We start from the raw sequence: 135,382 nt of genomic DNA on the forward strand, positions 1-135,382 counted from the left end.
GCTGGACGCTAGACCCCCTCCCTGCCTGCGGTCACCGTCGGGTACCCAGGAAGAAGGGCATCCGGGCCCCCAGGAGGGAATCTCTGCTCTGGTCGGTGAACGGGCCTGGGCTCTGGGTGGCTGGGATGGGCTGCGGTTTCTGCACTCGCCAAAGGGCCACGTGCCAGGCCTCGCCGCGTGGAAAGTGGGTTTCTCTAGGTGCTGGGGTCTGCCGCCACCAGAATGGCCACGCCTGGCCCAGGAACATTTCAGCCTGGGCATTGGACACGAGGCCAGATGACCTTCCATTGCGGGTTGCCCTGTGCAGTGCAGGGTGCTTACTGGTGTCCCCGGTCACCACGTCGGGAGGACCCAACCGTCTGGCACCCAGAAGGTCTCCAGATTTCCGTGGTGGCTCAGGCTGAGATGGGCCTGTCTGGACAGGCCGTCCACCTGGTCCGTTGTGTCTCTCCCAGGAGCTGCTCTGGGCCCAGCCGGGGGGATGGACGGGGCTAGGGGTGAGGCTGAGGCCCCAGCCACCACTCTGGTCTCAGCAGGAGCTTGGCACCATGTTCCCACTCGGGGCCAGGCTGTGGGTCAGCGGAGGACCGTACTTCTGCCACATCACGGCCCCGAGCCGAGCTAACGTCCCACACTGCTTCCCTCCCTTCCCTGTACTTCAGCCCTGCCCTCTCCTGCCCCTCCTGTGGCCCCATCCTCCCCTGCCTATGGGGAGAGGTGCGGTGGAGGCCCTGAGGGGGGTGGTGCTGGCAGGTGCGCTCGTCTCATTAAACCTTGTGAACAGGCTGGTGGTCAGAGTGGTCTTTGAGGGGGTGCGGCTGCAGAGCGGCGGGCGGGGTCTGGGGGCACTCACCTGTTTGGAATCCCAGAGTGCTGGCCGTGCTGGGAAGGCTCGGGCTCAGGCAGGGGCAGCAGAGGTGGATGAGGTGATCCGAGACTCTCCCCCAGCCCCTGGCCACCACCCGCTGTCCCATCCGGCCCGGCCCCAGGCCACCACCCGCTGCGCACCGTCACCAAGTGAGGGTGTTTGTAGTTTACAGACAGCTGAGCCGCCCTCGGGATCTTATTCCCGAGGATGTGGCACGTCCCCGCGTACAGCGGAGTACACGTCGGCTTCCTGGATCTCAGGGTCTGGAGGGGAGGGAGATGCGTCGCAAGGACTTGAAATGCGGCATAGAAGGCCACACAACCCCATAAAGCCAACCAACAGTGAGGCGGGGAGGTCAGGTCTGTACTCGCCAGCGGGGTGACAAGGAAAGGAGGAGAGCTGGCATGACAAATCCCGAAGCAGGAGATGGGGTGGGGGGCGGCACGAAGGAAAGCCCATCGAGGTGGAAGACGTTGGCACAAGACCCGAGTCCCCTTCCATGTCCCCTCTCCGGCCTGGGTCTCGTTTGGACTCCAAGACCCCCGACAAAAACACTGAGTAAAGAACAGATAACCCCTGTCCGCGTCCCGAGAGTCTGCGTGTGACCAGAACTAACCGGAGGAAGCCCGTCAGATGTGCCACACGCGTGCTGACCTCGGCCACGTCCCTTTCTGGACACAAAGCGGAAAGTGTCATTTGTACAAAGATGAGCCTCAAGACAGCCATCCTGCTGTAGGGCACACAAGGACAAATTCAGCGACAGCCGGGTAAGAGCTTTTGGGGGGAGCTGGAGTGCAGAAGAAAGGTCACAGGAGGCGGCCTGGACACCCAGGGGAAAGTCCGATGCGACTGGATGAAGCAGTGGCGGGGGGCATGACCCCCTCCATTAACCGACGAGTCATTCGGTTTTGGCGAATGTGTCACCACGGTTTTCACAGAGGGTGAAGAGCTTGTCCTCAGAGCCAGGAGGGAGCAGACAGCCAAGACTGGCCGGGATGTGTGAAGAGGAAGAAGAGGGGGGGTTTGGGGAAGCTGGAACTTCTGGAACAGGGGTGGGTGCGGGGAACGGAGGCGGCGCAAGCCCCAGCGCTGGCTGCTGTGTGTCACTGGCAGGAGGCACCGGGGCCGCGGACCATGGGACCCCACGCGTGTGCTGCTGCTGGGCTGCGTGGTCCCCTCGGTTCCACACAGGAGGGGGCCTCTCGGATCCCTACGTCGGCCACCGCCCCCAGAGATCCACGGCCACGTCCCGCCAGCTCTGGACACCAGGTGCTGCGGGGGCCGGCAGGGAAACCCCTCTGCGTGGACTCCGGCTCCCTGGGCGACTGAATACAGAGCACACGAGCTCACATCAGCATAGCCAACTTGGAGCTCCAAGTATTTACGCAGAAACTTTTTTTCTCTTTTAATTACTAAGCATTGCTTTGTTTGTTTTTTAAAAGATGTATTTATTTCTTTGAGAGAGCGCACAAGCAGGGGGAACAGTAGAGGGAGAGAAAGAAGCAAACTCCCCAGTGAACAGGGAGCCTGATGCGGGGCTCGATCCCAGGACTCTGAGACCATGACCTGAGCCGAAGGCAGAGGTTTAACCCACTGAGCCCGCCAGCACCCCTAAGCACAGCTTTAAATCCCATACCCAGCCCTCCCTCCGTCCACCCTGCCAGCCGGTGAAGCCTGTTTCTTGGGCTGGGAAATGGGGACAGGAACTGTGTCTTTCCTGTATTTACGTGAATTGGTGAGTGAGTGAAGTCTGAACGGATGGGAGACACGGACACGTCGTCTAATGTGCGGCTGGCTGGGGGAGGGACAGGAGGAGGGAGGGAGGGAGGGGTGGAGAGAGGAATGGATGGAGGGATAGACAGAAGGGTGGAGAGAGGGATGGATGGACAGATCACAATGGCCCAGCGGTCCCAGCCTGAGTACCGTCTTGGACCCGGCCCTGCCCCGCTGAGTGTGCTGATAATTAGGTGGGACGAGTACACGCGCAGAACGTTACCTCACTGTTGTTTTCACAGCAAACCACATAAACGTCTGTCCGTGGGGAGCTGGTTCCATAAGTTTCCCCAGAGCCATACAACTGAACACACCGCGTCATTACCCACGACGCATTTCTCTGTGGGGGGCAGTGAAGGGAACGTGTGCTCCCGGGGACATCACAGCCTGCCTCCTCTCGCCGGCTGGGAGTGGGAGTGACCGTGGGCGGCCACGGCGGCTACTGCTGGCGGGATATTATTGAGAATTTCTACTTTCTATTTTTTTTTTTTTTTTTTTTTGTAGCCCGAGTTAGATTATTTTCACAATTAAAAAAAAGTATTTTCATGTTTGGAAGAAACACGGTTTCTGGTTTTTAAAAGCCACATCATAATGGATTTTAAGTTCTTCCCAAAACTTCTGCTTCGATTTGGAGCATCTCAACGGCTCCGTCAAAGTGGCCCCAGGAAAGCCTCTTCCCGTCGGGGACGTCCCCACAGACACCGGGCATTTGCTGTGCAATGCAGAGACCTGACCCCCGCCGCCGCAGAAGGGAGACTCTGTGAGGGCTCCCAGAAACACGTGGGAGGGCCTTCCAGGTCTTGCCAGAGAGTTCTGCCAAAGCCAGGGTGTCCCCGTTCATTGTTGTTGGGTTTCTGTTTGTGCCCAAAGACTGGGTCACCACGGGGGCCGTGGAGGAAATGTGGAGACGGACGCTCCTCCCTCCAGGTTCCTGTGACCCCCCCCCCCACTCTCCGCTCTGTGCCGAGACCCCCTGCCCAGTCTTCTGCCCAGCCAAGACCTTTCGCAACCAGCCCCGGGGCAGCCACATTCCTGACCCAACGACATCCCTGAACCAGGCATCCTGGCCACAGTCCTGACGGTTGCAAGCCCCCTGCCGTGCGGCCCCCAATCCTTCCTCTGATGCTATCGCTCTGCCTTCTCTGGGTGGTCTGGTCCCGACCCTATCACGGCAAGCAGGTGTCCTGCCCCTGGGGGCCGTTGCTCAACAGCTGAAGCACTGGTGGCCAGGGAGCGAGGGCCTGAGGTTGCTGTCCTCCAGATAAGGGACCCTGTCCTCACCACTGGCACAGAAAGCACCCTGGGTGCTGCCATGCCGCTGCTGCTCGTTCGCGCCCCCAGCGTCACTCCCCGCGCTGTGGCAGCAGAGGCTGGAGGGTATGAGGAACTGGCCGTCGGGCCCAGATCTGAGTCGGGAAGATGCCGGGCCCCCGTGCTCCCTCCTTCCATGCCTCTAGATGGCCGTTTTCCCTCAGTGACCCATGTCCTCCCTCGTCTCTCTTCCCAGATGCTGGGCGCAAAGATTTCTCTGATGGGCTGTCGGTCTTGGGCGTGCTTGGGAGACCCCAAGCCTCCCCTCGAAGGCTGGGGTGCGGGGCTTAGACCCTGCTCACTGACTCCAGGAGGACCTCGCCCCCTCCGCCTGCCCACACGCTGCCGTGTTTGGCGCGGGGCTCTCCAAGACTAGGGGCCCAGGCTTCTCCATGCACGCATGCCCCGTGGGGTCCCCTGGGCTCACTCTGTCCTCTTCATTGCCCTATGCCCACGTGCCCAGGACAAACAGGGCTGGGCCGGGCCACTCAGCACGGGTCCCCTATCACGGCCCTTTATCCTCTGTCCCCGCTGGAGGGGAGTCCGGGTCGAGGTATGCCATCTCCCCAGCGACCTTCCCCCGGGTTCCTGAGGCCCAGTGGCCCCAAGCCAATCCGAATCACTGTCACCATTGACCACAGGCGCTGTTCCGCGCTTGGAGCTCAGGGACAGGAGGTTCTGAACGGGGCTGGGACGTCACCTTCCTGAGTCGCTCTTGGGGAAGGTGACACACAGGCTGCTCCTGACACGTGAGAGAGGGAGGGCCTGGGAGGGTACGGGGTGTGGAGGCCTGGGGGCTGCAGCTGGAGGCTGGTTGGCCCACTCAGGGTAGGGCACGGGGCTGGAGACTCTCCCCAGGTGGGGAGGCCCCGGCAGACCCCATAGGACTTTGCACCTGCCCTGACAGGTCAGGCCAACGCAGGGGAAGACGATGTGTCTGCAGTGGCTGAAAGGGGGGGTTTGGGGGTGGGCGGTAGGTGGGGAAGCACCCCGGCTGGGCCCGCTCTTCTTCCCCATCCTCCCCTCCAAGGGCCTGGCTGACCCAGCCACCTGTTTACTTCCTGTGACCAAGAGATAAAGGGGCTCAAGAGGCCCCCAGAGCAGAGGCCCACGGAGTCCTGGCAAGGTAAGGGTGCTACCCCTCCAAGACACCTGCAGAAGCTCCCGGCCCTCTCTGTCCCTGAGCCTGGGGCCTGAATCCCAGCTATCCCTCCCTGCCCTCTCTCCCTCAGATGCTGTGGCTGGCGCTTTTGACCTTCTTCTTGGGGAACTCCATTGCTCGCAGCCCAGGTGAGTCCTGACCCCATGGAACTCCTCCCTTCCCCAGAGACCCCTGGAACCTTGTGTCTAGTTCCAGCTGCTGTGGGGCCCTGGGGTTGGGGGGTGCTCAGCTCAGCCAGCTCCTCCGGCCACTCCGGGAGGGCCTCAGAGCTGCCCCCTGTCACTTCCTCAGCGCCCATCCCTGATCGTGAGCTGGTGGGCATCATCGGCGGCAACAACGCCCCACAGGGGAAGTGGCCGTGGCAGGTCAGCCTGAGAATCTACGCTTACCACTGGGCCTCCTGGGTGCACATCTGCGGGGGGGTCCCTCGTCCACCCGCGGTGGGTGCTGACCGCTGCCCACTGCATTTCCCGGTGAGTCCCCCACGCTGCTGTCCAGCTCTGGGTGGGACATGGCAGGGGAGTCAGGGCTCACGGGAGGACCCAGTCTGGAACTGCCAAGGCCACCCCCGCGGTGGCTACCCCCGGGGGGACCCACCTCCGTGGCTTCTTTTGACCCCAGGAAGGAGGCCGACCCCTCCGCCTACCGCATCCACTCCGGGAACGTGTACCTGTACGGGGGCAGGGCGCTGCTGAACGTGAGCCGTGTCATCGTCCACCCTGACTACGTCTCCGCCGGCCTGGGCGCGGACGTCGCCCTGCTCCAGCTTTCGGACTCTGTGGAAGGCGCTGCTAACGTCAAGCTGGTCAGGCTCTCGTCAGCCCAGCTGGAGGTCATCCCGGAGGACCAGTGCTGGGTGACCGGCTGGGGCTCCATCGGGATGCACGGTGAGTTCGGGGTGGGGGCCGTCATCCCCAGGAACTCCTGGGGGGCGGGTGGTGGCGGTTCCGGGAAGGAAAGAGAAGGGGCCACCGGCGCAGGGGCGGGGTCTCTGGCCTCATCTCCCGCCCACCCCAGCCCTCCCCTCGGGAGGGAGATCTGACCCAGCGGCAGGACGCGCCGCCAGCCCCGGTGACTTCTCTCCCCAGAGCCGCTCTCCCCGCCTTACCGCCTACAGCAGGTGGCAGTGCCGGTGGTGGAGAACAGCGTCTGCGACCAGCTGTACCACAACGCCTCTGAGCACCACCAGCTTGGGAAGATCATCCAGGATGACATGCTGTGTGCTGGCACCGAGGGCCGCGACTCCTGCTACGTGAGTCCCATCCCGGGCCCCGCCCAGCCCCTGCTGCGGGGGTTGGGGGCCGGGGGACCGCTCAGCCCTCCCTCTCCTCCCGCAGGGCAACTCTGGGGGCCCCCTGGTCTGCAAGGTGAAGCGTGTCTGGTACTTGGTGGGCGTGGTCAGCTGGGGCTACGGCTGTGGCCTGTGCAACATCCCTGGGGTCTACGCTCGCGTCCAGACCTACAAGCCGTGGATCACACGGCAGATCCAGAGTGGCCCCTGACCCGGCCTGGGGTCCCACCTTCTCCTGGCACCTGCTGCTTCAGCCCTGGCCCCTGGTCCCGGACTGGGCCCCACCTTCTTGTCTGCCCTTCTCCGTGTCACAGCTTCCCAGACCACCAGCGGATGGAGCAGGGAGATGCTGGGGAGTGGGATGAGAGGCCACTGGGGCGAGGGCGCCTCATCCTGCTGTCTCTGTCCGATTAAAGAGCTTGAGGAATGACCGGAGTGTGGTCAGAGTCTTTGTGGGATGGGCTGACCATGGGCAACGTGGCTTTCCAAGGGAGTATGTCCCCCAGCCCCGATGTACAGAGGGCTGCCCTGGGGCGGTGTCCTTCCAGGCTTGGAAAGGGACAGCGAGGCTCTCAGTGCCGGCTCCACTCCGGGGTCACAGCCTCTAGCTCTGTCCCGCCCCGGAGGTCACCATCTGGTACGGTGGGTGGTCCCAAAAGGGACTGATCTGAGTCCCAGGATTCGGTCTACTCACCCACCCATCCCTCTGTCCGTCCAACTTCTTTCGCAAGGCCTGTTCTCTGAATTAGCCAGTCACAATGCAAACATGACCTGGATGTGACTCGGGTGTCTCTCCCCATCCCGGGAGATGTCTGCTTGTTGGGTGAGAGCCTTCCCTGACCCTCCCAGGGTGCCCTCTCAGGTTGGCTCTGAGTTCCAGACGCTGGGCTCTGCGGGAAGAAATGCCCACTGGCAGCTGGGATCAGGGAGCCAACAGGCTGATGCTCCGGCCCTGGGGAGCAGGGCGCAAGAGGAGGCCAGAACGTGGGTGTGCTTTCCTGGGCTGCCCCGGAGCGGGCCCCACGGCCATGACGGAGAAGTCTCTGGGCACTCACCTTGGCGGGGTGTTGGGAGCCGCGCCAGGGACAAGTCACACCTTCCCCAGCCTTACCCACAGTCCTGAGGAACTAGTGGCCTGAGCCCCATGGGGGTTCACGGCTCTAGGCATCCCGCAGGACTAGAAAGCTTTTCCACACAGGTGAACGGACAAGTGAATTACGAGTGTGTGCCCAGGTGGAAACAGGAGCAGCTGCAGGTCTCCCTCGGTGGGGGAGCGGGCCGTGCGGATGTGTCCACTGACCCCTGTGAGATGAGTCTGAGCCTGGGGTGGTGAGATCAGTCAGCGCCCGGAAACTCCTGGACTCGGGTCGTGGGGATCTGCCAGCCCGCCGTGGGGACACGCCGAGAGGCCGAGGGGCCAATGCAGGACATTCCTGACCGTTGACGACAGGGGAGAGGCTGGGCCCTCGGCAGGCAGCACGACTGGTAGGATCTGGGGTGGTTTTACTTCTTGGCCGTGACCTTCCAGACATCTGCATCTTCTGTTCGGAAGAATAACATGTCTGTAACTGGGAAACAAATTACGATTTTTACCACGAAGACGAGAGAAATTTTCTGGTTGGGTTTTTAAACCACATAAGTGCGAGCTTGAGCCGCCTGGTAAAGCACTCCCGTGCAAAGGCCCTGGGGCTGGGGAAGGCATGGCTGAGCAGCCGTGGAGGGCTGTGGCACCAGTTTGGTGGAGAAAAACACCCCGGAGCTTGGGGTGCCTGGGTGGCTCACTGGCTTAAAGCCTCTACCTTCAGCTCAGGTCATGATTCTAGGGTCCTGGGATCGAGCCCCACATCGGGCTCTCTATTCAACAGGTACCCTGCTTCCCTCTCTCTCTCTGCCTGCCTCTCTGCCTACTTGTGACCTCTGTCTGTCAAATAAATAAATAAAATCTTTAAAAAACAAAACACCCTGGAGCTCGATGGCGGGAGGGCGGGCAGCACTGGGAATGCACTCAAGGCACTGAGCTATGCACTCGCGCTGGTCCAGGAGTGGAATCGACGTTTCCTGCATGAGAACGTGCTCAAACACGCGAAGACCCGCACCGGTGCCTGCATTTATGAGGAGTCCGGTGAGGGGCCGAGGGCACAGTCTGAGCCAGACGGAGGGCCGCCCGCCCAGCGCAGGCCACTCTGTGAAGAGCCAGACCTCCCGGCCCATGGCTGCCCTGCGCCCCCCAGGGCTGGCCCCTCTGCCTTCCACCTCCCCGGATGGACAGCATTTGCGGGAAGCCAGAGGCACATGGGGCGGGGGCAGGAAGGGGAGTGGCTGCCGGAGATAAGATGCGCTCAGGTGTCTCCCACCTTGCCAGAGTCAACAGGGACACAGCTCCCTGGGGCCAGCAGCTCCGGGAACCTCCCAGGCCTTCCCGCTCTGTATTTGTTCTGCACCCGGACTAGGCAGACACTGAAGGTCACTCCGGGCCGGGCTTCTCACCTCAGATCCCACCCCGTTCCCCAAAGCCTGATCCCTGACCCCTGGTGTGGCCTTGCCTTGCTGGGATGGCTGTGTCCCAGAGCCTGGGGCTGGGCCCTGGGGGGCCAGGGAGGGACCAGGCCCTCTTCCCCGAGTGCAGGGCAGGAGACAGAGCTGACAGCAGGACCCTGAGGGGGCCGGCTGGGAGGGACAGCTGTGTGACCACGGTTGTGACACCATTGCCCATCAGTGGGACCCAGCCAGCAGCCACAAGTGGGGAGTCTCCCAGGGAGGAGGCCGGTGGTGTCTGGGACAGTAACTTATCTTCGGGGGGCCCTAGGGTCACTTCCTGGCAGAGGGGAAAGGGCTCTAGCCCGATGGGAGCTACAGCCAGGGCAGGAGGGAGCAGCTCTGTGTCAGGGAGCAGGTCCCAGCCTGGGGCCTGGGTCTCAGTGATGGCACAGACCACGTGGCAGGGACGGCTGACCTTTCTTATCTGTCCCTGGCAGGCAGTGAGGGGGTGGAGAGCTCTCCCAGGAACATCAGGAAGCAAGCAATCACCTTGGCTGGCTGCCAGCACCTGGGGAACCCAGGATCCCTGTGCCCTGGATCCCTCTGCTTGACCCCCACCCCAACGCCCCAGTACCGCCCCCACACCAGCAGCCAGTGGCTTCTGTCCTGCCCTGATGCACCCGGGACCGCCAGGGACAGGGAAGAGATGGGAGACCAAGAGGGAGGGGCTAGGTGTCGCTCCAGGCCAGCGTGACACCATGCCAGAGTCAGGAGCCACCAAGGCTCACGGAGAACCTAGAGTCCCTGGCGGGCCGCGGCCGACATCTGTCCCGGTGAGGAGGGGACTGTGGGGAGCAGGAGGGGCAGGTGTCCCCTCTCCAGCACCCCGTCTGCCTGCGCTCATTCCCAGTGCGGGGGTGGTATGGACCCCCACAAGGGCAGGGTCACCGGATGGGGGCCACCCGGTTTGTCCTCTCTGGAGCCCCCGGTCTTGGCTGTGGGGAGACCTGTGGGGAGGCTGGTCCCGCAGCCCCCCACCCCTGCCCACTGGGCTTCCCGCACCCTCCACCCCTGCCTCTGCCTGCAGATGTGGCTCCTCCCGGTGCTCCTCATGCTCCCGTTCCTGGGAGAAAGGGGTGAGTCCCCAGGCCAGAGCGCCCAACTGCCTGGAACCCGGGCCTCTGACTGGGGGGACCCTGTCCACGCCCCACCCCCCACCCGGGGCCTCCTGCAGCCACACACACCCTCCACGGTCCCTCCTGGGCTCCTTGCTTCCCAGCTCCCCGGGAGACGGGGCGGGGGAGGGGGACACTCGATCCAGACCGTCCTTGGGTCCCCCCACAGCCCGCACCAGCGGGTCTGTGCGCGGGAACCGTCACAGCCGTGTGCCCTGCCGTAACCGTCAGCTCTCAGGGTCCTTTACCTTGGAGCAGCTCCTCCGCGTGGGACTCAGGAGGACATCGAGGCACGGGCTGGGAGACTGAGGCCTCCGAGCTGCCCCCCCACCCCAAGCCGGGCCGGGACCACAGGCAGGACTTTCTGCCAACTCCTGTTATTTATGCTTCAAAATCATAGCTGTGCAAACGCCGTCCAGGGCAGGAAGACGGGAGGTCCGCCTCCTTCTCCAACCCGGTGCCGCCAGCCACCCTCGGGGGCTGCTGACGTCTCGATTACTTACGATTCAGATGAAAAAGTCCGGTTCCCAATCCCAGGGACGCTTCCTTCCCGTGGCCAGGGGCCTGGCCCGCACTGGCCCGCACGCAGAGCAGGCGCACCGCCATAGAGAGTTCCACTGGGCTGTGCTATCTGCGGTTCAGAGAGCTGATCGCGGGGGCTACGGGGTCCGCGCTGGAGGCGGGAGGAGGGCCCAGCTCTCCGCCCCGGACCTGGGTCCTGTTTTCCCAGAGGAGGCCGGCCGGTGACCCCGTCTCTCCACCAGGGAGCGGCTTCAGCCCAGAGGCCCGCATCGTTGGGGGCGCAGCGGTTGTGCCCCGGCAGTGGCCCTGGCAGGTCAGCCTGCGTGACCGGGGCCAGCATGTCTGCGGGGGCAGTCTCATCGGCCACCAGTGGGTGCTCACCGCCGCCCACTGCGTCTCCAGGTGAGTCCGGCCTCCCCACACCGGGTGGCCCGGGCCGTGAGATGCCTGGGGCCGCGCGCGGGGAAGGGGATCGTGGCTGCGGAACGGCACCTGGGCCCAGGTGGTTCGGAGCCCCGCGGCGGGGGCTGGGCGCCTCAGACGCCGGAAACTCCTTTCAAATTAGGAAAGAAAACACACTTTATTTATCTGAAGGTACTTGGAAGTCACGAACTTGTTTCCAATTTTGGGGACTCTGGTTAAAGGCACAGCCTAAGACCGATCATCTGAATCCTTTCTCAGTGCGCAGTTCACACTGCTGAGGGACCCCCCCCTCCACCTGGGAACACTCTGTCCTCCCAAACTGAAGCTCTGTGCCCATTAAGCTCTCAGGCCCCACTCCCCGGCCCAGTACACCCCTCCACTTCCGTCTCCACGGTTCTGATGACCGCAGGGACCTCATCGCAGCCAAATCCTACAGTCCATGTTCTCCAGAGTCTGGCCTGTCGCACGGAGCAGAAGGTCTTCAAGGGTCAACCACATTATGGCAGCGAGTGTCAGAAATTCCCTCCTCCTATTGCTGGACGTTGCCCCACTGTGTGCATGCGCTGCATTTAGTTGATTCATTCCTCCCCATTTCAGCAATTGTGAGTCTCGCGGCCCAGCACGGGGCTGCGAGGAAGCAGAGAACATTCCGGAGCTAGATGCCCCTTCATGATACTTGAAAACAAAAAGCAGAACAAAGCTACTGTAAAGCAATCGAGCACTGAAGTCTATAGAGAGAGACTCCACAATCAAGGTGGGTCCCTCCTGGAGCTAAACTATGGGGTCAGCTTAACCTTAGCAGACATGATAATTAAAACACAACCGGCTGGTCCCAGGTGTCATTTTGGGGTAAATAAGCCTTTGCCATTTCGTGCTGGGGCTGTTCCTGGAATGTCCTCGGGAGATGTCCAGTCCTGGAAATCATGACCGACGGCTACTGGGGGCTTCCTGCCCCAGTGCACAGTCCCAAGCACACTCAGGACAACCTCCGTAGGTAGACACTTTTAGCCCCAGGTTCCAGGATGGAAAACTGAGGCACAGAGAGGTGAGTAATTTGCTTGAGACCGTATCATAAGCAAAAGGCAGTTGCGGGATGTGGACCCCAAGGAAAGGGACACTGGGGTTAGCGGCAGTCCTGCTGGGACAGCTTATCCCTCCGGGGCACAGGCCTCAGGCAGAGAGTGCATGGCTCCCTGAGGACCTGCAGGTTCAGCACAAGCTCCTGCTCTCCGAGCTTCCAAATGGGTCCTCCCCGAGGGAGACACGCTGCCTGCCCACCTGCTGTCCTCAGATGCCAGTGGGGGGCCTGCTGACACGCTCCATGAGTTCTGCAGCCCCCCAAACACAGCTCCCCCTACTTGCACCCCTGCCTGCTCTGTGGGGTCACCACCCCAGCCCCTGCCGAGAACATAGTCTCCCTGCCCACCACTCTGGCTCAGCCCGACCCTGCTCCCCCAGAACCCCGACCCACCATCTTGGCGCTGTGCCCCGGCTGTCCGTCTGGCCCAGAAGAGGACGGCCCTGCCACTGGGAGGGCTCGCCACAGCCCAAGGCTGATCTCCATCACCAGGAGCTGGACTTTACTCGGGAATCTCTCCGGGCCAGACAACACTTCTCGGGAACAAGGGCCCAGAGGGGAGCCCTGTGCTCCTGTGATCCGACTCAGAAGGCCAGGGCAGAGCAGAGGGTCCTTCGGCGCCATGCCCCCACCCCAGCGGAGCTAGCCGGGTGAAGCCGAGCCACCAGCCTCCGCCCTCCAAGCCCACCACATCCTCTCTGCTTCCCACCAGCTCCACGAGCCTGCAGGACCTGAGGGTCCAGCTGGGAGAGGCTGCGCTGTACTCCCGTCCCCGGGGCTCCATCTCCGTGGCTGTTGTCCGCGCCATCCAGCACCCCTTCTTCACCGGGGACGCTCTCCAGGGCGGTGACGTGGCTCTCGTGAAGCTGGCACGCCCCGTGCCTTTCTCCAGCACCATCAGACCCATCGCCCTGGCTCCACCAGGCGCGGACTTCCCTGCAGGCTCCCTCTGCTGGGTGACCGGCTGGGGGGACATCCAGCAGGACGGTGGGTGAGGGGCAAGGGGCTGGGGGCTCGGGGAGCTGGCCCGAGGGGAAGGCACTCCAGGGGCGGAGCGAGTCACCCCGGTCTCCTCTCTGAGCCTCACCTCATGGTAGAGGCTGGCCCAGGCCTCATCCCGCACTACTCAGCCCTGCCTTGGTCCCGCATCCGCCTCCCCACTGGCAGGACAGGAACGTGGGCCCCGGGAACAGACGCCGTGGAGCTGCTGCTCTGGGCTGTCCACAGGGAGCTGGCTGGGGGCTCAGCGGCGCACCACCACGCGGCCCCTGAGAGCGCCTAAGCCGCTGTCCCTGTGTTCCACAGTGGCCCTGCCTGAGCCCCGCAGGCTGCAGGAGGCAGACGTGCGTGTGGTTGGCCTAGACAGCTGTCACAGGCTCTACTACCCAGAGCCCATCACCAAGAACATGCTTTGCGCTGGTGACGTCCAGGGCCAAAAGGGATTCTGTGAGGTCAGTCCCGTCCAACCCGCATTCCTGCCCCTGATGCACCGCAGGCTCTGGGAGGGTCACCGGACCCCCCCCCCCAGGCCTCAGTTTCCCCAAAAGTGCAGCGGGAGTAGGGAGCGGAGCCCTCCCTTTCACAGGGAACCTGTGATGTACCTCCCTCCTCTGTGCTTAGCCAAAGGCTCTGGTCACCTCCCTAACCCTAAGAGACCCTGGGAAGCAGGCTGGATCCTGGACTTGGGGCAGGGGTGGCATCTTCTGATCTAGCTCCCCGAGGCCAGGGACTTTTCTCACCCTAGGTAGAACAGCGTCTGGCTTGGAACCGGACTTGACAGTATTTCTTGTAAGAATGAGTCCAGAGCCATCCTGACAAAAAAAAGCAGAACGCACGGGCTCCAGCTGTCATAGGATGTGAGCAGGTGTGGCAGGGGTGAGAGGGACAGGGGTCCAGGACCAGAGACGCCAGGCGACCTGTAGGGGAGGCAGAGTGCATTGGAAGAAGCAGGAAGGCTTTGGGAGAATAACAACAGCAACCATAAAAAAGCGACTGCATCCCAGCACTGCTTTTACTAGCTGTGCAACCTTCAGCAAAGTGCTTGACCTCTCTGAACCGTTAAAAACAAACAAACAAACAAAAGAGGCAGCTAGAGCTGACACGCAGGCTCCAGGGAGGAACAGCTCCAAGATGGAAACTGGGGGACCACGCCAGCTACCTGGGGCCCCAAGGGGACCTCCCCCTGCCTCCAGCATCCGAACCTCTCCCACGTGCTCCCTGACGTTAGCCTCAGTCTGAGAGCTCCCACCCCTGCTGCGCAGACCAGAGTCCCACTGCCCCTGTTTGTCATTCCTGTTTCCTTCAGGGCGACTCCGGGGGCCCCCTGGTCTGTCAGCTGCGGGACAGGCGCTGGGTGCAGGCAGCGGTGGTGAGCTTCAGCAGGGGCTGTGCTGAGCCCGGACTCCCCCGGGTGTATGCCCGGGTCTCTTCCTACTGGGCCTGGATCCAGCGCCACCTGCTCCCGCCCGGGCACTTTCGCAGGAACTTCCGCAGGGGCTGACCCCTCCCCTCTCACCTGCATTCTTCCACCTGTCTCCCACATGCCCGAGCGCCCCTTCTCCCTTCCGTCCCGCTGGCTTTGCCCCTCGCGCTCAAACACCGCCGCCCGCCCCGCTCGGTGCTCCCGGTCCCCACCCGCCCCCGGAGCCCAAGTCCCGGCTCTAGCGGAGAGAGAGAAGCGGGCGGGAGGCGGGCAGTCTGCCTGGCACCTGCTGAAGGATGGAAGCACGAGGGGGGCGTGGGGGCGGCCCGGGACGGCCACCGCGGGTCCGCGCGGAATAAATGCTTGGCTCCCTGCTCCTCCGGTCACTTCCTTCCAACCGTGGGAGAGCGGCAGGACCGCGCTTGCCCCAGGCAGAGACCGCGCGGGTGCGCTGCACGCGGGGGGCGTGGGCGGGGCCGAGGGGGGGTCGTCGGTGGGGCCGGCGTGGGCGGGGCCGGCCCTCCCAGGAGACGCCCGGGGCTCCCGCCAGGCCGCGGCGGCCGCTAGTCGAACCATTCTTCTCCGGCCTGTCGGCGTCTCTCTCTGCAAGAGTTTTCAGTTTGCGGCTTAAAGCCGGACTCCCCCGGGGCGCGGGACACCCGCCGAGGGAGCACAGAGGCCGGGAGCCCGGGCGCAGCGGGGCAGGGCGGGAAGCCGCTCCCCCCTCGCCGCGGCGCCTGCAGCCCCGGCACCGCCCCCGCTTTCTCCATAGCCCCGCCCCCAGCGCGCGCGCCCCGCCCCGTCCCCGCTGAGCCCCGCCCCCTCTCCGCAACCCGACCTCCCGCCGGCTCTCCGCCGGGGGTTGGAGGGGGGTGATCCCGCCGCGGAGGGACCCCGGCACACAGGCCCCTCCTGACTGGTCTGTGGGGCTGCGCGTCCGCGCCCTCCCATTGGCGGCTGGAAGGGAGGGACTTGGTGGCTGGGGGCCGGCTCTCCCTCTCGCTCAAATAAATAAATAAATATGTATATTTTATTTATTTATTATTATGTTTTTAAAGATTTTATTTATTTATTTGACAGAGATCACAAGTAGGCAGAGAGGCAGGCAGAGGGAGAGGGAGAAGCAGGCTCCCCACTGAGCGGAGAGCCGCATGCGATCCCAGGACTCTGGGATCATGACCTGAGCTGAAGGCAGAGGCTTTAACCCACTGAGCCACCCATGCGCCCCTAAATATGTATATTTTAAACTTCATCTGCTAGAGAGAGAGAGAGAAGGAGACAGCAGACTCCCCGCTGAGCAGGGAGCCCCACTCCAGGACCCGGAGATCAGGACCTGAGCCAAAGGCAGAACCCTCACTGACTGAGCCACCCAGGCGCCCCGACCAAAATCTTTAAAAAAAATTCAAGTGGGGGCGCCTGGGTGGCTCAGTGGGTTAAAGCCTCTGCCTTCAGCTCAGGTCATGATCCCAGGGTCCTGGGATCGAGCCCCGCATCGGGCTCTCTGCTCAGCGGGGAGCCCGCTTCCCTTCCTCTCTCTCTCTGCCTGCCTCTCTGCCTACTTGTGATCTCTCTCTGTGAAATAAAAAAAAAAAAAAAAAAAATCTTTAAAAAAAATTCAAGTGTCCAAATCAATGGGTCAGACAAATGCATAAAATCAAGTAGCCCCCACCACATCAAGTTTAGACACAGTTCCCTCTCTCCCTCTTTGCTCTCCTGTCTCCCGCACCCCCAGCAGAACAGTCCCACAGGGAGGTAGGACAGAGGAGGGGCTGAGGGCAGGCCCCACCTGGTGCTCCTGCGCACCCCGAAGCTGTGGGCTTTTGTCCGCCCTTTGTCTGGCGATGAGTGGCCGGCTCAGGGACACAGACCACAGCACGACCAGGTCAGACCCGAGGTGCCACTGTGGCTTCCTCCTCAGCCAGGCGGGGGTGGGGATCGGTGCCCCCCACCTCCAGGAAGCCGTCCCCGGACTCCCCGTCCCCACACCCGCCCAGGGCTCCCGTGGTCTCTGCCGCACATCAGATGGGCACAGCGCCCAGCTGCTTGGCTCATGGCGGGCCCTTCCTAACGGTCCTCCGTGTGGCCAGGGCCTCATGACTGAACCGCTGAGTGGCCCTGGGAGGGGCTGGACTTGCCTGCACCCGACCTGGGTTTGAGAAGGAAATTCTGAAGACCATCTGTGGAGCCCCTCCATGTCCCTGACACCGTGCCCTTTCTGTCCCCTTTGACAAGAGAGCAAACTGAGGCATAGGGAGGGGTGTTCTGTCCCTGCATGCCTCCCTGCTCTGGTCCCCGGATGCCCTCCTGGGTGGGTGGGCTCTCCTGCTGCCCAGTGGATGTGGCTCATGTGGGCCTGTGCAGTGGCCCCTCAGTCCAGGAGGACCCCTCCTCCTTGTTCCCACCCTCACACTAGCTGCTCAGTTGGCTCAGGCTGTCCTTTGGCCTTGACCTTTCCTTGTCTGAGCTGGGCTTAGCTGTATCTGTGAACAGGAGCTGGGCTGTGTGGGTATGGTTTTCAGGGATATGGGACACCCCAGATGTAGGTTCACCCTCTGCCCTGCTCCCCTCCCCGGCCCCAGGGCTGCTCAGGTCTGCAGCTCTGGGCTTGAAGGACCCTAATCCCGTTTTTCTGCACCTACCCCCACCCCGTCCCCACTGAGCCTCATGGGCTGAGGAAGGCTTGGACGTGCAAAGGCGAAGAAGGCTCCTGACTTGGTCCTAGAACCTCACGTGACATGGAGATCCGTTCTAGAAGGATTAGAGGCAAACTTGTGTGTACACGTGAATGAATAAGAATTAAATCTGCAGTCTATAACACAAACACCTCCAATTTTACAAAGCAGACAAAACAGTGTTTAGCAACTGTGAAAACCAAAGCATAAAGGTGTTCATTTAGTTAAAAATCTCCAAATGCTGAAAAGAAGCCTAGAGCTCTATCTGACAAAGGAAGGGCTGAGCCAGAGGCGACAAGCCACTGACTGGCATAGGGAAGCTCCCAGCTGCCCCAGAAAGGAGACGCACACAACTCTCGAATGGAAAGGGGGCCTCCCCGATGGCAGTGTGGGGGCTGCAGGGGGTTCAGGGGCTGTGGGGTGGGGAGGTGGGCTGGAGGACCCAGTGAGCAGTAGGCTCAGGGAAGAGGGAGGAGGTGGGCGGGTGGACAGACGGGGTGGGGGGCCAGGGTCTATATGTGTGGACTGGTAGGCATCCTAGTCATCCAGAGCCTAGGGAGCCAACCATGCCCCCCTAGGCAGAGGGGTGTGTGTGTGTGGGTGTGAGAGAGAGAGAGAGAGAGTCATCCTCTGCTTGGCTCTATGCCCACCCTTGGGGCCTGGGGACACCCAGATGGGCAACTGGGTGGTGGGGACATGTGCCTGCCGTAGGAGGGCCTTCCTCTGAATCGTCCACTCCCTTGACCCTGGATTGGAGGATGCAAGGCCCCTCCTCTGACCACATCCCAGCCAGGAAGGATAAATGGGCAGGGGAGGGTGGGCTGAGTTCACAGCAGCAGTGGTCGGCCAAGGTAAGCCCCCCACCCAAGACCCCAACATCTGGGTGTCGCTGTGGAACAGAGCAGAGGAGCCCCAGATCCAGAGCATCGAGACCCAGCCCCCTGGGACTTGACCGACCCCCCCTGATTCCGGGGGCGGGGGGCGTCAGGCCATCCGCACGCCATACCCTGCAGACCCCAGCCAGGCCCCCTGCCCCCACCCCACACTGCTCCTTTCAGATGCCGAGTCTGCTGGCACTGGCGCTGCTGATCCTGGGGAGCCTGGTCCACTTGGCCCATGGTGAGTTCTGACCCGGGCCTGCCCTGGCCCTGCCCCTCACTCCGCACGCCCAGCGATGACTGGGTGGATGGTGCAGAGAAGCCCAGGGTCGGGTGGGGCAGGGAAGGGCCCAGGTCAGGCCATGTCCTGTGCTAAAGGCGCTTCTGACCCCAGCTTCAGGCCGGGCGCTGGAGCGAGTGGGCATCGTAGGGGGGAAGGAGGCCCCCGGGAACAGGTGGCCATGGCAGGTGAGCCTGAGACTTCACGAAGGTTACTGGAAGCACATCTGCGGGGGCTCCCTCATCCACCCGCAGTGGGTGCTGACCGCAGCGCACTGCCTGGGACCGTGAGTGACCCCGGGGCCTGGGGGTGCTGGGGCTTCCTGGAGCTCCCCTGGAGCAGCCTGCTTAGGCCCCGGGGGGCCACCTGCTCTCCCCAGGCACGTCACGTACCCTGAAGAAGTCAGGGTCCAGCTGAGGGAGCAGCACCTCTACTATGGGGACACGCTGCTGCCCGTCAGCCGGGTCATCGCGCACCCCTCCTTCTACATTACTGAGAACGGGGCCGACATCGGCCTGCTGGAGCTCGAGGACCCGGTCAACATCTCCCACCACGGGCAGCTGGCCACCCTGCCCCCGGCCTCAGAGACCTTCCCTACGGGGACGCCGTGCTGGGTGACAGGCTGGGGGAACGTGAAAAGTGGAAGTGAGTGTCAGGGGCAGCTGGAGGGCTAGGGTGAGCAGGGGCGGGTCGCGACCCTGACCCAGCCTCTGGGACCCCTGCTGGGGGGGCTCAGGGCCACGGTGGCTTTGCCCTCCTGACGTTGCACGCTCGCCTCTCCCTCCAGCGCCCCTCCCGCCGCCGTTCCCCTTGAAGCAGGTGAAGGTGCCCATCGTGGAAAATGGCATTTGTGACGCACAGTACCACCTTGGCCTCAACACTGGGGACAACACACAGATCGTCCGTGAGGACATGCTGTGCGCGGGGGGCCACAAGAGGGACTCGTGCCAGGTGGGCCCTCACGTCCTCCCCAGCCCCCACCCCCCCACTCCCCAAGCCCCCACTCCCCGTCCCCCCCAGGGCGACTCCTGCCAGGTGGGTCCTCACGTCCTCTCCCAGCCCCCAGTCCCCTGCCTCGCGAGGCTCCACTGACCCGTCCCCTCCCCAGGGCGACTCCGGAGGGCCCCTGGTCTGCAAGGTGAGGGGCACCTGGCTGCAGGCGGGCGTGGTCAGCTGGGGCGAGGGCTGCGGTCAACCCAACCGGCCCGGCGTCTACACCCGGGTCACCTACTACTTGGACTGGATCCACCAGTATGTCCCCAAAGAGCCCTGAGCCCAGGCCCCGGAGCTGCCACCTGGACAGGCACAGAAGCCAGCCCGCTGCTGTCCCACAGCAGTGCCCAGGCGGCATCCTTCCGCCCACCTTCCCCATGCCCTGTGGGGAGCCCTTGGTGGGCGCAAATCCTCATTAAAGTGGATGGAAGCAGACGTGGTTGTTGGTTGTCGCTGCGGTATGAGTTGCGCGGGTCACTGAGGGAGAGGCAGGGGTCCAGGGCACAGCCGGGTGTTCCTGCTGTCAGCGTGGGGCCTGAGCACGGGGGATGGGGGTTGCTGCGAGATGCCCCCTGCCCAGCCCCTTGGACAAGGGTCCATTCTCAGCTCACGGTTTTGTCTCTTGGGGAATGACATCGCCCATTCGGAATGGGGAGAGCAAGGCAGACTCTGAGAAGATGTTTGTGGGGACACCCAGGCACTGCGAGGGGGTCGAGTGGGCACCGCCCCCGTGCCCTGTCCCCGATTCCCCGCACACTGTCATGTCTCACGGCTGCGCCCACTCCTGTCCCGGGCGGCCGTCCAGGCTGCTGCAAGGTGCAGGTTGTCCGCACTGGGGGGGGGGGTCTCGGGACCATGTGGCTGTGGCCGTTGTTGCGCGCACCCCCCGGTGATGGTGGCATGTGCGGCCGGGGGGCTGCTGAGGTCTGGGGCCTGCACGTCGTCCTCCCCTCTCTAGATGGGGCCATGGGCTCTGGCACGCTGCCCCCCTCGCCCCCCACAGGGGAGGGGAGTGTGCCCATTCCTCCCCACCCTGCCGCCCTCTTTGCTGGACTGGGTGGTGGTCTCGTTCCATTTTTAGTTGGTGTTTTCTAGAGTTTGGATGAGCGCAGTCCTTTCAGCAGGAGGCGGCCGCACCCTGGGTGGGGGAGGGGAACGGCTGTCCACCACACCGCAGCACCACAGCCCGGGGGCCCTTCCTGAGCCCCCTCCCCTGCACACAGGCACCTGGCCTGGGGGTGTTCCAGCATGACCCTGGCCGTGGCCAGGTCGCCACTGATGCCCACACGAGGTGCGTGTTCTAGGTTGGGCTGCTTTGCACTCGGGCTTACGGGGCCCCTCACCCTGTGGTCTGGGCCCCGGGAGCCAGGACGTGGACTCCCGCTGCCCGCCGGGCCCCCCAGGAAGGGCTGGTCGCTGGTGCAAACTGTTCCTGTCCTCCGCCGATGGAGGAACTCATTCGTTTTCGGGTCCTCTAAAGTGGGGGGCTAACGTCCGCCTTTGGGGGTGCGTGTTCCCTTGGCCCCTGCTTTCCTGTGTAGACGCGGTCGTGCGCATGAACATACGGAGCGCTGAATCAACGGCTTGTTTTCGGGAGTTTTCTGGGCTCTTCAGGCCAGAAAGAACTTTCTAGATCCAACATTCACCTCTCTCCTTCCAGTTGTCGGACGCGAAGATGCACATTTAACCTTGGAGTCTCCAGAAATGACCTCTGTGACCTCTGGTCACAGCAAGGCAGGGGGCCTGGTCTTGGCACACAGAGCCTGGCGCGCACAGGGCCCTCGCTCTGCTGGAGCCACCGTGACAGACGAGGTCCTTGGCCCGGACTTATCACCGCGGTTGCGTGTCCACTCTAAGACCATGAAAGGAAGGAAGAACCCAGAGATCACTCCTCCCCCCGCCATCTCACCCCTCAGGGTCCCCTCCCTCGATTGTCAGCCTCACATACGTACACTCAAACCTTTTTTAAAAAAAGATTTATTGGAGAGAGAGAGAGGGAGAGAGAAGGAGCAGGGGTAGGGGCAGAGCGAGAGGCTCTGGAGCAGCCTGCCCCGAGTGCGGACCTCCATCTCACGACCCTGAGATCCCAACCTGAACCGAAACCGGTCGGGGGCCCGACTGCACCCCCCAGGTACCCCCACACTTAAGCTTTCTTAAGAGCAGGTTGTGGGGAGAGAGACCGAGGCATGAGATCCAGAAGGGATGGACCCAGAAGCCCCTGGATTCCTTGAGATGGGGGTGAGGGTCCCAACCTGGGGAGTGGGGAGGGGGCCTCGGACCCCTGGCTTCCGGATCTGGTCCAGGGAGCTGAGGAGGGCAGCCTGTCAAGCAGGGGCGAGTGAGAGACCTTCTACTGGGGAAGTCAGGCCACCCTTGCAGGGCAGGCTGAGCCCGAGGGGGTCGGCCCTCCCACCACCACCAGGCGACAGGAGACCCCACTGGGCTGGGAGGGCATCCCCGGGCCAGGGGAGGGGGGCACCTCGGGACAGGACAGCCCCCAGGAGCTGAGTGAGGGGGTGCCGGTAGGGAGAAGGGTCCCCACTAGGGGAAGCAAACTGAGCCAGGACAGCGAGGGCCCTGAAGTCCTGCCTGTGGGGACCCGGGGATGACTCTGGGGGCTCAGGGGTCCTGGGCTGGGCTCCTCCAGACCTACCCTGCTCCCCAACACTGGGTGCCGTCAGGGAGGCCTGGGCCGAAAAGCTGCCACCCCAACCAGGCTGGCAGGAGCAGGTGCCCCCTCTCCCGAGGCCCATTGCCCGGGTGGGGGGCCGTCGGGCTCAGCATAGGCCCCACACACAGAGGTGACGCCACTGTTGTCCTTCATCATCAGGACAAACGCTGAACATACCTTCTGAGCTTCAGCTCCCCACCAGAGGGAGACAAGCATGTGCCCCGAGAACCCACACCCCGAGAAGTCGTCAGGCAACCACCCCATGCCTTAGTTTCCCGGCCTCTCAGAGGGAACCTCTCAGAGGGGACCTCGGACTTAGAGGGTCTCATAGGGACCCTCCCACCTGGCCTGTGACCTGCAGCTGGGGAGGGAGCCGGGGCCGGGTGCAGGCAAGTCCGGGCCCTCCCAGGGCCGCTTAGCAGTTCAGTCATGAGGCCCTGGCCACACGGAGGACCGTTAGGAAGGGCCCGCCATGAGCCAAGCAGCTGGGCGCTGTGCCCATCTGATGTGCGGCAGAGACCACGGGAGCCCTGGGCGGGTGTGGGGACGGGGAGTCTGGGGACGGCTTCCTGGAGGTGGGGGGCACCGATCCCCACCCCCGCCTGGCTGAGGAGGAAGCCACAGTGGCACCTCGGGTCTGACCTGGTCGTGCTGTGGTCTGTGTCCCTGAGCCGGCCACTCGCCAGACAAAGGGCGGACAAAAGCCCACAGCTTCGAGGTGCGCAGGAGCAGGTGGGGCCTGCCCCTTGGCCCCTCCTCTGTCCCTCCCCCACACCACAGGTATATGGTGCTCCCTCTACTCCCCGCCCTAGGCCGACGCATGTAGGGCTCAGGTAGCCCCTGACCCTGCAGGACCCAGCCATCGTGAACCTGAGGCATAGTGAACCCCTGCCCAGCTGGTACCTGATGGAGGACCCTGTGAGTGGGGGACCCTGGGGGGGAGGGCAAGGGCTTCTGCCAATTCTGTGGGCCTCTGGCTGGGGTCACTTTTCCAGCAATCGTGGAGCTGAGCCCCTCAGCTGGACACCCTGGCCCCAGGAAAGCTGTGGTTGAGAGAGATTGGGATGAACCTGGGGGTTGAGACGAGAGAGAGTCCCTTGGTGTCTGCCCTGCCCATTGGGGTCAGAGTGTAGGACTCTGGCCTCAGCCAGGTGGGGCCTCCTGCCACCCAGACCCGCCCCCCCCCCCCCCCCGAGGTGGCTGTGGTGGGCCATGGCCGGGTTCCTGCTTTGCTGCGTGGTAGGAAGGGCCTGGAGCCCACCCTGGAGCCAGCCAGCATGGTCACAGCCTCGCCAGCAGGGATCCCAAGTCCTACCCTGTCTGGGCCATCGGTACCCACTCTCATGCCTCCCACGAGCCCTGGGTCCTGAGAGGCCAGTAGGGCACCAGGCCCATGAAAGGTCAGGGCCAGAGCCTGGAAGGAGAGGCCAGCGCCCTGCAGAGCCTCAGCGGCTCTCCCCAAGGGCCCCCCGCTCTGCCCTCAGCACCCCTCCATGCCTGGAGCCTGGCAAAAACTTGCCCCGAACTTTCCCCAGCATGTGAGTGGTAACCCGTGAACTTGGCTCCTACTGGGAGCCTGACTCCTCCCTCAGCCACCAGAGGGGACAGGCTGAGCCTCTCGGGGACCCCGTGGCTGGTGGCACAGCCGGCCGCAGCCCCGCATCCCCCAGCCCTGCTCTCGGCAAGGTGACGGCTCACCACGCTCCCATGCAGTGGTGGGGTCCCACCAGCGGTGATACACTGTGTTTCTTAAATAAGTTAATATTTATTCCGTTTGGCTTTGCCTCCCACCCCCGCTTCTGTCCCCTTAAGAAGCCAAATGTCCCGCATCATATTATTGCAACGTTTAACCTGAATTTATGAAAGAAAGGGCCACGAGACACAGGGGGTCGGCAGACACCTCAGCCCGGGCCCAGGTGGGGCCGCCGGCCATGCAGGGACCCCACTGCCCCACAACGTGGGCGTTTCTGGAACACCCGAGGGCAGAACCGTGGGGCGTCAGAGACGGTGACAAGGAGTGGGGACAGACAAGTGAGAACTCAGACTGAGTGACAGTGAGCGTGGCTGTGGCGGCCCCGGGGACCAAGCTGCCACCCAGGAGGGCACAGGCGGCCCCAAGCACGTGTTCCCTAGAAAAGTAAGTGGGTGTGAGAACGGGGCGCACCCGGGCAGCCTCGGACCGCCTCCTCCCAGTCGTTTCCCCATCTCTGTCGCGGGGCACAGCAGTTGTCGGCGCCGGCACGGCCTCAGACCACGGTGGCCAAACAGAAAAACCCACCGGTTGGAGTTGGCAGGCTGAGGGGCAACCCCCCCGCCGCGCTCTGCTCCACCCAGACCTGGCATCCGCCTCCCTCCCTGGGCGGACGGCCTCGCAGGCCTCTCTGCTGCAGCAGGCCCTGCGCTGGGGACCACACACAGCCCCGCCCAGGGCTGCCACCCCGCCGGGTGCACACCGGCCCCGCTGCTCAGACCTGTGTGGCACCATGCCCTGAGCTACACGGGCCTGTCTACGCTGTCTCCGGGCGTGGGGGTGGCTGGGGGAGACCCTGCTTTCTTTGGGGGACTCTGGAGGACTTTGAGGTACAACCCCCATTCCTTCTCTGGGGGGTCGCTGGAGGACACAGGAAGCTCTGTTTTGTGGGGTTCAGGAGGCACCGTGGCCCCTGAGAAGGAAGCCCTGGGTTCTGGGGCCACATTGTGGCCACCGTCCAAAAACGGGCCTCCGCCAGGGCCCCCCGCGTCCAGCGGCTCGAAGGCGAAGTTGGGGACGGTCAGGTGTTCCGCGCGGCAGGCGGCCTGAGCCCGCCGCTCCCCCTTGGCTCCAGGGTCCACCCCCGCCCCCTCCACGGGCTCCAGGGAGTCCCTGTGCGGCACGACCTCACAGGACGGGGTTCGCCGCCGCAGAGTGGTGCTGCTGCCCTCAGCTGGGGGGGGCCGGGCCGTGCCCTCGTCCTCCACAGGGGGGTCCACGGAGATGCAGGGGGGGCTCATCTTCTTCTTCCTGCGTGCCCCCAAGGCTGGCTCGGCCTCCGGCGACCGAGCCTTCACCTCCCGAGCCTCCAGGGGCCCATCCCCGCCCCCCTGCTCCCCGGAGGCCCGCCTGTGCTCATCTGCCTGGCCCGGCTGTTCCAGGAAGCCCTGGGTGTCCATGCCGTAGAGCCCGCACAGGTCCGGGTCTCTGCCTCCCCCTCCGCGGGCAGTGGGTGAGGCTGAGGGGCTCCGGGCCGAGCTGGTAATGTGGCTGACCTCCTCGTCAGCAGGATCTGGGGTCTCGGCCTCGTCCCCTCCTGGGGCCGGTGGCCTGCTGGAGACGCAGCGCTGTCCAAATGTGTGTTTGCGGGTGCGGATGCTGCTGGGCCACGGGGACCGGGGTGGGGACCGTAGGGAGGACCCCAGGGATGCCTGCCTCACGGGGGTCTTCCTGCCAGGCTCCCCCCAGCCCGGGCCACTGTCCCTGGGGCTGTCAATGTGTCCTTCCTGTGAGTCCATGTGCATGGCCTCCTGCAAGGAAAGACCCGGGATCGGATGCGGAAGGCCGGGCAGGACCCAGCCAGCAGCCAGAAACGCAGTAGCTGTGCTCCCCAGAGAAGCCCCAGACTGGGCTTATGAGCCCCAGATGAGGAATCAGAGATCAGCCCTGATATGTGGCCGAGAGCCACTGTGGAGCGGGGGGAAGGGGAGGGACGACACTCTGGGTCCAGCCCTGCCTCCGCCAAACACAGGGCTCGGAACCAGGCTGTGTGCAGATGCTCTCCACGGGCGCTGGTCATGTTGGCGGGACCCTGAGGATGGGGGGCTGCGGGGCTGAGCCCCTGTGGGCGGAGCCTCACCCTTCCCAACACCACCCCGAGAACAGGGGTTGTGGGGAGGGAGAAGCTCTGAGGCTGTGGGGCTGGAGTGGTCTATGGGTACAGGTGAGGCTTGGGGGTGCTGCCAGGTCCTGAGGCCGCTGTCCAAGCAGATGGAGTCCCCAGGGCCCTGCACTCTGCCTCGGGTTCCAGGGACGCACTCTTGCTCTCTTCTCTGGGGTCCCCGTCCCTCACCCTTTGGATGGAGGAGCCACAGCAGAACCCCCAGGTCTGGGCCGCGGACCTGGGGCAGCTTCTCCTACCTGTCTGTAGAGCAGCCGGCTGAGGCTGGGGGAGCGGGCTGCACCCCGCGGGGAAAGGGCGTGGAGCGTGTCGCTGTCCCGGGCTGGGGAGAGTGCGGCCATCGAGGGAACCTGGAGAGAGCTGCAGGGCTCCCCGGGCGGGGGGTGCGCGGAGGTCGCCAGGCCTGGGGCAGGAAAGCGAGCGCTCTGCAGCGGCCAGCACCCTGCCGGGGCCCGTCCCACCTGTCCCGCCTGTGTCCCTGGACCGCCTGCAGGGGCCGTACCAGCGGTGTCCGCTTCCCGTGGCGCGCGGGGGTGTGGGGCCGAGGCGGGTGCCACGGGCCGGAACATGTAGCTGTCATTGGGCAGGGACAGCACCCTGGACACGGACACCTTGCGCACCACCAGGAGGCCGGGGGCGTCCGGGTTGTGCGGGGCCGCAGGCGGGGGCCCGGCGGGGGGCCCCGGGGCCTCCTCCAGGTCCGGCTCCGCGTCCAGCTCTGCGTCTTCGCGGGCCTCCTTGTTGCTCTCCTCCAGGTGCTTCATGAGCACGGCCACCACCACGTTGACCAGCACGAACTGGGCCACCAGCACGAAAGTGACGAAGTAGATGGGGGAGATGGCGGGCAGGTAGCTGAGGCAGTGCTTGTCCTCGCGGGCGCACTCCCGCAGCGTGTCCTGAGGGCGGGCCGGTGGCTCAGGGACTGGGAGGGGCACCCTGCCTCCTGGCCCGCAGCCCCCGAGGGGCACCTTCCCCGGGGGGGGCACCGCCGGGCCCACGCCGGTACCTTCATGATGCCGTTCCAGTTGTCCCCGGTGGACACGCGGAACAGTGTGAGGAAGGCCATGCCGAAGTTGGAAAAGGTGGCGTGCCGGCTCAGGCCCTCACACGGGTTGTCCTCGCTGCACTCTATGGGGAGACCCTCGCCCCGTTAGCCCACCGGCACGGCAGGGGCAGGGCATACCAGGCCCCTGGGGACTATGCTGACCCACTGTGGGCCCCGCCCTCCCCTGGGGAAAAAATACTCTTCTCTGAGGATAAAGGGCCCAGGTGGGTGGGCACGGGGCTCTATGGGGGCTGCGTCCTTCCACAGCGGGGATGGAGGTGGGGGGACAGGACTGCTCCCCTCGAAGCAGTGGAGGCTGCCTCTGGGCCTGGAGTCTCAGACCTGGGGCTTTCCCGACGGACATGGTCCCTGTGGGTCCACAGGCCAAGCTGTCTGGGGCAGCTGGGCATGGCTCAGCCCCAGCAGAGGGCTCCCATGCTCCCTAGCCTGCCTGCGGGGTCAGCACAGTCTTGGGCCTCAGCAGCGGGACTGGGGAGAGGGAGGCACCGTGAATGACGGGCCAGGCCCCGAGTCGTCAGGGCTGGGATCTGGAGCACCAGGTGCCCTGGGCAGACCTGAACTGGGACGAACAGGTCAGTCACCTTGTGGACAAGCCTCCCGGGGGGGGGGTGGTGTGTGTGTGTTCAGCTAAACCAGGTGCCCAGGAGATCCCGCAGAAGCTCTGCGGTCACAGGAAGCCCTGCCAGATCCCCGCCCGGAGCCTCGGGCCTGGGGAACAAGGGAGGACAGGAGCAGTGTCTGTACCCCACAGAGAACACGAAGTTCAGGAAGACTCGAGCACACGTTCGTGGCTGCACAGGGCGTGTGCGTGTCCACGTGTGCACGCGTGGAGATGCTCCCGTGTGGGTCTGCCCGGCCGGCATCCAGGGTCCCCCGCTGCGGGCGGGGCTGTGCACTCACCGAGCCTCCCGAACAGCTCCACCCCCAGGGCAGCATAGATAAAAAACAGGAGCATGAAAAGTAGGCCGAGGTTCCCTACCTACACGGGGAAAGAAGCAGAATGAAGTCAGGGGCCGCCCCAGCCCCTCCCCCCCGCTGGGCACCTGGCGCCCCGCCTCGCTGGCCTCCCCTGCGTCCCAGCCAGGCTCCCCAACACGACCTCGGGGCTTTGCTCTGACCCATGTGTCCCCGCACCCGAGCTTTGCAATCCTCGTCTCATCCCGCCTGATGCCTAAAGCCTCCCCCGCAGCACCCCCACCTCGGTGCCTGCTCTCCTCACACCTACCCTGCACCTTGAGCCACAGACCCCACTGCCCACAGCTCCTCTGCTGTTCGGACCCCACCGGCAGACCCCGCACAGGGCCTGCCTCCATCCTAGGGGGCCCCACGGGGGTCAGCCGTGCAGATGGAGGGGGCCCCGACCCCTGTCCCCTGCCTGCTCGTGGGTCTTGCCAGCCCGTCCTCCCCCTGGCTCGGCAGGGCACCCCATGACTCCTCCTGTCGCTCCCACAGACATGGGCTGAGGGGCTGCTGAGGGCGTGGCTGGGGCCCACTGAAGGGGGGAAGCGGTGAGGTGCCGTGAGGGTGAGTGAGCGGCCAGACAGGGGGACAGCCGGCACGGCTGCATGGACAGACAGGAGGACACAGAGTGGCTGAAGGGCCGGAGGGCTGGCAGAGGGACTGGGCACAGCATAGAGAACCCGAGTCTCCTTCAGCTGAAGAGGCTGCAGAGCATCGGGGCCGGCACCGTTAGAGCACCAAGGGAGGACCCGGGGCCGGGGCGGGAGAGGAGCGGGGCCGGAGAGGAGCGGGACCAGCGGCCAACACGTGGTCCCCGAAGTCCGATGAGCGCATCGGGACCACGTCCCCTGCCCGTTGCATCCAGAGCTGGGCTGGGGGCACTAGTTTCTGGTCTTTCCCAACAAGCTGAGGCCCGGAGGGCGCCGGCCCCCATGCCCGCACAGCTGAGCTGTGCCTGCGAGCCGGAGGACGTGAGCGCCACCGAGCTTGGCCCACCACCCGCGGCTTGTGCTCCTGGGGGCGTCTAACACGCGCCCTTGGGCAGGGACAGCGGCCCGGCCTGCACCACGGACCTACCTGGGGTAGGGCTTGAACCACCGTGTCCAGGAGCGCCCGCATGCCGGTGGCCATCTTCAGCAGCTTCAGCACTACAGCCGGGAGCCGAGCATCAGGAGGGGGCGTGCGGCCTGGGCCGGGCGGACCCTCCCTTGCTAGGGGTGAGACCAGGGCCCACCCCCGTCCCTTAAACTCCCCGACGCCACACATTCCCTGGGCAGAGGCTGCAGGGTGAGTGGAGGAAGGACACTGGGCTGGGGCTGGGGAGCCCGGCAGCAGGGCCACCCCCCGCCCCCGCCAGCCTCGGGGCACTGGGAAGAGCCGGCGGGCCGCCTACCGCGGGCGATGCGGAGCACACGCATGATGCGGATAATGGTGGGGTTGATGGGCAGCGCGGCGCTCATCTCGATCTCCTCCAGCGCGATGCCCATGATGGACAGCAGCACGATGGCCAGGTCCAGCTGGTTCCACCTGCGCCGGGGGTGGGGTGGGCTGAGCACCGCCTCCCTCTTGCACCCCCCGCCCAGCCCCCGTGCTGCTCAGGTGGGCTTGGGGGAGAGGAGGGGCGCAGCTCTCGCCTGACCTCGCCCCAAGGACCCTCCCAGCCCTGGCACGGTCCCCACACCTGTCCTTGAAGAACCTCCGGAACCCGAAGGCCACCAGCTTCAGCGCGGCCTCGAAGACGAAGACGACGGTGAACACGTAGTTGCAATACTTGAGGGCCTCGTCCAGCGACTGCGAGCAGAGCGTCAGGCTGCGGGGGTCCCTGGCTCGCAGCACCCGTCCGGCTCAGCCTGCCCCCCTCTCCTCTGCACGCAGGGCCGGGCGAGGCCCCCGAGGCGCGGCCCGGAGGTTCCCTTGTGGTGTTCTGAGCCCGGAGGTCCGGGGCACCTGCCCCTCCCAGCCCAGAACCCCCGCCCCACCTGCACTCGGCCCCCACCCACACGGCAGACCCAGCTGAGACCACTCCCTTCCTCTGCAGAGGTGAGGCGGGGAGAGGAGTCCCTTCTTTAGAGCAGGGCAGGGACACAGATACAACGTCAGCGCAATAAAAATCTAAGCGCCTTCCACTTAGCCAGCTTGCTCCTGAGCAGCTGAGCTCACAGATGTGCCCCCAGCCAGTGTTTCCAGACTGTGCGGAGGGTCCTTCGGGGCCGGTGGCCCTCAGAGTGTCACCCACACCACACCTCCACATACCCTGGGAAGCCCGGGCAGGGTTTGGCCAAGGCCGCAGACCTGGGACCCCCAGTGCTGATCCAGACCACCCCCTGAGCGCTGGGCCCCACCTAGGGGTCCACCCCCACCCGGGGGGGCTGTGTCCCCGCGGCCGTCTTGGAGGCAGGTTGAGCGGGCATCTCCAGGCACCGGGCCCCACCTTGGGCTGGTTGTAGTGCTCCATGGACATGGTGATGACGTTGACCCCGATAATGAACGTGATGAAGAGGTCGAGGTAGTGGCTGGTGCACAGCGCGTGGATGGAGCGGCGGGTCGGCGAGTAGTCTGCGTAGTAGGGGCGGCGCTGGGCCTCTGCGGGGAGAGGGTGTCCGTGAGCTGGGGCGGGGGCTGCCCGTGCCCCGGTGGCACTGGGATGTCCCTGCTTGTCTGCTGGGAGGGGTGCAGCATGGGGACTGCTGGGGGAGGGCCCTGGGCTCAGACACAAAGCATTTACCGGAGCCTGGAGGAAAGGATTTCTCCCAGGAAGGGGGGCCCTTCTAGGTGGAAAACGGCTCCCTGTGAGCCCAGCTCCCACTCCTAGCTGGAACCACAGGTTAGGGGCTGGGGCAGGTCACTGTGTGATCCCCTGGGAGCCCTGGCCCTGGGACAGGTGCTAGGTGTGGGCCAGGCAGTGGAGATCCCACCTGGGCCCTGGTCGGTCCCCACCCAGCCAGGGGCTCCTGCCACGTCGGGGTGCAGACACCTTGATGATAGACACTGAGCAGACAGGGGCCTTCCTGGGTGCAGGACCAGTCCTGTCCCCAGCCCCAGCGGTTGCTGGGCACGGGGGCCCACTGCCCCCTGCTCCATCTCAGCCTGGACATGAGCTGCCTCTGATCACCAGGCCCACAATGTCTCTCCTCCTTGTACTCTAAGAGCTCAGTGGCCACTCCCTGCTCTCTGGGCTCTGCCGAACCTCTGGTCCATCTGACGCTGATGCCCACGACCTGGGGAGGGCCTGCGCCAGCCAACGGTTCTGCCTGCCCTAAACCCTTTGGAGCTTGTCATGATCCACTGAGCACTGGGTGAGGGCACAGCTGCCACCACTGGACATGGGAACAATCCTGGGCCACAGAGCCCCGCGTAGGCAGCGCCCAGCGTGACAAGAGCTACAGCTGCCTCGGCCTGGTGGCTCAGGGCCTGGGAGGGCAGGGGCTGATGGGCACTGACCCCACCCTGGGACCCTCATGCCCCTCGGGCTGGCATGCAACCACTAGAGAGATGGTTCAGCTCGTCAGGCTGGCAGCCAGGCAGGCGGAGCAGCCATAGGCGGGTGGGGGTCCCAGAGGGCAGAGCCGCAAGCACTCATGCAGCCAGGCAGGCGCCGGGACCCAAGCTCAGAGGCAGCAGCACAACACCGGGCAGGTGAGCCAGCAAATCCTCTTCCCTCGCGCTGAGGCCTGGCGCCCACCCCCCGCCACCCTGTGCCCATCCAGCAAGCAACCCCAGCAGGCCCGGCACCAGAGCCGGCAACGTCCACCCCTCCCCACGACAGCCACGGAGAAACCGAGGCCGGGCCCACCCACAGCCCCGCGCGCGGGCCAGCAGAAGCAGGGCTGACACGTGCAGGGCGGGGGTGGGGGCAGATACCTGGGCTGGGGGAAGTGCCTGGAAAGACAAGGAGATGGTCTGAGCTGGCCTCGGCGGGGTTGGGCGAGAACTCCACACGGGGCAGGCCGGGCGGGGACACTCAGCAGGCTCCCTGCTGCCCCCAAGCTGACAAGGACTTCCCTAGGACCCTGACTACCTCTGGCAGCTTCGCTTGCTCCACCCGTGGCCCGCGGACTCTCACGGGCGCGAACCGTCCCCTAAAGCCACGGCCGTGAAGACCACGGGTCTCGTTCACGTCCTGTGCCGCTTGGGAGGAGACCCCCTCCTCCTGCCACGCGGCCCTCCCCGCCCTGGCCATCCGGGGGGTGCTGGGGTGCTGGGGCTGGGAGCCCGCCTCTCGGCTGGCGCCGGGATCGCAGGGCACGGGGCGAGGGACCGACCGCCGCCAGCAGTGCCTTACTCCTGCGCTTGCGCTGCAGCCGCCGCTGCCGCTTCTCCTCGCGCCGCCGCGCCTCCTCGGCCTCCTGGTGCTGCCGGCACTTGTGGAAGTTCTCCACCACGACGCCCACGAACATGTTGAGCACGAAAAAGCTGACGATGAGCAGGAAGGAGATGAAGTAGAGCAGCATCCAGGGGTTGTGGTTGGGCACGGGCTGTGGCACACAAGTGACACGTGGGTGCCCGCTCCCCGCTCCGGGGCACCCCTTCTCAAGGATGGCACGTGCCCTCCGGGGTCAGAGACGGGGCCCCGAGATGGCTGGAAACCAGCCTCCTGGGAAAAGGTTCCTCGAGATGCCCAGAAGCTGGAGAACTGGGGGTCCCCGCGGGAGGTGGGCGGACCCCCGCCCCGTACCTGCTGGTCTATGCCCACGGCGTCCAGCCCGTCATACATGATGTTCACCCAGCCGTCCTTGGACGACAGCACAAACAGGGACATCAGCGCCTGTGGGGGCAGAACAAGGCCAGTCACTGCAGCTCCGTGCCTACCCAGGGGACCACACCACCCAGGCTGACCGCGGTGCCGGTCCCCGCCCCCACCCGAGGCCCTGCCCACCTGGCCCAGGTTGTCGAAGTTGTACTTGCGCCGCACCCAGCGGTAGTGAGCCGCCCAGCACTCAGCCTTGGTGGAGATGTTCCTGGTGTCCGCGCCTTCGCAGTAGTAAAACTTGCCTTTGAAGAGCTGACCACGGGGCAGAGGTCACCCTGCGGCCTGGCCCCACGCCCCCGGGCCCCCAGACCCACCCCCACACGACCCTCTCCGGGCTGCCGGCCGCTGCGAACCACAGCCAGATGCCCAAGGCAAGCGGGACGCGTACCTGCACCCCCAGGATGCCAAAGATGATGAAGAAAGCGCAGCAAATGAGGACGATGTTCCCGATGGGCCTGAGTGACGATATCAGGGTCTCCACCACCAGCTTGAGGCCCGGAGCTCGGCTGATGACCCTGGACGCACACAGCGAAGGCGGGTCCCTGATCCCAGCCCGCAGCCCGCAGCCCGCAGCCCGCAGCCCGCAGCCCGCGCCGGCCCCGCCTCCCTCCGGCCCGCGGCCCCGCCCCCGCAGCCCCCGCCCCGCCCACCTCAGGGGCCGGAGCGTCCGCAGGAGCCGCAGCACGCGCAGGATGCCCAGGATCTTGGCGCCCCCCGCCGAGGCCATGGCTACGATGATGTCCACCAGGGACACCAGGACCAACAGCCCATCCAGCACGTTCCAGCTGCTCTGTAGGTAGGCGTGACCGCCGGAGACCAGGCCCAGGGCCACCACCTGGGAGGCGCAGGGGGAAGGAACGCAGGTGGGTGGGGGGGTGCGAGGAGCACAGAAGCTGGGGGCTGCCCTGCGGGCTGCCGGGCAGGCGGGCGGGGATCCCCCCAGGCCTGGTACCTTCACCATCATCTCGGCCACGAAGATCGCCGTGAAGATGTAGTTGGAAACGCTGAGGAAGACGCGCTCCTGCAAGCACAGGGCGGTGGGACAGGCTGGCCGCGCCCCCCTCGACCCCCCCCAACCCCGACTCCCCGACTCCCCCGGCCGGAAGTGCGCCTCACGGTGCTGCCCGGGTCAATGTCGGGCCTCTCTAGGGCGATGGTGATGCAGTTGAGAAAGATGAAGACCAGGACCACGTGATCGAACATCTTGTGGGCGATGATCTTCTGGCAGGAGACCCGGAGCCTGGACGAAGGGCGGGAGCCAGTGAGACGCGGGGGCGGGCCGGGACAGGGCCCACGTGGTGGGGACCGCAGGGGGCGGGGTCGGCTCCACGCAGGCCCGCCCCCCAGCTGGCGCGCCCCACCCCTCACCTGTTCTGCGGAGAGAAGAGGTACAGGGCCCAGGGCTCCCGGCTGCGACACCACGCGGGCTTGTAGGGTTCCAGCACCTTGTGCAGGCGCAAGCAGCAACTCTGGGGGGGGGTTGTGCAGGTCCTCAGGGCCCCTCCCTGCCAGCCAGCCCCTGGGCTCCCAACTGGCCCACCCGGGGCACTGAGACCCACATGGGGAGTCCATGGGAACCCCCTCCCCAAGCTGACCTCCATCCTGCAGAGCTGCCCTGGGCAAGGGGACTCCCCTTGGCCAGAGGCCAGGCCCTGGAGCGAAGTTGCTCCAGAGGTCCCCGTGGCAGAGCTGTGGCCACATCGCCCCTGTTGAGCGTGGCTCAGCCGGTCCTGCTCCCCCTACCCCCGACCTGGGGCAGCCGAGACCCCACGCATCGCATGCCCCCAGTCCCTGCCTCTCCGTTCTGCTGTGGGGAACGAACGGGTCCACGACGGGAGGGAGGTGTGGGGATGGGCCTCCACTCACGTCCTCCACGTCGTCGTCAAACTCCGTGGGGTCCTCCTTGTGGCTGTCGACGCGCAGGAAGAACCCGCCGGGCAGGGCCGGTGTCTGTCCGTTGCAGTCCTGGGACTTTGGGGGCAGCAGCGCAGCCGGCCGCGGGGGCCGCACGTCCAGGCTGCTGCGGTGGTCCAGGGACTCAGCACGCCGCAGCGGGACGGGGAGCGTCTCCGGGGAGGCCCCTGCCCCGGGCCTGCCGTCCTCCACCTCCTCATCCGCGCTGCCCTTGCCCTCCCCGGACAGCAGGGACTCACGCTCCCCACACTGGCTCCGCCGCTTGAGGCTGGGTGCGCGGCCCAGGCTGTTCCAGCTCGAGCGCCGGCTGCTCCAGGCACTGTTGGGGCCCCAGGGGGCGCAGGGCGAGCTTCGGAGGCTGGACTGTGTTGGGGGGTAAGGAGTGAGCAGGGCCAGTGCCCCGGGTCCCCCCACATATCCCCGGGGCCCTGGCCACAGCGGCCTTTCCTGACCAGCAGCATTACTGTGAACACAGTGGTGGCACCTGCAAGGGATCACCCCCTTGACTGCACAGATGGCCGTGCCAGGCAACACCCAGCGACCCGGCATTTCAGCACGTCCCTGAGGCGCCAAGCCCATCCCCCGTGAGTTAGAGACACAGGCAGCCAATGTCCGAGGGCCAAGCTGGGCTGTGGCCGGCCACCTGCGGCCACTGTGAGCTGGGGGGCAGGCACAGGTGCTTATCCACGAGCCTGCGCCCAGCCTCAGGCCGGGAGTCCTCACACACGGCGCCAGTGGCCAGGGCGGGGGCCCACATCAGCGCTGAGCGAGCAGCGTCTGGGGCGTGTAAAGACAAACCGAGCGGCTGTGTCAGGGTCAGGGATCTGGCTCCGCTGCTTCACCCTCCCTCCTGTCACTCACGTCCCCTCCCAGGGGGCAGCTCTGGCTACGCTGCCCAGGGCCTCTGCTGCAGGCACAGGAGATCCTGTCTCCACGGGGCACCCCTCTCCCCTCCCCCTGCTCCCCACCCAAGCAGTGAGCCGCGCCCCCTCCTCCGCCCACCCTCCCTGCCTTCAGAAGCAGCTTCTCCCGCATCCCCTGGGTCTGCAGGAAGCCCTGTGGCTTGGGCTCTTTGGGACACCTGCCCTGCTTCTGTCACAGCATCTTCATCTCCCCCTGGACGTGCGCTCTGTGCCTGCCAGCCTTTAACCTTCACTTCGGTCAGGAGACAAACTCCCAGCCTGGCGTTCCGCTGGAGAGGACGCAGCCATGTATTCTCCGTCTGCTCTACGTGAGCTCCTTCCACGAGAGCAGTAGCTCCCGGCTCCGTTTATAGACAGAGCGGTTGTCTCCGCTTGGGGACAGATTTGTGCAGTGTGACTAGGGTGTATGCGGGGGCCCACACTCCTCCTGGGGAGAGGCCACAAGGACCCAGGTGAAGTGAGTGCCGAGGCCAGGGCAGGGAAGGGTCCCTACCAGCGACTTCTGGTCGCCCAGCTGGGGGTCCACAGAGCTGCTGCTGCCTCGCCGCGAGTCCAGGAGGCCGGGGGCCGGGTCCAGGTGCGGGGAGCTCTTGGGGGTGGGCATGGGTGTAGCCGCCGTGCGCATGATGAGGGGAGGGGGCAGGCTGCCTCGGCCCTCTGGGTGCCCATTGGGGGTCACAGCCAGTGAGTACATCTTCATCTCTGGTAGGAGAAGGGGAATGCTCGCCCTGCATGGCTTCCAGGAAGGGAATCCACCGGCCCAGAGCCTGCCTACGGGAGTCCCAGCTGTCCCAGCCCCGCTGCCCACACGCTCACCAGTGGCCCGGAGATCTGAGAACTTGTCAAAATCCTCCTCCAAGTGGGTGGACGTCTTGTCTTCGTCTGTGTCGGACCTGTTGGCGTCCCCCTGCGCCCCGCAGAGCGGGAGGCAGAGAGCAGTCCCCTCAGGTGGGAGCCATCTGTGCCCAGCACCCTCAGGCAGACTCCCCAGGGACGGCGGGGCCAGTCTGCAGGCTGGGCCTCCGAGTTACCGCCGGGGTGGGGTGGGGGGGTGGCTGCAGGGTGGAGCAAAGCCCCCTCTCCACAGTGGTCCCGGCAGGACTCCCACTCCTCCACCCTCCACCCCTCACCTCCGCCTGGAAGCCCTCCACCAGGATAGCCACCAGCAGGTTGAAGAGCACGTAGTTGCCGAAAGTCATCAGCGCCACGAAGTAGAGGGCGGCCCAGGAGGAGGTGGAGGCCATGCCGTTGTAGAGGACCACGTTCCAGTCCTCCTGGGTGAGGATCTGCGGGGAAGGGCCGTGAGGCAGGGAGTGCTGCGGGCCGGGGGAGGGACACAGCTAAGTCCCGGTTGGTGGGGGGCAGGGGCTCGGCATGGGCGTCTCCGCAGCACAGGCCTCAGACAGGCCCAGGCACACCCTTGGGGGCTGCCTGGAGCTGGACAGTGGCTCTCCTGGGGACCACCGTCCCGTCGGGGGATGCCCACACACGCTTTACCTGGAACACGGTGACGATGGCCCACAGCAGGGAGTCAAAGTTCTTCCTGTCTGGGACTGTGTCTCCGGTGTCTGTCGTCAGGCTGAACTTGCAGCCAAAGAGGTGCATACCCAGGATGCTGAGGGCAGGGCAGGGGTGTGTGAACTCGGGAGGGGTGCGGGGAGGCGGGCAACAGTCACCTCCACACCAAGGGGTTGCTTCGCCCCCGCCAGCCCGCCCCCAGCCCTCCTGGCGCCCACGGCCCGGCTTTCCCAGTGGTCGGCGGGAAGACAGAGGCCGGGGTGGGAGTGACCTGGGGAGCCCATCCCCCGGGGCCTGCCTGGGCCGTCCTGGGGGCTGGAGCCTAGGCCAGCCGGCCACTCAGATGTCCCCGCGCAGGGCCGGGCTGCGCCGCGCCCACCTGAAGATGAAGATGAAGAGCGTGAGCAGCATGCAGAAGGTGGCCACGTTGTCCACGGTCTTCATGAGCACCACCAGCTGCCGCCGCAGCGCCGGCAGGAAACGCACCAGCTTCAGCACCCGCAGCAGCCGGAAGGTCCGCAGCACCGACAGCCCGCCGTCTGCCTGCCCCACGATCTCCCACACGCTGCGGGCCGGCCGGCCGGGGGTCAGCAGGGGCCCCTCCTTGTCTCAAGGGGGGGGCGCAGCCTTGACCGCACGGCTGAGAAGAGGTGCAGCCGTATCCGGGCACCCAAGGGGCCGAGGGACCATGTCAGGGTGGCCAAAGCCCACTGGCTAACTGCCGGGCGCCAGAAGCTGCTGGAACTCGGGCTCTGGCCTTCCCCACCCTCGTCCTTCACGGACAGCTGTGCCTACCTCCCTCCCTGCTGGGGGAACCCCTGGACTCAGAGAGCCCTGCTTCCTCCTGGGGGAGGGTCACCCCAGATTCTCCTCCTCCTTTATGTTGACTTGGCCACAGCAGACACCACCCAGGCAAGGTGGCCTTCCTTGCAGGGGCTGAGACCTGAGTGACCTCCAGCTAGGCGGCTGAGCGCCTACTCTGTTCCTGCAGGGAACGCCCCCCCCCGCGTCCTAGCAACACCTGCCCGAGAAGCAGCGGACTAGTGCAGCTGCCTGCAGGGAGGGACGTGGCCCACGACAGCTGGTGCCCGATTGGGGCTCAGCTCTGTGAGGCGGGGGGGGGGGCGTTCGCCTGACCCCAGAACTTCCTGGGCCCCCGCAGTCCAGGAGGGAGGCAGGGAGCACCTGATGACCACGATGATGCCGTCGAAGATGTTGTAGGGGTTGTGGATGTAGCCCAGCGGGCCACAGGCCAGCAGCTTCAGCAGCATCTCCAGGGCGAACATGCTGGTGAAGACGATGTTGCTGATCTCCAGGGCGCTGGTCAGCTCATCGGGCTGCGGGCGGCGGGGAGGCCGTCAGTGCCCCTCCACGGCTCCCACCCACCGGGGACGAGGCCTCCCTGCCCCCAGGAATCCAGGAGCAGGCAAGGCTACATGTGGGCAGCGCTGGGAGGCAATCTGACCTGGCTGCCCCCCGGGGAGAAATTGGACCCATGCTCTGACCCTGGCTGTCCCCGGCTCCCCGGGAGCCCTGCTGGCTGAGCCCGGCAGCACATCCAAGCTCCGGAGCAAGTGCGGGCCATGGGAACTGAGCCCGAAGCATTCACTCCCGGGTTCCAGGGTGGGCAAGGGGGAGCCCAGGATGCAGAGGGCATGGGAGCCACCTCAGTGGCTGCCGCGGTGTCTGGTGGCCTCACACACCCCTTCTGGTGGCAGAGGCTATGGGGGCCTTTCTTACCGGGGATATGCTGGCTCACCTGTGTGTCCGCACCTGCACGTGCGTGTGCGTGCCCACTGCTAGCACCAATATTCCCACCCGCGTGCACGCCCAAGCACTTCCCAGCATGGGGCCTGCCGTGTGCACACGTACATGACGAAGCACACGAGAACGTGGGTGTATACGTGCAAAAGTTCCTCCTTACCAGGGACTCCCCCAAAACCTCCCGGTGTCCCTGCCTCGACCGGCCCGTTCCCCGCCCCAGAAAGAGCCTCTCGACACGCGGCTGCCACAGACTCCCGCTGCTCAGGTGACCCCTGAGTTGTTCCAGAGTGAAAAAAATCACTTAAACAGCTGGAAAAGCCCCAGGAGTGGCACTCAAGGAACACTCATTTGGTCACCAAAAGTGACCCAGCCTGGTCCCCAGAAACTACCCCCTCTCCCTGCCAAATCTGGCCACTGCCCCTCCCTGCTGTGGCCCCGGTCTGGGGCAGGGGCCAAGGAGGCCCAGTGTGCACGGTCGAGAGCTTCTACGGCTGCTGGGGGCACCAGACATGACCCCACCGCCTCCTCCTGGGGGCCACCCCATGCTCTGGCCTTTTGTGAGTACCCAGTGGTCACAGCCAGTGGTCCCAGCTTGTAGAAGGGGCATCCCCTCTGCGAGAGCTAAGCCAGGGGCATCCCGTTCTCAGAAGCACCAGATGCCCTTGGCCCTGCTGCCTCTAGTCTATGCTGGCCCCCCGGACCCCGGGTCAGGAAAAAGCTCCACGCGGGAAGTGTGGCGCGTGTCTGTGCTCGCTATCGACAGAGCCCTGGCCCAAGGAGATGCAGGCATCTCTCGAGCAATGGACAGAAACCTCCTGTGGCCGAGCACACCTGTTCCAACACCAGCCCAGCCCCTGCCGCCCCGCAGCCCTTCCGCAGGGTCCCACAGGAGCACGAGCTCCCCGGGGGGCACAAGGGCCATCCCAGCGCCTCCCTCACCTGCTCATGGTACTCCACGCCCATGCTCAGCGTGTTGGTGAGAATGGCCACCATGATGCCACGGTTGAAGTACTTGCTGTCCACGATGCGGCACAGCTTGCCACTGAAGGTGGCCCACGCGTGGCCAAGACCGCCCTGCTCGCCCGGGGCCGCCCGCCGCTGCGCCCGTGGCCGCATGCTGCCCTGGCCTGGCGCGTCGGCTGCCGGTGGGGCCCGCATGGGGTCGCGGCGGTCCCCGTGCTGCACGTCCTGTGTGAACTCATACACCGCGTTGCCTTCTGAGCCTCCGCTCTCAGAGTCGCTGAGCTCGAAGTCAGGGTCGTCCAGGGCGCTGGCGCAATATGGACAGTCCTTCAGCTCGCACGTCAGCGTGCCTGCCTGGGGGCTGGGCAGGGGGCAGGGCACGCTCAGGCCCGAGAGGTGGCTGGGGGCCCGGCCCAGTCCTGTGGGGAGAAGGGCACGGGCAGGGTCAGGCCACAGCCAGGCGGGGCTCCCGTAGGGTACACCGGGTGCACAGCTTGACCGGTAGCAGAGACGCCCTGTCTGCCGGCAACTGCGCTGTCTGCGGAAAAGGCATGTGAGAGCCGTTCTCATGCCCACGTCGGACAGGAATAACGAACGGCAATGCCCTATCTATCCCAACTTGTCTGAACCCTCGCTGCTCTGATTCGAGAAATGCACACGAGACCCAGGGCCCACCGTACGGCTTCCTCGTGCAAAGTCTCTGGAGCCGGAGGTGTGGCTCCCAACAACCGCCTGCAGTGGCCTCCATGCGCCACAGCTCCAGAGCCCTACAGGATAGGCTGGGCTGCGGCACACACACCACAGCGGGCTGGCCACGCCCCCCCACCTGCTCCTGATGCACTATGGCCCGCACCCCTGCACACACCACCCAGGAAGGCCTCACGGTTGCATGGGACCCAGTGTCCCTCCGACTGCCTGTCCGACGGGGGTGCAGCTGAGCCCCACCTGGGAGAGGCCAGGAGTGTACTGGGGCACACCTGGCCCCTTCCCAGATGCTCGCAGGCTCTGGGACCTCAATGTTACCTTCTGTACCCCGCGCCCCAGCATCTCAGCCTAGAAAAGGGACCAGCCACTCCTCTAAAGTGACCAGTCACAGACATGGGCATGTAACCACTCCTGGGGCCTGGTGGGGCAAGGGGGCACAGGCCTGGGGGTCTAATGGGGTTTGTCAGTCTTGGAATTCTCCTATTCCTGTGAGGTTTGTGTCTCACTTGTACTGGGGCTGTCTGGGGCTTGCTATAAGGTGGAAAGAGACCTGGCGCCCTCTCCAGACCAGCGGCATCAGAGCCCAAGTTGCCCAGCCCCCCCCCCCCCCCCCCACCAATGAAACTCGAAAGGAGAAAGGAAGACATCCCAAGAGTCCTGTCTCCTCACGGCTCACCCAGCCTGGGTCCCAACCTCCACCACAGGTGGGGGGCTGGGTCCTTACCATGTTCCCCGACCAAATGCTGGATCTTCTCATAGGGGTCGGCACCCCTCAGGCTCAGGGGGCTGTGCTCTCCAGCTCCTGGAGGCCCGCCAGCCCGCTTCCCCTTGGGCCCGGGGCCGGGGCCGCCTTTGCCGCCCCCCACGGATGAGGGCAGGATGGTGGGGTAGTTCATGGCTCCCAGCCCCGTGGCCAGCTTGAGGTTGGCGGTGGCTGCGGCCGCGGTGGATGCCACCCGGGCCCTCTCCTGCGGCCCCTCCACGTGGCAGTCTGCGTGGTACACGCTGTGCACCGACTCGGCATCGGGGGGCCCATGGCCCGGCGAGGGCAAGGCCCCGGCCCGCACCAGCCGGGTGTCCCCAGGGCTGGGCTCGGGCCGGCGGGGGCTGCCGTGGCTGAAATGGTAGTGGTGGTGGTGGTGGTGGTGGTGGTGGTAGACCAGGTGGTGGACGGAGGCCGTGGGCCTTCCCGCCCGCCTCGGCCGCCGCCCAGGGCCCTGGCTGTGCAGGCCGCCGCTGGGGTCCACCTTCTGGCGCCAGCGGCTCTGCCAGCGTGCATACAGACGCAGGCCGCGCCGCTTGACCTTGCGGCAGATGTGGCCCACGTACTTGAGCAGCTCCTCGTAGCAGCTGCCCGGCTCTGAGAAGCTGGCCAGTGTGCTGTCGTTGGACAGGTAGCGCGCCCGCTGCTCCCGCATGAGCTGGTTCTCCCGCTGCTTGGTCTCCGAGAACTGCGTGGCGATCACCACCAGGCACAGGTTGATCATGAAGAAGGAACCCACCTGCGGCGGGCGGGCAATGGTGAGCCTCCAGGGGCCGGCCGCGACCCGTCGCCCCGCCGGCCTCTGACCAGGGAGCTGGGGAAGAGGGCCAGGAGGGGCGGGTGACGGCCAGCAGGGCAGTGACCGAGTCCCCGAGGGAACACCGAGCCCTACTGCGCGCTGCTTGTTCTAGGGGCTGGGGACACAGCTGTGAGCATGGCTGGGCGGGTGCCCCACGATGCTGGGGTCCCCGCTGATGCGAAGCCGGAACCCAGCACCTGCCACGGGCGGCTCAGGGTAAGTGCTCCTTGCCCATCTGCACGGCCCACATGTGGACAGGTGAGCTCGCCACCCCCATCCCTGACCCCAAAGCTTCACTTCCTCCAGGAGGGGTCACCAAGCAACACTTCTCTGCTCGTGCTCGTGATCAGAAACAAGGCAGCAGGACACCTCCCCATCTGTGTTCACAGCGGGGTCCTCGCAGACCGTGCCCGGGTCATCTCCGAGCCTGGAAGCCCAAGTACACTGCGGAGGGCTGTGCCTGGCGGGGGCACCTACGCTAGAGAGACCCATGCCTTCAAGGCAGCCTGCTCTACGAAGGACTGGGTCTGTAGGCCCATGAGCACTGGGGCAGTCTGGGAACCCCAGACACGGTCCTGCATCTCCTGCAGCCTCCAGACAGGACCCGGCTGTGGGAGGGCCAGGGGGGGCTGCCGGAGGGCTCCTGGAGGTGGGCCTTCCCCAGTAACGCCGTCCTGTTGGAGGCCAGGCAGAAGCCCCCAGCCGCCCCACGGGCAGCCCTGGCCCTCTGCTGCCCTGCAGCTCGGCCAGCTCAGCGACCCTGAGCGTCAGCGGAGGCTGGGAGGGTGCGGCGTTGGGAAGGGGCACGACAGCGCCCGCCAAAAGGGGACTTTGGTGGTCCGCGGCCAGCCGTCACGCTGCTGGGGCACCCCCACCCGCAAGCACTGGTGAGCACCCCGCCCAGCCCCTGGGACTCGCCCCGTTGCCCGCACTCACGATGATGAGCAGAATGAAGTAGATGAAGTTGTAGAAGGAATGCGCGTCCATGACGTAGTACATTATGTCCACCCAGCCCTCCAGCGTGATCACCTGCGGGGACAGGCGGCTGCACACACGCACGGCCCCCGGAAGGGCGGCGGGGCCTCCTCGCCAGTCCCCCCGCGGCCCCGCACACGCAGTGCCCCGGCCCCCCGCCTTGTCCCGGCTGATGGGCAACCTGAGGCCGGGCCCTCCGCCGCAGAGCCGGGACCCACCTGGAAGATGGCGATCCACGCGTAGCCGATGTTGTCGAAATTGATGGCGCCGTTGTGGGGGTTGGAGCCGCCGGAGCGGCACACGTTGTAATACTGGTTCCAGTTGATGCAGGCGTTGTGGGCGGCACCGGCCACGCCCTCGCGCTGCGGCTGCCCATAGGCCTCCCAGCCCAGCGTGCACTCCACACGCAGCTCCCGGCGGCTGGGGATGTGCGAGCACTTCTGCATGCCGTTGTCTCGGCGAGAGGAGCAGATGAAGGGATTCTCCTCGCCCTCCTCCGTCTGGTAGTACGGCCGCAGGAAGGTGAGGTTGTTGTTTCTGTGGGCAGACGGCGGTCCCGGAGCCGCAGAGGGACGCAGAGACGAGACAGACGGACAGAAGAGCAGAGAAACACAGAGAAACGAAGGGTGAGATAGGCAGCGACGAAAACAGTGTGACAGGTGGACAGAAACAGTGAAACGAGCAGATTAACAGAGAAGTACCCAAAAGCACCCGTAAAAACAAAAGAAACAGATCCGGAAAAAAGATCCCCATCTAACAGTATTCTAAGTGCGTCCCTAGAACCGGAACTGGAGGGGAGGAGCCTGAGGGGCTGGAGAGATGGAGCATCTGGAGGCTGCACATCTAGGACATCTAGGGGCCGGGCTGGAGCATCTAGGGTGGGGCTATAGAGGAGGAGCCTACTGGGGGCGGAGCACATGGGGGTGGGGCATCTGGGGGAGGGGCATCTAGGGGCCGGGCTGTAGGGGCGGAGCATCTGGGGCGGGGCCCTAGCAGTGGAGCATCTGGAGGCAGAGCATCTAGGGGCCGGGCTGGAGCATCTGGGGTGGGGCTGTAGGGGAGAAGCCTACTGGGGGCGGAGCATCTAGGGGGTGGAGCATCTAAGGGCCGGGCTAGAGGCTTGCAGCATCTGGGGTGGGGCCAGAGGGGAGGAGCCTGCTGGGGGCGGAGCATCTGGGGTGGGGCCGGAGAGGAGGAGCCTGCTGGGAGCACGAGGCCCCAAGAGCCCACAGGGCCCCACACCTGGCAAAGGTGCTGTCCAGGAAGCAGCGGTTGCGCAGCAGGCCAGCCCACAGCTGGACACCCACGATGCCAAAGATGAAGAAGACGAAGAAGCAGAGCAGGAGAACGTTCCCGAGCATGGGCAGTGTGTCCAGCAGCAGCGTGACCAGGATCCGCATGCCTGCAGGGGCAGGGAAAAAAGCACAGCAGAGCTCTCCCGGTGCCCCCTCTAGCCCGCACCCCTACGGAGCGCCCTCAGTCCTCCCAATTTTCACACATGGGATTGGCAACTCCGGGGAGAGCTTGCAGTGGTCCCCACACACTTGGCAGGCCCTGAGCCCCATGACACCTGTGGATCAGACCTACATGAAGGAAAGCAAGGCTGTGGGCCTAGAAGGTCTGGGGGCTGGCGGAGTCCAACAGCCCAACAGCCCCAGCCTCGGGGTCCCCAGGAGCTTGGGCTCTGGGATGCCTCCAGCACTCAGGAACCCGGGGTCGTACAACGAGTACGGGGTCGAACGAGCATTTCTTCCCAGGCCCTGTGTGAATCGTGCTGGAGGCAAGCCCTGCCCTGGAGGGAGGGACCCCAGGGCAGGGGCGGTGTGCTGAGAGGCAATGCTGAAGCCTGGGCGCCTGGTGCTGGATAGATGCAAATGAAATCGGGAGCCGGTCAGCTGAGCCCCGTGTGGTCACCGGCCCCTACCCACGTGAGCCTGACCCCGCCCAGACCTCAGCAAGGAGGACTGACTCCTCCCCTGGAACAAGCAAGGGCAGGGCTGAGGCAGCAAACCGCCCTCTGGGCCGGCAGGAGGGGGGTGCAGATGCCAAGGCCTCGGGGAGCAGCAACCTGGGGGGTGGGCACGACATGGTGGAACAGCCCATGCAGCCCCCCGCATGACCTTCAAAGGCAATGCAGATGAGGAGCCTGAGGTTAGCCCAGCAGCACGGTGGGGAGCCCGGGCCCTGCGCAGACTGTCACTCCCCAACCCGGTCCGGTTTGTTGTGTGCTCTCCAGAAAACAAGCAGCCAGTCCCCAGGAGCCCCCTGCCGCATCCCCCCCCACACCCCAGGGCTGGGGCCACCGCATCTAGGAGCAGCCCCAGCAGATCCCGGTGAGCTCTCCACAGGGCCAGCAGGACGCGCAGGCCTGTCCTGGGGGAGGGTCACTCACTGGGCACACGGTTGATGGCGCGGAGGGGCCGCAGCACGCGCACAGTCCGGATGGCCGAGAGGCTCACATTGTGCCCGTCCAGCGAGTACTCCATCATGCTGGGGGAGGGGCAGAGGGACAGGGAGGCTCGGGGGCTGGGGCCTGGGCAGGGCCCTGGGGGCAGGGCTGAGCACCACCTTTCTCCAGAGCACCTTGCCAGCTGAGGCCAGAGGGCCTGGTCCCTGTGCCTCCCTGGGGTACCCCTGGGGCCCCTCGCCACTCATGGACCATCTGCATCTGTCCTCCCCCCCCCACCGCTGGCCATGGGGCAGCATCCTGCTCCCTGTCAGAGACTGCACTGACCCCACCCCCAGCTGCCTCCCAGTACTGGCTCCACTGGATCCCTGCAGAGTGCACCTCCCCTCCTGGTGGGACCCTGGTCACTAGCAGAGCCCCGGAGGGGCAGGTGCCCAGCCGGGCTTGGCTGGACACACCAGCCACCACGGGTCCAAGGGTCTCCTGGACCAGCCCCGGCTCTTGGGGGGCAGAGGAGCATACCCTGCCATGACGATGAAGAAATCCAGCCTGTTCCACGTGTCCCCCAGGTAGCACTTCTGCCCGAAGAGCCCCAGGGCCACCATCTTGATGATCATCTCCACCGCGAAGAAGGCGAAGATGAAATCGTCGAAGGCCTGGCAGGAGACGGAGCCTGAGCGCCTGTCCTGCCGGCGCTCCCCCAGTGCCGGCCCCCGCCACCCCGGCGTCCCGGGCCCACCTCCAGGGTGCTGCAGCGCTCTGACTGGCACTCGACGTCCTCACAGGGCCGGAACATGCCCAGGGTCACGCAGTTGAGCATGATGACCAGCATGCTGACGTGCTCGAACCACGTGGGCCGGGCGCCGAGTTAAGGATCAACGGTGGGGACAGGAGCGGCCCGGGGAGCGCGGACCCGGGACCCACCTCAGCACCCAATCCACGGGGCCTGCAGAGGCAGGGGCCACGACCCTGGCCCCTGTGTGCCGTGCCGGCAACCCTCTGCCGTGGGCCCCTGTCCGCCAGCCCCTGCCTCTCTGCCAGGCTCCCCCCGACACTGGCGCCCCAAGCTGAGGCCGGTCACTTAGGGAGTCCTCTCACGGGCTCCATCCAGCCTGGGCCCCCACGTGCTGCGGATGTGCACACACCGTGAGGGGAGCGAGAACGCGTCTTGGCGCTAACCCCCACGTGACTCCAGCAGGCCAACGGGGCCCTGACCAAAGCTGCTGGGACGGGGAATGAAGGCTTTCAATCCGCTCAGCCATTGGGCGCGGGGGACCCACTGTCCTCCTGAGCACCTGCACCAACGGGGACCCAGGAGGACACCTCCTCGCCCCCTCCCCAGCCGTCCCCAGTCCCAGAGCCAAAAATGCCCATGGTGACCGGCCCTGTCCAGGAATCTCTGGCTGACAAGAGGACGTCCCCATGGGGTGGGAGCCTCTGAAGCCAGCTCAGCAGGCAGTGCCGCTTCCCCACACACTCCGCACCCTTGCACCCCTGGTGTGGGGACCAGAGCCCCCCTGTGACCTCCCGGACATCCCAGGAGCAGCCACCAGGGGGCGCCAGGGCTCCACACAGGCCATACAGTGCCCTGGCCCAGGGTGGGGGTCTCTGGGAAGGGGTGCACCCAGCACCCGCACCCCAGTTGGTGCACTAGGGACTCGGGGCGCCCTGTGCTGGGCCGGCTGGGCCAGGCTGCGTGGGGAGATGGGCGCCACGCAAACCCTGTGAATATGGACAGGTACGCCCAGTGGCTGGCAGGGCTTGCAGTATTCTGTGCACCCCACACGCTGTCCCCACATCAGGATCTGGAAGCAGCCCGTCCCCTTCCCTCTCTCCCCCAGCACCCCGTCCCTGGGCAGAGGCGGGGCCAGCACCATCACTCCATTCCCACCCACACGGCCCCAGCCCTCAGCCCCCACCCAGGGGCCTGGCGTGCCTGCGGATGGGGATGGGAGGCCAGAGACCTGTGGCTGATGACCGCACCTGCAGTGCGCCAGCAAGCCTCCACCGGGGCGTCTTGGGGCCCCCCTGCACAGACCAGGTCCCAGGCTGTCAAGGGGTGCTCAGGTTGCACCAACCTCCTAACCCTTTGTCCCTTAAAGGCTGCAGTCATACCTCTAAGGAGGGACATCTGTGCGTGTCACCGCAGGGGGAGGGTGTCCCCAGTTTAGAATGGCTCAGCAGACCCTCCTGCAAGGAGACGAACCTCCCACATCCCCACAAGGCCCAGCCAGAGAGCAGGAGGCTATGGGTGGGTGACGGTCAGAGGGTGTGAAGGAGTGTGTCCCACCCCTGACCCAGGTGGACGCAGGTGCACGCCCCCCCTCCTTGCCCCGGCTTGGAAGAAGCCCACCAGCTACCCTCAAGGCCCTAACCTTCATTGCTACCCACCCTCACTACTGTAAGACCCGTAGCCACTGTTCGGGGTCCTGGCAGAGGAAGGTGGGATGAAAGGGGCAGGTACAGCCATCTCCTGGTCTAGGGGATTCCCGCAGGGGACCTGCCCCAGACCCCACAGGTGGTGTCGGGCAAAGCTGAGGACCTCTGCCCTCGAAAACAGAGCAGACCCAGGCCCTGGGCTCCTCTAGGCCAGAACCCACAAGACTATTCAGCTCAAGGGCTGGGAGGGGCCCTCACTCCCCAAGACAAGCCATAAACCAGGGCCCTGTAACAGGAAAAGACAGCCCCACTTGGGGTCCTACCTCCACATCTTCCCAAGCTGCCGACAAGTGAAGCCTGGGACCCACCAACCGTGGCTTCCGACTCCGCTGGTCCTGTGGGCGCGGGCCTGCCTGCCCCACCCATGAGGCACGCCTGGCAGGCTCAGGACCCCTCGGGCAGAAGCCTGGGTGCCCAGCCGGGAGGACACGAGTGCAGGTTCATCCCAGAAGTAGGCACACTACTGGGGTTACTGGTGACCAAACCGGTCAGCACGAGCCCAGCACCTCGGAAGTCCTCCATCCACCCCCAAGAGCTCTCACCCCTTTGGGGTTTCTCTCCTAACGATAATGCCTGTCCCCCAACCAGCCCAGACACACACCTGGGAGGAAATGACCCTAGGGTCCTGCACCTGGGCCCCAAGACCTTGCCTTGGTCTGTGTAGGGGTGTGTAAGGGTGCTCACATGTACACACGGTTCTCCCGAGACCCCCCAGAGCCACCCTGCAGATGGCTGGGGGCTCCCCAGAGAAAAAAGAGCAGCCGGCCCAGGGGTTACCACACACCAAGGCCACCCCCTCCCCCATCACACCTTAGTGGGCAGCCAAGGACAGGCAGGGCCAACCTGCTCCTCACCCAGAACCCGGCGACTCCCAGAGACTTAATCACACAGATGGGATTTTCTAAGTTTTAATTAAAAATCCTTTAGGTTTTGAACCAACTTCTACAAATTAGAGTCAGCTTCCACCAGGGTTCCAAAAAAGCCTCAGCGATGCACAGCCAGGAGGCGGCGGCCACACCGGCACAGGGAGGGGCCAAGTCCGACGCTGAGTGACGCGGTCTCTGCCACAGGACCCCAGAGCTCTGGCAGGCTCAGTCTGGCTGTGAGCCCCCTGACCCACATCCTGCGACTACCCCGGGCCTAGCTGTTCCAGCTCCAGGGAACTCCTGGGGCCTGGGCTGGGCCTGCACCACCACCCAGGCTGGTGGGGGGTGGCCCATCAATGAGAGGGTCCAGACAGGCCTGATGAGGGGTCCCAGAGCCCCTCTCGCCACTGGGAACAAAGGTCCTGTCTGTCGGGGACCTCTCAAGGACCATGCCCACGCTGCGGGCACCACCCTTCCAGCATATTCCCCCTGGCCTGATGCCAGCCTTTCCCACTGCCTCCCTCCCCTCCAGGTCTTCCCCGGCCAACGCTGCGCCACCTTCGCACTCTCCCAGTGGCGCCCACAGCCAGGCCTCCCCCAGCTGAGGTGGAGGAGGAACCCGGTCCTGTCCTGCCGGACTGACGGCCTCTCATGACACCAAGGCTCCAATGCACCCCACACAGACACCCCAAAACCAGGCGGAGTGGGGGAGGAGGTGGAATCCAGGGCCGAGCCAGGTGACCGCTGTCCGTGGTGCTGAAGACATCCTGCCCCAGGCCCGCTGGGGGCTGGGGAGGAGGCTGTGGACCGGCCACCTGCTGAGCAGCCCTGAGGTGGGGCGAGTGGGGGGTGCTGCTCCCCCTGACCCAGGCTTCCCGGGGAACCATCACCGATCCACGTTCTTCCTCAGATTGCCAGCTGGCTAAGCAAAGCACACTAACCGAGGCTTTGAAGACGGTACAGGCCTGAGAGCACCCTCTCCCTCCTGTCCCTGGCTGTGGGCACTGTGGGTGGGGACGGCCAGGAAGTGGGGGTGACCGTGGCAGGCACAGTCATCTCTGCACGAAGGCATCATCGGCTGGAAGCGTGAGGCTGCTGGGACTGGGCCTGGAAGCCAGAAGGGGCTCACGGACACTCAACCCACGTTTCAGCGGCTGTCAGCCCCTCACCAGCAGCTGTGCCAACAGGGACCCTGACGCTCTGGGAGGTCCCCCTGGAGGCCTGTAGGGCACAGGACTGTGTGACTGAAGGGTGGTCCTGGACCTCTGAGCCGAATCCTCATTGATGGCCACCCAGCCCTGCTGGCTCAGGGTCCCCAGAACCGTGGAGTGGACCATCTTCTCTCCCCCCGCCCAGCTCGCAGCCTGGCCCGACAGTACCACTATCTACCCCTCACCCTGAGCCTCAGTTTCCCCAGCTGCAGCATGGGAGTGATGGCGGGTATCATCAGACACGGAGGGGAGCGCCCAGCAGGCTCCAGGTCTCCCTCCCTCATCCTGACGATGTCACTTCAGCTCCCTGGCTGGCTGTGGACATGCAGAAAGGGGACATCGTGTTTTCGACAGGGGTGCAGACAGGGAAGCTGGATACCCCTCCTTGAGGGACGCAGACCAGTGGGGGACACAGCTATAAGGCTGCGGGGGGGTGGCCACGATGCAGGCTTCATGGGGACCAGGCCCTGACCACGCAGGCTGGGCTCCCCGAGGGGCAGCCGTGAGCTCACAGGGACAGAGGGAAGAGGAGAAAGCCCCAAGCAGGCCAGCCCCGCCTGCCACCCCCAGAGCAACCTGCTCCACCACCTAAGCTCCGTTAGGCCACGTCCATAACAGCTTGGTGAGTGTCCCTGCGCGCCTGGGAAGGCGGTGGGGCACATGCGGCGGGAAGGAGGGGGCGCAGGGCAGGGTGGCCCACAGCCTCCAGACTCTCAGGCTGGCACCTGTCTCTTCCTCGTGGCCTCGGCCCAGGTCAGGCCAGCAGCCTCCCCCACCTCCCTGTCATCCGCCCTGTACCCACGGCAGCCCCCTGCCGCCAGCATCTACTGACTCAGAGCACAGCCAAGAGGCAGCCCGGGGCCACCCTGATCCGCTGCCCATCAGGAACACCGAGCCCAAACCCCCCACTCCAAGCCCTCGGGCACCAGCCTCTGACCTCGATGGGGCTGGCAGTCTTCCTGCGTGGTGTGGATGAGGGGCCCCGACAGGCAGGGGAGGTGTGGGGATGAGCTTGGCCACTCCACAGGCCCGCACCTGCCCTCAGACACACAGTGACCCCACACTCGGCACCAAGCACTCCCCCCACCCCATGGACCGCTGGTGGGCAAACCCTTCCCTGCGGCTGTGCACATGAGGCCTGCTGCTCCTGCCCCTGGCCCCCCAGCCTTCGATCTCTTGAGCATTCAACCTTGCTTTTGCATTTTGTTCAAGGAGAAAAGCCTGTGTTTGTTCACAGGGAAGAAAGCCCCTTCTGCAGGACAGAACAATCCTGGGTCACTAACAAGATGTCTGCGGTCCCCACTCAGCCAAGTGGACGGCTACAGACAGAACGGCTCTGGGGCGGGAAGGAACACCCCCCATGGGACCCAGCCAGCTGCAGATCAGATCCTGGGGCCCAGCGGGCAGCACCGGAGATCCCCAGACCCGGCCAACCTCACAGAGCACAGCGCGGCCTTCTCCAGCCTGGGCCCCTCCAAGCCCCACATCTGACGCCTGGGACAAGGGCAGTGCAGGGGAGCTGGGGAAGGAACCCAAGGGCGCGTGCGGCCAGGCTGGTGAGCCCAGAAGTGCAGTCGACAACCAGGGAAGCTTAACATCACGTCTCTGTGGTCGGGGGTGGGGGGAGGCTGCAGTGAGGAGCACAGAAACCCACCCTGGTTGGACGGAGGGGGGCACGGCAGCGGTGGGAAGCATGCACAGAGACACTCAACGTGCAGAGGCTCAGCTCCCTAGGACACGTGGGACATACGTGCATGAAGAGGCATGTGGAACGTCTGGGAAAAGCTCCCGTGGTGGGGGGGGCGCTACGGCTCAGCGCAGAGAGCAGGCGAGACGGGACCTGGGCTCTGCCCCGCCTCTGTCCTCTGGGCCTCTGCAGGCCATGTGGGACCGCTACAGTGAGGCATCTCACTGCCCAGGCCCACACTTTGTGGCTGCCAGCGTGGGGGAGGCCTGGGAAGGGCCCCCACCCACCAGGGCAGACACTCGGCCCCTTGCTCACGGTGGCGGGAATCCACGGGCCTTCTGCTCTCCTCCTGGCTGGCAAGCCCACCTCCCAATGTTGCCACAGCAACACGCTGGCGACAACCTCCTCCCTGGCCCAGCATCTGAATAGGAAGCAGCATGTTCTTACCAGAGACGCACACCACTAACGACATGGCTCCTCCCAGACCAGCCTCGGCGCGGACCCGCTCCTCTGCACCGTCGGGGACCCACTAGGCCTCTGTGAGCACAGGGAGCCCCCAAGGGAGGCACACAAGACGGACAGCGGCTGAGCTGGGCAGCCGGGCCCTCTGGGGACGGTGGACTCGGCAGGCAGTTCCCTCTGCCCCGGGGGCCGTGACCAGCCCACTGCCCGAGACCCTCCAATGGTGCACCCCGATGTTCCCGCGTGGCCCAGCAGCGCTCCCCCAGAACACCCAGAGGTAGAAACGGGTCCTCGGACACACATGTGCGCGCGCGCGCGCACACACACACACACACACACACACACACACGTGTGCATACCCAGCAGCAGGGCTTGAGACCACCCCAACGTCCACTAACACACAGCAGCACGTGGTCTATCCACGCGATGCTGCCCGGCCGTGAGGAATGGCGTGTCGACGCTGGTGCGACCATCTGACCCAGAGAACTGGACGCACAGGGAGAAGCCAGGCGCACGAGAACAGGGCTGTAGGACCCCGAGTCTACGAAGCAGGGCAGACAGACGCGGGCAGACCAGGGACCCATGGCTGCCGGGGGCAGGGGGGTTAGAGTTAATGGGACAGGCTCCCTTCGGGGTGATGGAATGTTCTGGAACTAGGGAGGGCGGGAGCCTGCACGGCACTGTGAATGCACTCACCTCCCCAGGACTGCTCACGGAGGACGGGGAGTTTTACAGCCGGCGCAGGTCACCTCGGTGACGAGAACAGTCCGTGTCCATCCTGCTGGAGTCCCAGTCCCATCACTGCGGTCACTCACAGGGCAGAGACACAGGACCTGCACCGGTGTGGGTGGGGCTCCCCTCTCTCTGGACTCTCAGCCCCCCTGCAGGGCACAGCCACCCCCCGACTCAGGGCCACCAAGTCCTCCTCAGGGCCAGTGCTCCTGAGTCCTCCTGGTGGCTCCCCACCATGGGTCCAGCTGCCCACAGGGAGGGCATCTGAGGACACCTCCAACAGCTCCCGGTAGCCGAGGTGCCGGGGTCAGGGGGTCTGGCCACGGGGGAACCTTCAGAGGCATAGTGGCAGCTGCAGGCCGGGGACTAAGCCAGTGTTGCTCAGCCCCCACCCTGGGCCGAGGCCGGTTAACCCCCGTGACCTGCAAACTGGGCCTGGCCCCGCAAGGCACCCCCAGTCCTGGTGGGGCCCAAGGCTTTGGCCATACAACCCTATGCCTCAGGAGGGTCCACGCCTGTGCATCTGCCAACGATGCCCCCAGCCTGAGGGCGCCCAGGCCCCAGCTAGAGCCGCAGGCAGGGGGCCGCTCCCTGGTATCAGCACCCCAATGGGACCCCACTCCCGTGGCAGCCTGGGCTCCTGGGGCTGACTCCATCCCTGGAGCACAGAGGCCCCTTTGGGCAGAAGGTGTGGAGCGGAGACCTTTGTGGATCCTGCCCATTTCCCGGCCGCCTGGGGGTCCCCTGAGGTCTTCAGACTTCTGCCCCAGCCTGGGGGTTCGGGCACAGCCCCCCAGGGCAGATGGACCTTCCCTTGCTACTGGGCAGAGTTACAAACACTCCGGTTTACTTCACTAGGGATGTTACGGAGCGAGGCTCTCCCCGTCGCGCCAGGCCCGCCCAGGCTGGGATGTTCACCTGCGGATGCGGGGCCAGAGGGGGCAGCGGGACAGTCCCCTGCGCACCTGCTCGCACACCGGGTCCCCGCAGAGTGGCGCAGCATTGCTAGAGCCTGGATGCTTCTGCTGCAGAGGCTCCCCTGTACGTGGGACCCACCCTCGGGCCCAGCCGGCTGGTGTCCACACTGCAGGCGGCCACGGTGAGCAAGGACGCCGGCACGGCCTCAACAAGTGGTGGAGGGATCCCACGGCAGCTGCCCAGCTCCGCCAGGGGCCTGCCAAGTGGGCACACAGACGTGTCCGCGGCTGCACCCCTCTGTGGCAGCCTGGTGGCACGCTCACCTTTACCTGCCCCGGCATGCCTAGGCTACTGACCACAGGGACACGTTGACAGCCATGACAACTGCCCAGATGTCGGGGGGATGGGATGCTGGGCTCTGGGGGGAAGCAGGCATCCTCCCCTACAGCTGTGGATAGGACTAGCTATGCCAGACCTGCCACTGTGGGAGCAGGGGGTGTCCTCCAGCAGCTGCGGGAACTGACGGTGCCCACGGGGCTCCTGGAACAGGGCCTCTGTGCCACCAACCCCGATGCCCACACGGGCACTTAGTCCAGTCGCCTGGGGGGCCCTCTGCAAGGAGCAGGAGGCAGCCACTCCTGACCACGATGGAAGGAAGTTTCTCTCCTTCCCAAGTTTGCTGCCGTGATGACAGCTGCTGGAAAGGGGAGGAGGGGACTCTGGGAGGGGGATCCCCCAGCTCACACCCTCCACCAGCCCCACAGCTCAGCCCAGACCCTGGTGTCCGGACCCCTACCCCGGAGGCCACCACCCCAGGGCTTTATCTGGGGGGAAAGGGTGCAGTCCAGAAGGTCCCGTCAGTGTCTGGAAAAAAGGGGAGGACAGGAGTGGGGTCCGGGGGACCAGGGGTCCCCGCCAGGTGCAGCTGCAGGCACACTCTTTGGAAGTCGCAAATGAAGGGCTTCCTCAGCCTCTCCCCGCCACACAACGCTGGCTCTGTGCAAGGAAGGGCCTTGGTCCCCTGTGGCCAGCCCCCACGGCAGCTGCCCAGGCGACATTCATCCCCACCGTGGGACACAGGACTGCTGCCCCCGGGGATGCCGCCTGTCAAGAACTCCCTGGACACGGCTCACCCAGCATCCTAGTGACGGGACCTGCCACGGCCCCCGTGGGATGCAGCGGGACCCCGTCCCCTCCCCACTCTGACACAGGGGCCAGCCTCTGTGCCCAGTCTGTCCCCCACGGCCTTTCCTAAATGGTTCCCTCTGCTCAGAGCCCCAGCCTCCCCCCTGCTTGCCCTCTGGCCAGACTTTGCTGCAGGGAACCCTCCTCCCCAACTCTGTCCCCGTCCCTGTCCCCCCACCCACAGCCTAGGCCTGCGTGACTCATGCTCACTCAGCTCTGGCCAGGGTGGGAGGCGGCAGGGCTGGCCAAACATGGAGCTGTTTGTTCTCGGCCAGCGGCTCAGGGTCAAACGGTGGCGGGGGGGGGGGGGGGGAGCGGCGGGGGGGACGGGGAGTTCAGAGGGGCTGGGCCATTCCTGGGAGAGCACCTCCCTGGGGAAGCTGAGCGGCTACAATCCCACTCCCCATGTGGGGACGCTCCCACTGCCAGAATATTCTTTCTCTGTTCTGAGAGCTGCTCCCGGTATTGGCGACCTGAAGACTTCAGCCACCTCTGACCCTGACCTACAATGAACCCGCTTCCTGGACCCCCGGGCCCCTCCATGTTCCCCAGCAAAGCCCAGGGCCTGGGTATGTTGTTGTCAGTGGCTCGCGGCACAGAGACCCCTCCCGCCCGCGTGATTTCCGAGCCAATCCAGCCACGGCACTGTCCTGGCCCAAGTGGCACCTGCGTCCATCTGCCACAGGAGGGGGGCATGGAGGGCAGGCAGGCCGGGCATGGCCCTGGCCACCCAGACCCTGGCACCAGTGTGAGCCTGGGGCGTGTCTGGGCATGTGTATGCGTACCTCTCATCCCTGTGCACCGTGCACACCCCGTACACATGCACCTGAGCGGGGCTGTGTGTGCACAATGACACACGCACACAGCTTCCAGTGCTCGCCTTAAGAGGAGGGGGGCCCGTGGCTGGGTTTTCTCCTGAAGGAAGAGCCCCCCACCCCCCGAACAACATGAAACGCTCCCTGACACAGACATCAAGGAGCCTGAGCACATGCCCACAGCTCCCTCTAATTGCACACAATTTTAAAGACCATGCTAATTAGGAAGAGTGCTAATGTCTCTACTTAGCTCTTAATAAAGAGCTTGATTTGGAATTTTTTTCCAAGGCATAATTGAGTGGAAAAGCACCCCATCCCCACCTCCCATCACTGTACCTGCAGGGCGCCTGCCTGTGCTGGCCATGGACCCTCACGGGGACCCTGTCAGCCACTTGGTGGCAGCGTGCCCAAGCTCCTTGAGGGCCCACAAGCCCCCTCCCCCAGAGATTTTCTTGTCTGAAAATGGAGCTGTTTCATTCCCACTGCTCCAGCTTTTCTGATGGATCCCCAGGTCACAGCCCTGGCCCAGTTCCTGCTGGGGCAGCTGAGGGCCTGCCGGGCTCCCAGGACCTGGCCACCACTTCAGGCTGGCTTTGTCCTGAATGCAGAAGACTGGAAGGGCCGGCCTTGCCAGGTGAAGTTTTCCCCCAGACCCTGGAAGAGAAAGGCATGGGCAGGGGCACAGAGCCAGGAGGGCCCCCGGGGAAGAGGACAGACCGCCCGTGGGGACAGGCCTTCGGGGCCTGCTCTGGGCAGGAATTCTCTGGGCCAGGAATAGCAGCAGTCGGCCCACTGCACAACTGCGCGAGGCCGGAATTAGCGACCCCGGGGGACTGGACGGCCCCTCCTTGGGAACCCAGCCTGGAGGACGCCGTCGGCCCCACCCCCCACCAGCAGGCCTCCAAGACCACGGCCCCAGGGTCCGAGGGAAGCTGGAGGAGCTCCTGCTGTCAGAGAACCAGGCCCCGAGGGCTGGAGCCAGGGAGGCCTAGTCCCCTCACAGTCTTGCCCACGCCAGCACACACGGCGACTGTGGCGGGAACACGCACCACGTGCAGACGCGCCACTCTGTATACGTGGGAGCCTGGCTCACCCCACAGGTAGGCAAAGGGGCCCTGCAGCAGGGCTGTTCCCACACCTGCCCCCAACACCAGCCGCCCCCCCACCACCCCGGGAAATCCCAGCCTCCCAAGCGTCGCCTGGCACCTAGGTACTGAGGGGACAGGCCTTCTGGCCATGCCTGTCCACCTGCTCTCACATGGCCCACCAGGGCACCGCAGCGCAAGCCTCCCGCTGGGAGGGGGGCCCCCAAACCTCCCAGCTAAGGTTGGGGACGCCAGAGTCCAAGCCCCACCCACCCACACGACACACGCCCACAGGGCTCCTTCCTAAACTTTCTGGTGGGTAAGAATCCCCAGGGTGCTGGGAAGAAATGCAGCCCCTGCCCCGGGCACAGGAGGGCCACCTGGAGGCCTCGAGGGCAGGGTGCTCGGACCACTCTGGCTGGTCAAAGTAGCCTGCCAACCTCGGGGGCCACGCGCCCTCCACAGTCGGCTGCCTGCTCCGAGATTCACCCACCACCACCCGGCACTGCCGTCCCACCAGGCCCCTGAGGCAAAAGCCACCCCACCGGATGGGGCCTGCCCTCCTGCAGGCTGAGAGCTGCTGGGCGGGGTCCCGGCCCGAGGAGGACGCTTCAACAGAACCCAAGGCTGGGTGGGTGGAGGCCTCACCGCCGGCAGAGGGAGCAGCATCTAGAAACTTCCAGATAAGTACCGGGCACCAGGGGCCCCCCAGAGCAGCTCCAGCCCTCACTGGCTCCCAAGGGATCAATGCCCAACAGACACCAGGCACAGGGGCTGTGGTCCTGCGGGCCCCACCAGCACTGTGTCCCCCGCACTGTGGGAATCCGCCCCAAGCAGGACGGAGGCTCAGGCTGACCGCAGGAGCCACAACTAGAGCGGGACGCCCTGCCCCCACCCTGAGCAGAGATGCAGCTAGGCTGCCTTCCACTCTGAAAAGTGACAGCCAGGGACAGTCGGGGTGGGGGCGCTGGTGGTAGATGGGAACACGGGGCTTTCAGATGCCTGCGCTGGGACTGGGGCTGGAGGAGGCGGCAGCAGAGGCCAGGGAGCCCCTCACTGAGAGCCGCAGGTGTCCCGCACAGACCCCCAAACACCCCAGCTCTGCTCTTCCTCCCTGCGAGGGTGCTGGCCGTCCACACCCACACGCAGTCCAGACCCGCCTGTGAGGCAGCTGGATCCCCTGGAAAGGCTCCGGAGCCCACGGGTTCCGACGGCCCCCATTTTACACACGGACACCAGAAGGCCCAGGAGAAGCAAGCTCCTGCTCCTGCGGCAAGTTCAAGGCCCGCTGGGCACCTCTCCCGGCCCTTGGAGAGCACACTGCCCCCGAGCAGACCCCCACCCATGCTGCTGAGACCAGCCCCTCGAGAAGGCCTGGGCAGCCCCCCCACACCCCACAGGGAGCTGCCTTCCCCGGCCGGGCCCAGCCCGATGGGGGACCCCAGAGGCCCTCTGGCCCCGCCCCCAGGTTATTAATAGCGGTGACATTTGAAAAGGACCGCCCAGAACCTCCGTCGGTGGGTTTCAACTTGAAAGCAGCAGGACTGAACTCAGCACCCAGTGCTGCTGTCCACGGTGCCTCCAGGGCCCCCGGGGCCCCCGCCGAGCCCGGCCCGACCCCTGGCCCTGACATTTACACAGGGCCGCCCCTGCCAGCATCCTTGGAGCGCCTGCCCACAGCTCAGGGCTGACGCCGTCCCTCTGACCGCGGCAGAGATCGGACCGTGGCTCCGGGTCCCCCGCGTGCACCTACAGTATGAGAGGCCCCTCCCGGCCCGAGCAGAGGCGGGGACAGGACTCGCTCCTGTGAGGAATCCTGGGGTCCAGGCACAGAGTCCGCAGTGCCAGGCCTAAGGGGATTCCGGCCCCCTGCACCCGGACCACAGGCCCCTTCCCTGCCTCAGCCACCAGCAATGGGGCGCTCCCTCCCAGCCCTGACCCCCAGCCCCCGCTGCCACGGGCTGAACTGTGATTCCCCAGATTCCCCCACAGGAGCCCTAACCCCCAGGACCTCAGAACATGCCTGCGTTTGGAAACGGGTCTTGAAGTGATTTAGGTAAACTGAGGTCAGTAGGGTGGGCCCCGTCCCCTCCGACTGGCGTCCTCACAAGAGCTGAGGGGATGCCCAGGAGGACCCGGCCATGCCCGGACCTCGGCCTCGCCAGCCTCCAGCCCTGGCAGGAACACACGCACTCCGTGGTGTCTGTCACAGAAGCTGTGAGCAAAGACAGGGGCCGGTGCACCCCTGGGGGCAGGTGTGGCCCTGATGCCCCGTCCCCACTGAGCTCCAGAAATTGGTGGTGGCCTGCTGCCCAGATGGACGGTGGGCACACTTCAGTCCCCAAGCTTTCTGTGAACACCTCCCAGACACAGGCTCGGCCCGGTCTGACCCGAGGGGGTGCCGCTCCAGCAGCAGCCCGGTCCTGCCGGTCGGGCGTGGTAGGAAGAGCTCCTCCCTCCCCCACACTGGGGCCATGGACCCAGTGGTCTGGCTCTGGGCTCTGCCCAGGGGCAGGCTCCCCATGCTGCCTGACAGCAGGGTGGCTGGCCACCAACCCTGTGGGGACAGGCACCCCCCAGAACCCAGTGGTCTGGACCGGGCACCACCCCCTAAACGGCCGCCAGGATGTCCCTGAGGCAACGGCAGCCCCAGGCCACGGGCAGACAGAGGACCCTGAGGCAGAGCCCAGGCTGTCAGGGTGGAGAGGGAGGGAGGAGCTGGTGGGAGATGGGGGCCCAGCGGCTGCTGACACAGGTGTGGGTACCTGCTCAGACAGGCCGGGGTTCATCCCAATGCGCCGGCCACCTGCAGTGCACCGTGTGCCTTCTGTCTGGGAGCGCTCTATGCTTGTTTCAGAAGCCACAGAGAGCGCCTCGACCTCCCTCACTGAGCACCTACAGTGCGTCGGGCCTGCTCCAGGTCCCTGGACGGAGTAAGCACGAGAGGGCCCGCCTTCAGGGAGCCAGCCAGAGGACGGTAAGGAGCAGGTGAGGTGTCCGGCAAGGATGTTAGTGCGGCGAGAATCGCTCAAGGCCTAAGTGAGGGGATGGAGGAGCCTCTGGCCTGGGCGAAGGCCGGGCAGCGGGAGCAGGGGGCACAGCAGCAGGGACAGGACGACCTCCGGGGGGGCAGAGCCAGGGCCAGTGATGGGGCTGTGCCCTGAGTTCACGAGACAAGCCCACTCCTCACCCCTGCGCAACACTGGACAGGACAGGGTCCTTGGGACCACCTGCCCCACACCTGGGGCCTCCTGGGGGTGAGGGATACTCCTGGGCCTCTCAGAGCACACCCTGTTCAACCCTCAAGGCAGAACGGAGCCTCAGGAAAACCCTGCGCACTGCAGGCTTCGCTTAGTAGGTGCACCTGTGTGCACAGTAGGCCCTCAGGTCACATGCGGCTTGGGCTCAGGCCTCTGTGCACACCAAGATAGCAGTGGATCATACACACAGTAGGGCCTCAGCCCAGCCGGGGCTGCAGATACAGGCTTCTGCACACAGTAGGGCCTCACCTTCCAGGAATCATGCCCCTAGGAAAGCCTCCTTGGAAGGGTGCACCCGCACCTCTGGTGCCCTGGGCCCCAGCCCAGCCCACCGGCCCACCAGCCCCAACCGCAGGGGGGCCCTGGGGAGTCTCGCAGCCATGTGACGTGCCGGTCGGCCTGGCCTGGCTCCCCTCCAGCCGCCCAAGTCCGAGCTGATCCCCTAATAACTCGATCCATTATGTTGGAGTAGACTTCCTGGAAACCGGCAGGAAAGGGGAAGCTTCTGTGAATCATCTGAGCCATTTTTTTTAAACCAACAATGGGGCGCCTCTCCCCTCCCTAGGGCAACGGGCTGCCCATGCTTGCTGTTGTCCCCCCCCCTGCTGGTCAGGCGGCACCGCGTGCCCCGAGGGGTGGGGGTCACGAGCACCGCTGGACCCCAGGGGCCTGGGCAGAGCAGCAACCCCATCCAGAGCTCACGGCCCCATCCTTCCCACCTCCGGTTTGGCCGAGGCATGGCTTCTCCCCCGTCCCGCTGCCCCGAGGTCAGCCTGGCTGGGGGTCGGGCTGCCCACCAGCGGAGAGATCTGCGAGCGTCTGTGAGCAAAATTCCATCCAGCTGCCCACGAGTGCTATTCCCCTGTCCTGGGGTCCAGTCCCCAAAAAGAAATGGGGTCAAAAGGAAGGAGGGGATTGTGGAGCCCAGAGTGACCCACACAGACCCACGGCTCCCAGTGCCCGGTCCAGGGCGGGCAGTCAGGCCCCTGGGAACTCTGTGTGTGTGTTCTCAGGGACCGCGGATCCCCTTCCCTCAGACAACGGGGAGCCACATCCACCCCACAAGATGCCACGTGGGAAGGCGAGGCAGACAGGGAGCCTCCCCACAGATTCCTGACCTGACCTCACAGCAGCAGGAAGGGGCCCGGTCCGTATGCAGGAGCGGGCCGGTGGGACTCGCCGAACCGTGAATGGGCCCCTCCTCACTCAGCCTCCGTGTTGCCACAGAAGAAAGGCGGACACGGAGCGGGTTCATTACCACCCGAGGATGGCCAGGCCCGCTGTCCTCCAGTTCTAGTGAGGCGAACGGCAAGACGCGCTCCCGGGGCCGTCCGTCCGCTGTCCCCCGCGGCCTGGGCACTCCCGGTGCAAAGGACGCCGCACATGGGGCTCGCAGGCCACCAACAAGCACGCTGCAGCACCCCAGACCAAGTCACCCTGAGCCAGAGGCTCCCGTGCCCTGAAGGACATCCCCCATTGCCCAGGGACGCCCCGATGGTACGCAGTCCCCGCACCCAGAGTCCCGACTGGTCTCTGGAACCACCAGGCCACAATTCGCCGCCAACACCCACCAGGACACAGGCACCTCTGGGCCCTTCCAGCCACACCGAGGGGTCCCCACGCCCCCAACGCGGTGCAAGACTTGCCCTCCCGCATCTGCCCAGGCTCCATGGGGCTGGGGCTGCGGATGGCCGGGGGGAGCGCCCGCTGCAGGCAGAGGACGGCACATCTCCTGGCTGTCGGAAGCCGGCGCTTTCATGACAAATCCCGCAATTAGGGAATCCCCGGGCTCAGAGGAGCACGGGCATGTGGTTGCCTGCTGTGCCCACATCTTGGGGTTCCCTCTGCCCATCGTGGGGTGTGCTGCCCGGGGGGAGGGGGGCCCGGCCCTCTTAGTGGTGGGGTCTGGGGGGGAGCAGGCGGAACCCGGGGACACAGAGCTCCAGGGGGAATGTGAGGGCTGTTCCCGTCAGACACAGAAGGCACGTTCCGGAGGAGCCTTCGACACCCCCAGCTCTCCTGCACGTATCCGGAAGCTTCTGTGAAGGGGAGGCTCCGGAGGATGTGGGTCTACAACATGGCTCCATGGGTGGGCGGAGGCTCGGGCAGGCTGGACGGAGGCTCGGGCAGGCTGGACCTCGGGACGGCGGCCATGGGGTCGGGGGAACCTCAGGCAGCCCGAGGCTGGCCCCACACAGCCTGGCCGGATTTCCCAGGGACAGGGTGTCACCAAGGCCCCACCCCGGTTCTGGCCTGGCCTTCGTACCCCCCTGTTGCCCCCCTGGAATGCCCCACACAGCTGCAGGCCCCCAACTTCCAGAGGCGCCACCCCCAAGAAGTGGGGCTGCCCAGTAGGGTAACGTGCGGACCCCACAGCACACTGTTGGAGAATGGGGGGTCGTGCGCCAGTGCGGGTGGGGCGGGCACACAGTGACGCAGGCTTGGGGTGGGACCAGAACAGGGCAGTCAGGGCTGGATCAGGGTGATGAGGGTGGGGAGCGCCAGTGCAGGGGTGGAGGGGCAGAGTAGGTTTGGGGATGTCCCCTAGCTGGCCCAGCCTGGGGGCCCCAGGGCGTGGTCTCCAAGAGCCGCAGGACCCTGGGCCAGTCTCCCCTGCCCCAAGACGCAGCTTCCCAGCCCAGAGGGACCACACGTGTACTGTGAGGGAGCCCCGAGCCCCGAGCCCTCCGGTTGGGAGCTAGGACGGGGATGTCTCGAAGGCAAGGAGTGGAGGGGCAGGCCCACACAGGGAGCAGGGATCGAGGTGTTCACCCCACCCCCGCTGAGCACCCCTGCAGAGCAGGTGCTGGGAGGGGGCGCCAGAAAGGTTACCAGGAAGCCAGCCGGCCACAGGCAGAGACACATGGATTTCCTAAAGTCGGAGAGACGACATTGATCCCAGGGCAACCTCCGGTGACTCGGGGGAGCTCGGCTCGGGGGAGTGGCTGAGATGCTTTCAACCACCTGGTCCCTACCCCTCCCTCCCCAAATCCCTCTTTTACGGTAAAACTCCCAGCTGACCAGAGTGACCAGAGGCCGCGGAACAGTCCAGCCCGGCTGCCAGATTTCTCAGAACTCCCTGGTCCCACGAGCCCGCCCCCCACCCCCACCCTGCTCCTTGACTGCTGGCCACAGCCACGGGACCTGAAAAGGCTGGAGAGTGTGCAGAGGGGTCTCCCCTCTTGGGGAGCAGGTGGCGTGGGGCTGACCATGGAGACCCATGGGGGCAGGGGGCCGGATCTCGAGGCGAGGTCCCCCCTCCCGTGCCCACCAGGCAGCTGGAGCGTGCTGAAGGCGGGAGGCGCCCTGGGGGGGGGGGCACCGTCTCTTCCCGGGCCCAGCCTCCAGAACTCTGCAGATAAACAGTCTAAATTAGGAATTAAAACATCCCTTGTTCCCACCAGCCAGCAGGCCGTATTTCAGACGTGCAGGAAACACGCCTGCTGCCTCGAGCCCCAGACTTCCCAGCCAGACTCTGCAAGATCTCCCAGCAGAGGAGAAGGGGCGTGGATGGGGTCCCGGGCCCCCGCTAACACCGTGCTCCAGCTGCCCTGCCTAGACCTGCCGCCGGCCCCTGAGAAGACCGGAGCGGGTACGGAGCCTTACCATGGGGCTCCTCCCGCTGTCCCAAGGGCTTCTGGGGCCACGCGGCAGGCGTGGGGAGCCCTGTGACCATCCGTGAAGGGGATGTCGGGAGGAAGGACCCTCCCGATGGCCCCCTCCCTGCCCAGAGGAAGGCCTGGTGGGCACAGGGCAAAGATTCCCACCCTCGGGCACCGGCTGGGACTCAGTGGGGGGCAGACTGTGGGGACCCTTCCTCCCTGAGCTCTAATCCAAGACTCCCCCGACCGAGGCTTCCTGCCCACCCCGCTCCCAGTGGGGCCTGGCAGGGCTCATGCCTGGAACAGGGCGCAGCTCTGGGACAGAGGGTGCTCTGGGGTGGGCTTCCGGGCATCAGTCAACAGAACGGAGGGGCTCACCCCGGAATTCCAGACGCCTGGCCTCGTGTGTGGGGCTGTCTGCTGTGCCAGAAGTCAGCGGGTGGCCCCGGAGTCAGGGGAGGACCACTGGGGCTAGTCCAGGGGACGCCACCTTCCCTGGGGGGGGGGGGTCCTCAGAGAAGACTTGGAGCCAAGGCCGAGGTGGGAGAAGGCGGCATGTCAGGAATGGGGAGAACAAAGGCAGGGAGGGAGGCTGCACCAGAGGCCGGGTCCCTCTCAGAGCCCCTGCCCAGCACAGCCACGGCCTGACCGCCACCAGGGCAGGGGTGTGTCCACTCCAAACTCTCCCCCAGCACCCCATGCAGGGGACTGGCCAGCATGGGGCCCCTGCCCCTGCCCCCCTCAGGCTGTCCCCCCCACACACCCCTATCAATCCCAGCCACGATGAGCACTGCGACAGTGAGAGGGATGCTGTCTGACCCACAGAATCCTGATGGCGGGAGGGGACACCGGGCTCTGGCTCCAAACACCACCCAGCTGCCTCAGGCCAGGAGGGTCACCAAGCCCCAGGAGACACCCATTCACACGGTCCCTCTCCACATGTCCGCTTAGACACCCTGGCCGCAGAGGAGTCACGGCTGCCCGGCCCTTCCGCCTGCGATCAACGTCTCCGTGAGCAAGTTGAGGCTGACCTTCCTCCAGGAAGGAGACCAGGCAGTGCTGAGAAGCCGGACGGGGCCAGGGTGGCTGCTGACCAGCCATGTAGACATCGCGCTCGGCAAGAGCAGTGAGTGGCACAGAGCACATGGCCAGGAGGGGCCCCTGGGTGACACGTGCAGGGTGGCCACGGGCCCCACGGGGGCGCCCACCCTCTGATGTAACAGTTGCCCTCAGCCCGTGGTGTCAGCCTAGGGAGGGGACACCCCGAGGCTCAGACACATCACAGTTGGGGACAGGGTCCACGAGACTTCAGGCCTCTGCGTCCCACCAGCACGGCCCCTCCGCCCACCAGCTGCTCATCCAAGGACCAAACCCCACTCCCCCAGCCACGACTCTGCAGCCCATTACTGCCCCTAAGACAAGACCCCAGTCTCCTCTCCTCTCAGAAGAGATGTCCCATGACTCCTGGTCGGGCCAGCCTAAGAAAGGTCGAGGCTGGGCCTGGCAGGACCTGGAGACCCAGACGCGGCCAAGGGCCCAGGAGCTCCAACAGCAACGTGGGGAGCGGAGACCTCGGCCTGGGATCACTGCCCAGCAGCCCACCTCCCTCCCTTTTCTGGCCCCCACTCCCCAGCACTGCAACCCCAACGTCAGATCACTCTGCCATCTAGAATTACCTAGAACCTTCCGCACATCCTCCCTGCTGTCCTGAGCACCCCTGAGCCATCAGCCCCGGGCCCCAGGCAGAAGCAGCGCCGGAGGCAGGCGGGGAGCTCTCCGGGACCTGAGACTCCCGCCTGGGCTTACCTCCACATGCTGCCTGGGGCACGGGGGCACCAGGGGATACAGGCAGACTCCTCCCTCTACCAAGGTCAGCAGGGCCCTGTGAGGGTGCTGTCGACGGAAGGAAGCCCTGGGCTGGGCCACAAAAGGCGGTCGGTTTACTACCAAGGGTGTGAGACCAACTGTTGCCCCAGGGAGCCCCACGTCGGGCCTGCTGCCCAGACGCTCACTGGCCACGGGCTGTTCCTGGGGGGCCCCAGGGCGGGCTGCAGACACTGGACGGAGGAGGTGTGGCTGGAGGAGCCCACGTGGGCCAGGAACCCTGCTTGGTGCTCTGGGAGGCTCGGGGAGACCAGGGAGCCCCAGAGCTGATCCAGGACCACGGGAGCGCTGGGGAGCGGCCTTCCCCAGACCCTCCCAAGCCGGAACCCTCAGAGAAAGACTATGCTTAGAGAGGAATGTTTCGACTGGACAACAAGACGTTTGGGTAAAATGGGCCTAAGCGTCCCTGACGCCCTTGTAGCCACGAGGAGAAGACACAGACGCGCACTTGGAGCGAGCACTTGAGGACACAGGGAGCAGCCAACCCCGTCCAGGTCTGGGTCTCTGATGCCCCCCGCCCAGCACTGGGAGACGACACGCCCTGCGCTATGCTGTGGGCTGGGGTCCTCTGTCACACGGCCCAAGCCCACGCACACGGAGACAAGGCAGCACCACAGCAAGGATTCAGGAGAGGGTGCCCCCAGCGGCTCCCTGAGCTGCCCTCAGAGCTCACCCGCAGCGGGGGAGGGGCTCGCAGGGGAGTCAGGGCCCACGAAACACACCGGGTGCTGCCCTGACGGAGGCCCCCCTTCCTACCAGAGCTGTGTGGAGACAGCCTCCTCCAGGAAGCCCTCCCTATACCGTCACATCTCCTATGGGGACAACCGCACAGAGCCACACGCCTTCCCACCTCGCACCCACTCAGGCAGCCGGAGGGTGTCCCAGAGCAACTGCCGAAGGAGCCCACACCCTCAAGTCAGGAGCCTCCCACCGGGCTGGCCATGTCCGAGAGCCGGGCCCGGGCAGGGGGCCAGCCTCCCCACAGCAGGGTCCATCTGCCCCAGATGCCTAAGCTCCAGCCTCAGCACAGACACTTGCGGGCGGGAAGCAAGTGGGGGCCCAGGCCACGCACCACCGTCGCCCCCCCACGCGAAGGCCCCAGCGTTGGAGCTGGCTGAGCCGACACCGTGGTCGGTCGGTGTGGCACTGTGCCCACGCCTCCTGGTTGTCAGTGTGGGCTGGGAGTTGCCGGAAAGCACCTGGCCTTGAAGGGGTCTCACCTCTCAGGGTACAGGTGTCCGTGCTCCTTCTAGAATGTTCTCCCATCACCACACCTAGGCCAGACGGAGGCCTGGGTGCTGGCCCCGGGGCCCCAGCCAGCTCTGATGGCCCTGAGTGGCACACTGCTCCCCCCCTCGGCATTTACCGACCCCCGCTCTGGGCCAGCCCTCCCTGCGCAGCGCCCGGCAGCAAACGGACCCTCCACAGCCTCTCTTTCCGGCAAACACCCAGGACGGGGGCCTCTGTTTCCCGTGGCTGCGGGACTGCACGCGTGGCCCGCGGAGGGAGGGGGGATGGCCGGCTGCTGGCGGAGATGGGTGTCTGGGGAGGCTGGGGGCCGAGGGGGCTCCATTCTGGGAGCAGCCCTGCACTTGCTAAATTGCTTTATGTAAGTGAGGCCAGGCCAGGAAACCAGGAGCCCGGCTGGGATTAGTGACAGGCGTTGCCACGGCAACCTGATTAGTGGGAAACATGTCGTCTTTGGGAGTGCTGCACGGCAAAGGTAAAAGGAACCCCAGAGATTCATTAGCAACAGGTTCCCATGGCAACCGCTCCAAGCTCATTAATAATTTTTTTCTTATTCCAAGTGTGGGTGTTGAAGTTCTCCAGAGGACTGATGAAGGAACGGATGCCGGACAGACAGACACGCACACGCGTTACTCCCACCTGCCGCCAACCCCACCCCCACCCCCGAGATCCGAACAGCACATGCCTCGCCCCGCCTGGCTGGCCCTGGGGTTCCCACGGCCCCGACCTGCCTGGATGGCCCCCCACAGGGCAGCCTGATCAGAAGGGCCGCTCTGACCTGGGGGGCGGCCAAGACCACCTCCGCGGGGACACCCCAAAGTGTGTGCAGGAAGGGAGGCGGGGAGGGGCCTGCTCACGCTGCATCAGGCTGGGCGTCGTGCCCGCTGCTCGCCGGCTGCCTCCTCCGGGACGACCGCCAGCGCCCCCCCAGAGCTCCGCAGAGACCCCACGTGCGGTGGGGCTGGGGCTCAACAAACAGACACCGCCTTGGAAAACGCGTCAGCAGGTCCTAGCACAGCTCCACACAGCAAGTCCGCTCTCGGGCGTGCACCCACCAGCACCGACATCAGGGCCAAACGGCGACCACACGGCCGGTCTGCTCCGGGCGCCGCACAGACCGGAAGAGCCCAAGAGCTGACGTTCCCGCGGACGAACACGCACGGTCCGTCCACACAGCGGGATGGGGCTCAGCCACCAAGGGAACGGAGCCCTGACAGACGCTACGGCGTGGCCCCAGCTGGAGAACGCGACGTCCAGAGGCCACAGGCAAAGAGCCACGTGGCGTGGGATCCCATTTCTAAGAAACACCCAGAAGAGGCAGATCCAGGGACGCGACGAGATCAGGGGTGCCAGGGGCTGGGCTAGGGGCTGGGGTCTCTCTGGGGGGACGAGAACGCTCCAGAGTTGACAGCGAGGGCCGCACAGCTCTGCAGGTTATAAAAACCAGGCAATCGTGTGCTCTCTGCGCGCGTCGTGCGAGGACCCCTCTGTGACAGCACGAGCCGGCGGGTGCTCGGAGTTCCGGAGGCTGCGCAGGGACCTGCACTGGGCCACACTTCCCCGTCGGGACGCAGGACTCCGGTGTTGCATGCCCCCGGGGCTGACACCAAGGCAGGGGCTCCCCACAGTGAACAGGGCGACTGCTCGCCTCCACCCCCTGCCCCACGGTCGGCGGGAACCGGCGACCAACCCGCAGGGTGTGCACACCTGCTGCAGGAGGGAACGTGACTCAGAGCCTGGCCACAGCCTTCTGGGACGGCAGGGGCCCCCCCGCTCCATCCTGGCCAAGCGGGGTGGTTGGGCGCCCTGAGAAAACGTAACAACGCAAGCACTCCCTGATGCTGAGCGGTGGTTACTGGGTCTGAGGCAGCGGACGGGAAGCTTCTCCCGGTGCTCCCTGTCCGGGAGTTGGCTCCAGAGCGGAGGGACGCAGAGACCCACGGTCAGTGGGTGCACGGGCCGTCCCGCACCGCACCCGCCTGCTGCCAGTCACGCCCCAGCACGGCCCCTGACCCGATCCGGAGTCGCACACCCAGCGGTCTGCTTGGTCACACTGGATCCGGCCCCAGCGGGAGAGAAGGGAAGGTCGCGGGGTGGGAGGCCAGCAAATCTCTGGACATCGTACACCAGGACAGGGCGTGTGCAGGGACAGGGCGTGTGCAGGGACGGAGGCCCCAACACCCGGGTGTGCTCAGGTGTCAGCCTGGGCCCTCCAAACCTCCAAAGCCAACACCCTCATCTTTGCCCCGGTGCCCCCTCCCCCGGGTTCCCCCGCCTCTGCCCGCAGGCTGCCACAGCCTGCGTCCCCTCCTTAACCACATGACCCCCGTTTCACGGTAAAATTTAAAAAAAAAAGGCAAGCTCTGGAACATTCAGAAATGTGAGGCACGCCCGGTTCTAAAACATGACACCGCGGTCTGTGGTTATGGGTCTGTGAGCCTCTGGCCCCAAGCCCTCCAGTGGGCCACGTCCCAGGTGTGGATTCAGACTTCTATATGTTCCTGGGACGGAGGCACGGGCCCCAGCCCCCAGGCAATCCCGGCTAACAGGGCCAGGCGGAAAGTTCCCAAACGGCGGCCCCATCCCCCTGCAATAGGCTGGTGTCCTCCCCACCGGGACTCTCCCAAAGCACCCTCTGCCAGCCCCTTCCCGGGTCCCGCCCCACCCCAGCACCCAGCAGCCCCCCTTGGCCTCCAGGGGGCAGGCCATGCGCCCCATGTGAGCGGTCCTCCAGGTCCCCGAATGCCCTGCACCAGATCTCCCCGAGAGGCGCCTACAGGGCACTCCAGCTAGCTCAGGACTTCAGGGGCTGGGCCTGCAACACCTGAGGGCACGTCACACGCGTGCCAGGCACGGCAGGCCAGCTCGGGGCCAGGCTGCACGGCTGCCCTGCCAGCAACCCGTGCCCCAGACTGCGTCCCAGTCCCCATCCACGAGGCGCTAATGCAGGCTGACTCATCAGACTGCGGCCGGCTGGGGACAGATGCAAAGACAAAGGGACGCAGTGGGCGCACGAGGCCATGTGGCCCCCACCTGGCCCAGGGAATGTCCTCTGGGCCTCCAGGCATGGGATCCGTCTCTGGGGGGGCTGAGGATGCGGACAGGCTGCAGAGACGCCCAGTGCCCCCGCCTGGGCCCACACCCCAATGCCCTCCATGCCAGGTCCTTGGGCCACCGCCCGTCACACGGCACCCCGGGGCCCACGCGCCACCTGCCAACCCCCCTGCCCACGGTGGCCCCCACAGCCCGGGAGCAACCGTCCCCCGGACCTTCACACCCTGGCCCCGCAGGGCCTGGCTCTCCTCTACCCTCCCTACCCCCGCAACTCAGCCAAGCCCTGCCACGGCACCCCAAACAAGGCCCCGGGAAGCTGGGGGTCACCGGGAAGGCAGCACGCCCTTGTCACCCAAGAATGAAGGGGTGCTGGGCTCCAGGGTCGGAGCAAGGTCCCCAGGGAGCCCCCCCCCCAGACTGGAGACAATCTCTTCTCTGGCTAGCCCCCAGCCCCTCTGTAGCTTCTCAGAGGGGAAGAGGGCCGGCCCCCCGAGTCTCTGTTGCTGCAGGGGGGGGGTCCCTGGCTGGGAATCCAGCCCCATCAGTCCCTGCAGGAAGTTGTCCGCCTGACCACAGGTCTCAGGATGGAGTCATGCTGGGCTCAACCTGGGGCTCTGTCTCTGGTCCTGACACTCTATCTGTGTGTCCCTGGGGCTGCGGGGACCTGCAGGGGACGGGGGAGGACACTGGTGGAATGAAGGCCTCGGACTCCCAGAGGGGTCTGTGGGACTCTATCCTGGGGGGACAGGCCAGTCCAGAGAAAAGGGACTTGCAGAGCTGACATCGGGACAGCTCCTTCCCTGGGGAAGCCCACCGGAAGCCCGGAGGACGTGGGCACAGAGACAGGCGCGGCCCCTGCCCCTCCTAACCACGGAGCCCAGCCTCTGACACCCTGCCAGGGCCCAGAGCAGGAGGGGTCCCCCAGGCTCACAGCCCAGGCCTGCCTTGCTGCTTGTGACTTCAGGGGCACACACTCCGTCCACCCCAAACTGCTCCGAGTGGCTGATTTCACGGTCGGTTTTCCCTCTCCCCAGGTGGCTCCTCGTCAGAGAGCCTGACATGGCCCAGCTGGCATGACTCATATCCTAACAAAGACTCCCTCCTGGTCAGACATCCAGCCCCCCCTCTATCTCCCTCTGAAGGGACAGCGGAGGGCACGCCCAGGGTGTGCGAGCTGGCGTAGCAGGAGTTCAGTCTGGAGCTGTCGGCATGCCAGGTCCTTCTGGGGGTCCCCCCGTTCCAGTGGCCACAGGAAAACCTGAGCATCACGGACCCATGACCCCAACTTCCCATGATCTCATGCACAGTCTGCCTCTGTCTTTGCTTCTCTCCTGAGCACACGGCCACTGTGCCAAGGGCCCCCCACTGACCTCATCTCACCTTGGTTATGGCCACAAAGACTCAGTCGCCATGGAAATCCACGTTCTGAGGTTCCTAGTAGACGTGAACTCGGGGGATACTAGTCATGCCAGTACAGTGGCTCCCATGTGCCAGCTGGAGTGAGCGACGTGCACAGCCCCAGAGCCCCTGACCCAGGCTGCCCCACGATGCCCTGCTGCAGAGCAGGGGCACGGCCTCTGAAAGCACCCAGCACTGCCACCTTCCCGTTGCTAATTCTCTCCACCCCTGCCAACACCTCCCCGGCCAGTGGGGACCCCTCCCTGGGCCAGCACCAAGGGCAGGGCCCAGAGGACTCGCCCTAACCAAGTCCCGAGAGGTCACCCAAAGGCCACACAGCCGGGAGACAGCTGGCCCCAGACCCTCTGGGTCGCCCGAGGGGCAGGAGAGGTTCAAAGGTCGCCCCTGGGGCACGAAGTGGGCAGCGTGGGCTGCACCTCAGGTCTGATGCCAGGAACACCCACCTGAGAATCTGGGGGGCTTGTTCCCATAGGTACCACCCAAAGGCCATCGGGGAGGACCCGAACCCTGCCTGTCCCCGACAGCCTGGTCCCTGCTGCCCAGCTCCTTGGCCATCCTCCTAGGGGATACGCGACCCTCCATCCACGGGCCAGCAGGTGATCCCCAGCTCCCCAGCCCCCCAGCGGCCGAGACTCCACGCTACCGCTCCAATGGATGGAGATTGAGTGGCGAAGGGGACCCACACCCAGAACGCAGGCCCCTCCCTCAGATCAGGAAAAACAACCCCAGAATAAGTCCTTGTCCACCAAGGCCCTCAGCTTCGGGGTGGGGACCCAAGGGGCCCCAGCCTCTGACACAGGGATGAGGTCTGGAGTAGGAGACCCCCCCAAGCTCAGACTACCTCTGCTTTGCTCCCTTAGACTTCAGGGACACACACCCTGTCCACCCCAACAGCTCTGCTCTTCCTAAAGAACACTTCCTCTGCTTCTCTCTCCCGCATTCCTGTGTCCGCGACTGCACACCCTACACGCAATCCGGGGACGGGGGGAACCGAGGGGAGCCCCATGTGCTCTCAGAGCCAGGGACGGCACGGAGGGCAAGCCCAGGGGTCTCCGGGGCTCTCTCCCTGGCCAGCTGCGCACTGGCCTGGGCCCTTCACCTGCTGATCAGGGTCCCCAGTGACCCCACACTATCAGTGACCAAGAGGACAACTGGGACCCTGTGAGGAAAAACCGAAGCTGGCGTGGGGCCACCGCCAGGCTGCAGGAAGGGGTGCCAGGAACACCTAAGGAATCCTGGAAGGCTCTGGGGCCCTCCCGGGGTGAGGGGGCTCGGCCTTGGGGCCACACGCCCTACAGAGCCGGTGTTGTCCCCACCTCTCCGCCCAAGGCCCTCAGGCCAGCAAGGAGCTGAGACACAGGGTCCCGCTGGTGGCCACACCCTCCACACCAACGTCCCCAGCATCCAGTGCTCCAACCTCCCCGAGCCTAGGAGTGGGGGAGGCACCGGCAGAGCCCATAACAGAGAGGACGGCGTGACCAAGCAGGCTGGCCGCGGCGCCAAGCACGTCTCAGCACCTGTGCCAGGGTCCGGCTTCGCTCGGCTCCAACAAGACAGGGAACGGCACCCCCCCAGGAGGACTCACCCGCCCGGGGCTCTGAGTGGGCCAGGGGAGCTGCTGGCCCCTGATCACCCCTGAGCATGACTGCCCAGCCCACCCACACCCGCCCCTGGTGGGCTCAGCGCTCTCAGTAACGTCAGTTCCCTCTTCTGCGTGAGCGTGTGGTCGGCAGACGCCGAGGCCGGGCCTGGGGCCGCCCAGCATGAGTGCGGCGGCCAGATCGCAGGCCCACCTGTACCAGTCTGGCCCTGGGGCCGTCGCTGGGCCGGAACCGAGACTTCCGCGCCCGGGGACGGTGTTTCTGCTCTGTGACACACTTGGTCCTCGTGCGTCTTTCAAAGAACGCAAGGGGCTCCTGGTGGCCCTGAACCCTCCCCCACCCAGGAGCGACCCCTGACCAGGCTGCCGGCTGTTGGGGTGCACGGGGGGCATTGTGCCCACCCTGCACGCTGATTTCACGCCCTCATCCACGGTCCCACTAATCACAACTCCAGGAGCGGACAACCCCTCCTGGCAGCTGGGGGGCCGGGGACACACCGCCTCGCCTCCCCTGCACGGCGTGCGTCTGTTCCGGGGGGGCCTGTGAGCAGAGCTGCTACTCACTCAGCGGAGACGCGCAGCAGAGGGCCCCCATCTGTCATCCGCGGCGGGCACGGTGCTCTGGGGACGGTGCCCGAAGCCGCTGCCAGCTCCCGAGGGCGGGGCTGTCTTCCTCTGCACCCCATCCCGTCTGGGAATCCAGACCTTAAATAACGATGTGGGGCCATCCCCAGACTCCACTCCCCCGTCTCCTCGCTGGAAATTCAACTGGGCCCCTGTGACACAGGGGTGTTCCTGTTCCTACCTGTATCACCACCGAAAAAAGAGCGTAACCGAGTCGTCGCGACCCTAACCCAACACCCACTTGCCGTGGAAAGAGAAAGCCTGTTCCTGACCAGGTCTCTGGCGGGGAGGGGGGCAACAGGAGAAGGGGAGATGGCGGGGGAGAGGGAACAGGGACTGGACACGAGGACACCTGGATGCAGAGATAACACTTCCCCCCTGACCTTGATGGCTTGGGGCCGAGGTCTGGCCCCTGAGAGTCCAGCGAGCAGGCTGAACGGGGCCTGAGCGGGACAAGCATGGCTGCCCTGCGTTCCTCTCAGGGATGCCTGACAGGCCAGCCCACCCCCCGCATTCCTCCACATCCTGACCCTGGACCAGGAGTCCTGCCAGCCGCTCCGGGAGGTGCTGTCTGGCCCACTGCACCACAGGAAGGCGCAGGGAGCTCCCTGGACCCCTCTGAGTGCTCTGCCATGCCAGGGAGGATGGGACACCCACAGGGTCTGAGAGCGTCCTCTGACGGGCTGGCACCAGTTGTGTCCTGCCCGGACGTCATGGGGGTGGTGGGGGAGCACCGGCACCTTCTCGTCTCCTGACCTCTGTTCCTGCAGTGCCCTCCACCTGCTCCTCTCTCCCTACCTCTCTTCTATTTTTCCCTGACCCTGGTCCCCACATCACCACTCCCTTGAGGGCTGAGTCCAACCCCCCTGGGGCAGAGCCCTTCCCTGAGACACGGCCCAGGCCCACCATACTCACTCCTGGCCTCCCTGCCTCCCATCACCTTTACCTCATAGCAAAACCCAAACAGCTCCAGACTCACGGATACATCCCACCTGCCTCAGGACCTTTGCTTGTGCCATTCCCTGCAGGGGACATTCTTGCTCCATATCCTCCCACAACAAGTCTCTGGGTCCACTCAGCTGCTGCAAACTCCCCAGCCCCCAGCCCCCAAGAGCCTCCATCTGGTCCCCCCAGCCCAGCGCCTCCATCAAGATCAGGCCAGCGGAGCCCTGATGCAGAGTGAACGATGGCAGGACACACTGAGCACACGGTGGGAGATCCCCAAGTCCTGCGGAGAACCACAGCAGGCCCAGCACAAGGACCAGCACAGACCTCAGGCCGAGAGAGATCCGTGGAGTGAAGAGGGCTTGCAGCCCCCACCGGGCTCTATGCCCCCAGGGCCCCCAGGCCCTCTGCAGGGCCCAGCTGGACTGCAGATGTGGGGACAGGACCACACCTGGCCTCACCACGGCACACGCACACCCCATTTAATCAGCGCTTCCCGACCTCTGCCAACTAAGCAGGCCACCAGTAAGCTCAATGAACACCAACCGTCTGCCCAGCTCGGGGCCCCAGGGGTGCCTGGATGGGGACACAGGGCAAGAGAAAAGTCTAGACCACAACCCTTCCTGGGCCGACCCAAGGAAGCAGCGGAGACGCAGGAAACCAGGTCCGTCCCCACAGATGGACCTCAGCGCACACTAACCCCCTTCCACTGCCTGCCCCCCAAAGGCTGAGGCCGCCACAGACCCAGACTTCTCATCGGAGACCGATTCCCAAAGACCAAACCCTTCCGCCTCCTTGTGGGAAGCAGAAACCCTTACAAGACCCACAAAAATTTTCCCGCTCCTTCTCTACTACAGCTCCTATCCACCCACACAACCCAGCCCGACCTCACTTCCGCCAGGAAGCCCTCCTTAGCAGCCCACAGAACCCAGGAGAGGGCACCCCGCTGCCCAGGTCTCACTCAGGGACCAACAAGAGGTCAGGCTCGCATCCAGGGACACCCCCCTCCCACCAAGCCCTCCAGAAGCAGCCACGCTAAGAATAGGGCTCCCCCGACCCTGCCTCTGGCAGGGATTCAGACCCGCCTCGCCCCGCTGCCCGCCCCAGCGCTCAGGACCAGCAGTCTCCCTGAGAAGCCCCCCCACCATACCTGTCTCCGCTCGCGCCGGCCCGAAGAGCAGGGACAGGCCCATCCCAGCCAGCACACGCTCAGGGAGTGACACGTACGTGAAGGAACAGCAGCGCAGGCCAGACACACGGGACAATCACCGTTCCTTGTTCCTCCTTCAATCAGAAAAAGGGAGCCACCGGGAGAACGGCCTGCAGCGTGGGGAGCCCAGGGCCCGTGAAGACACGCCATGCCCTGGCCAGCCCACAGAGGTGAGGCCCCCCACTCTGGACACACCCCTTCTGCCTTTACACCCCCACATTCTACCAGGTATGGGTTGGCCTTCCCACTGGCCCACCCCAGGCCTGTCCAGCACCCGTTTCAGAACCTCTCAAGGACTCCCCACGAGAGGCCAGCCTGGGGACTCTCAGTCCAGGCAGAGACACATGTGGGTGCCAGGAGAACAGAGACCCAGGTCCAGGAACAAGATGCTGGCATGAGGAGGGGCTTGGAAGGGGAGCACCCCCAGGGTTCTGTCCCCAGAGCACACGAAGGAAGCCCTGTGCGTCAGGCAAAGTGTGCCGGGGAGCACGGCCACAAGATCAGGAAGGTGAGCACCACATGTAACTGTCCTGCTCAGTTCCGGTGTGCGGGGGCAGCGTGGGCCGCGGGATGGAGAGAAGGATCGGGCCTGTTCTAGGTCAATGCCCTCAGCGTCCGCACCAGGACACCCACACCCACTGTGAGCCCTGCGTGCTCGTGACGGCTGAACGGATAGCAGCAGCTCTCATGAGATGCCTTTAAAAACTCGGACTGGCCCAGCCTCGCACCCCTGCCCAACACAGGGACCTGAGAGTCTGACCGGGCTCCCCCAGCTCTGCCCTCCAGCAGCCGCGTGACCTTGATGTGTCCTCTGGCTTCTCCGAGCCCTAGGCTGAGGCGCACCCCATACCTGGCCCCTGGGAGGTGACTCCTAGAGGTGCATGCCACCCGACCCCCAGGGGCCTCCTCGGCACCCTCCTGGTCCCTTACACCCTCGCTGGGCTGCGGCCGGCCTCCCCTGGGGCCCCTCCAGAGCAGTGAGCGTCCCCAGAGGCCCTGCGGGCTGGGTGCTAGGACGCAGCAGCTGCGTGGCCGGCAGACAGGCGCGGAGTCAGGAACCCAGGGGGAGCCCGGGCAGAACATAACCCAGCCACGCAGGCTACAACACACAGATCCCACCCACCTTCCTCTATAAATAAACCTGTGTAGGAGAAACAGCGCTTGCCCCGAAAGTTCCAGCGCCTCTGTATTTTCAAAAAGCCAAGTCAATTGATAAGGACGCGGGCTGCCCTTGTCGGCTCCTCTGCCGTGTGTCGGGAGTCCCCCTTAGAGCCCGAGCAGACCACGCAGTATCGTGGGTGCTGGGGTCACCCCCACGGGGATTCCCGAGAGCTTGGGGGCTTGGGGAAGGCCCCTTCCCACGTTCCAGTCGCCAACTGAATCCCAGTGTGGGGCTGGGACGTTGGCTGGGACTGCGCCAGCCTCCGGCAAGTGTGGGTTCCCAGAGCAAACCCAATTATCCCACTTGGCTCTCTGACTTTGTCCCCTGCAGCAGGGCAGACAGGGAGCTGGCGGTGGCAGGCGCACCCTGTGTGTGCCCAGGGCCAGCCCGTCGATCTGCAGGAATCTGAGTGCTCCGCCGAGCCACGCAGAGCCCCCACGGGCTTGCCAGGGGAACCAGTCCCCACCTGTCCAGGCGCGCGGCTTATTTTAGGTTTGCCCCAGAGCCGACATGCCCCCACTGCTTCAGCCTGGTGTCTGCTGGAAGTCAGCAGCCGCCCCCACGAGGCCGAAGGCTGTGCCGTGCCCACCCTGCCTGTCAGGCGCAGGATCTCCACAGAACACAAGTCAGCGCATCCCGGGATCCGAACCCACCTCCTGCCAGTGCCATCCCCCTCCAGCCCGGTGGCCCTCCTGCTCCCAGAGCGACAGGGCATCCTTCTCCTTGGGTCACAAGGACGCACAGAGATGGAGATGCCACCACAAGGCCCAGCCGGCCCCATCCCCCAGGCCGCTCTGGCTTCCCCCTACCTGCATGAGCCACCCTTGCCCCCGCTCCCCTACATGGAGTCACACACATGCGCGCCTGTCAGACACGCTCAGGGACACAGAACACCCAGCACCCCTGGGTCAGACCGTTACACTCCCTCAGCCTCCAGGGCCCGGAGCAACCAGACACGGGGCTGTCAGCAGAGACAAAGCACAGGCCCGACTCGGCTCTATCCCTATCTGGTCTCTGCACACGCTTGGAAATGCCGCACACGCACGCAAAGCCGGCGACCAGGCCCGTCCCAGCCTAGGGTGCTCAGACAGACACGGCCCCGTCACCCGCCACGACACCCAGCCACGCCACCCTCCTGCCAACCACGAGGTGCCCGGGCCATCTCCAAGCCAGAGTTCCAGAGAGGACAGACCATGCCCCGACACGGGAGAGGTGTCGCCCACTGTCTGCCGAGGGCGCAGGCGGTCAGGCCCTGAGCTGGCCACTGGGCTGCGACCATGACCCCCTTCTTCACAGCCGGGAGCAGAACCAGACTCGGCCGATGTTTGGATATGGAGGAAAAAAGCAGCGTGGGTTTCATTACTTTTCTTGGTACAGTTTCCTCTTTTACATTTAATATTTATACAGTAAAACACACAAGATAGAAAAAATATACACACACGTTGCTGCTTTAGCCTCTGTCTCGATTTTGACAAATAAAGTTTACTTGCAGGTCCCCACCTCGGTCAACCCCCACCCCCTGTCCCTGTTTGTCCAGGATGTCCAATCTCTCCAGGGCAAGGAGCCTGAAGGCACAGCACCCGCGGCACCGCCTCCTGAAAACCGGCTCCCACCACCAGCGAGAACCAGAAAGGCAGGACCCAGGGCCAACCAGAGCCCACCAGGACAGCCCCCAAACACCATCTGCTTGGGGGGGGGGGCACCAAACCTGCCGTCTACATCCCACAAGTGCCCCCTGGCTGCCCCAACACCACTCTGGAACCTTCTCTGAAAGTCTGTGCCGCTCTGGCTGGAAGCAGAGAGGGGCCCCATCCTCCAAGGCCAGGAAAAGCCCTAGGGGAAGGGACCGGAGCGCACAGAGCCAGCTGCGTCCCTGCCCCCCACCCCCAGCTGCGCATGACTTAAATCAGCCCCAGCACGGAGTTCAGCCTGGAGAAGAGAGTTCACAACCAACGTCACGGCATCTCTCCGCGGAAAAGGGCCGGCAAACTCGCACCGCCTCGCGGCCCCACGGGTCTCCCGCGACGCTCTGAAGCGCAAAGCACAGACTGAAAACTTCGCTCCCCTTACTCTACGTCCTGCCGGCCTCCCCCTCCCCAGCGAGGGTCCCGCCTCTGGCGAGCAGTCTGTAAGCCCAGGAGCCAGCACTCCCGTCCCGACCGCCACCCAAGTGGGCACGACTTCCCGCGCGGCCGACCCCTGTTCCCCTCCAAGCTCGTGGTGGCCTCGCGGCTTCTCTCCCACCCTCTCCCATCCCGCGCTGGCTCGGCACCGGGAACACCCCGGCCGGGTATGGAGCGAAGCCCCACCCCTGCCGTCCCTGCCCTGCCCTGCGCTCCCCGCGCGCCCAGCCCGCTCCGGGTCCAACGAGTCCGGGCTCGCGGGGGCCACGCGGAGGAGGTCCCGCGCGCTGGACCCCCCGTCCCGCACCGCCGCAGCCCGGAGGCCCTGGAAGGATATGGGTTACAGACCAGCCGGAGACACCAGCTGCGCGGCCGCGTGGTCTGCCCGAGGCAGAAGAAGACCGTGGCCGCCAGCGCCGGGTACGGGACGGGCTGCTCCTCGTCGGCGCCCAGCTCCGCGCCGCGCTCGGCCGCCGGGCTCTCGGGGGGCGACGCGCCGGGCCCGGACCCCGGCTCCGCCTTCCGCCCCGGCACTCCGGGGCTCGCCGGGGACGCCCCAACTGCCGCCGCCGCCGGGCCCGGGGCCGGAGCGCCCAGAGGCACTCGGACCTCGTCGGCCGCCTGCGCGCCCTCGGTCATGGTGGCAGCGGGCAGCACCTGCGGGGTGACAGGCGGTAACCGGGACCCGGGAACGACACCCGCCTCGGGCACAGCGGAGCTGCGGGAACAGCCGCGGTCGCCGGGATGTCTTTGTCTTCCCCTATTAGAGACAAATGCGCCCCCCGCCCCCGCCCGCCCCCTCCCTCCGGCGAGGGTTGGGCTGCCCCTCCCCCACCACCGGGGCGGGGGCCCCAGGGGCCCCCTCGCCGGCTCCGCTAAGTTGAAGGGTCCCGCCGCGCAGTGGGGCGCGCGTCCCCGCCGAGTCTCACCTCGCTCCGGCGGCCGGCGGCGTCCCCGCGGGCATCGCCCGGGCGGCGCGGTCACCGCGGACCCGGCACGGCGCTTGGCCGCGGCTGGAGCGCGCCGCCCCCGGCCCCGAGCCCCCGGCCCCGGCCCGCCGGCTTCGGCTCCCGCTCCGGCTGTCCCGGCGGCGACGGCGGGCGGCCCCAGCGCGGAGGGGACCGCTGGGCGGACGAGCCGTGGGCGCGGGGCGCGGGGCCGGGGGGGCGCGGGGCGGGGGCGCGGCGCGGCGAGCAAGCCCAGAGCGTGTCCGCGCGCGGCGCAGGAAACTTCGGAGTGAGCCGCGGAGGGCGGGGGCGGGGCCGGCGCGGGGGCGGGGCCGCAGGGGCGCCGAGAGGGAGGGGCCGCCCCCGCCCCGAGGCACGCGCGCGGCGACCCTCCCCCATCGCGGGGGGCGCCTGCCGGTTCCCAGGGTCCCGGAAGGGGGGGGCGGGGGCGGAGCTGGACCCCACCGCGCCCCCACCCCCTCTCCGGGCGCGCGGAGCGCCACGGGGCGCGCGCGGAGCGGCTCGGCGGGGGGGCGGGGAGCGGCGCCAACGTACTCCCCGCCCCCAGCTGCGGGGGCGGCCAGAGCCGCGGAGGCGGGCTCTCCCCTCCCCCTCGCCTCCGCCTTCGCCGCCGCCGCCGCCGCCGCCGCCGCGCACCGCCCCTACACCCCGGCTACGCGGGCCAGGGTCGCCGAGGGGGCGGGGCTGGGCGGGCGTGGGCGGCCGCGACCGCGACTGCGAGGCTGCGTGCCCCTCCCCCTCCGCGTGTGTGTTTTGGGTGTGACCGTGCCCGTGTGATGCGCTGCCGTGTCCGTGGGTGGGATTCTGGGCGCGCCTGCGTCCGCATCTCCCCCAGCACCGGCGCGCGCACACACACAAACGGAAGGCAGTTTCTGCGAACTTGTCCGCTGCCTACCCCTCCCGGGTGGAGACCCGTGAAGGCCTGGGAAAGGGGAAGGGGCGAGGCCCTCCAGCAAGGCTTCCCGCTCTCATGCTGAGCACATGCAGGACAGGTCACTGGAGTGCCTGTGTTCCAGGGGTCCCTCCACAGCGGAGTCCTCGTGGGGCCCAACCCCGCGCAGGGCCGGCGGCACCTCAGAGCCTGGACCAGACCAGGCGGGCTCCACCAGGCCCACAGAGAGCCCTGTCCGCCAGGTGTCAGCAGGGAGGGCGCCGGCGGCTCCTGACTCCTCCCCACCCCAGCGCCCCGCCTTGGTCGTGGTGGAGGCTCCTACTTTCCCCACCGTCCCGTCCCAGTCCCCCACCCCCCGGACTTCCTCTGGGAGCACCTTCCCCACACCCCAGGCAGCCCTGGAGGGGCGGCTTACTCCCTCCTTCCAAGCCCACCCTCAGCGCCCAGAAAGCCCCTTCCTCTGGACAAAGAGCAGGCGGGTGGTCCCCACGAGCCCAGTCCAGGAGCCTTGGTTGGGCCTTGCCAGCGGCTGGCATGGCGTGGAGTGGGGGCCACCTGGCAAGGCTGCAGTTAGGTCCCTGCCAGCGTGAGCTTCCCCACCTGCAGGGCAGCAGGCCAGGTGTAGCCCTGATGGGGAGGGGGCTGTGTGGGGCAGGGGCTGAGCAGGGGCGGAGGGGGAGGAAGTCCCCAGGAGGCAGCTGTGCCCTGGGAAGGCACTGGACGAGGGGACAGGAAGACATGGCCGGGGCAGCTCTGGTGCGGGTCCCGGGAGGTGCCCTGGACAGGCTGCTCTCCGCTCGGCAGGGCCTTCTCTTGTATACGTGAACTTTTCAAGAAAAGGGAAACATTTACTCTATTTTAATGCTACTACTTAGCATTGGAGGGCCTCAGCCAGTAATTAAGTTCCTCAAACAGCAATTAGGGCCCTAGCTAGGGAGGAGAAGGCTCTGGGAGAGCCCACGGCCTAGAGCTCAGCCCTACAGGGAGGCTTGCAAGGAGGGGACAGACACCAGAGCTGAAGCAGGTCCCTGATCTCCTACACACTCATTAAGTCTAGGGCGAAGCTCCAGGTTGGTTTTAGTTGGAGGTTGTTACTGATTTGCTGGACAAAAACTAGGGGGGGGGGGGGGGTGCAGTGTGCCGGGTCTGGGGTGGAACTGGGGGTGCAGTGACAAGGACCAGTACAGGCCTTGTCCTTGTTCCCTGGAGCTTCATTCCAGGAAGGCGGCAGCCAGTAACGCATCCTTGGATGCAGGACAAAAACATTTACAAACTGTGTTCAGTGCCATGGACAACCGAGAAAGGAAGCAGCAGACATATTGAGAACAAGAAAGCAGCCAGAAGAGGAGCAAAGGGTTATTCCCAGCAGTGAGAGCAGCCTGTGCAAAGGCCCCGTGGCAGACAGGAGAAAGCTGACCCGGAGAGAGCCTGGGGTGCCTATGTGGTGGGTGGACTGTGAGGTGTGGTGCCGGGGATGGGAGGGCCGGACAGGGCTTCTGCAGGATCTTGTGGTACAGGGAGGAAGCTGTCTGTCATTCTGAATGAGAGACTGTCACCCTCTTCTGTCATGCTCCATCCTCCAGATGTCTGCAGAAGGGACAGGGCCATGGATTTTTAAAGTAGACATTATATTTTAAAGACAGCATCTATAACCTGACAAAGCCTATGGCCTTCAGAAACCCCATGGCTCATTTACCACCGGTGGTGCTGTAAAGACCCCTGGAGGGGCATTTTCCATCCCCAACTACCTTTCCCTCCACTTGCCCAAGCTGAGGACCTGCCGGAATGGTCCTCCCAGGTTCCGCATCCCCTGGCCTGGTGCTCACCGACTCTGCGTCCACGGCGTCCAGTGGGGCTGAGCCGCCCAGCCACGGGCTTGCCCTGGGCCCTCATCGTGCTCACGGGAACACAGTGGAGGCCCACGTGCCTTCCACTGGAGGGGTTCTGCCCCACGTGGGGACGACCTCGCCCCAGAGGGAAAATGAAAAGCAGATCATACGTTGATAGGAGAAAATGACATTAAAAGCAATGAAACAGTGTTACGTCTACATTGCTAGAAAGGAATGTTCAAGCAAGATGAAGCATTGGACAATTTGGAAATTGGCATTAAAATTGTTTAATTAAACTGTACAGAGTGTTCAGATGTATGTCTTTTAAATCCTCCAGACCTCTGGAAAATTTGGTTCTGCTTTTTGCTATTTATTCTTTTTTTTTTTTTTTTTAAAGGAAAAAGTTTTCCCTTGAAAAGAGCTCGGGTGTGTGGGTGTTGGGGGGGGGGGGTGGTGGCAAGTGGCGCGTTTGTCCAGGCAGCAGAAAGTAGAGACAAGACCCCGTCCCCAGGAAAGGGACTCGGACCCCAGACGTATGCGGCTGTGGAACGTCCCAGCTGCCTTGGGGGCCCCTCTGCCTTGGCAGGCCTGGCTGTCTGGACCTGGGGCCCTCTCCTCAGCTCGGGGGCCCGGAGGGCACCTCCATCACCACCCCCCCAGCCACAGTGCTGTCCCTCCTGGGCACACCTGCTCCCTTCAGGGCACTCTTGTCTACCCGTGGGCTGGCTGGAGCCCTCGAGGCCATTCTCCCCGTGTCCAGACCTTCAGCTGCCCTCTCTGATCGTCCCCTTGCCTCCACGGGCTCTCTTCCCTCCTGAAGCCCCCATGGGTCCTGGGCTCCGGATCCAGCCTCCTTGAGCCAGCAGGACCCACCTCCGGGCACTGCCCTCCACCGTCTCTTCAGACCACAGACCCCCCAGCCTTGGCCTTGCAGCACCCACCGCTGGGACGGCCCTGCTTGACCTGTGTAGCCAGCTCTCTGCCAGCCAGGCTCCTCTCGGGGCCCGAAGCCAGCCCTACAGCCCTCCCTTCGCTGTGTGCTGGTCCCTGTTTGCTTTCCCGTGATGCTCGGCCCGTGTCCACTCTAGCTGGGGGCACAGGGAAGGCCTAGCCCACAGGAGGTTGTTAAGAGCAGGGACCTGAGCCAAAGCCGGGACAGGTGAGTCCGGGGTCACCCAGCAGGTCAGTGTGCCGGACTGTGGGCCTCACGACGCAGTGGCAGCAGGGAGGCTGAACCCTCTGGGGTGCCGAGGCCTGGCCGGCAGGTTGTCAGCCTGTCGTGGCCTCCTGCAGCCCCTTCAAGCCCACCTCAACAGGACACTGCCACCGACAAGCAGGGCCCAGCCCTATGCTGTCTGGAAGCCAGGCCTGGAGGGACCCCCCGCCTCAGTGTGAGGAAAGCTGGGCCAGGCTCCACAGAGAGTGGATTCTGGGGGCAGGCGGCCCAGACCCCTGGCCAGTTGTCTCAGTCCTACACCTGCCTGGTGTCCCCCCAGCTCAGGGGCCGCCCACGATTGCCATGTGCCCAGCCTAAACAGCAGTGCTGGACACGGGTGCCCCTTCCGTCCCGTTCCCAGTCCCCAGGACAAAGCAGCAGCTAAAGGAGGGGCTTCTGTAAGTTCACACCCTAACGGGGCTGGACCCATCAGGAGGGGGGCCCCCGCGGCTCTCAGCGTGTCTCTGGCCCCAGCCCTGCCCTCTCCCAGACGAGCAGCTCTCATCTGCTGCCCCTGCCCCAGCCTGGTCCCGACTCCTCTGCCCGCTGGGTCCCTGCAGCAGGTTGGGGACGAGCAGGGGACGTACCCGGCACCTCACACCCCCAGCTGCAGAAGTCACACACCCACTCCGCTCCCAGAAGCCTCAGAGTGTGGCCCATCAGATGCAGCAGTTAAAAATACAGGTTGGCCCTGCTGACTTTTGCTCTGTTTTGTGAGAGACAGGGTGGTGGGGGCAGTGGGAGAGGGTGAGAGAGAGAACCCTAAGCAGGCTCCAGGCCCGGCCTGGGGCCCGACGTGGGGCTCCATCCCACAACCCCGAGATCATGACCTGAGCCGGAATCCAGGGCCAGATGCTTAATGGACTGAGCCACCCAGGCGTCCCTCTGAGTTAACTTTGAATCGCAGACAAACAGTGATTAATTTTTGGTACAAATATATCCCATGTAATGTTTGGGAGCTACTTATACTAAAAAATGTGTTTATATCTGAGACTCTGATTTAACTGCGTGGTGTATCTTTTCCCTGGTGGCCTTCCTCCCAGCAGCAGGAGGTGAGGCGTGGCGGGGAAGGAGGAGGGGTCCGGGCCCCACCTGAGCCGGGTGCACTCTGCAGGGCCCTGGGGTGCCCTCCCCCAGAGTCAGAGCAACCTGAAGAGCAGACACTTGGGGAGGGGGAGGGGAGGCCCCCTGAGTGTGTGTCCTGCGTGGCCAGCTGGCCTCTGTCCCCCTGCTCACCCTCCGTGGGCTCAGACGCTTCCGTCTTAGCCCCAGGCTCGCCAGCTCGGGTCCCCTCAGGTCACAGTGCGGGGGTGGTAGAGGCCGTGGGGTGTGGCTTCGGCAGGGCCCCTTCGAGCCCCCAGACTCTAACGGCAGGTCACTTGGAAGGGGAGGCGGCTTCTAGATCCTCACTTTGCACTGCACAGCTCTGCAGGGCTGCAGATGCCGGGGCAGGGGTGGGGGCAGGTGGGGCCTATGGCAGGTGCTAAGGCACGTGGGCAGCTTGCCCAGCCGAGGGGTCCTGCCCTGGGAGGGGGATCTGGCCACCCTGGCTGACAGCCGGAGGGACTCGGGGCTCCCGGCCTTTCAGACGTGGTCTGCAGTCTCAGCTCTCGGGCAGCAGCGAGTCCAGTAGAGCCTTGCCATGAGGCGATCCAGTCGGTATCAGCACTGGGTGCGGAGCCATCCTGTTTGATCACCACTGGGTTGGAAATAGCATTTTCTGGGGGCACCTAGACCTCCCGCTGTCCCCGCAGGGCACTCATCCTGTCCCGTCCCCCTCCTGCTCACTGCCACCACCTTACCAGACGGAGCGCAGGGAGGGTGGAGAGGGCAGGGAGCACAGCCTGAGTGTGGCCCGCGCCCATGGGAGCCCTGCCCTGCCTGGGACATGCTGCGGAAGGGGACACAGGCCAGCATGGGGCCCCGGCTCACGGAGGGGCTCCCAATGTTCTGGAGCCTGCCCGTGCCATGGGTGGGGGGAGGCTCAGGCCTCTTGAGGCTCAGGAAATCCCGTGGGGGCAGAAGGGCTGCTGGGAGGAGGACCCTACCATGTTCTCCGGTTCCCCAAGCTGGAAACAACCCAACTGTCCTCCGGACACACGGGCCAATGGAACGTAGGCCACTGCCACGAGGGAACACTACTGAGGCGTGAACGGGGAGTGGGCCGGCCGCACGGCCTGGAGCATGGCCCTCGAGGCCACAGTGATGCTCAGGGTCAGAAGCAGACACAAAAGGCCACAGAAAGTTTCGGGAACAGGGGCAGCCATGGAGGTGGAACGTGGATAGGTTGCCGTGGGCTGGAGGGAGGGCAGTGAGGTGCGTGTCCTTTTGGGGTGACAGAAATGTTCTAAAAATGGGGCTGGGTGACGGTTGCACCTCCCTGCGACTTTGCTGGGAGCCACCTGCACACTCTGAATTCCACAGAATTTAGGGGGCCGTCTGTGGCGTGTGATTCACAGCTCCACGAGGCCATGAACGGAGCCACGAGGGAGAGGCCACGCTGCCACGGTGGTGCCCACACGGAGGGCTGTTCTCAGCAGCCGGGAGCTGGAGCTGGTGCTGGTGCCGGTGGCCCTGGTGGGAGCCGGGCGGGCCTCGAGGGGGCTGTGCCCGGGATGGGGGCGGCCTCCCAGGGCTCGCTGGTCCCTCCGGGTCCTCAGGGGCTCTCGGGCGCCTGCAGCAACATCTGGCCTAGGGCGGGACAGGGCAGGAGGCGGGCTTGTGGGAAGTTAGCCATCCTCCCGCAGGAGTCAGGGCAGCCCCCTGGGGGTTTGGGTGGGACCTCCTCTGAGAGGGGGGCTCAGCCTCGAATCCGGGGTTGGAGAGCAGCGGGGCTGGGTGGAGTGCCCCCAGCAAGATCATACCCCGGGGTGGGGGGAGGGCGAGGGCTGACCCGGGGGGAGGAAGTGGGGGGGTGCTGGCTAGGGTGCTTCCAGGACTTTGATGGGGCCGTGGGAAGTGGGAGGCTGGCGGCAGATGTCAGGCCTTCATCCCCGCCCTGCTTCCTCCACTGACCCCCAGCCCCGGCCCCCAGCCCCTGCCCCCCAGCCCTTCTGCGTGCAGGGAGGCCTGGCCTGGCAGACTCCCTCATAGTCTTCCCTCCAAACTTCAGGGCCCCAGCTTCCTCAGCCTGGCAGGCTCCCTATGCATCTGACACTCCCCGAGACCCCAGGAGACCCCGAGACCCCAGCAACTCACACCCACTGGGGATTGAGAACCCTGAAACGCAGTCCACGTGCCGGCCTCTTGCCCAGGTTCTGTGCCTCTCCGACCCCCATGGGCCAGGGGCAGGCGCTCACGACCCAGGCGGGAGGACACCCTCAGAGCAACGTGCTACGAGCCAGCCAGCCCTGCAGGCCCCCACCTGACCCCTGTTCTCCTAGCTGGGGCGGGGTGGGGGGCACCCGCATTCAGCGGTGGGGCCCTGCTGGGAGGCCAGGCTGCCTCTGATTCCTGCCTCCTCTGATGCATTTGCCCCACGGCCCTGGGGTGTCTGTTTGACCTTTACTGTTCAATGGAGATTTGGGTAGCCCCTCCGGACAGACGTCCTGCTCCGCTGTGGGGTGGTGGGGAGCCCCCCGCCCTGCATGATCAGGGCTTGCCCCCTGCAGGTGGGGGAAGCTCACAAACCCCTGCCACCACACCGCAGGCTGGCAGAGGCCTGGGCTCTGAAGGCATTTCCACAATTTAGTGTTAAACAGTCTTTTGTTTATTGTTCTGATGCTTCCACTTAATACTGGCCTGCCCGGTGCCTGCTCTCACCTGCTGGCCTGGACACCCGGCCTGCCAGCCCACCCAGCTCCGGGGACGCCTGCCTCCTGCAGAAGGAATTTCAGATTACCTCGGGTCTGCCTCCAAGCACTACCCTCTGACAAGCAGCCTCCTGGCCCGGGGGCACGGCCAGGTGGCTGCTGGAGTCCTGGAAGGAGCCGACGCAGGACGCGGCCAGCCTGGTCCTCAAGAAACCTGGGTCCTCGAAGCCAAAGCCGGTATGTGGGCAGCCAGGGCCTTGCAGCCTAAAGTGGCGGCTTCCAGAACACTCCTGCTTCCTCCCCTAGCGAGCACCAACTCCCGGCTAAATCCTGGACTGTGTCTACAGGCTCTGGTCCTCGCCACGCACCTTGGGGCTGCCCGGAAGACGAGCTGAGTGGTGTGGAGACGGAAGGTGGGCACGGAGACTGGCCGGGGAGGACTCACGGCAGGTGCGGTGGGTGGCCGGGGGAGTGTTGGACTAGTGCCCTGGTGATCCTGGTTCCAGCATGGACCCTGCATTCTCTGAGGCACATGGAGGGGGTGGGGGGGGGTCCCTCCTGTCGGCCAGAGGCCCTGAGCTGGCTCCACGGGTCCCTGCTGTAACTCCCCCCCTTCCTTGGCCCAGGCTGCAGAGGGCAAGGCGACAATGGAGGCCTTTTTCATTCCTGTCTATTATTAGTGAACCAGGTTCTCACTGTTGTCAGAGAAGGTGTTTCCTGCGGCGGCCCGGGGGGACGGGGTGGTCCTGGTTCCACCAGCCCACGGCCACCAAGCTGGCGGCCGGTCAGGCCGGATGATCCCTGACCACTACAGAGCCCCCAGCCCCCTGCCCCAGGGAGAGTGACAGGTGTCTTGTCCTCCCCGGGAGGGTAGGGCTCACGGGGCATGTGGGAGCCCCGTAGCCTGGCCTCCCCGAGGAGCCGTGCCCCCGACGTCCCGCCACTTGCTGGTGGCCATGGATTAAGTCCTTCCCAGTCTACCACCCCGCCGCGGCAGCCATGCACATGTTGATGGAGTGAGCTTCTCAAGTGCTTTCTGCACGGTGAGTGCGGACGGCAAAGAGTTTAGGGGGCACTGGTGGGCAGTGACGCAGAGCTGGGCCTGGGTCTGCCTGTCTGAGCTGCCCCCGCCCCTAGGGGTGACCCCCCCTTAGCTCAGAGGCAGACCCAGGCTGAATCGGGCCTCCCAGGGACCCTTCCGGGGAACGAGAATGGCAAGCCTAGGCCAGGCATACATGGTGTCCAGCTAGAGAAACGGGGGTCCTGGGAGACCTTGCGAAGACAAGTGGGGGGTCCCTGGCACCTGAGCTGTCCACGGCCTGGGACTCGGCAGGGAGAAGTCCCTGCACCTGGGCTTGTAGCTGTGAGCTCCGTCTGGGCTGAGTTTGAGGCTGGTACCAGGAGTTCAACCCCTCAGAGTCCCCTCTTTGGTCCTAAGTCGTTCCCCTGTGCAAGCTAGACCCTCGGGGAGCTGGCAGTGCCTTCAGGACAGGGTCCCTGGACGCAGGAGGCCCCAGGACCGTCCAGAAGGACCAAGCGTGGGGGCCGGGGGGGCACGTCCCCTCCAGGAGCCTCATCCAGCTCCTGCCCCCTCCCCCGGCCAGAGAGCAGCTGCGGGAGACACTGGTTTCTGCTCAGAAGATGCCGACACTTTCATTTTCCTGGATTTATGGCCTCTTCCGTGGTTTCATTACTGAGATAAGGACGGAGACCATCCCTGCCGGGCTCCGCGGGGGACACGCAGGCAGCCATCCAGATAAAACACTGACACGGCCGACTCCCAGGCAACACGGCGAGGCCTCGGGTCAGCAGGGCAAGAGCAGGCGGCCCTCCTTGGGGGGGTGGGGGCAGGACAGCCGGGAACCCCCTCACCCTGATCAGGGTGTGTAGGAAGACCAGGCGGCAAGCGTCCCCCTCGACGGTGAGAGACGGATGCTTCTTCCCTCAGATCAGGAACAAGCCAAGGACGCCTGCTCTGCCCCGGCCGCTCCGCACGATCCCACTAGAATGAAGACAGCGGCTCCTGAGGGCTGCAGGCAACATGGGAAAGTACATGCCAGCAGCGACGATTGCAAAATAAAATTTGGAAAACTCCCATTTACAATGTCATCCAAAAATAGCAAACGTGGGCCGCCTGGGGGCCTCGTCGCCGGGAGTCTGACTCTCGTCAGGGCTCCGGTCCTGATCTCAGGGTCATGAGATCGAGCCCCACGGGGGGCTGCGCGCTCCGCGGGAAGTCTGCTGGAGCTTCCCTCTCTCTCCCGCGGCTCCCCTCACCCCCGCTCGAGCTTTCTCGCAAATAAATCAATGAAGTCTTAAAACACGTAAAAATCAATTGGGCAAAAGATGTGCCAGACCTCAGGAATGAACCCGAGAGCCGGAGTTCCGGAGGGAGGTTGGAGACACAGCGTGCCTGTGGGTCAGGGCTGCTCCCCACGTGGCTCTGTGGGCTTCAGGGAAATCCCAAACCAAGCCTCGAAAGGCTACTTCCGAATTAAAGACATGTGTGGAGGTGCCAAGGGCGCAGAAGAGCTAACGTCGCGTCTTGAAAACAAAGCTGGAGGACACGCTCGCTTCTACGGAAGGTCACGCCGTGGCTGGGTGACCACGAGTGGGGGAGGGGCAAGCCCAGGGTGGCGGGTCAGCCGTGCGCGCGTCTCAAGGGCACACAGGGTCCTGTGGGCACCGCCGAGTTTTGACGAAGGGGCTAGCGTACCTCAGTGGGAGGAACAGAGGTGTCTGCGGCCGGGGGTTTGGGAAAAGTGGGCGAACCCTGGAGGAAAACGACCCTCGACCCCACCTCCCGCCACACACACATCAGCAAGCCCCAGCACGGATCCAGGCGGTGACGCTGCCGTGAGAAGGGATGGGAGGATGCCGTGGGGCTCTGAGGGAGACAGATATTTCCTAAGGGTGATGCAGAAAGCGTCAGAGAGAAAGAGTGGTGAGCTGGGCTTTATCGGGCCGACGCCCTCGGCTCACCTGAAGGTGCTTAAGTCATGGCGACGGGACACCCGGTAGGCGAGGGGCTTGCGTCTGGGGCACAAAGAGCCGACCAAAACGCACAATGCCAGCGACACAATCTGAGAGCAATCTGAACATCGGAACAGACCGGTCCGCAAAGGCGTGCGGCGGGCAAATCAGCGCAGGAAGGGATGCCCGCCGTCCCTAGTCCCCAGGGACACACACAAACCCCCCCCACCACTTCGGGGGCTCCAAGGTGGTGGGCAAGGGTCCCCAGGGAGGCTCACGCCGTCTGGGAAAATCTAAGTAGGGCCTCCACCAGAACGGGGCCCTGCCCAGCCCCTCCCTGCCCAGAGGCCCCTTAGCGCCCCCGGCAAGGTGACCGAGCCCTGTGTGCCCAGCCCAGCAGACTGACCGGCCTCCCGCGGCAGCACCTTCTTCAGCCTGAAACTAGATGAACAGGACCTCCCAGCACAGGACCTGGGCCGCGCAGGCTGGGGCTGAGCAGCTGGGGGTCCAACCCCTGTCCATGGAGAGAGAGCAGGGAGCCCAGGCCCGTGTTCCTGCTCCCATCTGACCCTGGGGCCCCACAACCGGGGGCCAGCGCTGACTTCTGGGAACCTTGGTTTCCCCTGTGCAAGGGGGGTACCAGCCACTCCCCACCGACCCCTGTAGGGCCGCTCAGTCACAGGATCTCCAGCCTGTGCCGCTCAAGGCACTTGGCGAGTGACCAAGACTAGCAGTAGGCCCTAGCGTCCCCGAGGCGGTGTGGGTGTGCGAGGTAAGCGTGTCGGGGTGTCCGCAGGCCCACACGGGCGGGGTGGGGGAAGGGCTGTATAAATCGGCAGAAACCCATTGTCCCAGTTCTGGAGGCTGGAAACGCGGGATCGAGGTGCGGGAGGGCAGCGGTCCCTCGGACGCCTCTGGGGGAGGGTGAGTCCTCCTCTCGCGGGCTCTGGTGTGCGGCTCCTGTGTCCCCCACTCTGTGGCCGCATCTCCGCCCACGGCCTCCTTCCGGTGCGTCTGTGCGTCCCCCTTCTTCTCTCCTAGGAGGACGCCATTGTTGGGTTGAGGGCCCGCCGGGCAGACCCAGGACGACCGTATCTCACCATCCTTAACGTCATTACATCTCAGCCCTTTCCCAGACGAGGTCCCAGGCACAGGTCGCGGCTGTTTCTGGAGGGGGCGACAGTCTGGCCCATCTCGCGGCTGTAGGATTCTTCCCGGGGGGCCCTGCCTGGGGAGGGTCCATGGCCCGGCCGTGGAGCGTCACCCCCGGCGTCCGGCCTCTCTGCCGACACACCTGTGCACACCCTCGGAGTGCATAGTGCCTCGGAGAGCGGGGCGTGCGGCCTGGGGGGCCGGCGGGCTGGGGATGCCTGCCGCTGGCACTGACGGGCGGACTCCACTGCAACTTCCTCATGGCTTTATTGAGCGGCCGCCTGGCCGGCCAGGGACCACCTTGCATTGCCAGGACTGGCGCCTTCCGTCTCTTACTTTGGAACGTAGACAGTTCATGTTTAATGTCCCCGTCGGGTGGAGAACATGCGCTCTGAGTCCCCGGAGTCCCGGTCTCTGGGGGCGTCTAGATGCGGCTGAGGGCCCCAGACCAGGGCTGCGGGAACCCTCGGGGAGCCCGCGGCACCTGAAAATCCCAACCAGGGACATCTGGGAATGCTGGCCGAGGGAGTAAGGGAAGGAGAGGGCGACGATCCCTGCTCCACGAGGAGCTCCGGACGGGGAGGCGGCATGGTCGGACGCAGAAGGACCGAGGGCCGCTGGGCAGTCTGTGAAGCGTGCGGACCCCGGACTCAGAGACACAGCAAACCCCAAACACACGCTTGAGTCCATTCCCCTTGGCTCGGCCTCTGGACCCCCGCAAAGAGAGGCCACGGGGACAGGTAGAGCGAGTCGGGTGGTTTTGAGGGACAGCGGGTGATGGATCGCAGACGCCTCACCAGCGGAGAGAAGCCGGAGACCAGGGTGGCGTCCCCGGCGGGCGCTGGGCAGACAGGAAGCCGCTCAGACAAGCCAGGCCGGGAGGGGGATGCGCGGGACGGAGCAGAAGAATAAAAATGCTATTCAGGACACGAAAGAAGATCTAAGTACTGGGAGAGCTCTGATCCTCACGCCCGGGAAGACTCGAGGCCGCGGCAAGGGAAACTCTGCTAAGTTAACTCCATGAACTCAACACCGTTTCCATCAGAGCCCAACGGACTCCTGGGAGCCTTGACGCGTGGACCCTACGGTGTGTCCGGTTGGATGGGGGCCTGCAGTGGCCAAGCCGGTTCCCAGGAAGGACGGTGGGGAGGGCCCCTCACCCCGATGTCAGGGTTTCCTGTCACGCCCCTGTCGTTAGAGCACCTGGGGAGACGGGCCAGAGAGGGAGGCTAGACAGACGGCGTGCCCGGGGGCCCCGCACGGCCCACCCTGCGCGGGAGGCACCCGGGTCAGCAGGCATCTGGCTGGAGCCGCCGCATGCTGGCCCGTGCGGACCCGGGTGACACGTCCCAGAATTCGGTGGCTGCGGAGAAGCAAGTGCTGGAGGGCAAGCCGCTGCTCGTGGAGCGTCCATCGTTTGTGTGAGGGCGAGGCACGGAAGGCCACGTGAGGGACTGGACGACAGACAGCAACCTGGGGGCAGTGGGGCTCCCGCTCCGCGGCCGCGGGTCGGCTCCGGGTGTGGGAGCGGGGCTTACAACCAAGAGTGACCCACATTTATGAGTATCTGGGGACCGTGGCCACACGCTGTGGGTCTGGGTACCATGTGCAGTCAGCGCAGACCGCTGTGAGTGGCCCGGTGACCCTCCCTCGGAGACGCTGACGTGCGGGGAATCCACGGCGGGGGCCAACACCTGTGTGCGTGGACCGACACCGCAAGCCGCGCTCATCTCCGGGGAGGGTCCAGCGCGCCCGTGGCTCATCTCCATGCCTCTGGACGAGCTCGAGCTGTCCCATCATTTCAAACTGGCTTCCAACAGGGGTGCCCCTTCCCGAGGGGACGCCCCTCCCCTCACCGGGCAGGAATGTGTCCCCTGCTGCCCGCTGAGGCCAGGAACGCAGAAGGCCACGGGGGCCCGGGGGTCCCGCATGCCCGAGGGAGGGCGGAGTCTTCCTTCATGTGAAGAGAAGGGTTCTCTGTGTCCCTGGCGGTGAGCTTCCCTGGGACTCAGGCCCAGTGGCCTCCTGCCCGGCCTCCTGCCCCGCACCCCGGCCATAAGGGCAGCCCCCCCCACAACGCTCCCGGCTACTCCATCAGCTCAGGCAGCCCAGAATCGATCCAATTGTAATTGGGTCTTGGAAGAGGGTTAATATTTAACTGGATTAAATATTTAAACAGGGCGAGGAGACAGGGCGCGGGGCTGCCCCGGGAGACGCTCGCTGCAGACAGGGTGTGCAGATGTGGGGGCAGGCCTCGGGGAGCGAGAGCCTCAGACACCCAGGCCCGCCGCCCAGATATCAGGGCGGACTGGGGGGGTGGGGGGGGCTCCTGCTCTCTGCTGGCTGGGCGTGCCGAGGACTCTCCAGCCCTTCCAGCGGGCCCTATGTATTGAGCACCAACTGTATGCCAAGCTGAACTGGGGGGCTAATACCGCCTTGCAAGGGCCCCTGGAAGGCTGTGAGTGGCTGCCTCCTTCAGGAAGCCTGCCTGGCCTGGGCCGGCTCCCCATGCCACACATGGTTGCCCTCCTGCACGTCCCCCGCGCCCTTGTCCTCTGCGAGGCTGTGCATTCGGCTGAGCCTGACTCCAGACCTACTCAGCCTGTGTGGTCCCAGCTGGGGAGGTTGCCTGGGGGTGGACGCTCGAGGGACGGCCTCAGGGCATGAGGTGAGGACATGGGTGTGGGTTCCCCAGGGCGGCCAGGTCTGGAGGCCAGGATCCCAGGGCTGCCCACTCTCCAGAGGCCCAGGGGAGGGTTCCTCCTGCCTGGTCCAGATTCTGGTGTGGGGCCTTGGCTTGCGGCCTCATCTGCCAACCTCGGCCTCCACGTGGCTGCCTTCCGGCGGCTGTGCGGCCAGATCCCCTCTTCTTAGAAGGATGCAGGTGCCTGGGTTAGAGCCCAGCCCAATGACCTCATCTTAACTCCATTGCCTGCAAAGACCCTATTTCCCCAAATAAGGTCCCATTCACAGGCCCTGGGGTTTCAGACTCGGACTTATCTGCTGGGGGGACACAATTCACTCCATTGCCAGGGGTCACCTCCCCGAGTGCTTGGAGAGAGGGGAAGCAGGCAGCCCCAGCCCTCGAGAGCCGTGGAGGCCCCTCTTTCCATGTGGCTGGGTAAGCTGGGCTGAGCCCGTGGTCACCGGCCCCAAGTCTGAGTCGACGGGTGATGTGGACACAGGGGAGTAGGCAGGGTGCGGGCACCGTGCTGGGGTGCAGAGACCTCCTGGGGTGGTTAAAGACGTCAGCCTGTGGCCCCCCACCTGTCCCTGGCGGCTCAGAGCCACAGGCCTCCTTGCCGACCCTCACCGTTCTTCCTTCCAAGCTTCTGAGCGTGTGGTCCTGCCCCTCCCACAGCAAGAGCACTGGGGAAGCAGGAGGGGCGTTCTAGAATGCATGGGTGGTGGCACCATACCCCTCAGGCTCCCTGCGAGGGTGTCCAGAGATGAACTCTGGGAGGGACGGGAAGGCCAGGCAGGGGGAGGTGCAGCCCCTGGACCCCCTGTGGCCCACACGTGGTTGCCCATTTCCAGGGCCCACGCCCCTGCAGCACTCTCGGCAAAGCCTCTCAACTCACCGGGCATCGGTCGACTCCAGGCAGATGAGCAAGGCCCCACGGCCGAGGGCCCGGGATCTCAGGCCGTCTTCTGTGGCCGGAGGTCAGTGGGCAGCTGGGCGGCCGCCCCATGCCAGGCAGGGCGCGAGGAGGCAGGAGCCCCTGGGGTCCCGCGTCCCTGTCCCCCAGTTGCCCAGAGGCAGGGCGCCCGGGGCCGGCTGACGGTCTCCCACACAGAGTACCCCACGTGGCCGGGCCGAGCAGGGTCTGTGCAATGTCAGCTCCGTGCGGGAGGAAGTGAGCGGGGCGGCCGGGCCCTCATGATGTCTTGCAGACCCCAGGAACCCGGAGAGACAGAGCCCACACCCCAGCCCAGGATGATGGCGTGGTTCCAGGTGGACTCAGGGCTTCCTGAGTCCATCCAGGTCTGGGTCTGGACCAGAGGGCATGACCAGGGCTGAAGGACAAAACAGAGCGGGCAGGGAGAGGCTGAGATGGAGCCTGAATCCTGGGGGGAGGCGCACCGAGCCTCGGTTTTCTGGACTGCAAGGCAAGCCTGAGGTTGACCTTGCTGTGGGCCGTAGACACACGAGCCGAGTGCACAGGCCAGTGCTCTGACCAGCCTCTTGAGCTTCTTGCTGGAGGGGTGGACACACAGACAGGGGGCAGGAGGAGGGAGGCCTGGCCGCTGGGGGTCTGCAGTGGTGCCCTCCCCCGCCCCGGATGCTGGGGAGGCTGCTGAGCCCAAGGAAGCCGTGGCTGCGACCCAGATTCCTCGATGATGCCGGTCTCAGAGCAGGAGTCTCCGGCTCACTTCCCCGCCGCTGGTGGGCTCCTCTGCCCTCTAGGGTCCAGGCCTTTCATGGAGTCTCTGCCCTCATTCTGGGCTCTGACCTGCTCTGCAGGCCCCCAGCCCTGGGGTCTTGCCTGGGGCTCCTCGGGGGCTACAGGGAGGGGAGCAGGCAGGGGGAAGCTGGAGTCGGATGGCCCCCGTGTGCCCCAGGCTGGGTGTGTGGGAGGAAGGAGGCCAGGACAAGGCAGTCCCAGGGGTGGGCTAGTGGCCTAGGCCCCCTCCGCTGCTGAGGCCTCCCCTTCCTGTCCTGGAGTGAGTGGGGTGTGCCACACTCTGGCCAGGCCTAGGGACGGGTCCTCTCCCAGCAGGATCCCACCCAGCCAGTGACCAAGAAGCACCAAGGCAGCCTTGGGGTTCCATGGTCAGCCAGCAGACCCGCTGAGGGAAACTGAGGCACAACCCCTTAGAGCCAACACGGTAGGCAGAACGGGTAGGATTGTGGCCCAAGCAGCCGCTCATGGGGATGAACCACCACTCTCCCCCACCATACCCCACCCTGGAGGAAATGGCCTGGATGTTTGCTCTGTCTGGTCTGCTGGGCCTGTGGGGGCCTCGCAGCCAGTTCTGGATGGATGGATGGATGTCTGGTGGGACCATCTGGCTGGGTTAAAACCCAAACCCAAGGGTTCCCCTTGGGGACCCTGGTGCATGTAGTGTCCCCCTAGTGGGGCAGCTGCTTCTAGGGCTGGGGGATCAGAAGGGAAAGGCTTGGGGGGTACTCGGGATCTGAGGGGTGTTTTGAGGGGGGGCCCTCTGCTCTCATAGGTGGGGCCGGCCTCCACGGTTCTACCTAGAGTATGGACACAGGTCTGAGGGCAAAGGAAACATGACCGCGTCCAGAGGGTGTTGTTGGGGTGTTCTTGCTTTCCGTCAGGAGGCCTCCTCCTTGCAGGGAAGGGACGCACCACTTGGCCGTGACCCAGCGGCCGCTGGAGTCCCTGACCATCCAGCCCCGGACCAGCTCTGTCCCCGTGCCCCAGGTCTGATGGACCAGTGGCAGCGTCCAGCTGCCTGCCATCAGCCCTCAGGGCATGGTGGAGAAGGTCTCGGTTTGGAAGGACCAGCACGAGAGCCTCTAAAGCACAGGGTGCAGGAAGGACCCCTCCTGCCCAGGCTCTGGCAAGGGCTGCAGGTCCCTTGGAGCTGGGCTCCTGCTTAGAACATTTCAAACCCTGCGTGGCTCTGGCCCCAGTCCCGGCTCTGGCCCTGGATTGATGCTGAGGTCCCCAGAGCCCGGGGGGAGGGAGTGTTGCCAGGTGTGGCCAAGGGCGGGGGGTGGGGACGGCTGGCCGGTGGCCCTTCCCCTCGCCCTCACCAAGGTCCAGCCCGTCCCCGGGCATGTTTCAGGTGCTGACCTGGTGGGGCAAAGGTTGTTGGTGGCGAGGGCCCTTCCCGGGAGGAGTTGATCCCCCGTGTCCTCCTCAACTCTAGGCCTGTCCCAAGTCCCTTCCCTCCCACAGGTCCGTCTTCCCCGAGGTCCTGTCCGGTGCTGGGTTGGGGCCTCGGCCTAGGGGGGACTGGTGGCCAGCCCAGTGGGTGCTAGGACGCAGTGGGGGTGTTGGCCGGGCCTTGGTCCCTGTGGTCCCTATGGTCCCTGTGGTGAGAGGGGGAAGGCTTTGGGGGTGGGGAGCATGTTGGGGGTCAAAGGTCATTGGGAGTGCCCTGGAGAAGGAGCCACCCCCCCCCAACACAGACCTCAAGGGGAGAGGTCAGGGGCCACTGGGGGCTGCAGGAGGGCCCAAGAAGCGGTCCTAGCCAGGAAGCTCTCCTGCCTACACAGCCACAGCCTCTCCTGTGCCCCAGAAGGACCTCAGGTTACCTGCCTGCCCCCTGCCGTCTGGGTCTGTGCCCCGAGGAGCCAGGGATGTGGGCACGGATGCAGGGAGGCCCGGAGGGGTGAGGGCCGGCACTGAGGCAGAACGCGAGGCTCGGCCCGGGAACCCGGAGCAGCCTGCCGGCGGGAAAGAGGATCCCTCCCGGCTCCCTTGCATGGGGACCCCTGGCAATGCCAGGAACCCCCCCTCCGGCTGTATCTGTCAGGTGGCAGCCCTGGGAGTCCCCTGTTCTGGGACCCACACTGCCCACACCAACCCATTCAGCTTCAACCCCCGAGGCACAGGGTGCTTCTGCCTCGGTCTCCCCCACCTCTGGAGCACGGGCTGGAGCCTGGGGAGGGGGTGTCTGAGAGCAGCTGGGAGAGGCCTGCAAGGAGCCGCGGGAGGAGCAGCAGGGGGACCGGAGGCCGGGGAGGCTGAGGCCAGCGTCAGCCGGGTTTTCCGGAAGCAGACTCTGGCCAGAGGGCTCTGGTGGAGGCTTCCCAGGAAAATCCGCGGGGGGCCGGGCGCTGGGCTGGGCTGGGCTGGGCTGGACGCAGGAGGCGATGCCGGCCTGTCTGGGCACAAAGGCTACAGGACAGGCTCAGGAGACCAGTGACCGGTCAGGGGACAACCCTCAGGTTGTCGGTCAAGGCAAGCCCCCCGCCAGTATATGGTAGCCCCCTCGATGCTCAGAGGGCAGCCATGAGGGTCAGGGTGGGCGCACCAAGGCGGCAAGGTCAGGTCAGGTCCCACTTACCTCCTCTCCCACGTGGGTTCTGGGCGCCTGCCTGTCATGGCACACGTGGCCTTATCCCAAAATAAAATACTTGGTTTCCAGGGCTGATGGCCTTGAAATGCAAATGTTGCTTTTCTGTTTCCAACAAACAGTCACACTTGGGCCTCCTGGAGCCCTGTGCCAGCTCCCGGCAGAGATGCCCAGTGTCCACTGTCCCTGAAGGGCTCCGTGTCAATGTAGGGAGTGGGTGTGGGACCCCCGGCTGTGTAATGGGTTAGGCAATGGAGGCTGGCTCTGGGTGGTACCCCGAAGTCTGTCTTGGGACTCCTAGGCTCTCAGAGGGCCCCCGCCTGGCCCATTGGACATACCGGCTCACCTCTAGGAGACCTGGCGCTCAGATGGTCCCTCCCCCAGAGGCCCCTCCCCCTGCTGCCCCGGGGTGGATACAGATAGAGGGCCTGTTCACACGTGGGGGGCCTGGGGGGCCTCTGGACCACAGAGACGGAGGGGCTGCTGTGGCTCAGATCTGGGACGTCTCATGCCTGGGCAGGTAGCAGCCCGGAGGGAGCCCTCCACCCTGCACCCCCTCCTCCGGGACTCAGAGGCTGAACTAGAAGCCCTTGGAGGGCAGAGGTCCACCATGGGCAGTGGGTGGGGAGGGGACCTCCAGGTCTGATGGGAGAAGGGCCTCCCCCTCCTCCCTCGGCTCCGATGAGATCTCTTTCTGGGAGCATCTACCCAGAGCGGAGCAGGCAAGCCTCAGATCACACTTCCCGTTGGGGGCACACCACCGCGGGGCTAAAATCAGGCTTCCAGCTGTCTGAGGAGCTGTTCGGCCTCTGCCCCGGGGCCAGGTAGCTCCTGACCTTGATGCAGCTGGGCTGCTCTGTCTTGCTTTCCTGGTCTGAGGCCGAGCACAGGGGATCATTCCAGGCTCGGGTGGGCCTGGGCACCTGCGGTGCGGTGAGACCCCAGGCTCGCGTCCTCTTTCTGGGGTTGGGCGCTGAACATGGAGGGTCAGCGAGCTCAGGCCCCCCAGAGGCCCAGGAGCCCTCCCCGCCACACCACCCGGCCCAGGGGAGCGCGGGGCCCTACCGAGAGGCTGGGGCGGCCTCCACCCCCGTCCCCGCCCAGACGGCCCGAGCTCGAGGTGCTGCACGAGCAGGCGGCCTGCGTGGGTGTGGGGGCTCGGGCACAGGCAGCCGGGTTGCCAGGCAACCGCCCGGCCTCGGCGGTGGTGTCTGGGCTCCTCCGGGCCGGGAGCACCGGGTTCCAACACTCACACTTTGCCGCTAGCAAAGTCACTGTCAGTGGACGGAGCAGGGGATGGTGTCCTTTGGGGCCAGGTGGCGGAGTCCCAGGAGGGGGAGAAAGCACGACCTGGGTGCTCCGTTGTGTTCTCAGACAGGGGCTGGGGAAGCCCCCTGATGACAGCGCCCCCGGGCAGGGTCGTCTCCAGCCCCTGGCCAGGTGAACCAGTCGCCCCAGCCCTGCTCTCTCAGGGCCCTGTGGGGCAGCCGGGTTCTCCAGCACCTTCTGTGGTCCCCTGTCCTCCCCAGCCCGGCCTTCCACCAAGCTGGTGCTCCCTGCTGACCCGCCCAGGAGTGAGGGTGCTGGGAGGAGGGTGAAGGCTGGTCGCGAGGGAGGGGGCTCACCGACCGTTTGTGACCTTATCCTTCCCTGGGGTCCACTGACGGGGTCCACCCCATGACGACCTTGGTCTCCCCACCCGTCTCATGGGCCCAGTTCCTCTGAGCAGGTTGGCTGTGCCAGATCTGCCCCCACTAGGAGTCTCCCCCAGGCCCGGGGTTGGCTGTGCCCCATGCACACCGGGAACCCCATCCCCTCCACTCTCACATCCTGGTGGAGACCAGGGTGTCTCTGGTCTGAGGGTGCCCCTGAGGCAGGGGCCATGCATTCAGGCAACCCCACTGAGGAACAAGACCAGCAGAGAGCCCTGGGGTCCTGGCATACCGTGTGCAGCCTCACGGGGGACGGGTCCAGTCACACAAGCTCCGCCCGAGGGCTCCAAAGAGAGGCACAAGATGTCTTCCCGGGGAAGGAGTTGACCTCCATGGGGCAGCAGCATGATGCCCCCCTTGGCCTGAGTCTGCTAGGTCAGGGCCGTGGGGGTGGGGGAGCTCCCCATGCCAGCCCTGGTCTGCAGGTGGGGGTCTCTGCATCTCGGGACCCTCGGGTCCCAGTATTGTCCACCGGGAGGGCTCTGGCCATAGCTCCCTACAGGGCTCCTGGAAGCAGGGTCCCTCCTCCCACCGGCTTAGGGTGGTTGGGAATTGGGGCACCCAGACATCCAGGCCTTGGTCACCCCAGAGGCTGGCAGGTTCAGCGGAGGTCCCCCTCGTCAAGCCTGGGGGTTCCCAACACCCCCCACCTGTGAAGTCACAGCCCCACACAAGCACTCGGCCACCATCTGGAGATGGGGCGGCTGACGCGCACACGGGAGGCAGATAGATCAGGGATTTTCCTTTTACTGAGCGTAAAATGCTTGCGTAAGATTTCAAATAGGCCATGTCAGCTCTGTCTGGTCCCGGGTGCTGGCAGTGGACGATACCCTCAGAACTGGGGGTGTCTGTGCAGAGGGGCCCCGCTCGCCCCCGCCCCCGCCCAGGTGGCCCTCTGCTGCTGACCTTCCCAGCCCCCGCTGGCTGTTCCCCTCGTGCTGATGGCGAGCTCTCCCTCCAGCCTCTGACTGAGGGGCTCGCAGCCCCCGGCACCAGCCCTCTGTGTCAACCTCGCGTTCTGGGGCTTTTATTCCCTAGGACACTTAGTGAGCACGTCCCGGCACTTTCTATGGCCCTAGGACACAGTCTGGCACCGGAGACCGAGCACCATGGAGCCCCCGCCTTGTCAGGGCCCAGGAAGAGCTGGCCGGGGGCAGGTCGGGGCGCCCAGGAGCTGAGACCCAGGGAGCCCAGGCTCCATGACCCTCGGCCCTGTCGGCCAGCAGCAGCCTGGTCTGGCTCCCAAGGGTGAGCACGGGGCTCTGCAAACCCTTTCCCCTGGCTCTGGGGCCACTGCTCTCCTCTCTGGGAAGTTCCCCCACAGAAACACTTTGAGGAACCTCCTTTGTGCCCCTCTGGCGCAGCTGACAGCTGAGACCAGGTGTTTGCCCCGTAGGGCGGAGGATTTAGGATTTTCCCTCCGGGCTAGTGACTGGCCCTACTCACCCTGGAAATGGGGGTCCAAGCGCTATCCCTGGGGTCAAGCCTGTGCTTCTAGACCTGAATGGAGGAACAGAGGCAGTCCCAGTGTGGGGGCTGCCCACCACGCCCACCACCTTCTGTGGCTGTCACTGTTGCCCCAGCGGTGAGGCCCCGCAGCCCTCCTCTCCTTGGCTCCCATGCAGACCCCCGGCTAGCTGCTTGCCACAGGCACCTTGTGGGGGTCCTGAGGCTCCTGATGCTTCCGGGAGCATGGGAGTGGGTGCAGAGACCTCCGGGTGGGGCTGCACGTCCTCGTGGGGACCCTGAGGTACAGCCAAGCGCCACCCCCTGCTCCCGACCCCCAACTGTCCTTCCAGGATGTCGGGGCTGAGCTGGGGAGGGGGACAGATGGTAGGGACTGAGGGGGCAGCCGCCCTGGCAGCGGCCCTGCCCCTCCCTATCGATCTGGAGAAAATTACCCCATGGCAAATCCCATTAGGTCCCTCACGCACAATTGAAGAGTTTAAAAATACCAATGTCTCATCCGTGTCAGTGGCAGACCAAAGTTCATGGCGAGATGCTGTGCGCCTGGTTCTGTGAAGGCGACTGTTGCTTTGATGGGGGCTGGGATGTTGTAAATCGGGTCCCCCAAGGCGGGGAGGGCTTTGTCTCTCTAGACAGCCGGGCCCATCCTGACCCCCACGTCATCGGGTCCAGCACGCCCAGAAAGCAGGGCACGTCCAGGGGAAGCCCCTGCCTCTCATCGGGAGACAAGCCTCCTGCTTGCCCTCCACCCCTCATCCCTGTCCCCAGGCCTGGTGAGCAATCCTCCACCCAGATCCGGAGACCTGTCGTCATAGAAACAGACCGCATTCCCAGAGTAAACCAGGGCCATCTGTGTCCCTCTCTGGCCAGGGCTGGGAGTGGGTAGGGACAGGCAGCCTCCCCCCCCACCACCCCAGATAGGGAAACAGGACAAATAGGGTCGGGTCCCTGCCCGCACTCCCGCCAGTGTTAGCTTCCCACGAAGCAGGAATCACATCCCACAGGCCCCCTGCTCCACCTTCTCCCTGTAACACCTCGCGTGCGCCCTGGGCCACAGCTGGCCAGCAGACACCCCGGGCCGGAGCCCATCCCATCTTCAGGACCCATATTAGCCACAGGCCGAGGGACACCGGGAGCCCCTAGAAGCCGGACGAGGCAGGAAGCATCCTTCCCTGCAGCCTCCAGAGGGATCATGGCCCTGTGACACCTTGATTTAGAACTTGTGGCCTCCAGATTAGGAAAAAATAAATTTCTGTGTTAAGCCGTCCAGTTCCTCTCCTCTGTTATGACGGCCCTGGCAAGCTAACGCGTCTCCTTAAACAACGGTTATCGCGGTCATCGAACGTAGACAGCTAATACTTTACCTAGAATGTGAATACATTTAAGCCCTTCGCTGCCTTTGTTAATTTGCAATAGACAAAGGAAACTCTGTACTCCGGACAGCCCCACCCTCCCTTGGCACTTTTTCCAACTAGACAGGCCCTCCTAGCTGCCCCCCAGGCCCTCCAGACCCCCGTACCAGCCCTCGGGGCAGCCAGTGATGCTCCAGCATCCGGCCGGGGTCTCATTCTGTGACTGTGAGCTGACCGGTCAGCTGGGCCTGGGGTGGACAGCCCCGACCTACCCCGCACCTGTTAGCCTCCCCTGGGCGCTCTCGATGTCAGCGGTCAGCCAGCGATGACCCCTCCAGGCTCTGGCAATGGTCACAGTGCGGGGGGCGGACCCTGGCTCAGCGGAGGGGGGACCGTAGCCCCTTGGCCCATGAGTCTTGTAGGACTCTCTGCCTGTCAGGCCCTTGAGCTCACGGGGCCACTTGCTGTGGGAGGCAGAGGTGTGGGCAGCCCTGGAGGCCCAGCTGGAGGGCACAGGAGGATCTGAGGATAGCTCGGAGAGCTTCCTGGAGGAGGAGACCCCAGGGCTGTGTCCCAAGGATGGAGAGAGCTGGGAGGAAGAGGACAGTCTGGAAGGGAGAGCATCCTGGGTGGAGGTGGCTGGAGGCAGTGGCCCCATGAGGTCAGCCTGAGCAGAGGAGGAGGCCAGGGAGCTGCAGGAGGCAGGAGCTGGGCATGGGGGACGGGGAGGGGGTGGGGAGCTCACCAGGAAGCAGCTTCCAATAAATACGGAGCAAATGGTGCCCCTGCCTCACAGGGGAGGGGTCCCCAGAGGGCCTCTGTCTCCTCCAGGAAAGCTGCAGGGGCAGTAAGGCCAAGTACATCAGTTTGGCTGAGGGCTCCCGCCCCACCCCCACGACCGCTGGCTGGCCCTGGCCACTTCGTGGGGACAGCGCGGAGGCCGGTCGGTGGCTCACTGGTGGCTGTTTAGAGCTGCCCAGGGGCAGCGAGGGAGGGGAGTCCCTAATGGGAGGTTGAGGGGTGGTGCAGAGAGCAGGTCTGCTGTGGGCCTGTGGGGTCAGGGGCGGTCCACATCCCACCACCCTTAACTCCTGGGCCCAGAGAAACGCTGGGGTCACGCTGGGGGCTCCATGTCTTTCAGGAAACTGGCCTGATGGCTGTGGTTGGCGCCCGTGTCTGGCGATGGCCACCGAACACTGGGGGGCCGCCCACCCTGATTCTGTCCTCACCTCGACTGGGGGACCTGCAGACCAGGCAGAGGGCGGGCTGGCCTTCCCTGCCCCCCATCCTAGCCCCGGCTACCCTCCACTCCCAGCTCCCAGGCTGCCGATGGGCTCCAGGTCTGGCGCCAACCCCCCATGCCTCCTGCGCCCCTGTGGACCCTGCTTGCCCTCAGGGATGGTCCTGCAGAGGTCCTGGCGTGTGAAGGGCCCTGTCCCTCTGCGGACCATGCCTATGGCTGTGCCGACTTCTGGAGCCCCACCTGCTCCCCATCCAGCCAGGCCAGGCAGAGATGGGGGTGTCCGCGGACTCCAAGACCCAGCAATCCAGGAGTCCCGGCCTCACCTTGGGGGGCCTGGCTTGGGGGGGCATCCACACCCAGGAGCTACATCTGCCCTGAGGCCACGGCGGCTAACAGCAGCCCACAGTCGGGATTCGAGAGATGCAAACGGGACAGGGCAGACGGCCTGGGGGACCTGGGGACTGCCCTCCACTCTGCTCAGAATGCTGGGCGGGGCAGGGCCGGCAGAGCAGGCTGGGCCGTGCAGGAGGCCCAGGCTGGGGAGACCAGGGAGGCCAGTGGGCGGAGGGCCCACAGCTCACGGTGTCCCTGCCCCGTCCTAGCACTTGTGCGGTGGCTGCTCCTCTTGGGGGAGATGCCGTGACTCTGGCAGCCCGGGGCCCACCTGCTAAGTGGCTCCATGCCGTGTCCAGCACTCCCATGAGGCCTGTCTGGGCTCAGTGCCTCTGTCCAGCCAGCGTCCTCTACATCTATTTCCAGGGCCTCTCAGGGCTAAGTGTTGCCATGGTCCCGAGAGGGGCCTGAGCTCAGGGCTGTTTGCATCCTCTCTGGGGCCACGGGCACGTGGCCTGGGCTCCTGGTGCCGCCACAGGCCTGCCAGTCCCACAGGTGCCCTTGGGATGCCCTTGGGCTGGGGGTTCTAGGGAACACCGTCTCCTCTTTCCTGCTGGCCGAGGGTTATCTTAGAGAGAAGGTCTGCAAACAGAACACCTCCTTCTAGCACCTCCAGTGGGAAAGAGCCGATGCACCCCTCCTGGGCAGGCTCGCCCTACCTCAGCCCTGCTAGTACTCCGGCTGGGCCATCCCTTGCTCTGGGGCCGTCCCAGGCACTGGAGACGCCTGGGCAGCAGCCCGCCCCCCCAGAAGCCAGAGCACCCCTCTCCCTGCCACTGTGACAGCCACAATGCTCCCAGACACGGCTAAACGTCCCCTGGGGGCAAAGTTAACTCCCAAAAGAACCCTGCTGCAGAAGGGTCAGGCTCCCAGCCCCACCGCGCCCAGAAGAGGGCCCGTCGCAGGGGTCCCACACCCCCAACCCTTGCAGGCATAGACGGGCCATGGGACTTGCCTACGGAGCTCCCTAATGGGTCCCTGGGACTGAGAGGTCAGTGGTGGGGGGACATGAAGTGCCAGGCTGATAGCTAGACACCCGGCCAGGCCACCCCGGCCAGGCCACCACGGCTCCTGGTTTGCGCACAGCTCAGAGAGGCTAGGGTTTTGCTGGCAGTCCCACAGTGCATGGGCAGGATGTGGGGCCCACGGGGTGGCCTGACTCTGGGACAGCTCCATGCCCTTGACTGGACAGCTCTGCAGGGGCAGGCTGAGAGGGAGGGGCGGTCAGGGCAGGAGCGGGGGAGAGAACACATTCTCGGCCGTCCTCCGAGTCTGCCCTCCAAGTGACCCGCCTGGCTCTTATCTAGTGCCCACACACCCCTAATCGGCTCGATTACCCACACAAGCATTTGCAGATGTTTCTGGAGCCTCTTAGCATCAGAAGCGGCTCAGAGCAGCACTGCTCCCTCCCGACACTCCGCAAGGTGGCCCAAGGTCGCTGGGGCCACAACTAGCCTGGGGCTGCTGGAGAGCTGGGGGTGGGGTGCAGAGCTTCCCCGAGGGCCCCTGACATGGACATGCGAGGGCACACCGTCAGGGTCAGCTACACAAGTTCCCAAAGCCCAGGGGTCCAGGGTTCCCCTGGGGACGCCGTGAGTTGTGCCTCCTTGGCAGCCATGTCCTGTCCCTAGGGCTGGGTCCCTGGGATCAGGGCGCATGTAGGCCACCCCCACCCCCAGGCCCTGTCGCCTGCCTGGGGTCTGAGGGCTGGGAGATGCCCTGACCTGGCCAGGCCTCGGGTCCCTTCACTGGGAACAGGCTGGCTGCTGGGAAACAAAGTGAGATCCTAGCCTGCCCGTGACAAGGTCGTGGGGGAGCCCCCCCTAGCCAGGGCACCCCCAGGCCACAGGCAAGGTAGCCTGGATGGGGCCGGGAGAGGGGAACTTGGGCACGGGGCTCTGCGCACCCATCATCCTTGCTCAGGCCCCTGGAGACGGGCAGCTGGGCGCCCCCTCCCCTGCCCACCCACGGCCCCGGCACCGGCGGCCTTGCCACGTCGCCTGTTCCTGGCCCTGCTTGGGCAGACGCAAAATCTCTCCCAAATCCCGTATTTAATTTTGTTCTCTGGGAAATTGTAGGAGGTTTTGGAGATAAAGCTGAGCTGATAAATCAGGGATTTGGCTGTTCTTGTGGAAACTCTCCGATGACGGGCGGGCGGCGGGCCCGGGTTGCCCAGGTCGGCGGGGCCCCGCGGCGGTGTCCCCGCAGTGATTCACGGGGACCCCCACCAGCCTGCTAGGTGATAGGTGTGAAGGACGCCAGGGTGACGACAGCACATACGGGGGCCAGACCAAAAGGGACGCCCCGAGGTGGTGTTAGAAAGTGGGTCCACGCACACTGCAAGAGGTTGGGGGCCTGAACCACACAGAGCCCTCCTCTCCGAGTCGTGCCTCTGTGGATCCTTCCCCAGGGGTATGCTTCAGTGCCCGCCCTTGTTGGCTGCTCTGCCTCGGGCCACCCCACTTAGCCAACACCCACCCCTGGAACACTCTCCTTCAATCTCCCAAGCACATTCTGGCCAGTGTGGAGTGGAGTAGGGCTATCACTTCCCTCATCTGGGACACTATACCTCTTCTAATGTGACTCAGAGGGCACTGGGTTTGTCAGCCTTGAAGTCCATTGGCTGATGTCCACGGGGGCAGGGGCTGTCTCAAAACCCCCCAGGGGTAGGGAGGTTTTCATCTGGTTTCCTCATTACTGTTGGGCTTGCCCTCAGCATTTCTTTCATTTCCTTAGCAGGTCTGAGTCCTTATTCACAGTGAAGGCTTATAAACGCCAGGTAGTGCCTGTGTGCTCTGGACCACTGAAGGCAAAGGAGGAGGAGGAGCTGTGATACTGCGAGAGGCAATCAGGGAAGACTTCCTGGAGGAGAGGTGAACTCACAAGAAGTGGGGCCTGGGGCATTCCAGGATGGGGTGGAGAGGGTAGGACTGTGGGGAGGGTGGGTGTGAGAAGCCCCTAGATCCTGGCTGGGCCCAAGTCAGTCGGGATAGGCCGGGTTTCCTCAGGGTAACAGAGGTCTGGTCACCTCGATGGCTTCCCACAGCAAAGGTTTATATCTTGTCTTGCCCCAGGTCCCCTGTGGACTGTGCTGGGCCCCATGACATCCTCATTCAGGGACGTGGGATATCTTGGGCCCCCTGGCAGGGGCAGGGCCAAGGGAGAATCAGGACTGGCTCGTGAATGCTCTGTCCACGAGGGACTTGGGTCACTTCTCCCATGTCATCCACCCGAGCGGGGACACAGCCTCACCTAGCTTTGGAGGGCCATCAGGGGCCTCCCCGTGTCTGCTGCGGAGTAGAGGACACAGGGCCCCTTGGGGACTGGCTCTAGCTCCCCAAGTACCAGGCAGTCCTCGGCCCCAGTGGAGGGGACGGGGCCCCTCATCAGGTGTGTGGAGCCTGGGGTCCCCCTGGGACCTCGGAGCCTGCACCTTCCCTCCAGTGGAGTTGAGCTCCGGCCTCAGCCCTGGGGTCCATGAGGACAAGCAGCCTTGCGGCCGCAGGAAACTCACTTTCTAGAAAAAAACCAGATTGAAAAATCTGCCCTGAGGTCCTGATGGGAACATTCTACTAAAACTGGCTTTGGACAGTGACGTGCCATAGGGGAACGTGGGCATCCTGTGGCCGCCGGCAGCTCCTGGGGAGGTCTGGCCCATGCTGGCCCCGGGCTGGCCCTCAGCCTGCTTTCCCCCAGCTCCTAAGTGGCTGCTGTCCCCCCACCCCCAGACGGAGGGGAATTAAACACAGGGAAGGTGTTGCCCCCCCCCCCACAGCTGTGCCCAGAGCAGTCCTGGCCTCAGCCTTGGGAAAAGGTTCTGGAGTCTTCCAGTCCTCTAACTGGTCCCTGCTGTGTGACCTTGGGGTGACCCACGGCTCCGTGCCTGTTTCCTCATCTGTGCTCGGGGACCCAACTGCATGCCAGAGGGAGCATCCAACAGATGCAGGCAGGGCCCAAAGGAGGCTTGGAGTGGGGGTCAGTGGGGGCGAAGGCCGGGTGCAGACGGGAGTGTGGAGCACAGCTCTGGGCTCCGATGGGCTCCATGGTGAGTTCCAAGGGCCGACACGCCTGGGGGGGGGGGGGGGGGCGCGGGGGGGCCCCGGGGGGGGGCCCGGGGGGGGGGGGGGGGGGACGCGCGCTGGAGCCCAAGGATGGGAGCCTGGGTCTCAGCCCCCTTGCACCCTGCTAGGCCGTGGTGGAGTGGGCCCAAGGGACAGAGCCTGCTGTCCCTGAGGTCCAGGAGAGACCAGGCCAGGCGCAGAATGTGGACGGGCTGGAGAGTGTGGGGCCCTAGTACCCCGCAGCCGGTGGGCTAGGCACAGTTCCTCTTGGCCGCGTCCGCACCCAGGTGTCTCTGAGCAGAACAAGGCAGGTACGCTGCACCTGAAGCCCGCTCCCTTCTCCCCGAAACTGCTTGGACTCTGCCAGAAGCCCGTGGGGACGTGCTTCACAGGAGTAAGGAACACCTGTGTGCAGGACGGCTGCAGGGGCCCAAGTCCTGTGGACATTGGCGGGGAGGCACCTGGCAGGGAGGGCGGCGGCTCTGAGAGCTGCTTGGGGTCCCCCACACTGTCCCTGATGCCTCCGCCATTCCTCGGGGCGGGCCGACAGGGCCCAGTGGGTGGGGCGCCCCCGGCACTCGCCTCCGACACAGACAGGAGAGAGCCCTCCCTCTCTCCGCGCGGGATCCGTGGACTGGGGAGCAAGAGCTCTCCCAGGCATCCTGTTCCAGGGTTCCCCACGGCATCCTGACGCACGGCTGCTTGAACACCTCCAAGGACGAGGAGCTCAATCCCTGTGGGAAGTAGAGCCTGTACCCAGCGCGCAGGAATTAGCGCCCCGCGGGCTCTGAGCTCCACGTCTTAGGGAACAAACACTGTTTCATGATCACATCTCAGGCATCCTTTGTCTGTGCCCAGACCCCAGATGCCGTGGAGCTGAGTCTTCCCGGGGCTCTCCTGCCCAACCACTTGTTACGCAGCCTCTTCCGTCGTTGCTCTGATTGTAAACCCCACCGTGGTGTAGCTCGGAACACTGACGTTTCCCTTCCCTTTGAAAAATGCCCCCTATTCGCGTCATGTTTGAGGGCGAGCGTGAAGGGACTGGGACAGCTTATGTCTCTCAAGGTCACCTGACGAAGTCCTTTTAGAAAGCTCACCGGATCGGCCAGGCCCCAGGACAGATCCGTGGGGCTTCCCCCAGGGCCCGCCCTCACGGGGCGTCCGGTGCCCTGCCTTCCCCTGGGAGATGGGGCGCAGGGAGGCAGCGGCCAGTGCCTTAGGCCCCTCGACGCATCCCCGTGTTTTCAAAGTCCTGGGCTTTGGGAGTCTCCAAGCGGTGTCTGGGTGACAAGAATACCAACGTACACAAATAACTGAAAATGATTGCTCAAAGTGTGCCCGAGGTCCCACGAGCTCTGCCCATGACCACCAAAATGTCCCCGGAGGACGCGCGCGTAGCAGGCCACGGTGCACCCAGGCACTGGGATACCACCGGCCAGGAGAAGGCGCGCAGCCAGACCCCTGCTGCCTCGTGGATGCGCCCGAAGGCGGCAGGGCCGAGCCTCCTGGAAACGCACCTTGATGCCCGGGCTGGCCCGGCACAGCCAGAGAGGGGTCGGGGAGAGACAGGTGATGTGGGCCGTTTCTATTCGGGGGGCTGGGAAAGTTCTGGAACCAGAGACGGGTGGACGGGTCTGTGTGCCGCCGTGTCCACATGCTCTGGCCCGCCCAACCCACCCCTGGGGCCTCTCCCCGGCCGCCGGTGCCGCGCAGTCGTCCTCCAGAGCTCAGGGCCACACTCTGCAGCCTCGTGGCGTCTTCCAAAAAGCCCTTAACGCAGACGTCTCGGAGCCGGTTCTGCAGGACGGAGGGCCCGAGCGGTTATGAAGGGCAAGGGGGTGCAGTGCCCGGCCCCCATCCCCGTGTACACTCTCTACGTGGGCGCCCAGAACGGACCACAGACTGCCCGGGAAGGACCCCTCGGGGACAGAGGCTGACGGAGAGACTTCCAACGGGAACAAGGTCAGGGGTCAGGCCACATTGGGAGGGGCAAGCACACCGTGTCACTCCATCCTCAAACACCCAAGAGAGAGGAACTGCCCTTATCCCCAGCCCACAGATGGGGAAACTGAGGCATGGTCCAGGCAGCGTCCAGTGCTGCAGTCTAGATCCGCCGCCCACACCACAGACCTCCGAAGCCTCGCATGGCAGAGCCAGGCCATGGTGCTGGGGACATCCTGGGTGACCGGGCCATGGTGTCTCAAGGCTGCCAGGGCCTGGGCCAAGCCCTGCGGGGGGACACAGCTGCCCAGAGTGGGAGCCCCACGTGGTTCCAGCTTCGGGCTGGGAATATGGTCAATGAGTGGTATCCTCTCTGGGCACAGGGGAGCCTCGTGGTGCTGAGTCCCCACCTTGTGCCCGTGGCCGGGTCGGGGACAGGCCCAGGGCTGAGCAGGCATGAGCCCCCGGCCTCTGTCGGCCTCCCTCCTGCCAAGTGCAGGGCCGTGGCACGGAGCCTTGACTGGTGGGCCCTCGGGTTGCAGGCTGTAGCCGCCAACTGCCCCCGCGCCCGGCATGTCTGCCCCACCCACATCCTCCTGCCCTCTCCTGCAGCCCCCCCCCGACCCACCGCAGGGAAGGGGACCTCCCCAGCTGCCCAGCGCCTCCATTCCTAGAGCCCACGTCCTGGGCCCATCCACACTCTGCGCTGCTGGACCAGGAGGAGGGCGTGTGCGCTTCTTCCCTCCTGCCTGGGGGCGGGGGGCAGGCCTCCCTCTTCCCCGGTGGCAGCTGCTGGGACTGGGACCGGCCAGGCTCAGGGCTGAGACGCTTCAACTCCTCCAGTGACCGAAATGTCCTGTGGGCCCGGGAAGCCCGAGGAGGGGTGAGGCCGCCCTCCAGGCCCCAACCGATCCCCCTCCCTGCAGGTGGCTTCCCGGAAATGCCAGGGCCTGCATCCTCTCTCTTCTTGCTGGGGTCCCGGGTCTGAGGCTGGCAAGTGGCCTGCCGCCTCCCAAGGCACTGGCCGTGACTCAGTGTCCCTCTGTGTGAGCAGAGAGCAGCAGCCCGGGGGTGTGGACAGGTAGAGGCCCCAGGGAACCGTTCCTCCACCATCCCCTCCGTGCCTCCTCCTGAGTCAGCTAACTCTCCAGATCAGGCCAGGCGTCCATTGGCCCCGTGAGAGGTCATGAGAGTTGCCAACCCCCGGGGCAGGGGTGTGTGAGGAGGTGTCCTCCAGAGCGACCCTGGGAGAAAGGGAGCTCCCCGTCCCCGGGGGCATGTGAGGACGATCTGGAGGGAGTGCTGGGGGGCCTCAGGACCTTCCTGACCCCATGGCAGGTCCCAAACTGCTGTCTGGCCACGGCAGGGGAGAGGGCAGCGGGCGAGCACCTCGGCGTGTCCCTAGACTCAATTTTCTCGGCTCAAATGCATTTTGGCAGCAAATCCAATAAGCCTGCGTATCACTCAGCCGCTGCTTCGAACCCGACACTGGCAATCGGCCTGCCGCGTTGAGCCCAGACACCCCGCAAGGCTGGGGGGCTGGAGGGGCGGGAAGGGGCCTGGGAGGCGCCGGTCACTCCCAGCACTGGGCACCGCGCCAGCCACCCCACGCAGCATACGGCATGACCCCTCCACAGAGGAGAAACAGGCCCAGGACCACCGGCCTCGCCACAGGGTGACAAGGGCAGGGCCAGACTCCAACCCAGCCGTCTTCCCGTGGCATGTTCACTTCTGCCTCTGGACAAGGGACGGATCTGCCACTGTCCGGGGTGGGGGGCCCAGTCCCCTGACAGGCACCCAGTCACGTCCTGTGGACCAGCCTTGCTGGGGACCCGGTCATTCCCGAGCACCTGCCTCGGGGATCATGTCCTGTCACATCCCCAGGGTCTCCTGAGTTTGCCCCTGGCCCCCCTGAGTTTGCCCCTGGCCCCGTGTTCAGCAAGCTCCCTGGGTCAGCAGGTCATTGGGGCAGCTCTGGCCTCAGAGGACAGATGCTGTGTGCAAAGCAGGGTCCAAGTAACAGGTAGGGCCAGGGGTCTCCCCTTTGGCCCTGTCCTGAGTGGGCCTTGTGTGTGCAATGCCGTCAGGAGACACAAAGCACAGAGAGGCCCCCCCTGACCTCTTGCCCTTGAGGACAGGCTCAGGTCCAGTCTCAGCTGGGGAAATCTGGGGCGACATTTATGAAGGCCCACATTTATGAAGCACTGGCTTTGGGTCAGGTGGCAGACATGCTTGGCCCCAGGGCCCCTGCCAACAGGGCACAGAGGTCAGGCCCCCAGGAGGGGGCACAGCCAGGCCGAGGCTGACGTACCTGAGGTCTAGGGCTGGTGTGGCCCAAGCTGGGACAGAACAGCATGGTATGTGGAGGGACAGGGGCTGTGGGATGGGGGGCGGACGTGGGGTGACATAGGTATCCTGCAGGTGCACTGTTGGGGGGCTCCTCTGGGGCTAATGAGGCGTCCGGGGTGGGAAAGGCCATCCAGGCTGCGGATGGGGTGGGAGACGGGCTCCGGAGGGAGAAGAGACCTTCCCCCAGCCACTGTCCCGCCCCCTTCCCAGAACATTTTTGCGGCCAATGCTGCCCTCTGCTGGTGGTGTTGGAGATCGCCCCTGGCGCTTCCGTGGCTGGCAGGATGGGGCCGGAGGAGCTGTGCCCTGGGGAAGAGGCCTCCTTCCTGCTCCTGTGGCCTCTGCCATGAGCCTGGCCCTGAGTGGCCTTGGGGACACTGTCGGGATCTGCTTCTACCCGTGTGGAGAAGATGCGGGTGTCTGGGTCCAAGGTATCCCCTGGAGGCTGAATTCAAACCCCTTCAAAGACAGGCCCACCCCCGTGTGTGTCCGGGAGACCTGCTCCCTGGGACGAGTAAGATGGGCAGGGGACAACGGGCCCTGGAGTCAGCCCACCGTCCCGGTGCAATTCTGGGCAGATGCCACATGTGGGCCAGGATGGGTGCTGGGGCTGGGGCCTGCCTGGCCCTTTAAGAGAGCCTCTAGGGAGGGGGCCAGTTGCCCAGCAACAGAGGGCTTGTGTGTACCCGTCGCTGGGAGACCAGAAGTGTCCTGCTGGGCACAGAGTGACTGGGACCTGCCCCGCTGACCGCTGCCCTGACCACTGACCATCCCTCCCCGGGGGAGCCGGGGCGGGGAGCACCATGGCGCAGACGGACGTGCTCCTGACCAAGGAGCCGGCCCCGCAGACGGTGCCGGCCTGTGAGCTGCCCCGGAAGCTGTACGATGTGGCTCGGAACACGGGCGCCCACACGTCCTCGGGCCTGGCCACCGCCGGCTTCCGCTCGGCCAAGTACCTGGCGGACGAGTGGTTCCAGAACTGCTATGCCCGCTACCACCAAGCCTTCGCCGACCGCGACCAGTCGGAGCGGCAGCGCCACGAGAGCCAGCAGCTGGCGGCGGAGACAGAGGCGCTGGCCCGGCGCTCGCAGGAGGACTCCACCCGGAAGGTGGGCGCGCGGCTGCAGGACACGCACTGCTGGAAGTCAGAGCTGCAGCAGGAGGTGTGCGAGCTGGCCGCGGAGACCGACCTGCTGCTGGCCCAGAAGCAGCGGCTGCAGCGCGCCCTGGACGCCACCGCCGTGCCCTTCTCCATCACCACCGACAACTTGCAGTGCCGCGAGCACCGCCAGCACCCCGACCTTGTCCGCGACTTCGTGGAAATGGAGCTGCTGAAGGTGCTCCGGGAGCCGCACGCCCCGTGGCCCTCCCCCACCTCAGGGAGTGTGGCCTGCACAGGGTCGAGGCGGGGGTGGTTCCCCCGGGCGCCCCCACGACCACGTAGACTCGTGGAGCCCACGCCCCTCTGCACACACGGGAAATACTCAGAGCACGTAACCCTTGGCACACACGCCCAGGTCCACACCCAGCCACAGTGACACCAGCTCTGTTTGTAGGTTGGGGACCCACAAGTTGCTGGGGCCACAGGGTCAGGGCTCAGGCCACACAGGACGGAGGCGCCAGCCCTGACCCCGGAAGGGTGCCCAGTCTGACCTTCCCAGAGCCCAGTGCTCACAGTGGACACTGGGGGAGGCTCAGCTCCTTGCAAAGTGGGCCCCAGTTTGGACCTGCTGAGTTGGGGACACCATGGCATGGGGACAGGTCCCAGTGTAGGGGTTTGAGCAGTTACGGGGGCTGGAGCTGGACCTCACATCCACTCACCCCAGCCCACGTCCAGGGCCGCTGCGCTGCCCCCACCCCAATCATTGCTCATCCTGGGGTGAGGGGAACAGAATTCACACCTGGATGTGTGTCAGGTTACATTTGCCTAAGGATGGGACACTCCAAGGCCACAGAGGCGAGGTCCATCCACAAGCCTGATGCCCCCCAGCATACACCCCATGGATGGGACAGGGACTGAGCTGAGCCCAGTGCGGGGGAACCTGAGGTCTGGGACGCAGACAGGGCTGGCTAGTCGGGTAGACCCTTGGGGCATCCTAGCTCATGCAAATTAAGCCTGAGCCTGAGCTCCTAAAGGCCAAGTGCACCGTAGCTCCCCCTCCCTGATGCCTGTGCTGGGAATCCAGGCCCAGCCCAGTATTCAGGTGCTGATGGTGAGGGTGGGATGGAGGTCACTTTCATACCCCAAGGCTTCCCCACTCCAAGCTCAGCAGGACCTGTCCTTGGGGGAGCCTCACAAGCATCAGGGAATGACCCAGGCCAGTCCTCTGCTCCAAGCGCCTCTCAGATCCTGGGGACCTTACTTGTGAACTGCAGGCTGTGGGCGTTCCTGGGAGATGCGGGGCACCCCCTGCGTGCTCCAGGCTCAGCCCAGAACCTTGAGTCTCCCCTCTCCCAGCCCCAATGCCCTCCTCGGTGTCCCTCCACCTCACCCCCACACTCAGCTGCTCAACGAGCTTCCAGGGCTCTGGCTGCAGCTCCCTGGGCCCTTAACCAAGAGACACCCCCTCCCCCTCCCTAAGCGTTACCCGACCTTCCCAATGTGAAAACATGAACAATGGTCCAGGCACAGGGAGAGAGACCTGGGGACAGACCCTGGGTTTAGAGCCAGATGGAGGTAAAAGTCCAAATGGGGGTAGCAGACTGTTTGTGCACAGAAAACAGGGCCATCGCAGGAGCAGAAAGGCACACAGGTTCCCCCTTGAAAGGCAAGAAGAGGAGAGAGGGCCTCTCTGAGCCCAGGGCCCTTGCCGGGAGGGCACATGGTTCCCAGGGGCCCAGGGGCCCAGGGCGTTGTTGGCCACCCTGCCTGGGGGCAGGCGGCAGGGATGGCCCCTAGAGCCCAGGGGCTGCTGGGTGGGTGCCAGGTGAGTGGGAGCTGGCCCTAGTGCCCCCCAGAAAAAACCCTGCACTGTGCCACACCAAACAGAATATTCCAAAGCCCAGAACAAACCCAGTGAAAAAGAGCGGGGCTCCTCCCTCCAGCCTCCCGGGAAAGAGATAGGGGTCGACTAGCTGGCTGTGGGGCCCAACCAAGTACAGCCAGGGCCAGGTGTTGGCCGAGGCATTGAAGGGGCTGACCATGGGCCCACACCGGCCTGGCCCTCCTCCGATCCTCACCAGGGAGCGGGGTCTTCTTCCCCAGGAAGCCGAGCTTATCCGGAACATTCAGGAGCTCCTCAAAAGGACCATAACACAGGCCGTGAACCAGATCCGGTGGGTCTCGGTGGTTGCACGCCTACCCTGTCTCCTCAGGGTGTCTCCTCACCCCTTGGGCTGGCTCTGGGCAGGAAGTTGGGGTGAGCAGGCTGGGAGTCTCAGAGAGGTGGGGTCTTGTCCCGGGTCTCAGCCAGGAGGACGGGGGAGGTAGGGGCAACTGGTGGGGGTGCAGACTCCTGCATGGCCTGGGGGTCTGGGCATCCAGAACCCAGGCCAGCCTTCCAGGGCTGGGAACATCTGCTCCTGGACGCTGTTGGCCAGGCAGAGCCTGGGTGGCCCGAGGACCCCTGTCCTGGACAGATGAGGTGGACTGGTTCACAGTGGAGAAGGGGATGTGTGCTTGCTCCTGGGGTGGTGCCCTGTGCCCCCTCCACAAACACAGACCGCGCCCGCCCCAGGCTGAACCGAGAGCACAAGGAAACGTGTGAGATGGACTGGTCTGACAAGGTGGAGGCCTACAACATCGACCAGACGTGCGCGCTCTACCACAACCAGAGCACGGAGGTGCAGTTCCACCCGCACTCGGCCAAGTTCGAGGAGAGGTGGGCCACCTCCGCCCCAGCCCCTCCCAGGGAGCCCCCTCCAAACCCCGGTGCCCACCCCGTGCCTGTGCTCCTGCGCCCTGTGCTGGGGACCGTCCCCCAGCCCCCCGCCCCTGACGCTCTCGCACGGAGGGCCCTGTGTGCAGCTCTTCTGCCCACAGGCTGGGCGGGCGAGCAAGGAACCCCGCGCAAGCACCCCGGACCCCCGCGCAAGCACCCCGCACCCCCGGCTCACCGGGGGCTTAGGGTTATCAGCAGCTCCTCGGGCGGCCGGCAGGGGGCGCGCAGCCAGCACGCCGCAGGGCGCGTGGGGCGCGGGGGGCGCGGGGGGCACAGGGCCGCGGGGCCGCGCTAGAGGTGCTGACTCGCGCGGGCGCAGTGGTCTCGGGGCGCATGGGAGGGCCGGGTCACAGGAGCCGTCGGCAATCCGTGCCCGCCCGCAGCGCCTCCACGCCCGAGACGTGGGCCGGGTTCACCCAGGACAACCTGCACCGCGCGGAGCGGGAGCGCCTGGCCTCGGCCAACCTGCGGGTGCTCGTCGACTGTATCCTGCGGGACACGGCCGAGGACCTGCGGCTGCAGTGCGACGCGGTGAACCTGGCCTTCGAGCGCCGCTGTGAGGAGCTGGAGGACGCGCGCCACAAGCTGGAGAACCACCTGCACAAGGTGAGGCCCCGGCCCCGCCCCACCCCGCCAGACCACGCCCAGACGCGGCCCCGCCTCACGCCCCGCCCCGCCCCCCACAAGGCTCCGCCCACCAGACCACGCCCAGGGCCGGCCCCTCCCCGTAAGGCCCCGCCCCTGACCCCGTCCCGGCCCAGCCCCACCCAGGCCACGACGCGTCCCTCGCCCTACTCCAGCCTCTCCCAGCTACCGCCCCTTCAGGCCCGATCCGCGCCCCTAGGCCCCGCCCCCAGGCCCCACCAGGGCCAGCCCCACCCAGGCCACGTCCGGTCCCTCGTCCCACCCAGACCCCGCCCAGGTACCGCCCCATCAGGCCCCGACCCCGTACCCAGCCCCCACCCCCCACCCCCACAACGCACCCACCCCTGCTCCCTGTGGACCAGCCCCGCCCCTGGCTTGGTCACAACCTGGCCGGACCGGGCCGTCGTCCTCCATCCTGTGCAGCCTGAGGGACCCCAGGCTCCAGGCACCCACTCCTCCCTGGGCCCTCACTAAGCCAATACAAAACCAGGTGACACTGTCAGGCAAGAGCAAGAGGGAAGGTGGCAGGAGGTGGCCAGGCCTACTAGGGCTCTCTGACCCTGGGCTCTCAGGGTGCCCTTTGCTGCCGCCATGTCTCTCTGGTTCTTCAGCAGGGTTGGGGCCCAGTGACCAGCAGGGTGGGGGCGGGGGGGCGCTCAGGCCAGAGCTGCTGGACAGCAGGCTTTGCAGCCCCACCCCAGCCCTCTGGGTGCCCTTGGTGGGGCCGAGGGGGCCGAACACATCTTCCTGCCTCCATATGTCCCCCCGAGTCCGTGGACAGGGCCGGGGGTGCGGTGGGGGTCACGCTAGCTCCCCCAGGGACTGTCCTGTGTGCAGACGCTGCGGGAGATCACAGACCAGGAGCACAACATAGCCATGCTGAAGCAGGCCATCAAGGACAAGGAGGCGCCCCTGAAGGTGGCTCAGACCCGCCTGTACCAGCGCTCACGCAGGCCCAACGTGGAGCTGTGCCGGGATGCCGCGCAGTTCAGGTGCCCGCCAGGGCTGTGGCTCGGGGGCAGTCCTGAGGACAGGCTTGCCTGTGTCCCCCTCAGCCCGGCCCCCTTGGCCTCTGGGCCCCACAAACACCCTGCCCCCCGCCCACACAACTAGACGCGGATGTGCCTTTCAGGGCACTGAGTGCCACTGACAGCGTGGCACTTCCTGCCTCACCCTGTGCTGTGCAGTCTTGCCGGCAAGGGATCTCAGGGTTTGAGAGGCTGAGCCCCTGAGGCCCCTGGCCTCCATGCCCACGCCGCCTCAGGCCCCCCATCCAGACCCCCCATGGCACGGGTGGCCCCTCGGCCCTGGCTCAAAGCCGAGGCGGGATGGGGTCTCTGGTGTTTCTGCCTTTGTTGGCAGAATCCCGCCGGCATGGCTCCCTCCCTGCCTTCAGCACATGCAGGGGACTGGGGCCTTGGGCAGCACCAGGGGTCCGTCCAGCCTGCCTCCAGGCTCCAGGAACACCGGGACCCAGGAGCCTCCACGCTCCGCCAGCATTACACCTAACTGCGGCGGGTGTCACTGAGCTCAGCCCTACGGAGTACTGCCCATGTGGGCTCTTCCGGCTGGGCGGGGGACAGGGGTGGCAGCAGAAGTCCCAGCTCAGGCCCAGCGCGGTGGCCCTGTGGGGCTGCGGGCTGAGAGCACACTGCACGCCCTCTCCCACCTGCCGCAGGGCCCATGTGGCATCCTGGCCCGGCCCACTCCACGTGGCTGGCGGGTCTCCCTTTGGACTTTCGGGTCCTCCTGTGGCCCTGCAGCTTGGCCTGGGACCCCTCACCAGGGCTCCCAGGCCTTGCCTGTCCCAGCCTAGAGGCCCCAGCTCAGGCCTTCCTCCCCGGCCCCCCAGGCTGGTGAGTGAGGTGGAGGAGCTGAACACGTCCCTTGCGGCGCTGAAGGAGAAGCTTCTAGAAGCCGAGCAGTCACTACGCAACCTGGAGGACACGCGCATGCACCTGGAGAAGGACCTGGCTGTCAAGACCAACAGCCTCTTCATCGACCGCCAGAAGTGCATGGCCCACCGTGCCCGCTACCCCACCGTCCTGCAGCTGGCCGGCTACCAGTGACTGGGGCTGGCACCATGGCGGGTACCTCTGCGGCCTGGCTGGACGTGGGCAGGGACTGTCCCCGGGCCCCCAAATAAAGAGCGTATTAGCTTTCTACTTGTCGGCGTGGTTCTGGGTGGAGGTGCCACAGCCTGGGCAGGTGGGTTTTACCTACGGACCTCCTGCCCAGGCCGGGGGAGGTGGGGGTTCAGAGCCTTTGCCCGAGCAGTTCCTGCTGCCTGTGGTGGCCTTGGTTCCCATCCGGAGAGAACTGTAGAGGCCCCTGCATTGCTCACTGCGACCCAGTGCCCCCCCACCAGCAGCTCTGAGCCTGCTGAGCCTCGGACTGGGGCCCTCTGTCTGCCGGAGCCGCCCGCAGGACCCTGCAGAGGAAGCGTCCCCTCCTGCCACTGTGGAAGCCGCAGCTGTCGTCACCCCAGCCATGACCAAAGCCCCAGCTTTCTCCTCCGTGTGCCCTGGACGCTGTCCCTGCGCGGCTGGCTGGCTCTGCCCTGAGGGACTGGGCCCGGGGTTGTGAGCTTCTGCTGCAGGGTGCCAGGCATAAGACCCCTGGGGCCTCTCCCTGCCACCTCCCCCGACACTGGGAGGGCACCCAGGAGGACAGATGCCTGGAGACTCTGAGCCAGGGGTGGGGGGCCCCCCCACTCTCAGGCACCTCGGTCACCTCGGGTGGCCAGTGTCCCATCTGGCCTCTCCTTAACCGGAGGGTGAGTCAGGCTGGAGTACGGCAGTTACAGGGCTCCCAGTGCCCACCTGTCCGTGCACCATCCCCACCCCTCACCTCCGTGAAGGAGGGCCCTGCAAGCACCCCCCCCCCCCCCACCCCGGGCACACAGCTTCCAGTCCCTGTCCACCCGTGCAGGGCAGCTCAGGAGCAGAACTCAGGGAGTGTCCAGCCCCTGCCCCCTGCGACGGCTGCCAGGGGACTGAGGGGCAAGGTGGATGCTGAGCGGCTGCCGGCTGGCCGTTCGTTGTCCCTGGTTGTGTCGTGTCTTCCGAGGTTTGGAAGGTTTGTCCCCCTGTAGAGACAACCCACCAGACCATGGAGCTGAGGGATGGCTTCCTGGGATCCTGGCCCCCACTGCCGGGCCAGGCTCGTGGGAAAGGTGAGGCCACGACACAGCTTGGCGTTCTCCAGCTGCCTCAGAGACCTTGACCCTTCTGGGCTCGCAGTGGCACAGCTGTGGACCCAGGCCCTGAGGCCAGCAGGGTCCTGGGGAGGGGGAGCAGGGTCGCATCAGGCCACCAGAGCCACCGGAGGGGTCCCGCATGGCAGGATCCATCTGGGGACGGGGTCCCAGGGTGCTGGGCGGGGAAAGCGTGGTGGGGGTAACGGAAGGAGAAGGTCCGGGGCTGCAGTGTCGCCCCTCTCCGCTCCCTACTGTGAGCCCCCTGGTGCCCCAGGGCTGCCCCAGCACCGCTGGGTTACCCCTGGCTTCCACGGGTTCCCTGTGTGTGGAGCCCTCCAGCCTGGCCGCACAGTCGCCCTCACAATGAGTGAGTGATCCCGTCCATTCCTTACAGGACCCCCTGCGTGGCCCCATTGAGTAGAGTCTGTGGTGACAGGCACTTGGCCTCACCCCGGGCCCCCATGCTAGGGCTGCCGCTGCTACTGCATTGGGGGCCGTGTGGGCACCTGTCCCCCCTCCCAGGCTCGAGTTGGTGGTCAGTGCGGCCTTCCTGCGCTGCAGTGGGCTGGGGGCAGGGAGGGAGCCCAGCCCTGCCGCGGGTGACGCTGTGGCCCCCTGGGGGCCACTGACCCATGGGGCCGTGACGCTCAGCCACGCTCCTGTCGTCACGGAGATGTCAGGCGGCGTGTCTGAGGACGGCTATTTCTGTCCAGGCCCTCCCACCACCTGCTGAGTCACCCTCAGCCCCTGCTGACCACCTGCACCTCAGTGAACACTGGGCAGCCGGGGGACCCACCCGGACCGCAGGGACCCTGGGCTTCCTTCCAGGACCTCCACCCCACACCTGCCCCTCTGGAGGCGCCCCCCACATACCGGGTAAATTTAGCTCCCTGTCCCCTCCCCTAAGGCACACACAGTGACCGCCCATCTCCTGGGGAGGCTCAGGACAAGGGACGCTGGGGCCCGCAGCGGGGCCAGAACCCGCCCAGACCCCCAGGGGCAAGGCTCTTCCTGCTCCCACCTGCCACAGGGGACGCCCCCAGCCACTGCTGAGCCCATCGATGTCCATTTTACAGATGGGGAAACTGACGCTCGGATGCAGGGAACCGCAGAGGTCGGGCCTGTGCTCTTCTCTGGTGCCCGAGAGGCCGGAGTGAGACCGCCAGTGAGGACGCCCCCACCTGCCCTGGGCCCAGGATCTCACAGGGACGCCGCGCCGGGAAGAGGGGCCGCGTATGGGCCTCCAGGAGTGGATCCCGAGAAGCTGCCTGGTCTCAGAGGCAAGCCCGCACCCGGCACGCGCTGACAAGGTGTGGGGCCCTGCGGGGCCAGTGCGTCCGGGCACAGGGCCCCGGGCTTCACCCCTCCTCCGTCTGTGCCACCTGCCGATGGGGCGTGAAGACAGCTGTCCCTACAGGGAGCCGCCGGTCCCCTCCAGGACAGAGCTCCAGCTGGCGCTGCCCCTGCCTGCAGCCCTCACACCTCATGCCCCCTCAGCCTGGCCGCAGGGTCCCCCACAGGCAGTGGCGCTCCTGTCTCCCCCCTTCTCTGTCCTTGACCCTCCCTGGTCCTCTGTCCCCCAGGCCATGTCTGTGGCCTCCCCCACAGGCTGCTGGCTTGGGTAGAGGGGAAGCTTACCAGGGAAACACATGTCCCCACGTCCAGAGGCCAAGGCGCTGGGCCCATCCGTAGGCCCAGTGTCCAGCCGTCCAGACCCAGAGCGGAGACAAGGCCAGGCCCTGGTGTGGGCTGGGTTCTGGCTTGCAGCAGACCCTGCCCCTTCCTGCACAGCCTGGGGCAGGGGCGGCCCACAGGCCCCGCCCTTTATCTTCTGAAAGGCTGGGCTAAGCCCAAGGACCCCCCGAGCAAGGGTCACAGCTCATCTGCTCGGCCAGACACCGGAACCCTGGCATGACACAGTGGAAGGAGGGCACAGACACCAGAGACGGTGGGGGTGTCCCTGTCACCGGGTGGGCCTGGTACAGGCATGGTGGCCCCGGTCCGTGCCCCCCCACATTGGCCTCTAGCCCTCACCCAACTCCACTAGTCTCAGCTCTGGCCTCCCTCCCTGCCAAGTGTCTGCACCCCAGAGGACAACGGCCGGCCCACAGAATGATGCCCCATTCACCAGTCCCAGACACCCCAGACCCCCAGACCCATCTGTGGCACAGGGCTGGCAGGAGGACCCCGGGGCCCCCATGGCAGGCCCACGCAGCCCCTGCGGCAGGGGGCGGGCGGAGGGCAGGCCAGGTGGAAGGTAGCAACGCCCAGGAGCTCTGACGCTGGCCCAGGGCTTGTTGGTCTTGGATGGTCCAGGGGAAGCTGTGGGCGCCTGGGGTGGGCATGAAAGGGCTCTTTCACGGGCTTTTAGGGCAGTGACACCGGAGACAGCCAGGCAGGCAGCGGCAGCAGACGGCATAATGGTAACGGGGAGTGTGGGGGTGAGTGGGGGTCCTCACAGATACCGCAGGCAGGCTGGGCTTGGAGGGGGTCGTCTGTGCTCCCCGCCAGGCCTCAGAAGGAAGGAGGCTGCAGCCCAGACCACCTGCTGGGCAGGCCCAGGGGGCCACGTTGCCAGAGACCCCAGGCACAGGCGCACCTATGGAGTGGGATCGCCCGGAGGGTCGTGTCAGGTCCCTCGAGGGGACCGAGGAATCGAGGAGGGGCTCGAAGGGTCCAGTACAGCCAGGAGGTCGGGTCAGGGTCTGCTGGGCTCTGGGGTGAGGTGGTACACAGAAGGGGTCCCCCCTCCAGGAAAGCTCAGCCTGAGAATGGGTTGTGCCCCAACTGTGCAAGAGGAAGAAACCCATCCTGGGGTGCAATCCCTGAGGGCTTCCTGGAGGAAGGTCCCATGTCTTTTTTCAGCAGGGTTGCACGACGGGGAAGAGTGAGGACCCTGACCTCACACTCCTGCCCTCACAGGGGCTCCGCCCTGGCTGAGCTTCCCGGATGCAGCAGGAGAAGCATGGATGGGCCAGGCGTCCGGCAGGGTCTCCGGGGGAGGGGAGGCAGAGGCAGGAGGCCAGGGCCTGGTGGGGATTAAAGACCATCTTTTCCAACCCGAGGAGCCTCCCAAGTAGCTTTCCTTCCCCTGGCAGCTCAGGATGTGGGAACCACCTTCTGCCCAGCTAGGCAGCCGGGGAGAAACTGCCTGGTAGAGGCCACCACCCAACCCGGGCCCGGAGCCCAGCCTCCCAGCCCTGGGGCCCTGCCCGTCCCCGAAGCAGCCCGAGGGCTCCAAAAGCCAAGGGGTGGGGGCTTGGGGAGCTGAATCAGAGCCCACCCCCCATGGCAGCTCCCCCGAATCTGCCAGGAGCGGGGCCCGGGCTGCAGGGACTGCAGGCCGTTAGGGAACCTGCCCCTGCCCAGAGTCAAGGCCGCAGGGAGGGGTGGGGGGCCTCCCAGAGCAGACCCGGGAAGGGGCCCGGCCATGCCAGGTTGGACAGCGTGGGGCTGCCTCAGCCACCTTTGCTGGGGGCTCTGGAGGGCCAGGTGCGAGCTGGCCCCCGTGCTGGCCCCAGAAGACTCCAAGGCTACTTCAAGTTCCCGGGAAGCATGCAGGGATCCACTGGTGATGTCTGTCAGGGGCAGGGCCTGAGGGTCCAGGAGGCCCACACGGGCAGGTCCCTGGCCTCACCTGACCTCTCCCCCAGGCCAGGGGGCACGGCCCAGGCGGCTGTGGGGCTTGGGGCTCAGTTGGGGCCCCTCCTCCTCAGACGCTGACCCCCTCTGCTCCCCCACCAGGCTCTGGTACGGACGGTGGCCTCTGGCCTCCTGCTCTTCCTGGGGCTGCATGTAGGGGCCTGGCCCAGCCTGGGGCCTCCCCAATGTCCCTGTGTGCAGTGCCGCCGCCCTGCCCGGCCCCCTGCTGACCCCCACCACACTGGGGAGCCGTGGGGGGTTACTGCCCCGCGTGCACCCCACTGTGGACATCTCCATCCTCAAAGGTGAGTGTCTGTGGGGAGGCAGCCCCACCCCAGCCCTGTTCCCGTGAGGACACCCCACGCTGGGGGGCGGGGCAGGAAAGCCCTGATGGAGGCAGCTGGGCCCCCGTGGGCAGGACACTGGACACCCGCCTCTGGCTCCTGGCAGCTGCAGAAAAGGGGAAGCGAGGCAGCCTGGGCAGGGGGCTGTGGCAGAAGGGCGCCCGAGGCCCCTCCGTCCTGCTCACCCACCCGCAGCGGTGCCCTAGGCCCAGCCTCCTGGGGAGGCTGGAGGGAGGCCCCGGGACCCTCTGGAAGGAGGCCGGCTGCACAAGCCCTCGTCCTCGGGCACTGCGCAGCAGCTGCCCTTAGCTGGACCTGCCAAGCGCCCAGCCTCACGTCCTGTACAGACCAGGGCAGACCATCCTCTGGCAGCTCCTGCTGTCCCCGCCACCCCCGCTGCCCCTCCTGTTCCCACGCGGCGGGTGGTTGAGACCCCAGAAGAGATGCAGCCTGGGGCCGTGGCTTCTCCTGGCCCCCTGTGACCCCGGATCCCATGCCCTGACCCCTGGTCCCTTCTCCTCCTGCAGGCGAGAAGGGCGAACCAGGGGTCGCAGGTCCCTCCAGCAGCGGCGGGAAGGAGGGTCTGCCAGGCGCCCGCAAAGGCCAGAAGGGGCAGGCAGGGCCGCCGGGTTCCCTGTGTCCACGCACCTGCGCGGCCTTCTCGGTGGGCCGGCGGGAGGGCCTGCACAGCACTGACCGCTTCCAGGCCGTGCCCTTCGACACGGAGCTGGAGAACCTGGAGGGGGCCTTCCACCTGCTGTCCAGCCGCTTCCTGTGTGCCGTGCCGGGCGTCTACTTCCTGAGCCCCAGCGTGCACACGTGGGACCACAAGGAGACCTACCTGCACATCACGTGCGACGGGCGGGCCGCCGCCGTGCCGTACGCCAGCCCAGCGAGCGCAGCGTCACGCAGACCCAGAGCCTGCTGCTGCCACTGGCGCCGGCGACGCCGTCTGGGTGCGCGTGTTCCAGCGTGACCGCGACAACGCCATCTACGGCGAGCACGGCGACCTCTGTATCACCTTCAGCGGCCACCTGGTCAAGCCGGCCACAGAGCTGTAGCCCTCCCCGGCTCGCCGTGCCACATACCGCCCAGCCCAGCCAGCCGTGTCTGAGCTCCGACTGTGTACAGCGATGGCTCAGAGCGCCAGGGACACGGCCAGAGCCGGACGGACGTGGGGTGCCCTGATGGGGGTGCACGCAGACTGGGCATCCACACCAAGACGTTTGGGAGGGAGGCCTGCGGGGCCCGGCGTTGGGGGGCCATCTGTGCTGCTTGTGGAGAGCTGAGCCTGGCACCAGGGCTGTGGACATGTTTGCAGAGCTCCTGCTGCGGACACTGGGGGACAGGCGGGGCGGCCCCTGGACACATGGTCTGCTCAGGGCCGACTCTGCCAAACAGAACCCCGGGGTGTACGAGGGTGGCCAAGGCCCCAAGACAGGACGGCGTCTAGCAGAGTGGGGGTGTGGTCCTGGGCCGGAGGGGAGAGTCTCGTCCTCGGGGTGAACGCAGGGCCCAGTGTCCCCTCATCTGTCCAGAGGGTGGAGGAAGACGGCCCCTCGAGGTGCAGCCCAGAGTCCAGGGGAGCCCCAGACACCCCAGTGTCACCGTGTACTTTGATGAGGCTGAAGTTGGGGCCTGGCAGAGACGGAGCATCTCTTAGGCTGCACGCCTCCCCCCTGCAGGCAGGGGTGAAGCTGGAGGGTGGCGCGTTCACTCCACAGCAGGGCTCCGTCCACCGCATGGGGCTGCTGTGAGTCCGTTCCTTTCCTGGCTTGTGCCCCCCTGCCTGGGCCTTCTGCCCAGCCCCTCCCGTGCCCTATCACCACCGCCTCCTCCCTGGGCCTCCCCCACGTCTCCTCCTGCAGCTGCTCCCTCCTGAGCAAGGATCCTGGGTCAATGAGACTGCGGAGGCCGTGGCCAGAGCAGCGTCTGGCATCTGTGGAGCCCCACGAGCTGGATGAGGTCCTGGGCTGTGGCGAGGCGGCTGGAGCTGCACAAGGGCTGCACTGGGCAGGAGATGTTGGAACCTTCTAGAAGGAAGGTCTAAGGCTGCAGGCCAGGGCACAGGAGGAGGCAGAGGTGGCTGCCAGAGGCCCCAGAGCCCTTTCCCTTGATGGGTGCACCAAGAGCACCCACAGGCCTGGCCTGGGGCCTCATGGGTGCCACCAGCTGCCAGAGGTGGGGTTCCCTCAGTCCTCATTCATGCCAGAACCCCCCCCCCCCCCGGCAAAGAGCACCCAGCCCAGCATGAGATAAATTCCCCATACCCACCCGGTCCTGGCAGACCCCTGGGAAGGTGGTGCTGAGCGTGGGGAAGGGGAGGTCATCAGGGATCATTGTCCCAGACACACAGACGGGGCTCCTCCTATCCCAAAACAGAGGAGAAACTGGCCCAGCAAGGGTGTATAGAACCTCTAAGTGTGTATGGTGCAGGGCGCTGGCCCCCCAGTGGCTGGGCTACCCCCACCAAGTATGGCCCTGGACAGAGGAAGGGGGCCTTACTGGGGAGGGGCTGCTGGGACCCCCTTTGTTGTCCACACAGGGCCTGTCTGCAGTGGGAAGGTCTCCCAGCCAGCAGTCCACCCTGTGGGCAGGTCCCGAAGCCTCTTGAGCAGTGGGTACGACCCACGGGCACACCGGGGTCCCCAGTAGGAGACCCTCCCTCCATAGGTCCTACAGCCCATCCCGGCCAGTGGGGTGTCCCATGGGCATGGGTTCCTGTCACTCCAAAGTGCCAGCCCAGGCCTCCCACGCTGGGTCCGTGTTTGCCCCAGACAAGGTCCTGACCTGAGGAAGTGACTAGGAATTGACTAGGAGGTCAGCACCAGCAGGGGTCTGTACCCCAGGAGGCAGAGCATGGGGGGCTTAGCAGGGACCCCTGTCCCCCAGGAGCACACCAGCCCGAGCAGGCCCTACTGGGGTACGTGGCAGGTGTCAGCAAGGACGCAGGATGGGGGGGCCAGGACGGGCACCCCAGGCTGTTGGATGGCGGGACTACGGGAGCTATGGAGCTATGGGAAGCAGCAGCCCAGGGCCCCCGACCTGCGGTGCCAAACTGGGCGGACCCGCAGACTGAATTTTGGCCTCTGGCCATGCCCGTCCATGGCTGCGACAACTGGACACAGCCAGGGCGGCGGCAACGGGCAGGGCCCTCGGGAGCAGCTCAGAGCGCTGCGGGGCGGGGGGGCAGGCTGCAGGGGCAGAGAGGGCCTGGCGGCAGGACCAAGCCACCCAAAGAGAAAGGGGCGCCTGCGAGAGGACTGGAAGGCCCTGGCCCCCCTCCACCCTCCCTCCTGGAGGCGGACCGCCAGCGTGCAGCAGGCCGGGCAGGCCAGACGGAAGGCTCTGTCTTCCCCGCTGCCCTGTGGCCTCCGCTCCCACATCCAGCAGCGTGGGGATGGCGACAGGTCAGGTCTCAGAGCGGCCATGGCCAAGAGGTGCCCGGGTCCAGGGCAGTCTGCTGACCTGGTGGCCTGAATCCAGCTGTTCCTGGAGCCCAGGCAGGGAGGTGCTGGGACAGAGTGGCAGAGCCTCTGGGCTTGGGCTGCTGACCCAGGAGGCCAGGATGGGTTGGGCCCTGAAGGGCGTCTGAGAGCCCCCAGGGGCTGAGGCCAGGACAAAATGCCGGCATCCCCCCCAACACACACCTCCTCCAGGTCCGTTTATTTTAAAAAAAGGAACAACTGACCCCAGGGTACAGTCCGCATCCCAAAATGGCCGGGCTGAGCGGTGCGGCTGAGGGCCTGGGTGGGAGCTGCCCCGAGCACGTGGGGAGCAGAGAGGAAAGAGCCGGGCAGGCACAGCACGCCAGAGGCGCCGGCCGTCTGTCTGCGGCAGAACCACAACTACGGGCGCCCTGGGGGGAAGCTGCCGGCGGCGCAGCCCTGCCACGGGCCCCCGAGGTGGACTCCCGTCAGGAGCCAGTGACCCACAGAAGTCTGCCGGTTTAGTGGATTCTAGTAAAACCTCCTTTTAAAAAAAACCGAGGTGAGATCCACATAACGTAGGCTCGACCGCCTCACAGTGAACGATTCAGTGGCATCTAGCCCATTCCCGGTGCAGAACCACCAGCACCTCCATCTAGTTCTGAAGAGTTCTCCTCCCCCTAGAGTGACCCCAAGCCCTCCCCGGCTCCTGGCAACCCCTGATCTCGTTGTGTCCCTGGATCTGCCTCTTCTGCACGTTTCCCGGAAATCGGATTCCCATGCCACGTGGCTCTGCCCGTGGCCTCTGAACGTCGCGTCCTCCAGTTGGGGCCACGCCGTAGCGCGTGTCAGGGCCCTGACGCACTGTGTGGACGGACCACGGCGTGACTGTGCGAGGGCTGGTGAGCTGTCACGGATAGTGCTATTAGGAACATTTGTGAACAAAACCCACTTTTTTAGTTTTGTAGACTAACGCCGGACACAACCTGGAAAAGGGAATAGACGGGATTCTAGAACATTCTGACCCAGCCTAGGAGACGCTGAAGCAGAGCCTGAAGATACAGTAGTGAACACCACGGCAGAGGCCAAGGGCACCCCGAGGACGAGAGTGACTGGTGTGTCCACGAGGCCGGGGGCTGTGACGCCTCCACGCTATGGATACCCCATGAGCTAACGCACGTGCCAGTGGAACAAAAGAGCCACTAGAGATACAGCCACGGAAAACACGAGGGACGCACCCCCACCACAGTGGCGTCAACCACAGCACCCAAAACAGGGGACCCACTCAGGCTATCCGTCGACGACGAATGGACAAAATGTGGTCCATCCGCACAATGGAAGTTTCCTCAGGACACGCCAGTGCGGCTCCACGGGGGGGTGGGGGCACCCTCGAGGGCAGCAGTCAGACAAGCCTGTCGCAGGGAGACAAACTCGGCGGGCTTCCCCTTCTCCATGCCCCTCCCTCAGTCAGATCCCTGGAGACGGACGGTGGGGGAGGTCCCCAGGGGCGGGGGCGGGTGGGGCATCGGTGGTTCCTGGGCACCAGCTTCGGTTTGGGAAGATGGAAAAGCCCCGTAGACGGACGGTGGTCGTGGTCCCGCGGCCGCGGAAACGCGCTGCGCGCCCCTGAGCTGCGCACCAGGAGCGGGGGAGGGGCGCGCTCTCTATGATGTGTGTTCGGCCACAGTTGAAAATACCTGAAAATATTTCGCGAGTCTGTGGACGGGGAAAGACTTCTCCATCCAAAAACGGAAGTGGAAGCATTTCCCAGGCAGCCGAGCGGCAGGCTGACTCCATAAAAATAGCAAATACCAAGCCCGAAACCCAAATGCAAGACACAGGACGCGCGAGAGCGGAGGGGGCACGACTTGTCGGCGTGGGAAGGAGTGAGAACCATCCTGTGCCCGGGGAAGGCCGCACCCACACACACGCCTTCACAGGCTGCCTGGTCACCACTGACATCCGTCCCCTTGGGGGACCCAGGCGGATGCTGCAGCTCCGCCGGGCCCCAGCAGGGTGGCCGCAGAGGACACGTGGCTGGACCCTCCATCCAGAGGGCCAGGGAGGCCACAGCCAGGTGTCAGAAGCGGGAAGCCCCAGGTAACGGCAGCCTCTCTCCTGGGATGCCCATCTCCTACCCCATTGGGACACCAGCCACAGGGCAGACCCCGGTCTGGTTCCAGGGAGACCGTGGTGTATCTGCTGGGTGCTGAGTCAGGAGGGAGGGAGGAGACCACACAGCACAGGCTGGGTACCACGTGGACAGGGAATGGGGGCTCTGGAGGCTAACCCAGGGCAGCTCCCAGCATGCCCTCCAGGCCTGATGGCCCCCAGAACAGAACACAGATGTGGGTGGGGGGCACCGGGTGTGTCCCTTTCCCCCAGGTCCACTCCCTAGCTTTACCCTGACCCCTATGGGCCACAGCGCGGCCTCCCAGGCTGTGTCTGGCAACAGGGAGCCCAGCAGGGTATGGGAGGCAGGGGGTGGGGTCGGGCACACAGTCTCAGCTCTCAGGATGGCTGCTGCCCTGGGCTGAAGGGGGGCTCCTCCTTGCTCTCAGAACCCCACCCCTGCACCTGTCAGGTCAGGGAACTTCACTGCCCAGCCCTGCAAAACATCTGTTAATTAAAGCCTTCTCACACTACCCAGTGGGGGGACTGCCTGTTCCCTGCGGATGGGCTGTGCCTGGGCTACGTGTGGGGAGAGAGGGCCACAGCCAGGTGCTGAGCAGGAGAGAGCATGGCTGGTCCCCACTGTCCTGTGATCAGTTTCCTCCCACTGGAGAACCAGCAATGGAGCCCTTGGCAGGAGGACCTGTGTGCTTCTCCCTCCCCAGGGCACACCTGCCCCTCCCCACACCAGGGGGCTGTGGGCTGGGCGATGGACACTGGTGTAAGTGCAAATGTGGGGGAAGAGATGGGCTTGTCGAGGGCCAGAGCCCCTTCCTGCCCTTTGTGGGGACTCCCCCAGTGCCGGACGGTGCCCCTGCACCCAACGCATAGCAGTCAGGGCCGTCTGCGGCTACGCAGCCTGAGGAGGGGGGACAGGGCAGGCCTGGAGGGAGTGAGAGCCCTAGGGGAGGCAGGGGCAGGGAGGGGGACCTGTGGGTATGCCCCAACCTAACCAGAGCCCCTGTCATTCAATGTCCTCTTGGTCATTCAATACACACCCTTCAGGACCCCAGATGGCACCAGCCTGGATAGGACAGTGTGCTTGGCCGCAGGGAGGGGACATGGAAGTGTCCGGGATGGAGGTCACCCCCAGGCCCAGCTGTCTCCCAGGTCCCCTGCCCTTGACATCCGAGCTATGCAGATACCCAGAAGGGACCAGCGCAGACCCAGTCCTCACATCCGTCTCCCTGACACACCCCGAAAGCACACCACAGCTCTCCCAGGTTCCGTGGGAAGTCCTTCTTGGTGCCACCTGCTCTCTGCTCACCCTCTTGCCTCGGGACACCTGGGGGGGCTGGGCCCTTCCTGGCCCCACCCAGGGCACCCCAACATGGATCCTGCTGCTAGGGACGGGCCAGGGAGGAGCTGCTGCCCGCCAGAGCCCTGGGGCCAGCCTCGGTTTCCCTGACTGTGGGGATGCCTCTCATCCCCTGCCCCGCCCTGCCAGGCAAACAGACCCCTCCTGCGTCTGCCCTCCGGTCCTGGAGGCAGCCTGGCCCTGCCCCTGCAGGCCGGATTTCCTGAGCGAGGTCACTCTGGGAGCCACTGGAGCCCGGTGGCCAATAAAACTCATCGACGCGGAGAGAGAGCCCATAAAGCAGGTCACCCCCCTCCAAAGCCCGTTTGCTCTGTGCTGCCCTGCCCCCGCTCAGGGCCTGGGGACGCGGGGCTTCCAGCAGCGTGGTGGCCCCAGCCCGTGCCGGGTGTGGGAGGGCCGTGTCCCTGGCCTCCTGAGCCCACCCCCACCTCCCACCAGGTTTTCGGGGGTGTCTGGGTCCTCCTGTGTCCTGCTCAGGGCCCCACCCTCACCCAAGGCTTCAGGGACTGTCCACTCTGGCCGAGCCTAGTTCCCAGCAACCACCCCGAGCCAGGGTCCCCAGGCTGCCTGGGATCTCCAGGGACATCCCGTGCACACATGCTCATGCACGCTCACAGACACACACACATGCTCACACACACACACACACGCTCACACCCACCCCCCGTGCGTCAGGATCCAGCTGGGGCACTGCCAGTGTCCGTTGCCCACGCGTGGGTGCGCGCACAGGGGTGCGCGGGCGCTCTGGGCTGGCGTGGCCCCGAGGAGGCAGCTCATAATGTCAAATCAGTTGGGAGAAATCAATCTGGGCAGAGATCTCCAAGCCATCTGCGCTCACTCCCCGAAGTCACTCTGAGCCAATGCACTTGGCCTCAGTTTCTCCCAGGGCGCCCTCCCTCCCTGGGATGCTGGACCGTGGTGTGGGGAGGGGTGGGTCTGGTCATCAGCTAGGCTCTGAGGCCCCACCTGTGGGGGAGCCACCCCAGCCCTCCCAGGAACAAAGCAGTGAAGTCAGCCGGCCCCCACACGCCTGGGGCTCCGGCCCCCAACGAGCCTCCTGCTGTCCTCGTCCACGGGCCCTGGAAGGATCAGACGCCCCCCACCCACGTCTTTTGAGACCAAAGCCCGATGCCACCCCCCAGGCCGGCCCGTGGGGGACACCTGCTCTTCTTCAGACCCCGCTTGCGGGCGCCACCGCTGTCCTCGCCACAGCGTCCCAGCTCCCACATCCAGCAGGCGGTTGCCTGCCCCCTCCCAGCCTCCTCGGTCCACGCGCTCTGAGCCGCACCAGCTTCGATCGGCCCCAGGGACAATATTTGCTTTGGGAAGGAGTCAAACCTTTATTCTCTAATTTATTCGGGAGATCAGGTTGTCAAACACAAGCGGCCTCGTTACGCTATCATGTTTCCAGGCCTTGGCCTCTGTCCAGGGTCGGTGCGGCCCAGGCCACGCGGACCGAGCCTTTCCCCTGGGCGGCTTGCACCTGCTCCCTGTCCTCTCCTGCGGGCTGGAGGTCCTGCCCCGGGCAGACCCAGTGAGCCTGGGAGGGGTGGCACCAGGCACGGCTATCCAGACCGGGCTGGGAACATGTGGACCCAGTGAGCCCCACGTTCTGGTCCTTCTCCAGCCTTGGCCAAGGCCCAAGGCACATGGGATCCCAGAAAGTCCCCAGCTGGCATCTTCTCCGGGACCCCATCGTGGGCTGGGGACGGTGGGCGGGTGGCGCTCCCCGGGGGTGGATGGGGCTGCTCTCATCTGGACGCTGCAGAATTCCTCGGGGCCTGGCATTGGCCAGCATTTGCAGGCTCCCACACAGAGATCCTTCCCAGTGGCTGCTGCTTGTGATGGGGGCTGCTCCCCCCACTGCTGTCTCGCTAGTTCTCCTCATCAGCTCCTGTCCCCCACACTCTCCAGTCCAGAGTCCCTGACAGAGGAGGAGAGGTGGCTGTGGGTGCCTGTCCCCTCCCCAGGATGGCCTCTCCGATGCCCTAGGACCCAGAAGCCTGGAGGGCCAACTCTCCACCCCCCATTCAGCCACTTTGCTAGCCGCTCCCCCAACCCCCTCTCACCGTGGAACCGACCGTGACTGTGGCCAGCCAGTGGCAGGGAGTAGGCAGTGGGGGTTCTCCACAGCAACAGAGCTTTGCAGCCCCAGACGTCCCACCTGGGGTCCCAGCCCCCCTTTGCCGCCCTGCCAGCCGTGCCCGGCTTTGCCCCCTTGATCTGCCACCCCCAGAGTCAGCGGTCACAGGTCCTGGGGAGCCCAGTGCATCCACGTGTCTTTAATTTCAGACTCACACTCGACGCGGCCAGCCGGTGCAGGGCTATGTGAGGAGACACGGGGGACCAGAGGGCGGAGGCAAGTGGTCCCCAGCTCACACGGGGGGTCATGCCCCGACCTGGCAGAGCAGCACCGGCCGGGGACAGAGAAGGTCAAGATGTCGCAAGCACGGCCCAGGTCACCCGGCCTCTCCCGCCCACTCCCTCGCATCCCCGAACCCCACTGCGGGACCCACCACGGCCTCGGCCCTGGTAGAGCATCAGGCCATCGCAGGGGGTGGCTCAAATACTGGGGGAAGGCTCTGCCTGGCAGGGAATCCAGACGCCGCGGGGCGCCCCCCTCCCCCACCTGCGGCCCTCACAGCCGGCTGGTCTGCATGAGCCCATTGGCTTCGGAGCCGCACGCGGGCGGTGTGGCCTCCTGCAGCCGGCCGCTCTTGTCGGGCTGGGGCTCCATGGCATCGGCGTCCTCGGCACCGGAGCCCTTGCGGAGGCACAGAACCTTCCGGAAGCTCTGGCGGAAGTTGTCGGAGAGGAAGCCATAGAGCACGGGGTTGGCACAGCTATTGGCGTAGGACAGGACGACCACGAAGAAGTAGGCGCCTGCGGCGACGGGCTCCTCGGGCAGGACAAAGGCCAGGTTGACGATGTTGACCACGAAGAAGGGCAGCCAGCAGCCCACGAATACCAGCACCACCACCACCACCATGCGGGTCACCTTGCGCTCCGAGCGCCGCCGTGGGGCGCCCACGCGCACGCCCGACGCCTTCACCTTGACCACGATGAGCAGGTAGCACAGGCAGATGACCAGCAGGGGCCCGAAGAAGCCCAGCACCGACGTGTAGATGATGAACACGGCGCCCCACAGGCCCACGGGCTCCGGCCAGCTGAGGTTACAGGTGTCCCAGCCCTCCTGGATGTCCGCGAACACCACCAGCGGCAGGGACATGAGCAGCGAGAAGGCCCAGACCGCGGCGCTGGCCAGCTTGGCCACCCGGGGACGGCGCCAGCGGGCGGAGCGGATGGGGTGCACGATGGCCAGGTAGCGGTCCACGCTCATGACGGTCAGGCAGAAGATGCTGGTGAACTGGTTGATGCCGTCCAGCGTCATGACCAGCCGGCACAGGACGGGGCCGAAGGGCCAGTAGGACACGGCGTTCTGCGTGGCCAGGAAGGGCAGCCCCAGCATGAGCAGCACATCAGCCACGGCCAGGTTCAGGATGTAGATGTTGGTGACTGTCTTCATCTTGGCGTGGCGCAGCACCACGTA

At 65.5% G+C, this 135,382-nt stretch overlaps 7 protein-coding genes across 8 annotated transcripts in view; 5 read left to right on the top strand and 2 right to left on the bottom strand.

The window, feature by feature from the left end:
* The first annotated feature begins 5,184 nt into the window (after positions 1 to 5,184).
* Positions 5,185 to 6,616, top strand: LOC111156252 (serine protease 29-like). The gene is given in 6 exon segments (XM_022517010.1): positions 5,185 to 5,242; positions 5,406 to 5,530; positions 5,532 to 5,587; positions 5,736 to 6,001; positions 6,203 to 6,366; positions 6,452 to 6,616. Coding segments are annotated over 6 exon segments (834 nt in total).
* Positions 6,617 to 9,557: 2,941 nt separating this feature from the next.
* On the top strand, positions 9,558 to 14,581 carry LOC111156288 (serine protease 33-like). Its single transcript, XM_022517065.1, has 6 exons — positions 9,558 to 9,716; positions 9,971 to 10,019; positions 10,823 to 10,982; positions 12,794 to 13,068; positions 13,387 to 13,532; positions 14,387 to 14,581. Exons 1-6 carry the CDS (start codon positions 9,558 to 9,560, stop codon positions 14,579 to 14,581), a joined length of 984 nt encoding a protein of 327 aa, XP_022372773.1.
* A 3,652-nt stretch (positions 14,582 to 18,233) lies between these two features.
* LOC111156014 (tryptase-like) lies at positions 18,234 to 19,606 on the top strand. Of its 2 annotated transcripts, none has more exons than XM_022516543.1 (5): positions 18,234 to 18,294; positions 18,448 to 18,619; positions 18,713 to 18,978; positions 19,121 to 19,284; positions 19,442 to 19,606. In XM_022516543.1, the coding sequence occupies exons 1-5, from the start codon at positions 18,234 to 18,236 to the stop codon at positions 19,604 to 19,606; spliced, it is 828 nt and encodes a 275-aa protein (XP_022372251.1). The 2 variants fall into 2 exon arrangements, with proteins under 2 accessions (XP_022372251.1, XP_022372252.1); XM_022516544.1 differs by having other exon boundaries at positions 18,234 to 18,278; positions 18,432 to 18,619.
* Positions 19,607 to 24,490: 4,884 nt separating this feature from the next.
* LOC111156013 (calcium voltage-gated channel subunit alpha1 H) lies at positions 24,491 to 79,546 on the bottom strand. The gene is made up of 35 exons (XM_022516542.1): positions 79,252 to 79,546; positions 61,766 to 61,772; positions 46,116 to 46,227; positions 45,899 to 46,032; positions 45,362 to 45,459; positions 44,212 to 44,371; positions 43,188 to 43,506; positions 42,931 to 43,023; positions 41,157 to 41,934; positions 39,704 to 40,146; positions 38,186 to 38,337; positions 37,380 to 37,565; positions 36,980 to 37,097; positions 36,613 to 36,768; positions 36,299 to 36,389; positions 35,976 to 36,184; positions 34,512 to 34,922; positions 34,014 to 34,114; positions 33,762 to 33,885; positions 33,598 to 33,666; positions 33,296 to 33,480; positions 33,034 to 33,160; positions 32,772 to 32,897; positions 32,571 to 32,660; positions 32,178 to 32,370; positions 31,757 to 31,774; positions 30,327 to 30,478; positions 29,577 to 29,686; positions 29,289 to 29,422; positions 28,973 to 29,043; positions 27,836 to 27,914; positions 26,876 to 26,997; positions 26,372 to 26,765; positions 26,109 to 26,272; positions 24,491 to 25,498 (listed from the first exon to the last, which is right to left on the bottom strand). The coding sequence occupies exons 1-35, from the start codon at positions 79,544 to 79,546 to the stop codon at positions 24,491 to 24,493; spliced, it is 7,029 nt and encodes a 2,342-aa protein (XP_022372250.1).
* Positions 79,547 to 114,006: 34,460 nt separating this feature from the next.
* LOC111156244 (tektin-4) lies at positions 114,007 to 119,891 on the top strand. Its single transcript, XM_022517001.1, has 6 exons — positions 114,007 to 114,540; positions 116,409 to 116,479; positions 116,881 to 117,024; positions 117,468 to 117,690; positions 118,567 to 118,721; positions 119,582 to 119,891. The coding sequence occupies exons 1-6, from the start codon at positions 114,007 to 114,009 to the stop codon at positions 119,796 to 119,798; spliced, it is 1,344 nt and encodes a 447-aa protein (XP_022372709.1). The 3' UTR covers positions 119,799 to 119,891.
* LOC111156289 (C1q and TNF related 8) lies at positions 119,813 to 125,975 on the top strand. Its single transcript, XM_022517066.1, is given in 8 exon segments — positions 119,813 to 119,819; positions 120,101 to 120,311; positions 121,451 to 121,603; positions 124,673 to 124,678; positions 124,772 to 124,875; positions 125,442 to 125,795; positions 125,798 to 125,848; positions 125,851 to 125,975. Coding segments are annotated over 8 exon segments (1,011 nt in total).
* Positions 125,976 to 134,470: 8,495 nt separating this feature from the next.
* LOC111156245 (somatostatin receptor 5) overlaps positions 134,471 to 135,382 on the bottom strand; it is a 1,098-nt gene continuing 186 nt past the window's right edge. The window contains exon 1 of the mRNA XM_022517002.1: positions 134,471 to 135,382. This exon is cut by the window's right edge and continues 186 nt beyond it. Coding sequence (XP_022372710.1) covers positions 134,471 to 135,382 — 912 coding nt within the window.

This window comes from Enhydra lutris, unplaced genomic scaffold (genome assembly GCF_002288905.1).
Source record: "Enhydra lutris kenyoni isolate GAN:26980312 unplaced genomic scaffold, ASM228890v2 scaffoldscaffold45, whole genome shotgun sequence".
Classification (NCBI taxonomy): domain Eukaryota; kingdom Metazoa; phylum Chordata; class Mammalia; order Carnivora; family Mustelidae; genus Enhydra; species Enhydra lutris.

What these genes read in the sequence shown, in the direction of transcription:
- LOC111156244 (XM_022517001.1), top strand. Translation starts at nt 114,007, where the DNA reads ATGGCGCAGACGGACGTGCTCCTGACCAAGGAGCCGGCCCCGCAGACG. An exon ending in CAGGCCGTGAACCAGATCCG is followed by an intron (nt 116,480 to 116,880) that starts GTGGGTCTCGGT and finishes CGCCCGCCCCAG; the next exon opens with GCTGAACCGAGAGCACAAGG. An exon ending in TCGGCCAAGTTCGAGGAGAG is followed by an intron (nt 117,025 to 117,467) that starts GTGGGCCACCTC and finishes GCCCGCCCGCAG; the next exon opens with CGCCTCCACGCCCGAGACGT.
- LOC111156014 (XM_022516543.1), top strand. Translation starts at nt 18,234, where the DNA reads ATGCCGAGTCTGCTGGCACTGGCGCTGCTGATCCTGGGGAGCCTGGTC. An exon ending in GCAGCGCACTGCCTGGGACC is followed by an intron (nt 18,620 to 18,712) that starts GTGAGTGACCCC and finishes TGCTCTCCCCAG; the next exon opens with GCACGTCACGTACCCTGAAG. An exon ending in ACAAGAGGGACTCGTGCCAG is followed by an intron (nt 19,285 to 19,441) that starts GTGGGCCCTCAC and finishes TCCCCTCCCCAG; the next exon opens with GGCGACTCCGGAGGGCCCCT.
- LOC111156288 (XM_022517065.1), top strand. Translation starts at nt 9,558, where the DNA reads ATGCACCCGGGACCGCCAGGGACAGGGAAGAGATGGGAGACCAAGAGG. An exon ending in GCCGCCCACTGCGTCTCCAG is followed by an intron (nt 10,983 to 12,793) that starts GTGAGTCCGGCC and finishes GCTTCCCACCAG; the next exon opens with CTCCACGAGCCTGCAGGACC. An exon ending in GGGGGACATCCAGCAGGACG is followed by an intron (nt 13,069 to 13,386) that starts GTGGGTGAGGGG and finishes TGTGTTCCACAG; the next exon opens with TGGCCCTGCCTGAGCCCCGC.
- LOC111156013 (XM_022516542.1), bottom strand. Translation starts at nt 79,546, where the DNA reads ATGACCGAGGGCGCGCAGGCGGCCGACGAGGTCCGAGTGCCTCTGGGC. An exon ending in CGGACGCTCCGGCCCCTGAG is followed by an intron (nt 33,161 to 33,295) that starts GTGGGCGGGGCG and finishes GTGTGCGTCCAG; the next exon opens with GGTCATCAGCCGAGCTCCGG. An exon ending in ACTGGAACGGCATCATGAAG is followed by an intron (nt 26,766 to 26,875) that starts GTACCGGCGTGG and finishes GCCCGCCCTCAG; the next exon opens with GACACGCTGCGGGAGTGCGC.